Here is a 144,179-nt window from a genome sequence, read left to right as displayed (position 1 = left end):
TCTTATTCTATAAAGTTATAATATCAAGAATATTTTAATGAAGGGTTTGCATGTGTTTTAATGACGCGTAACTAATTTAAATTTTAAATTTATTTTTTATTTAAATTTTATTAAATTTTGTGTGCGTGTGTGTGTGTATGATTATTTTGATAAAAGTGCATTTATGTGTAATTTAAATTTAATTTTACTTTTTAATTTAAATTTTATTAAATTTTGTGCTATTAAATTAATTTAAATATAAAATATATATACGATTATTTTGATAAACATGACATTTATCTGGGTGATTTTGATAAAAGTAAAATAATAAAAATGATATATTAAAAAATTGTCTACATGGCATTATTTTATTAATTTCTTAATATTTTCTTATGTGGCTATTTTTGAGTTGAAATTTCCTCTAATAATCGTATTCACATTATTCTTTTATTTCTTCAAAATAAATCCGATGTAATTTTAACACTTGTCCTGTGTATATTACAAGATGATTCATCAAACATGTCCAGGTAACTTTCACAACTGATGCCTATATGTCACAGTGATCTAGTGAAGATATGTAAGAAAATGTATTAAGTGAATTTGTAAGTTTGTTTGTTTCATCTTTCATTTGAAAGTTGTTCTATGGTCAATGATCTTTGTTCATTAATCCATGTTTACTTGTTCACTAGTTACTAGGTAGCGTTTTCCTTCTCATAACTTGGCCTTGTTCTCACATATTCTTACACTTGTCTTTCTTCAATGTTGATACAACACTTGTCATTGTTGACATCAATGAAAATACAATACTTAACAATCTCCCCCTTTGGCATTGATGACAACAACATGAGTAAAACATCTACAAAAAATGATGTCCTAGGATACAAGTAACTCCCCTTCAACTAGTGGCCTTTTTTACTCTACTTCTTTTCTCCACCTTTGACATCATTGAGAAGGGTTGGAGTGGATTTAAGTTTTGAATTGATCTTGATGCCTTCTTTTTCATGTAGTTGTTCATCCAACAGTCACAAATTCTGCTGTAACTGTGTCAATAATGTACACAAGTCTTTGCCTTACTTCCAACTGACTAATCAATGCCTCTTAACTGTAGGTTGCTATAAAAAATGAATTTGAATTCTAATCACACATGATGATATTACTCAACATATCTTATTCTTCTATGAAAATTTTCATCCAAACCACAATACACTATGTGCACTCAATTTTGTTCATGAAGTCTCTTAATTCCCTACTACTAGAGATGATCTCTATTTAAGGAGGGAGTGCTTCCAAATACCCTTGCCACCTGATGGAATGTCACAATGACTTCAGGAATGTGTCATCCAAATACTATCTACCCCATACTTCATACATTATCATGTCCAACTTGTAAATTATTGACAAATTATCAAACCAAAACTACCAAGTATTGTTGTAGAGGATTCTCCTAATTCCATATCTAGGTTACTGTGTGTGTGGCCAAATATATAAGAGCTTCTTAAAGATCTATTGAGTGACCCCAGTATGACCGTTTCGAAAATGAAAATGTGTCTTTAACCTATCACAACGTCTCTAGAGATTGCCATTTTAACAAGAACGTTGTTGCTAGAATGCAATGAATATCCTTACTGGTCAAACATAGTGACTTTTCTATGACTTGTGATGAAGAAGTGTTGTAGGTTTTCTACTATTATATTTTAGCCATACTCATACTTCTTCCATGATTGTGATGTAATTTATAAATGTGCTTACTCATCAAACTTATGTACAAGGCTCCCCCTTACTGTAATATTTCTTTTCCTACTTGTCGACTGACCTTCTTCTGCCACTAAGGGAAACTCCTCCTGAGTTTATTTTTTTAGAAAATTATCAGTCATTGTATTATGTTCCAAAGACTTCTTTTAGCCTTGTCCAATGGGCTAAGAGATGCCATGAATCAAGTCGCCTAAATTTCTCAAAACCCTCAATATCGTGAGGCACCATCAAAACCCTCATTTCATTTGAAACCATGGGCCTTATTGAGTGATAGATAGTCAGAGTCATAAAAATGTTCCATTGGAATCAACAAATCCTTCTTCGAGGATCTCTGGAACTTCTTCCATTACTGCAAGACTAGATAAGAAATCGATCCACTGAGAACCAAAATTGTTCCCTAGGGTTTCTTCATCAAAAGTTTAATACTAAATACACAAATACTATTGTTCCTGGTGTTTGGAGAACTCTAATTTAGACAAAAGCAACTCTTTATACTAGCATTTTTTACTTCTAGACATTTTCTTCAGTAAACATACCATCATTGTATCTGAGAATGCTTTCATGCTACCCCTAGTAGACTTGTGCAACCATTTGGTTCAATGTTGTCCGTATATGGAAATGCATGTAATCTATGATGTGTATTTATCATGGTTGCAGCCTCATCCATTTTCCATAATAGACCTTGATCTCCTACTCTATGAAGAGACTGTGCTAGAGTTGTTATTTGCTTCCATATGTAAGAAGCTTTCTCCCACATTTTTTCGGTGTCATAAGGATGGATCAAGGTGTAACAACATTAACAAAAAATATTCATTTGACTGAAGAGTAATTCAACTTCATTAAGTAGAGCCAGTTTGACATCTGCATCAATTAGAGTTGTGTAGGCATCCACAATTTCATCAATTTGAGTTTCTAGCATCTCATTGAATTTCTTTTGTGCTTCAACATGACTTTTGATATTACTTCTTATTTTCTTCTCCAAACAACACAAGGTGCTTTCAAACTACTTAGGAAAAATTTTAATTTATAAATATCAAGGAACCATAGATTCTGCCTTAGGCACATAACTTGTTAGCAACTAGAAAAAAAGCCTTGAGCAATCAAGGCAAGTTAATTTATTTCTCAACTTGTTTTCTTCTCCAAAATTTTGTAGGATTTTAGTTAACTTTTTTTATTTGATTTGCATTGGATCCCACTTCATGCCACTTCTATAGTCTCATGTTATATGTCCAAAATTGTGACATTGATAAAATTATATATTAAATTTGAATAATGGAGCAATTGGGTTGTAATTTATGCTATCATAACCATTAGGGATTTTGTTTTATCTACCTGCAAGCTTACTTCTAGGATTTTAATGATAACCTTCATAATCCTTGTAGTAAGCTCTACAATTTATTGTTTTATGACCAAAATTAGTATATAAATGAAAATAACCAGAGAATATCCTTGGGTACCTAGATGAGGAGCATTCTCTTGATGATTTTCTGAAGTTTTTTTTTTTTGTCTTGGAGGAGGTCTAATCTTCTGCTGATCCTTACTATTGTTTTCATTGTATATGGATTTCTTGGAAGCATCATCATAGCTTCTTGGACTAGAAATACTTTAATCCTTCTTCCATATTTCACTGTGATTTGATTGAAGAAGGATGGTGTCTTCCCGTTGTTCTTCATACTTAACCTTTGGAAACTTGGAGCTTTCCTCACCTGTATAACCAAGACCTGTCTTGTCGCATGGTTATCTCTAGTGACTAAGGATGTCATCTAATACTTATGTTCTCTTCAAATTTTTATTGAGCTTGTCAACATCAACCCTTAGTGAGACAACTTATTTCTCACATTTCTTACAATCCTCTGCTTTCTTCAACAATTAGATTTTCATTACTTTGCCAGTTCTTCTTGCTTCTTCAAGTGTGGTATTCAAGGAAATAATTTATTCTTCATGTTTGTTCAAGTCCTTAGATCTTTCTTTGAGATGGCATGTCAAAATTCCTTCTCTCATTTTTGCTTCTTCTGATTGGAGTCTTAGGAATTCAACTTCTTACTTTGAATCATCCATGTCATGATTCTTCTCTTCAACGTCTTGCATCAACTTCTTAAGATCTTCATTTTCTTATTTTAATCTATTTTTTTTTTTTTAAGTAGTGACAAGCTCCGCTTTAGGGTATTATTCAACCTCTTCTTCAGAGCCTTCATCATTTTCATAGTTTTCAATGTTTTTGGTGTTTTCAAAATTTCTTTCATCTTTGTATTCATAATCCACATGTTCTTATTCTGTGGTCACAAGAGAGGATTCCTTCTAGCATATATTTCAAATCTTTTTCCAAATCTCTTTTGTTGATGAGCATTGTTCTATTTTTTTTTTATTGCAAAATATGATAGGCAATTCAAAATGCCTTTCAATGATTTTACGTTGTTTTCCCTTGACTCTTTTGCAACTGCATTTGTTGATAAAGTTTTTAAGGGTGTGTACCATGTAACAACTGAATCCTAGAAATTGTATCCTAGAGCCATCAAATATAATTGAATTTTTGAGATCCATAGTACATAGTATGTTCCCTAGAATAAGGGAGCTTTTCAAACTTGATTGACTTCTGAATTCATAATTGAGGAGGAGATTTCTTTAGAGCATTTGGAGGCTTTCCTTCTTGGCCTTGCCATTTGTTCTTTGAGGATCCTCCTTCTATCTGTTTGGCTGTGACTGAAGGTACCAAATCTGATACAAATTGTTGGAAACATTGAGATGAGGGTGAATAAATATTTCTTTCAATTGTTATATTATGCCAATTATTTGTTTTCACATATAAAAAGCACTAATAATACCAAAACAAATTTCTATTATTGTTGAGAATATTAGTGAGAACTCCAATCCTATTTTACAAATTTTGGCTCTAACCTTTACAAACACTTCAATTCTACAAGGCATCGACCTTGAATGAGGACACCAATCCTCTTAAGAAAATATAGGCAACAATGTAGTCTACATGAGGACATCAATACTTTTAGGTTTCAACCTTTACAAATACTTGAAATATACTTCAAAATATTAATTAAAACTCTACCAAGATAGTTCCAAAGTACTACGTCAAGGTGTACCCAAGGACTGCTCCAAAGACTACTCAAGGTAACTTCAAGAATGGATTAAACAATCTTCAAGGATAGCTCTCAAACTTAGCTCCAAAGATGGCCTTCAATATTTATTAAAACAACTCCAATATAGCTCCAAGCAAGTATGATAGACTGAGGTACATGGCCAAGAATCTTAGGTGTGAATAACCCTAGTTGCAGGGCTGAGTCTGAGGAAAATTAGACTGAGTTACAGGGGTCGAGGTCAGTCGTCATGAGGTCAAGGTCTATGCTCACATGAATCTTGAGTTTTGTTCCTTACAGGGTCCAAGTTTTGTCCTTAGGAGGCTAATTTTTGCTCCTACAAATAGGCCGAGGTCTGTGCCACAAGAGGGACAATGTTTATTCTATTATTTGTCAATTTGTGCCTTTAAGGATTTGATTTACCAAGTTATTAACAAGTACAAACAAAATATATGTCTACAATAACATAATGTCTAACTGCCCCCGAGGGTTAGCTCAAATGGTCGAGTTCCCGCTGATAGTACTCTCCGGTTTGAGAGGTCACGGGGTCAAATCTCCTCGACGCCCTCGGGGGTAGGCCTGATGGCCGTGCAGCTCTACGTGGACATAGCGGCCCACCTCCGGTGCCCCCGTGAACCACATCGAAAAAAAAAAAAAAAAAACATAATGTCTAACTAGGGTTTTCATAAAAGACAATTTACTAGGGTTTCTAGAGTTTTCTAGTTCAAATTCATGCTAGGATTCATAAACCCTAGGTTCTTTATTGTCAATCAAACTCTAGAAATCATATCGTTTGTAGTTTTTTGAATACTAAGGTTCAGTTGCAAAAGAACCCTAAAGCTATCAAACCTTTTATGAGGATACTTCAACCTTTTATGATGCATTTCAATCCTTTAAGAGATCATTATATGCCCACTGTGACAGAAGGACACAAGTAACACATACTTTTTTCAGTGTTACCTTTTTCATCATTACAAAGACCTTGTTCTTGGCTTTCCATCTATCTTCAATACCACAAAATCATCATGGACAAACCCTTTAGATTAACTCGGATGGGCTTCTAGCAGAGATATTGGGGATGTTACTTGTATAACTGTCATTCGTATCAAGTGCCTTGTAGTGTTTCGTATTACTCTCATAATATTTTTCGTAAGGAACTTGTATTACTGTCAGGCTTTAAAGGAGATTATATACATCATCGTTTATGCATATTACTGTTATGTCAAAAAATTCCAACACAACTTAATTTGGATCTTGGATTAGGAGAAAGGAAATCAAATCATATTTTCATGCCTTCGATGCTATGCTGAGAAGAGGACTCATATCACCATAAAGGAGTACATCGTTGTATCAGTGTAGTAGTGGCTCAAATCACTTTCCCATAAGAAGAGATATTTGTTGGCTCCCCATTAATGGTGGTGTAGGTCAACGTCCCTGTGTGTTTCATGGCATGTGCTTGAATCTAGCGATGTGTCTGTTTACTAACACTTGCGGGTTTTGGTGTAACAACAATCATGACTCTAACAAGTGGTATCAGAGCCATAGGTCTCGAGTTCGAAACACACTGGGCTCGCGTTGGGGAGGGGAGATTGTTAGCTCCCCATTAATGGCAGTGTAGAAGGTCAACGCTCCCCGTGTGTTTCGTGGCATGTGCTTAAATCTAGTGATGTGTCTGTTTACTAACACTTGCGGGTTTTGGTGTAATGGCAATTGTGTCTCCAACAATATTTTGCATCATCATTAGTCACAGAGAATTGTATTAATGGAGAAATGTTTCATAGAATTTGAATGTCATTTAATCCAGTCACAGATTTGGATATATGCTTCCTTGGTTGCTTTAGGTTATATTGATCCATTTCGTTCAACATGTTTTGTCCAAGAGGCTTCCAACTATACCGAGTATACTTTCATCTTCCTCCTTGTTGTAGAAGGCTTTGGATGTCATGATAGGATGCACATTCTTGTAGCTTGTATTTGTATCAAAGACTATTCTTATGTTTCCACAGTTTCGGCCTACTATTCACTAATTCAGATTATAGTATTTCTTTCAACTGTTATTTTATAATTTTAAATAATTCACTGGCATGCCACAGGTTCTGATATTACCATGATTTCATATTACAAAACTATAGAAACTTTACAGGGCTTCGTTGGCCTTCCTTCACATACTGTCCTTGTAGCCTTGTCTGAGACCTTTGATCTTTTTACCTAAATTCCTAACCTGCCTTAATAGATCAGTTTTCGAACCTTTTAAAACAGATGATTTCAAAAATTCTTCGCTCTTACATTTTTGTAGTTTAGTTACTGAGGTGAGGACCAATAAGTGCCCGGAATTTGGTATTCTTACCACTAGAAGCTCAAACTTAGATATTTGGATTCTCCTTAATGTCTTTTAACCTCTGTTGATATTTTTTCTTCCCTTACACAAACGAACCAAGCTTTAATTCCAAGCTGAGAAATCTAGGGCTTTCTATTTCTCTTAGATCTTGACATGTAATTATGAATATTCTTTTCTACTTGTCAGTGCTTTTTCTTGTTTATATTCTTCTTTCATCAAAACAAATGTCAAACCATAAAATAAAAAAACACAAGGAACACAGGATATAGGCACTCAGCCAGGGAAAAAACCCTATCTAATGGAAAACCCACTCAAGAACTCTTCCTTAAGTAGATTCAAATCACAGTGAGATAACCAAGACTCTTGATCATGACCTCCATCTATCAAGTCAACCTGTTGATATAGTCTTCTTCCATAACTAATCTTCTTTATCATAAAACTTTGATTCCTATAATCATGAAAAACTTCGGTTTTGCAATTGTACACAACTTTGGTCCTGCAGTAGTACACAACTTCGTCTTGTAATAGTAGATGTCTTTGGCCCTGTAATGATTAGATTCTTTGTTCTGTAGTGATCTAAATAGCCCTGTAATGGATAGATTCCCAGCCTTGTATTTTCATTTTATAATTATTATCCAAGCTACTTTTTCATCATCCTTTTGAGTCGAGTTCAATAGGGTGTAAATAGTTGTTTATGTTTGTAGTTGAGGCCGACATTAATAGCTCAAGAGATGACTTGCAAAATGTTAATTTGAGGTTGACTTGATGTACTAGAGGTTTTGTTGACACCTAATCATCATGATTGGGTGAATAAATGTAACTAATGTAAATAAATAATAAGAAATATGAAGAGTCATCAGGAGATGAATTGAATAGTCTCTCCCTCATGTATATAATAAAGACCAACCTGAAGAAATATATGTAAATTGTTTTGAGGAGTTACTTCCTAGTCTGACATGGTATCAGAGCCAGCTCCCGAAATTAGTTTTTGTGTAACTCCTAGTGTCAGTTTCCTGCCTATATTCTTCCCGGTTGCCTGAAGCCTGCTCCAGGCAGTGTCATATATGTTTTTCAAATCTGCACCCTTTGTCAAGAGACCTGGTGTGTGAACGTTGAACGTCGGTGTGTGAACGCTGGTGTGTGAACGCTAAACGCTGCTGCTTTGGTATCCCTCGCGCTTCTTCTCTGATTTCAACGCAAGGATGGATGGCAGGGACTCGATAGAGGTGTTGAATATGGTGGCAACTACCCTATCTGCATCAGTCCTCGGAGCTTGATACGAATAGATCTCCTCCCCAAAAATTACTTCTTCACCAACCATATTTATTTTCACAAGCATTTTTTTTTTAATGCTTTCTTATATTTGACCTTTGATTGGAGCTGCGTTGAATTGTGGTAATATTCCCACAGAAAACCATAATGGGCCAGCATATGGCAAGAGTTACAGTACACAGATTTTACTGCGTAGACCTTACTGCCTTGGAGTAGGAGGCATTGTGATTGAAGGTGCATCGCTAACACACAAGGTGCAGAGGTGCTCACGGTCTTGCGCAGCGGAAGCATGGTGGAAGCCATCCCGTTTTGGTGCGGTTCCTCCATTTTGACATGTTGGCGCCACAGTATTTTTGGTATATACAACACTGATATATATTTAAAGTCACTGTGTTGACATATATAACACTGATATATATTTAAAGGTTTTCTCCAAAAGACAGTGTTTAATATATGTAAATGCGCATGAGGTATTTGAATAAGTGTATGCAATCGTGGTTTGTGGCTTTTGGATGGTTTTAATACATCATTTTAATACATGCGCACTGCCTCTCCACCGATAGCCAAACTGTTTTCCCACACTGCCTCATTGGTTGTGTGTGTTTTTTGGAAAATGCCGAATGTTGCTGCAATAACCATATGGGTTGAGCTCTTGTAAAAATCGATTAATGTTTTGGTTGGGATATAAAAGATTATTTATATTTTGATGATCGTGTGCACAAGAACCTGACCTATGATTTTTTTACATCAAAAGCACATTTTACCAGCAGAAGTATTTTTTTAAAACAATACACAGATTTTTTTGCCAACGGAAGTTTTTTTTTACAGTATGCATTCAATCATATATTTTTTGGGAATAGTTCTTACTGGCAAAGAGAACTATCCTGAGTGGTCCCGCATGATAAAGCACACCCTCATTTTCAATGAGTTGTGGAAAGGTGTGTGTATTGGAGACGGAGACAAAGAGCCAAAACAGCCTACCTCAGACAAAGAGCTTGCCATTTGGGAAAATAAGAACAAAGCTTATGCATTAATCGCAGCATCTGTAAGTGAAGAGGTGAGTTGCCATATTTCGCCATTTTCAACTGCTTTCGAAGCCTTACAAAAGCTGAAAGAACTCTATGACTCACATTCTGCACTTGAAGTTGTTCAACTCATGATTAAACTCTTCACTCTTGAATTGCAAAATAATGATCCTCTTGCTCTTGCATCCGAAGTAAAATCTATAATGCATGATATCAAAGCCACTAACATCGAATTGGATATTCCTCTTATTGATTTTCTCAAGACACTTTATCCTACTTACTCCAATTATCTTGAGTCATTGCAAGCAAATGGAAATCTCAAAGATATTACCTTTGACTCTCTTGTGAAAAAATTTGCTAAAAGAGAAAAAGATTTTGGAAAGAAGACAGCCCCTGAACCTTCTGAAGAGGTTGTATGCCTTGCCCATAAAGAAAAGAATCTTGCTTAAGATTCTTCCAGAGGAAGAGGTGGTCGAAGAGGAAGAGGAAGATATTTTAGAGGCAGGAAAAGTCAGATTTGCACTGCATACGCTGCAAAAGAAATGGATCACATGATGCCTCTACATGCAAGTTACCATGGGACAAAATTGAGCAGCAAAGAAACCAACAGAAAGGTAAAAATAATGACACAGACAAAGGTAAAGCACCTGAATCTACTCATTATGTTGTGGCACAATGTAATATTGGAGTAAATGAAGATTTATTTAATGCTTCACTTACTTCTTCGAAAAATGATTGGTTGCTTGATTCAGGAGCAACTTGCCACATGACTCATAGAAAATATCTTTTTGAAGAATTTACTAACAATGTTGATGGAGCAGTATACTTTGCAGACCAATCAAAAATCAAGCCATCAGGGCTTGGCACAATCAGGCTTAAATTGCCTAGTCTTCCAGACTTTCTTTTGCATCATGTTCTATATCTCCTACAGCTGAAGAGAAACTTGTTGTCCTTGGTCCACATCGACCAGCAAGGTCACTCCATTCATATGTTTGATGGCAAGCTTGAGGTGAGAAAAGCATTTGACCACTCACTTGTCATGAGGGGAATAGAAGAAGAAAGGCTTCTCAAGCTGCAAGGTACCTTTGCTCGTACACAACATTTCTCATACAATTCTCATTATGAAGAAGGTACACTTTCATCAAGTTTATTATGGCATGCTAGATTTGGACATTTGAACTATGACAACCTCCACTTGTTGAAGAAAAATGTTGTTGCTTGTTTGCCTACAATTCCTAGGAAATTGAAGCAATGTGATGCTTGCATTCTAGGAAAGCATAGCAAACAATGTTTTCTTGATTCACATTCAAGAGCACATAGAAAACTTGAACTCATTCATTCAGATTTATGTGGTCCAATGCCTGTTCCTTCTGCAAATTGAAATAAATATATGATGACATTTATTGATGACTACACCAGGATGTGTTGGGTTTCTGTATTGAAGAACAAATCTGATGATTTTCAAACATTCAAGAACTTTCATAAATGGATTGAAAATGATGCACAATCTCATATTGGGTCTATTCGCACTAATAATGGAATATAATACACATCAAATGAATTTGAAAACTATCTTCGCCAACATGGGATCAAACACCAAACAACTGTGCCTTATAATCCCCAACAGAATGGTGTGGCTGAAAGAATGAATAGGACAATCTTAAATATGGTACGCTCCATGCTCTTCTTCAAAAACATATTTGGGCTGATGCTATTCTATGTGTTGCATATATAAAGAATAGATGTCCATCTAATGCTATTAGAAACAAGACTCCATATGAAATGTGGTATGGGCACGTTCCTTCAGTAAAGCATCTCAGGGTCTTTGCTTCCACCTGTTATGCCTTAATACCAAAGGTACATAGAAACAAACTTGGTGCAAGAAGTCGTAAGTGTATCTTCCTGAGGTATTCAAACACCTCCAAAGCATACCGTCTCTATGATAAAGTCAATAAAAAGTTTGTTGTATCTAGAGATGTATTTTTTCTTGAATCATTCAAAACTAACAATGTTGATGAGCGACAACTTGATCGCTTGGATAGATTTTCAAATGCCAAATCATTTCAAGAATTTGATAATCAGATTCCACATCTTGAAGGGGGGATTCCAATACTAGATCAACATGTGGAATCTTCTTCGCATGAAACTCCAACAACGGATGATGCTTTAAGTGATGTGATTGATAGAATTGGGAGACTCAATCTTGATTCAGTTCCAACTCAATCAACGGAACAGCCTGGACCATCTGAGAAAGGTCCTCCAAAGCAGTTGATAAAGACACTTGAAAGTGTTCATCCTGATAAGGTTGGAAAGACAAGAACTAGAAATTCAAACTGGCAAAATGAAGGTGATGTAGATGACTCTAATTCACCTGTTGATATGGATGTTTCTTATGATTGTGAATTGAATTTGTCTACAAATTTTGAACCAACTTCCTTCAAAGAAGTTTCTTCTCATGATGAATGGAAAGAAGCGATGCAAAAGGAGTATGATGCCCTCATAAAGAATGGCACTTGGAAGCCGTTTGATCCTGCATTAGGAACCAAACCAATTGACTGCAAGTGGGTCTACAAGAACAAGTATAAAGTTGATGGCTCACTTGACAAGCACAAAGCCAAGCTTGTGGTAAAAAGTTTTGCACAGAAGGAAGGGGTCGATTATGAGGAGACTTTTGCCCCCACAACAAAATGGGCTACCATCCGAACACTCTTTGAACTAGCAGCTCAGAACGGTTGGAAAGTCCATCAAATGGATGTAAAAACTGCTTTCTTGAATGGAGATCTAAAAGAAAATGTTTTTATGTCCCAGCCGGAAGGATTTGCTATGAAAGGACATGAACATAAATTATGCAAACTTGTGAAATCCTTGTATGGCCTCAAACAAGCATCGCGAGCCTGGTATGAAAAACTAACTGAACATCTTCTCAAACTCAATTTCAAACATTATGATCTTGGTGATGCAACTTTATTTGTCAAGAAAGTTGGAAAAACAGTTGTATATCTTGTGGTATATGTAGATGATCTTTTGATGACGAGGAACAATGAAAGCTACATTACATCCATAAAGAAGGAATTGAGGAAAGGTTTCGAAATGACTGATTTGGGCTATATTCATTACTATCTTGGTATTGAAGTAACTCAACATCCAAAGTTCATATTCCTTTCTCAAAAGAAGTACATTGGAGATCTATTGAATAGGTTTGTCATGACAGAATACAATCCTCTTACTACTCCAATGGAAAAAAACTTAAAGCTCACATCCATTGAAGGAAAAGAATTTGAAGATGCAACAAAGTATAGACAGCTTGTAGGAAGTCTCAACTACCTAACTACTACCAAACCAGACATTTTGTTTGTTGTTGGAATCCTCTCTAGGTTTATGCAAAAACCTTGTGAGGGACATTGGTCTACTGCAAAAAGAGTTCTAAGTTACTTGAAGGGAACTCAAGACTTTGGAATCAAATATACACAAGTGGACGATTTCAGCTTGATTGGATACTTTGATTCAGACTTCGATAGAGACAAAGAAACTGGGGTATCTACTTCAGGTTATGCTATGAGTCTTGGATCAGAAGCTGTCTCCTAGAGATCACGCGAAAAATCAGTTCTAGCAGATTCCACAACAGAAGCAGAATATGTGGCAGCAGTTGAGGCAACAAAAGAAATTGCGTGGCTCAGGAAAATTCTTGAAGATTTGCAAGTAAAACAAGAACAATCAACTCCACTCATGATTGACAATACCTTGGAAATAAAGTTGGCCAAGAACCCAAAGTTCCATGATCAAATGAAGCACATCAATACTAAATATCATCTGATTCGACATCATGTTAAGGCCAAAACAATCCATCTCCACCATTGTTCCACTAATGAGAAAATTGCAGACATCTTCACCAAAGCGCTTGGAAGAGAAAAGCTTGAATGATTCAAAACGATGCTTGGACTCACCAATATCCCTTCAAATTAAGTGGGGGAATGTTGACACATAATCATCAGGATTGGGTGAATAAATGTAACTGATGTAAATAAATAATAAGAAATATGAATAGTCATCGGGAGAAGAAGTACACAGTGTCTCCCTCATGTATATAATAAAGACCAACCTGAAGAAATATATGTAAATTGTTTTGAGGAGTTACTACCTGGTCTGACAGGTTTCTTAAGGCTGACTTGATGGAGGGGTTTATATGACCAAAAAGTAATAATTCTTTCTTGACTTTAAATAGCTCAAGAAGGGTTAGAGTTGACTCAAGACATAATCCTAGAAGCCCACAAAGGAGGCTTGACCTATTGACTATTGACCCAAGCATGAAACCCATGCTTTAATAAGTCAATTTAATAATAAAAATTTATTTTGACAAATGTATGACTCAAGTACATTTATCATTTATGAAGACCGACACTAGTTACTTTCTTCAACATGTTAGAGTCATGCTTCATGATCAATATCTTCCTAAATTCTTATGGGGAGAAGCAGCAATGACAATAGGTTACATCCAAAATAGAAGCCCTCATAGAATTCTTGAAAATATGACTCTAGAAGAAACATTTTCAAGAAGGAAGTCTAATATAAATAATTTTTTAATCTTTGGATGTCTCGTTTACATTCACATTCCAAAAGACAAGAGGAAGAAGTTGGACTCCACTAGCATGAAAGGAATCTTTGTTGGATATAGCTTGTCATCTAAGGCCTACAAAATCTATATTAAGGAAGATCGTTGTATTGAAGTCAACAGAGATGTCATTTTCGATGAAAACATTGCATACAAAAGGTCCAAGGACATTCCCATTGACTCTGATGAAGAAAAAGCACCCCTCTTTGAAGAAGAAGAAGATCATGACAACAATGAAGTACCTAAAATCAATCAAGAATTTGAAGGACCAAGTGAACCTATTCAACAAACTATCATTCCAGAAAATCGAAAAAGGTCAGCATGGTTAAAAGCAACTTTACAAGAAGTTGAAGGTCATGGAGTAGCAAAAGGGACCTTCAGAGAAAGTAAAAGACCTAAAAGATATTCTAGGTATGCAACATATATGACAAAGCTTATTGAAGCAAAACCCTCCACCTATGAACAAGCCGTTGAACATGCAAAATGGAAGAAAACAATGTAAGAAGAATACCAATCTATTATGAAGAATGGAGTTTGGGAAATTGTTCCTAGACCTAGTGACAAATCAATTGTCACTTCCAAATGGATTTATAAAATCAAACATGCAGTAGATGGGAGCATTGATAAATACAAGGCAAGATTTGTAGCTAGAGGTTTCTCTCAAAAGGAAGGGATTGACTATGAAGAAACTTTTGCTCCTACCACCAAGTACACTACTATTAGATCTTTGTTTTCTTTAGCTGCCACTATGGGATGGAATATCCATCAAATGGATGTCAAAACAACATTCTTGAATGGAACTATAGACAAAGAAGTATATATTGAGCAACCTCAAGGATTTGAGATCCATAGCAGAGAAACTAATGTTTGTAGATTGAAAAAGACATTATATGGCTTGAAACAAGCTCCTAGAGCTTGGTATGCAAGAATGGATGCCTATTTATTAAGAATTGGATTTGTCAAAACATCTACAGATTCAAATCTCTATATCAAGATAGTCAAGAATGAACTTGTCACCATACTATTATATGTGGATGACTTACTTATTACAAGTGTAGAACATTGAATTCAAGAGTGTAAGGAGATGTTTGCAGCTGAGTTTGAAATGAAGGACTTTGGGCTAATGCATTATTATTTCGGCTTGAGAGTTTGGCAGAAACCAGACGAAATATATCTTGGTCAAGGAAAATATGTGATCAAGATCTTGCAAAAGATTGGCATGATGGATAGTAAATCCACGACAACTCCCATGATCACAAATGTGAACAAGTTGAAGGATTCAAATTCTAATCTTGTTGATCCCACAAGCTAGCGTCAGTTGGTTGGCTACCTAATGTACGTGGTAAATTCTAGAGCTGAAATATGTTATGCAATAAATGTCCTCAGTCAATTTCAGTTGGAGCCGCATCATGATCATTGGGTAGTTGCCAAACAAATCTTGAGATACCTACGTGGAACAATTCATCACTATCTAAAATATGATGGCAATGAGATTCTATTATCAGGATTTACAAAATCTGATTGGGATGGCAATGAGATAAATGGAAGAAGCACTATCGGTAGTTGCTTTAATTTAGGATCTGCTATGATCTCATGGATGAGTCGAAAACAAGACTATGTTGCTTTGAGTAGTGTTGATGTAATGACCAAAAGTCGATTATGCAGCGAAAATATTTAAAATACTTCAAAGACATAAATGTCCATAGTAATACATGTAATTGTATATTGAATTGATGTAAGATATGAGATATGAGATCATTACAAATGAGAATGAGGGCATGTTTATATACCCTAGGCAAGGGTCGTTTCATGAATGGTCATGTCTCTAAGACATACATCTTCATTACTAACTAATTAACCATTAGTTAATTAATTATTATTTATTTATATTTATATTTATTATTTTTATATGAATTATAGTCATATCATTGTCTCCCTTCAAGGAGATTTGTCCTCAAATCATACTGAGAATATCTTCTCATCTCCGAACTTTCATCTTCGTTGATACAAGATGATATGATGTTTTGAGTGATAGACAAAATTGTCATACTAAGAACAGATTGGACCATCCTACATTAATCTTTTGTGGAATCTTCTGATCTCTGAAACTTTGTGATGAATACTTATTGTAGGATCGGATTTTGTAAACTTTAGTATTCTTGGGAACATAAATTTTTCGTTTATGTTCTGAGTAATACTGGTACGTATATTGATTGGAAAGTCTGCTCTTGTGATTCCGATGTCAATAAATAGTTTTTTTAGTTGGACTTTCACTTATCATGTTAGTGGTTGTTTCCTGATTTCCTTCAAGTGTTGTTGTTGTTAAGTTGGCTACTGAATCATCATTTGGAATGTTCATCGTTTGAACTGCAAATTCTACATGTGTTTTCACTTCAGCAGGTTTATCCTCTGCTTCAGTTACGATTTTCACTGAATCGGTATTTGTTTCTTTATTTCAACTTGGACTGAAATGACTAAAGGCTTCGATACTACTTCTTGGAGTTGTTCTAACTTGTCATTTAGTGATATCTTGTCACTTGTAAGCTTCTTTATTTGTGTAAGTAAGGCTTGGTTATGATTCCTTAGATGTGAAAGTCCGCCATTTTCTGAATTTTTGACTTTGTCCTTAGTATTTCTTTCTTTATCTTTTAAATTTTTTATTTACTCTAATAATTTTTCATTAAGGGTTTTTAGGCACAATTTCCTTTCCTTTTTCTGATAAATTATCCTTTAGTTCCTTATCAGAACTTTCATTTTCTTGTTTTAGTCTTTGTTTCTTAACCTTAGACTTTTTTATCTGTGAAAGTAATTTCTCATTGTGGTCCCTTAGACACCAAATTTCTTCATTGTTTTTTGTTGATTTTTCATAAAACAAATCTTCGAGATATTTATATTTCTTTTCGAATACTTCATTCTTTTGTTGAAGTTTTGTGATTTCTTCCTTTAATCATTTTATTTGCATCGGTTCATTGTCTTGATGTTCTTTTGTACTAAATAATCTTCCACACCTTGGACAACATAAATTGCACCTTTTTTAAATATATGTATATGCAATTTCGTCTAAACAGCGTGGACATTTAGTTCAAAATAGTGATTGTTGTGTGGGACTCATCTTGACTACTTTCATTATTTTCGAATTAAGCTCCATTTTTCTTAACTTGATAACCTTCCTTGGTAATTTAATATATATATATATATATATTCTCAACAATTGTTTTTTTCTTTTAAACTTTCTTATTTTTTTATAATTTTTTCTAACTTTTCTTTTTTCTTTTTTCTTTTTACGAACTTTTTTTTCTATATATATTTATAATCTTTTTTTTTGAAAAGTTACGACCCTAGTGAAACGTGACTATTCACCTCTTTGGGGTATAATATAAAATATATGTCCACCTATGTGTTTTTTACTTTGTTAATCTTCTCATTGTAAAAAGTAAAACTTATCATTCACATAAAGAGATTTTGTATTCATTTTGTTTTTCTTTTACCTCGAAAATATCATGGGCAATTACCATGGCTAGCTAAAACCACGATTTTGTAAACCACTAAATGAAGAATCAAGATAATCTTATCTACTCTTTCTTCTCTTACGTATAGTTTTAAATATATTTGGAAAGATTCCCTTTTAACTTTATCATGCACGTTTTATCAATAATGTAGAACATTTTTATATATATGAATGTTCTCCTTCAAAATTTACATTGGACTATTTTTTTATAGTATATTTTTTATATGATTTTTTTCTTTAATTTTTTTCTATTTTTTTTATTCTTTATATGTAGTTTTTTTACTTTTTCTATTTTGTTTAATGGTCAAAGCTCTGAATGACGAACCTGGTGAAACAGAGAAACTCCAACTTTGTGTAGAAAAAAACTTGAATTGTGATGACAACAAGGTTGACGAAGGATTAATGGCCAAAGGTCAGATCAGACTGGTTCTCTTTAGCGGTTGAATTTCCAAAGGATCAAACACCTATGAGACCAATGTAATGAACAAGGTTTGTATACTCAAATGATTGCTCTGATACCAATGTAACAACCAAAAGTCGTATACGCAGCGGAAATCTTTAAAATACTTCAAAGACATAATGTCCATTGTAAGACACGTACCTGTATATTGATTATTGTATATTGAATTGACGTAAGATATGAGATTATTACAAATGAGAATGAGGGTCTGCTTATATACCCTAGACAGATTCCCTTTCATCAATGGTCATATCTCTAACACGTCTCTTCATTACTAACTAACTAATCATTAGTTAATTAATAATCATTTATTATTATTATTTATATTTATATTTATTATTTTTATATGAATTATATTCATAGCAGTTGAAGTTGAATATGATGCAGCTTGTGAGGTTGGAAAAGTTGTCTGGCTTAGGAAGTTTCTTACATACCTATTTGGAGGACCTATGGATCCTACCGTGATATTTTGTGACAACAAGAGTAGCATACGGTTGATTGAGGATCTTGTGTTTCATGCTAGAACAAAGCACATAAATAATAAGTACCATTATATTAGAAGTTTGGTATAAGATGGGGTTGTAAAGCTACAGTATGTCTCGACGGAGGAACAAGTAGCCAATATTTTGACTAAATCTCTCCCCAACAAGAAACTTGAGTATTTGAGAAGCAAGCTTGGATTAGTTGATATTTGATTGAGAGGGAGAGATGACGAGTTGTTGTACCTTAGGCTAATAAGCCTGTATGATGGTACTTAGGGTTGGTATCTTGGCAAGTAGCCTAAAAGATACCTAGATCCTTGGTTGAGTTTATGTCTTGGCAGGTAGCCTAGATGACACCTGGATCCTTGTTGAGTTAGTGTCTTGGCAGGTAGCCGAGATGACACCTGGATCCCTGTTGAGTTGGTGTCTTAGTAGGTAGCCTATATTACCCCTGGATCCCGGTTGAATTGGTACCTTGGCAAGTAGGCTTGATGGTACCTAGATCCTATTGTTATTAAATCTTGCACCTGCAACATGAGGCAAGAAAATCTCCCTAGAGACAACTTCTAGGTTGATTGTAACCTAGTTCCTAGGACATCTTAAATAGAGGAGTGCATGAAAGATTATATGTGAGGAGGTATTAGCACTCCAATTGTCACGTAAAAAAGGAAATAAGAGGGGTTTGGTTCAATATGCCTTCAATGAGGTAGGTTCAGGCCAACTCATGGATCTAAATATCGGGGGTGTATTTGGGAACAATCTCAAAGAGAAATGGTCTCTTCTTCTGTTGGCCGACACACAACAATGAGACAGCTTATAAAAACATAATTTATAGAAATGGTGGAGAGGAGGAAAGGAGGGAGGGAAGTAGATGCATAGCGTTATAAAAAACATAATCCTAGGCCACAATATTCAAGCAGAAAGTTGAACTCGATGGATAAGGTTGTAAACAACACAGAATCCTAAACCATGGTTTTCTGGTGAAATGATAGAAAGGGGGGAATGCAAAAGAAGGTTTCAGATCAAACATGACATGGGTATCATTCTCTGCCAAAAGCTAACATAGATGTAGACTAATACAGGTCCTACAGGTTAATCAAATGCACAAGTAAATCTGTAATTTACAGGCACTGCAATGCTAGTGAATAACACATAGGTCTGTGACAAACACAGGTACTGTCTTCTATGAGCAACTAAGATAAATCCATAGATTGAAGAGGAACCAACTGCATTCATTACACTATTTCAAAGGAAGAAAAACACAAATGAAATGAGATTACCTGGGGGGAACATGCTGCACATTAATCATGCTTGGAATCAACAGGGAAACACCATTTATCTCAAAAAATCCAAATAACCAATCCATACATTCAACACGATATTAGTGAATCCCCCATGAATAAATATATTAGAACCAACTGGCATCACAGAACTCAGACCCTACAGGTGAGAAATTCTGGGACCCTTGTATAATATTGCTTCCCCCTATTTATAAGAGGAGGGGGAGCATGAATTACAGTGTACAAAATATATGAGCCTAAGCCCCAACTGTCATGCTAGACTAGTTGTCTTGGTCAGTGTTGGGTTTTGTTTCCCCAAAAAGATTACAATCAGGATCGAATCCCTTTCTTGGAAATAAACAGAGATAAATGCACAGAGAAAGAAAACAGAAAGGGGAAGGATGAGGTGTCCCCTTGTTGTTTTAGTGGAGGCCCCCTAATCAAGCCACATCCCTATCATGATGCGTTCCACTTGCTGCTTGGCTGGTTTCTATCAATTCTGCCTTAACTGCTTGCTTGACCTGTTCAGTGGAATAGGGAACGGAGTGGGAAAGTCGTGTGCCCGAGCGGTCATTTTCCCAGTAACAGAGTGGAGCACCATGTCGTGCCATTAAGACTTCCTAAGTCCCCCCCCCCCAATACTGATTTGCAGCAGCGCCATGCTCCATTAAAGTCCTTAGTTGCCAGATCTTTGTGACAACACTCTCTGTGCAACACAATCACGGGCCTTTAACATTAAAAACAAACGAATAGGCGGGCATTTTTAATTTCCCCTTTGCCCCTATACTTTCATTTTATTCATTCATGTGATCGGGGGCCTGAACCAAGCACTTAGCCCTTCAAGCACTAAGGCTCTCAACTGTTGCGTGGGGGCCTTCTCCTTTGTTATCGCAAATCCACATATCAGCGCTTTAAACCTCGCCTTACCTTTTTCCTTGGAGCAGGCCGACAATCCGGACGTGAGGTCCATATAGCCCCTGCCCTAATCATTAGTCGCATTCGGGGAGGAGTCTCGCATATCGCAATCGCTCTACACCAATGTCTTAAGCTTTTTCCCCTTTACAGCGACGATCACCGATCTACGGGGTGATGTCATCACTACCACGTGTCACATTGTGAGTGGTCACACATGGCACCTAGAAATGGACCAATGTCACCCCTGAAAACACTGAAACCGGGTGACACGTGTCCTCTGCCACATCATCAACCATACTGCCACGTCACTGCTGACGTCAACTGCCTTGTCATCTCAGAGGACCAATCAGAGGCCGCCACGTGGCCCACTGGAGGAGAGAGAAAAGGGCCTGCCCGGCCTTGTTTTGTAAGCATTTCTTGTGTTAAACTTTTCTCGGCCCCCCGGCGACGCACCACTTTATCGCATGATCGGCAGTTTGCAAGTCTTTTGAACATTCGGAACACCGCAGATCATCGATATCGCAAGACTGCAATATCGACCTTCGACGCCGAGAACCTCCGGTAACCGTAGTTTTGTGCCCCAAGAATCCTGTTGATGGTCGATATGCGATATATGATGTGCACAGACCCATCAAACACCGATATGCAATATCGGCGATCAGCGAATCATTGTTTTTCATTTTGCCCGTGTTCCTTGCCTACCGGAAAGCCTAATCTGCGATTACGATAAGCCTCCCGGGCCCCGACTATGATTTACCTCCACAATTAGTCATTTTCTTGGTTTGCTGGCCTTTTCCAAGGTAAACTTCAAAATGCCTTAACTTCTACTCCAGGAGTCCATTTTTGGACTTCCATATATCGTTGGGAAGCTCTTTCCGAGCACTGTATATTGGGGCTTTAAACCTCGCTTTACCCTTTTCCTAGAGCAAACCGACAGTCTAGATGTGGGGTCCATATAGACCTACCCTAGTCATTTATTGCATCCGGGGAGTCCCGCATATCTCAATCGCTCTGCACCAATGTCTTAAGCTTTTTCCCCTTAGCAATTACGATTGTCAATCTGCAAGGTGATGTCACCACTGCCACATGTCACCTTATGAGTGTGACACGTGGCACCTGGAAATGGCCCCATGTCACCCCTAAAAACAATGAAACCATGTGACATGTGTCCTCTGCCACGTCATCAATCGTACTACCAGGTCACTGCTAACGTTAGCTGCCCTGTCATCTCAGAGGACCAATCAGAGGCCGCCACATGGCCCCCTGGAGGAGAGAGAAAAGGGCCTGCCTGACCCTATTTTGTAAGCCTTTCCTGTGTTAAAATTTTCTCGGCCCCCCGGCAATGCACCACTTTATCGCATGAGTGGCGGTTTGCAAGTCTTTTGAACTTTCGGAAACCCGCCAATCGTCGATATCGTGTGACTGCGACACTGCTATACCGACCCTCGACACTGAGAACTTCCAATAACCATAGTTCTGTGCCCCAAGGATCCTGTCGATATGCAATATATGTTGTGCCTAGACCTGCCGACTGTCGATATGAAATATCGGCAATCAGCAGATCACTTTATTTCATTCCGCACATGTTCCTTGCCTGTCGGAAAGCCAGAGCTGCGATTTCAATAAGCCTCCCAAGTCCCGATTGAGATTTACCTCCACACTTAGTCATTTTCTTGGTTTGTTGGGCTTTTCCAAGGTAAATTTCAAAATGCCTTAACTTCGAGCAGTACGCAATGGAGAGGGACTGATTAAGCTCTAATAGCTTTTGTGGCTCAGAATTTGGCATAAAACTTCATTGTTATTGGGAATTTGAAGCAACTGGTGACTAAAAAAGCAGTGAGTGACAAACACTACTTGTCTCTTCAACTTTGGCCTTTTCAAGAAAATCCTTTTGTTGGGATATTTTTCTCCACTTGCTGGAAAACAACTCCTCCTGAACTTCCGCGACCATCTCTTCCTCTTCTAAATAATTTGAATCACAAATTGGAGGAGGGTCTTGGTCTTGTTCTCCATGTGAAGGGTGTGCGTTGTGAACTGGAGCCTCTTTGTTGACCTCCTGATCAGATTCCTCTTCTTGATGAGCTTCCCCTGACTGGAAGTGTTGTGGATCTGCATCACTTGACTCTCCAGTCGAGTCGTATTCATCACAGGAATGAGAAACATCTAGTTCGGCCGAATCAGACCCCTAAGGGTTTGTTGGCAGCTCAGTGATATTTCTTTCTTCATTTTCCAGCTCAGTGAGTGATGCTTCTTGATGCAAGTAGATGTTTTCTTGGAGTGGAGCTCCGCAAACATCTTCAACAAGGTCTTCAACCTCGGGAATGTCTTCATCGTTAAAATGTGTGCAACAATCTTCAAAAAGAGCATTCGGTGGATATAGTACTCTACAGTAGTGGTTGAATGCTATATGAAAATTTTTTAGGGAAGGTATGCTGCCACGAGGTATTGTTCCATACCAAACTCTAGCATCCCCCTCTAAAGAATACATGAATAACTTCATTTGTACATCTTCAAGGAAGATACCTTGTTGTATCATGCATTCATGAAACTCTTCGAGGTGTTGGTCAGGCCTTCTCTTTGTACTCCCACTAAATCTAGGCAAATAGCTATCCCACTCATGAAATGAAGGGACATGATGGGGAGATCTAGCAATAGAAGAAAGATCCAGTGGGGCGAAGTTGTTGACCAGGAATGTAGGAAGGGCCATCTTGAAAACCTCCCTATATGAGTGATTTCAGCTTCAAAAGCAAGGATAGTTTTGGGCTATTATAGCATCTTGTGAGTATGGGGATGCTTGAAAGCCAGGATGGTCAAATAGAGATATGGACAATGGAGTCGCCAAGATGTTTACCATAAAATTGATAGTGGAGTCACCAAGGTGAGAGATCTTCAAACCACACTTCCTTTGCTCACCTAACAGAAGAAAATGTATAACTTTGTCGTACCCAGGGAAAAATATTTTAATCTGTTCCCCGGCAACGGCGCCAGAAAGATGTTGTCGCTAAATCTTGCACTTGCAGCATGAGGCAAGGAAAGCTCCCTAGAGACAGCCTCTAGGTTGATTGTGGACCAGTGCCTAGGACATATTAAATAGAGAAGTGCATGAAAGATTATATGTGAGGGGTTATCAGTGCTCCAATTGTCACGTAAAAAAGGAAATAAGAGGGGATTGGTTCAATATGCCTTCAATGAAGTAGGTTCAAGCCAACTCATGGATCCAAATGCTAGGGGTATATTTGGGGCAATCTCAAAGAGAAATGGCCTCTTCTTCTAGTGGCCGACACACAACAATGAGACAACTTAAAATTGAAGTTGTAAAAATGGTGGAGAGGAGGAAAGGAAGGAGGGAAGTAGATGCATAGGGTTGTAACAAACAGAATCCTAGGAAACAATGTTCCAGCAGAAAGTGGAATTCGATGGATAGGGCTGTAAACAACACAGAATCCTAAACCATGGTTTTCCGGTGAAATGATAGAAATAGAGGAGTGCAAAAGAAGGTTTCAGATCAAACATGACATGGGTATCATTCTCTACCAAAAGCTAACGTAGATCTGGACTAATACAGGTCCTACAGGTTAATCAAATGCACAAGTAAATATGTAATTTTACAGGTATTGCAATGCTAGTGAATAACACATATAGGTCTGTGATAAGCACAGGTATTGTCTTCTATGAGAAGCTAAGATAAATCCATAGATTGAAGAGGAACCAACTGCATTCATTATACTATTTCAAAGGAAGAAAAACACAGATGAAATGAGATTACCGAGAGGAACATGCTGCACATTAATCATGCTTGGAATCAACAGGGAAACACCATTTATCTCAAAGGGTCCAAATAACCAGTCCATACATTCAACACGATATCAGTGAAGCCCCCATGAATAAACATATTAGAACCAAATGGCATCACAGAACTCAGACCCTGCAAGTGACAAATTATGGGACCCTTGTATAATATTGCTTCCCCCTATTTATAAGAGGGGGAGTTGGAATTACAGTGTACAAAATATTTGAGCCTGAGCCCTAGCTATCATGCTAGACTAGTTGTCTCGGTCAGTCTTAGGCTCTGTTGCCCCAAAAAGATTACAATCGGGATCAAATCCCTTTCTCGGAAATAAATAGAGATAAATGCACAAAGAAAGAAAACGGAAAGGTGAAGGAGGAGGCATCCCCTTGCTGTTTCAGTGGAGGCCCCTGATCAAGCCACATCCCTGTCGTGATGTGTTCCACTTGTTGCTTGGCCGGTTTCTATCAATTATGCCTTAACTGCCTGAGTGACCTATTCGGTGGAATAGGGAGCGGAGTGGGAAAGTCATGTGCTCGAGCGGTCGTTTTCCGTGTAACAGAGTGGAGCACCATGTCATGCCATTAAGACTTCCTGAGTTCCCCCCATATTGATCTGCAGCAATGCCATGCTCCATTAAAGTCCTTAGTCGTCGGCCCATCTGCCCATTTAACTCTTTGTGGCAGCACTGTCCACGCAACATAGTCGTCGACCTTTAACATTAAAAACAGATGAACAGGCGAGCGTTTTTAATTTCCCCTTTGGCCCCTATACTTTCAATTTATTCATTCATGTGATCGGGGGCCTGAACCAAGCGCTTAGCCCTTCAGGCGCTAAGGCTCTCAACTATCGCGTGGGGGCCTTCTCCTTTGTTATCACAAATCTACATATCGGCACCTTAAACCTCGCTTTACCCTTTTCCTTGGAGCGGGTTGACAGTCCGAACATGAGGTCCACATAGACCCAACCCTAGTCATTTATCACATCCGGGGAGGAGTCCCGCATATCGCAATCGCTCTGCACCCAATGTCTTAAGATTTTTCCCCTCAACAGCTGCGGTCGCCGATTTGCGGGGTGACATCATCATTGCCACATGTCACCTTATGAGTGGTGACACATGGCACCCTTAAATGGCCCCATGTCACCCCTGAAAACACTAAAATTGGGTGACACGTGTTCTCTGCCACATCATCAACCATACTGCCATGTCACTTCTCACATCAGCTACCCTGTCAACTGAGAGGACCAATCAAAGTCTACCACGTGGCCTCTTGGAGGAGAGAGAAAAGGGCCTGCCCGGCCCTGTTTTGTAAGCCTTTCCTGGGTTAAAATTTTCTCAACCCCCGACGATGCACCACTTTATCGCATGATCGGCGGTTTGTGAGTCTTTTGAACTTTCGAACCCCGCCGATCATTGACATCATGGGACTGTGATATCAGCCTTCGGCACCAAGAACCGTCGATAACCATAGTTATGTGCCCCAAGGATCCTGTTGATGGCCGATATGCGATATATGTTGTGCTCGAACCGTCGATTGCCGATATGTGATATCGAGAATCAGCAGATCGTTGTTTTTCATTAGCTTGTGTTCCTTGCCTGCCGGAAAGCCCAATCTGCAATTGCGATAAGCCTCCCGGGTCCTGATTGCGATTTACCTCCACACTTAGTCATTTTCTTGGTTTGTTGGGCTTTTCCAAGGTAAACTTCGAAATGACTTAACTTCTGCTCCAAGAGTCCCTTTTTGGACTTCCATATACCGTTGGGAAGCTCTTTCCAAGCACTACGCAATGGAAAGGGACCGATTAAGCTCTGGTAGCTTCTGTGGCTCAGAATTTGGCATCAAACTTCACTACTATTGGGCATTTGAAGCAACTCGTGACTAAAAAAGGCAGTGAGTGACAACATTGGTTCCTACTGGGGACAGTGACTTGCAGAAAAGGTGCTAAGAACTTGCAGACCAGTATCCTTCACCATTGGGCATGGAGTCAGTAATATATGAGCTTTATAATTAGCTAAATCTCCATGGGAGTTTCCTCTGGAATCTAAAATACAAAAAATAAAAATTCTAACAACTGAAAAGTAAATGCTCAGCTAGTGAGCTTATTTATGTACAATCCTACTTATGCACAGTACTTAATTCAGTTAAGTATGTTCAACTCTCCAATAGAGCCAGTCCAGCATAAGAATACTGGACCATATGCTTTCACATTGTTGAAAAACAAAAGATTAAAACAAGCAGGTACCATAAAAAATCTTCAAATACAAGACGTGATACAAGCCATTGAAAGAACCTTTGTGGATGGCTTAAGAATAGGCTCATGTACTCAGCCACAGGGTCATGGAATAGACAATGAATGTTTGCAGCAACGCCTTCTTCACTTATGGTCTGCTGACCAATATCCTCTCGGCCAGGGTAGCCACAAACACTACTTGGCTCTTTAGCTTTGGCCTTTTCAAGAAACCCTGCCGCTAGGAGCTTTTTCTCCACTTGCTGGCAAACAACTCCTTCTAAACTTCTGCGACCATCTCTTCCTCTTCTGAATAGTTTGAATCACAAATTGGAGGAGGGTCTTGGTCTTGTTCTCCATGTGAAGTGTGTGCGTTGTGAACTGGAGCCTCTTTGTTGACCTCCTAATCAACCCCCTCTTCTTGTGTAGTTGCCCCTGACTAGAAGCATTGTGGATCTGCATCGCTTGACTCTCTAGCCAAGTCGTATTCATTAAAGGAAGGAGAAACATCCAGTTCGGCTGAATCAGACCCCTAAGGGTTTGTTGGTAGCTAAGTGATATTTATTTCTTCACTTTCTAGCTCAGTGGGCGATGCTTCTTGATGTAAGTAGATGTTTTCCTGGAGTGGAGCTCCGCAAACATCTTCAGCAAGGTCTTCAAACTCGGGAATGTCTTCATCGTTAAAATTTTCACAGCAATCTTCAAAAAGAGCAATCGGTGGATATAGTACTCTGCAATAGTGGTTGAATGCTATATGAAAACTTTTTAGAGAAGGTATGCTGCCACGAGGTATTGTTCATTTGTACATGAATAAATTCACTTGTACATCTTCAAGGAAGATACCTTGTTGTATCATGCATTCATGAAACTCTTCTAGGTGTTGGTTAGGCCTTCTCTTTGTACTCCCATTGAATCTAGGAAAATAGCTATCCCAGTCATGAAATGAAGGGACATGATGGGGAGAACCAGCAATAGAAGAAAGATCCAATGAGGTAAATTTGTTGACCAGGAATGCAGGAAGGGCCATTTTGAAAACCTCCCTATATGAGTGATTTCGGCTTCAAAAGAAGGGATAGTTTTGGGTTGTTGTAGCATCTGAGTGAGTATAGAGTTGCTTGAAAGCTAGGATGGTCAAATCGAGATATGGACAATGGATTCGCCAAGATGTTTACCGTAAAATTGACAGTGGAGTCGCCAAGGTGAGAGATCTTCAACCCACACTTCCTTTGCTCACCTAACAGAGGAAATGTAAAACTTTGTCGTACCCAGGGAAAAATATTATAATATGTTCCCTAGCAACGGCGCCAGAAAGATGTTGTCGCTAAATCTTGCACCTGCAGCACAAGTGCAGCATGAGGCAAGGAAAGCTCCCTGGAGACATCCTCTAGGTTGATTGTAGACCAGTGCCTAGGACATCTTAAATAGAGGAGTGCGCGAAATATTATATGTGAGGGGTTATCAGCTCTCCAATTGTCACGTAAAAAAGGAAATAAGAGGGGTTTGGTTCAATATGCCTTCAATGAGGTACATTCAGGCCAACTCATGGATCCAAATGATGGGGGTATATTTGGGGCAATGTCAAAGAGAAATCGCCTCTTCTTCTGGTGGCCGACACACAACAATGAGGCAGCTTAAAACTAAAGTTGTAGAAATGGTGGAGAGGAGGAAAGGAAGGAGGGAAGTAGATGCATAGGGCTATAACAAACAGAATCCTCCACAACAATGTTCCAGCAGAAAGTGGAATTCGATGGATAGGGATGTAAACAACATAGAATCTCAAACCATGGTTTTCTGGTGAAATGATAGAAATAGAGGAGTGCAAAAGAAGGTTTCAGATCATACATGACATGGGTATCATTCTCTACCAAAAGTTAACCTATATTTGGACTAATACAAGTCCTACAGGTTAATCAAATGCACAAATAAATCTGTAATTTTACAAGTACTGCAATGCTAGTGAATAACACATATAGGTTTGTGATAAGCACAGGTACTGTCTTCTATGAGCAGCTAAGATAAATCCATAGATTGAAGAGGAACCAACTACATTCATTATACTATTTCAAAGGAAGAAAAACACAGATGAAATGAGTTTACCGAGAGGAACATGCTACACATACATTCAACACGATATCAGTGAAGCCCCCATGAATAAACATATTAGAACCAAATGGCATCACAGAACTCAAACCTTGTAGGTGACAAATTCTGGGACCCTTGTATAATATTGCTTCCCCCTATTTATAAGAGAAGGGGGAGCTAGAATTACAATCTACAAAATATCTGAGCCTAAGCCCCAATTGTCATGCTAGACTAGCTGTCTCAATCAGTGTTAGGCTATGTTACTCCAAAAATATTACAATCGAGATCGAATCCCTTTCTTGGAAATAAACAGAGATAAATGCACAGAGAAAGAAAACAAAAAGGGGAAGGAGGAGGTATCCCCTTGTTGTTTGAGTGGAGGCCCCTGATCAAGCCATGTCCCTGTCGTGATGCATTCCACTTGTTGCTTGGCCGGTTTCTGTCAATTCTGCCTTAATTGCCTGAGTGACCTGTTCAGTGGAATAGGGTGCGAAGTGGGAAAGTCGTGTGCTCAAGTGGTTGTTTTTCGTGTAACGAACTGAAGAAACATGTCGTGCCATTAAGACTTCCTGAATTCCCACCCATCACTGATCTATAGCAGTGTCATGCTCCATTAAAGTCCTTAGCTTCCAACCCATTCGCCCATTTAAATCTCTGTGATAGCGCTCTCTACGCAACAAGATTGTGGACCTTTAACATTAAAAACAGATGAACAGACATGCATTTTTAATTTCCCCTTTGGCCCCTATACTTCCAATTTATTCATTCATGTGATCAAGGGCCTGAACCAAGCGCTTAGCCCTTCGGGCACTAAGGCTCTCAACTGTCGTGCGAGGGCCTTCTCCTTTGTTGTCGCAAATCCACATATCGACACTTTAAACCTTGCTTTACCCTTTTCCTTGTAGCGGCCCAACAATTCGAACATGAGGTCCATGTAGACCCTGCCCTAGTCATTTATCGCATCCGATGAGGAGTCCCGCATCTCGCAATCGCTCTGCACCAATGTCTTAAGCTTTTTCCCCTTAACAGCTGCAATCGTCGATCTGTGGGGTGACGTCATCACTGCCACGTGTCACCCTATGAGTGGTGACACGTGGCACCCATAAATGTCCCCACGTCATCCCTAAAAACACTGAAACCGGGTGACACGTGTCCTCTTCCATGTCATCAATCGTACTGTCACGTCACTGCTGACATCAGCTACCCTGTCAGCTTAGAGGACCAATCAGAGGCTGCCACATGGCCCCCTGGAGGAGAGAGAAAAGGGCATGCCAGCCTTTCCTATGTTAAACTTTTCTCAACCCCCCGGTGATGCACCACTTTATCGAATGATCGACGGTTTGCAAGTCTTTTGAACTTTCGGAACTCCTTCGATCGTCGATATCACGGGACTACGGGATTGCAAAATTGGCATTAGGCACCGAGAACCACCGATAACCGTAGTTTTGTGCCCCAAGGATCCTGTCGATGGTCGATATGCGATATATGTTGTGCCTGGGCTCACCAACTACAGATATGTGATATCGACAATCGACAGATCGTTGTTTTTCATTTCGTCGGTGTTCCTTGCTTGCTGGAAAGCCTGATCTGCGATTACGATAAGCCTCCCGAGTCCCGATTGTGAATTACCTCCACACTTAGTCATTTTCTTGGTTTACTGAGCTTTTCCAAATTAAACTTCAAAATGCTTTAATTTATGCCCCAGAAATCCATTTTTGGAGTTCCATGTACTGTTGGAAATCTCTTTCCGAGCACTACACAATGGAGAAGGACCAATTAAGCTTTGCTAGCTTCTGTGGCTCGGAATTTGGCATCAAACTTCACTGCTATTGGGCATTTGAAGCAACTAGTGACTAAAAAAGCAGTGAATGACAACAAATCCCTTGATGGTTGATACCTTGGCAATTAACCTAAATGGATTCAAGATCTCTAGCATTGCATATGATGATTGTGATAATCTTCTTAGTACATTTCAACTTGAGGTCATCCATGTACCATTTGTACAATTACGAATACATGCTTAGTTAAGAGGGAGTGTTGAGAAATGTAACTATGCTCAGTCTTCATAATTGTTATTGTATGTATATCATTATATATTTATTGTAAAAGTGAAAAAGAGAAAAAGATAATTATTTTTGAAGCACGGGTTGCATGCTCTTTTATTTCTCTATTAGGTCAAGCATGTTCTTCATGCTCCTAGGGTTTATTAAGTCAATAAAGTCCTTGTCATATGTATAAGACCCTTATGGGCATATTGTATCAAGAAATAAATATTGAATTTGATTTTAAAGTATTATTTTTCGACTCCCAAGACCAAGTCGGCCCTACCAATGAAATCAGCATAGAAGAGACCCATTCGTCCATTGAAGAAGGTATAAATAGGAAGGGACTTCGACATATTTGGTTACATTAAGCAACAAGTCCGATCTGCACCAAAATTAGAAGAAAAAAAGACAAGTGAAGGCAAGAAGGAAGGAAGAAAACCCAAGCGAAGGAGAGAAAGATGGTTTTTGACCTAATTTGGCTCACACATGCGAGATTTTCTAGGGTTTCTGTTGCTTCTACAAACTGAAATTGCAGGCCAAGGGTTGCAAGACTAAAGTCATAGAATGAGACCTTGAAAGTTGCAGAAGAAAGACACTTCCACTTTCATTAACTTGGATAGACTTTGACTCTTATGGGGACTGACTTAGTGCTTGGTGGAAGTTATTGGTCTTGTTTTGGGGTCTTGGATGTCTCATTTTTTACTTGGTTCTTTACAGAGAAGAGTTTGACTGGTTTTTCCTCTAGGAGAGGGGTTTTGCCCTGGCTGATAGCCTATATCTTCTAGCTTTTGCTCTTGTGATCTTCATACATTTTTGAATTCGTAATTGTTTGATGAAAAAAGAAATAATAAATAATTAAAGGCCAACACATAATCACAAGTAATTATCAAGAAAATAGGAATCAAAACCTAATTTCCATCCATGATTTCTCAACAAGGGAATGGTGGCCTTAATCCCCAAAGCAAGGGATGGTTACTTGTTGAATAGTGTCTTTTCAACCAGTCCCACTTTATTACTCAAGGGAATTTATTTAGGCCGGTTTTGGTAGCCCATTATATTTTAGCACTTTCCCGAGAGCGTGCAAACCTCTAGAGAAGAAACCAAAAGTGCTTTCGAGAAAGCTAAAAATACATTGCCCTCGTTACATTTTATATATTTCATGCACGTATTGCATTTTAAATCGATGTACCTTTGGGAACTTCAACACTGTCCCTATATATATTCAAAATAATATTTAGCAAAATTAAACTTGTAGGAAGTCACATCACTAAGTACTTGATTGTGATATGCTGATGCTTTTCTGGATTGGGATAGAGTGGAAGAGCTTTGGATGACATCGCAACATTTAAAGCAATATCATGGACCATATATGAGCAATATTTGAGGATCAATTTATAGACGGTTCAATAAATAATGAAATAAGGTCAAAAAGGCTGCCAAGAACTAGAATCAAACTTTGAGAGTCCCATCTTCAGACGGCATTTCTTCGCTTTGGTTTCTTATCTCTTCTCCAATCAAGTTCCCAATTTAATTTTTAGCATCTGTCTCTTTTGGTGGAGTTTTCCATCTCACCAACAATGGCTTGTTTTTCTTTTGCCAATATTTTGCCATTGAATACCAGATGCCTCCAATTGTATTAATCACTAGCCCAGTTACATTCAAAGCGTGCACCTCCACACCACCCAACAAAACAAATCCCAGTGTCTGCACATGGAAAACATCGACTTATTAAATGAAATTTCCAAGAATATTATGTGCACTGATTATATTACATTGATCTAGCCATTCAGGTACTAGATTCTCCTGCATACTTCTCTTTCTGTAATTGCGCCTTCAAGAAAATCCCATGCATAAATGGCAGACTAAAGGATTTATTGTGTGCATGTAACAATTATAATAAGAATAAAATAAAAATGTCATTGCAATTAATACAGGCTACAATCTTGGAATTTAGAAGCAAAATTAGTTTCTCACGATAGTCACTTACTGTTGAGCCAACTCCCTTCAGCACTCCAACAATTGTAGTAGTTAAAGCGGAATTTACAATCGTACATAAAAACATGGTGAAGTTGAGGACGATACCCATAACTAATGAAAGAATGAGAACCACGAAAAATGTTAAGGATTCAAGCTGCGAAAGAAAGGAGAAATAATTAGGACACAATTCTCTGATGACTGAGTATAAAGATCTAGTTTGCACTTCCTATAATGTACATTAAGAAAAATGCTAGAGAATCATAACTGTCCTTGAAAAAGTAAAATAAATGGCAAAATAATTTGAACTGAATGTGCTATCCCCTTAAACACTTTGAAGAAAGTCTTAAGTAACGTAAATATTGAACACAAGTTTTGGCACAAGAAAGCATGGCTTGATTAAATACATAGCATTATAACAACCGGTCAATTATTTTTGGTTTCTGAAACTTGAAATCCCATGGTTATTCTTTGGCAGTTTCTAAAGAAAGCTTAGCCTACTTAAGCATACTGAACAATTAAGCTACGAAGCCAGCAGTCGATAATTTTAGAGGTATTACAAAAACCAAATGCAGACCTCACCTTTGAAATAACACTGCAAGATATTTTTCAAATTCCATAAACATCCTTAACATCAGAACTAGCATAGATAGCATTCGTTCGAAGATATTTGTAATTCGTTCTAAGATTATGTTCAAACAATATTTAAAATTTATGTAGATGCAAGGATGTTTCACCAGCAGAAAAAGATCTTGGTTCAGACCTATGTTGCACAAGTTTCTGGAATGTGAGTACTAGGTAGGTTGGGAGCGGCAATAATATATACTAAAAAATATAAAAGCCATATTAAAGATGGAAAAACCACGTGCATTAGGGAGATCTTTGATGCTCTTTAAAAAAAATGTGTGACCACTGATACCTACTACTAAAACCTACTAAAAGATTAACAAGGGTTTCCTAGTAATATGCATAAAATTATTATTGATATAAAATAATGTGCACACTGCATAACATTAGTATTGTAAGGCCCAGCGGGATTGGATCACCTTGGTGAGAAGAAATTTATTACCAATGGGCAAGGATCAATTCTATGAGGGTTTTCGTAGAGCCATAAAATCACCTCAAGTTAGTAGTCAAATGTATGGCTGCACCAAAGAAATTATATTATATGATTACATGACTTTTGAGGATTTTCCTAGAGCCATAAAATCACCTCAAGGTAGATTAACAAGGGTTTCCTAGTAATATGCATAAAATTATTATTGATATAAAATAATGTGCACACTGCATAACATTAGTATTGTAAGGCCCAGCGGGATTGGATCACCTTGGTGAGAAGAAATTTAATTACCAATGGGCAAGGATCAATTCTATGAGGGTTTTCGTAGAGCCATAAAATCACCTCAAGTTAGTAGTCAAATGTATGGCTGCACCAAAGAAATTATATTATATGATTACATGACTTTTGAGAGTTTTCGTAGAGCCATAAAATCACCTCAAGGTAGATTAACAAGGGTTTCCTAGTAATATGCATAAAATTATTATTGATATAAAATAATGTGCACACTACATAACATTAGTATTGTAAGGCCCAGTGGGATTGGATCACCTTGGTGAGAAGAAATTTAATTACCAATGGGCAAGGATCAATTCTATGAGGGTTTTCGTAGAGCCATAAAATCACCTCAAGTTAGTAGTCAAATGTATGGCTGCACCAAAGAAATTATATTATATGATTACATGACTTTTGAGGGTTTTCCTAGAGCCATAAAATCAGCTCAAGGTAGTGGTCAAATGTATGGCTGCACCAAAGAAATTATATTATATGATTACATAACTTTTACACGTATATTTGGATCAAAGCCCACCCCATGTCCAATTTTTAAAGCCCAGTGGATAACTCAATAGTTCAAACACATATATCAAGGCAGAGTTCACCATGAGGTCTCTGGTTCTAATCTGGCTTAGTCTGACTAAGTCTCGCTAGGTTACCAGCTACTATTATAGCTAGCAATTGAGTTATCATCCATCCAAATATCCTTGGAAAAGGTGGGATTATAAGTGCTGCAAAAAAAAAAAATTCCCTTTACTAAAGGTAGTAGTATTTTATTATGAAAGGGTTTGAACTTTAGAATAGATCAACAAGGAAAGGCCATATTAACCCAGTACTCACATGAATTTTGAAACCCCCTTGAACATTTAAAAAGAGTAGATTGACATGGGGCCATTGACAACAAACCAAAATGAAAAGTTGATTAACGAAGGTATAGACTGTAGCTGCGACAACCACTAAAATGAAGGATTTCATGACCTTTGGGAAACTGAACTACCACTGCACATGCAAATACCACCTAAGCGTGGCCACTTTGGACAGAAAAATATCTTGAGATATCAACACAAATTATTTCCAATGAATTAAGGAATCTATTATAACATTTCATAAATTAAATTGCAACGTCGTTTAGTTAAGGTACCCAAAACAAACAACTCAATCATTGTTGAGCAATTCTTTTAGCAAGAAATTTTGACAGAATCCCAGTATGATATCAGACCATAAATTCAAAGCAAACCATTCCCAGGAGTGAGGAGCATAAAACGCATACAACAGCCAAAAAAAGAGGATGACACAATCTATTACAGCAATTTCAAATTAGACATGAACCCTAATAGTGCCAATGAGTCATAAATTAAGATACTGTAGCTAATCTTCACTTATGGCCATGTACCAGCCAATTTTGTGGGTAGTTGAGGCTTAACCCTAGTAATGGGTAGCTACACCATCATTAGACTATCATATTTTATTGTAATTTAAGTAAGGTCTTCCTAGCTTCCTCCGTGGCGTTAGCACCTTAACATAGTTGAAGTGGTATAAATACACATCCCTCCTTTGTACTATCCTCACATTCAACTGTGTTTAATTATTCTTTTGCCTAAGGGCACCTACACAAATTCACTTTATTTGTGCCGTTCTATCTTGAAGTCTTTTGTGGCACTGCTGCTTTCAGCTTGTATATTTGATTAGGGTTTGTTGGAGAATTCACTCTATCCAGCATTCCTTAATTTTTTAGATCTGAAATCCAGGTTTCATCTTTGTTTCAAGGGTGGTACAGATTTGAAATTAGGGGTTTTCTTCCTCTATCCAGCATTCCTTAATTTTTTAGTTCTGAAATTCAGGTTTCATCTTTGTTTCAAGGGTGGTACAGATTTGAAATTAGGGGTTTTAGCACCCTTTTTTGGACAGCAATCTGTTTTTGGGGTCTAAACTTTTCACCCTTATCTTCACCAGTGCAGTCCTACTTGCAGGTTTTTCTTTGGTTTTTGATAAATTTAAGGAAGTTTGCTGCAATTTTGGTACCTCCTTAAGAGGAGCACACTCTTTTTCCCTTTAATTCAACCACAAGTTGTTGATTTGCACTGGTATTGTGACATCTATGGATGGAAAATGGCTTTCCCCACTTTAATGGGCTAACTATCATGCATCGATTGTTCTAAAGGGCAGTGTTAGCACGTGCTCGGCATTGAGCCCATACAAACATTTCTTCATATAAGTGATTGTTTTACTGGGTAAAAGAATGGGTCGCCCCTCATAGACCTTACATGATGCACATTATAAAATAAATTTCAGCCAAGGAGAGGGTGCAGAAATCCTAGGACCCACAAGATTTGTAACGCAAAGTTTTTATTTAAGGGTGAGGTGCACTCTCCTCCTAAGCCCCACCAAGCACATTCACTAAGTACATTTTATTATCAGTAAGAAAAGATGGGTCCCACAAGAAATGGGTCCAATAAAATTATATCAGCAGCCAACCAACGAAAGGGTGCTCATCTCATTGGGACCCACTAAAATGAGTTTAATGTAATGTTTTTTGCTTTAGAGGACACACTTTCTAGTGGGCCCAGCTTCTGGAAAATGTTGGGCCCCATTTTCCATGAATATAGCCATTAAACATTAACTGTTGGGGGGCTGAATTTGAGCTTATTTATTCAGCTTGCCCTGCCGTTGTCGATGAGATTTTTTATTTGTATTTCTGAGCAAAACAGTTTGTGAGTGCGCACTTGAGGTTGGAGCTCGCCCTATTTTGTGCAAAATAATCAAGAACTTCTTCACCAAGTGTGGTTTCATCTGATTTTCATGGTAATATTATTTTATCTTCAGTAAAGCTTGTTAATTTAGGTATTTTCCTGGCTGTAGATTTCTCAAATTATGGTAGTATACACTACAAGTACCTCATGATATGTTTCAGTTATTATTACATATGCATTTGTCTACATTTGCAGATGTCTTGCTGAAGGTTTTGAGTATCAATATTTTAGAGAATAGGTTGATTTCCAGCTTCATTTTTCTTGCTTGGCTGCCCCTCTCCTACAAGTTGGTGATTTCCCTTTGGACCCCATGCCCAATAAATCATTAAGGCACTAGTCAAGGTGCACCTATGTTTTTACCACATGGTTATGATCTATAGAGTTTGTAGGCGGCCTTGGTTTGATGCAATATTCATCAGACAGCTCCCAGGCATGGCAGTCTCATATTGATAATTTTCCACGATTCCCAAAGTAGTACATACTACATGATTCCCAATACAAAGTGGTCCCGGTGGTCAAAAAGTCAACTTGGTCTCAGATTGTTCAGTTTGATGGGAGTCCATACCACTTGAATTTTTCCAATCAAAGTTGACAGCCGCTAGTTACAACCTGGTCAAATTTGGTCAACAAGTCAAACCACGTTTCTAGGTGACAAAACAAGGGGAGCATTGGGCAGATTTTCTTGTGTCTGTTTATCAGATACAAAGCAACGAAGATATCCTTCCAAGCATTTGTTTACTATCTCAGTTTGCCCATCAGATTGAGGATAGTGGTCTACTCAATGAGAGGAACAAAACCCATGTTTCAAATTTTCCAAGTCCTCAAGGGTGTTAGAAATCATCCACTTGGGCATGATGACATGGCCAGATAGGTTCCTGGGTGGCATAATAGGTGCAATCTTGACAGAATTTGAAACATAACATATCAAGGCTCAAAATTGGTCTACAGAAAGAGACAAACAAAACCCATGTCTCAGTTTCTCATAATTCCCAAGGGCGTTAGAGATCCAACATAGAGCACGATGACATGGCAGATAGTGATGATGTGGCAATGCATGGCATAATTTAGTCAAACAAAGCAAGACCCATATGAAATCAGGTCGCATTACAGCAACCTCAGGTGGCAGAATTGGCAAATTCATCAAGATATTGGAGAAATAGAAAAAGGTGACCAAGTCGAGTTAGGAAAAGGAAAACATCAAGTTAAGCTAGCAATTGGTGAAGACAACTAGCTATTGGGTGGTCTAACTAGTCGTCAGAGACTTCATGGACCCAGAGGTTATATTATGGACCAACAAAGTAGCCATTACAACGTAAATTATTCTCCCCAAGGACCAAGTCAAATTCTTCTGAGGATAAACTAGTGGGATGTTGAGCTACTATTCTTTACTATTATTCATGGTTGACCATACCGAGCCATGAGAAAAGGGATTTGTCAAGGGCAATTGAAGCCAAGTTGACCCCTTGAAGGGCAATTAAAAAATTGTGATGAAATATTTTATGGTAAAAGCACTGGTTCTCTAACTTGTGGATGACTAATAAAATAATATTTTGAGGAGTTCAAACTAGCCATTATCTAGTCAAAGAAAATTGTTCTATAAAAGGTTAGCCTCCCCTCATGTATTTGTTGTTGTTTTCATATGAGATTAATACCATCATTTTAACAAAAAAACTCATTTTTTGCAAATCTTTGTCCATATATTTTATGTTCATTGTATGGAGTGGATTTCATTTGTAGTTTTTCCTTGATATCATTGCTATCGTGATTTTAATATAATAATCTTAATAATAAGTATAATACTACAATTAGACAATAGTTAATAGGTTGAGCCACCGAGGGGCTACTCAGTCATATGGAGAGGACAAAATAGGAGGAAACTGTGAAAATTCCAAAACTGAAATCCTATTGCAGCAACTGGGATTTATTTTTCTAATTGTTAATTATTTTAACAATTTATCTGCTATGACAAATGTCAAATAAATCACACTGCAACCTTCACAAATAAAATATTACACAAATAATAGCGTTGGAAACTGAGAAAAGACTAGCACACACAATAAAAATGACACTGTTATTTTTGGACAATTGTCCCCGGAAAAACCCAACTTGGGAAAACTGGTGCAGCAACTGAGGGTTTTTTTATTATTATGCAGTAATGAGAAATTCTGAGTACAACAATCTGTATGCCAAATATGGCAATCCTACAGAAAATTCTAGTGAGCAATTGTCCTTGCCCACAAATAAAATATTGCGCAAATAATAGTGTTGGAAACTGAGAAAAGACTAGCACACGCAATAAAAATGACATTGTTATTTTTGGACAATTGTCCCAGGAAAAACCCATCTTGGGAAAACTGGTGCAACAACTAAGGGTTTTTTTATTATTATGCAGCAATGAGAAATTCTTAGTACAACAATCTGTATGCCAAATATGGCAATCCTACAGAAAATTCTAGTGAGGAATTGTCCTCGCCCCACAGGTAAATTTGATCTCTGACTACAGCTCCAAGTGAGCCATCCAAACTGCCTTTGCATTGGCCTGCGTCACCCTAGCACAATATCTACCACGCTCAACCTGAATTAGTTTCTCCTGTAGCTATCATGTCTGCCACTGGCTGAGAAACTGTCTCTCCAGCCTTTTGGAACCCTTTCCCAACCTTGGAACTGAAACTCAGCTTCTCTCTAGCTAAATCGAACTACCCTTTAGAGGCTTCTGCACAACCCCTGCATCAGCCTCGCTGTGGTACTTTTGCCTCTCTGCAAATGCACTTGCTGGATCTGGAAATCTTTCTCCAACCTCACTATCTCTACACCTCACTGTCTCTGCTTCAATCTCTGGCTCTGCGGCAACTGTTGCTGCTCTCTGGAAATCGATCTGCTAATGAAATCAAACTTTTGGTGTATCTTCTCCAAGTGCCCATAGACTTCTTCTTATAATCCTCTGTTGGGCCTCCAACAGCCAAGACTAAATCTTAATCAAGGGCTAAGGTCATCTCTAAGTCGATATGTGTGAGATTCTAGACTATTCTCACCTTATCTCAATTAATATCGATTAATTAACCATATTCCCTAAGTTTAGACTTCGGAAATATTTAAAAATCGACTAGTAACCTAATTGAGATACTTCTAGGTGGAATTTCCAGAAACAATTTTTGGGTTTTGGAGATCTCATGTATTCTAATTTCTAGCCTCTCCACCAAATTTTGTGGCTAGAACACATCCGATGCTACAAAAACTAACAGAAACCCCAATTGGCTTTCTTGTTTTGTAGGTGGATCACTCCAAGCGACTAGACCATTACGAAGGGGAGCTTCAAATCATACAGAGGCTCATATTCATCGCACACTCAATCCGAACACTAAATATTCCACATCAAAGGGCCACTCATTGTTGGGTTTGAAAAAGGTTATTAAGACAATAACGGGGATGACTTCTCGTAAAGACCAAACCCACTTGATCTATAGCAAGATTCACTTAAGGTGAAAATTTCACACTCTGTTGGGTCCCTATAATACTAGTGATTACCCCATTACTATTGTAGTTATACCCCTTATTAATATTGTTGTGCCCCTATTGCCCCCATATTGTTATTACTGTGCCCCATAGAATCCCTCTATTGTTATTTTTGTGGCTTTATATTATTATTGTTAGGTCGGCTCGGTTATATTATGACTCCTTAGACTCCTATATAGAGAAAGGAGGTTTTGTCATTTGAATCATCCAAGAATTGTTCATTTATGTAATGTAAAGGAGGTTGCCCCCTCGAAGAGGTTGAATTCTAAGCGTTGATCTATCTTTTCTATCTTTTCTTGAGCTGGTTTCATAACATTTGGTATCAGAGCTTTGGATTCTAGGGTTTCGCTGCTCCAAACAGGTCATCGTGGAATTTTCGCTATAACTTTTTTTCTGCAACGTTTCAGAAGTTGCAAAAAAAACCCATTTGAGAAGAAATCGCGCTGAACCTCGGGTCCGAATTTCAGAGCTTTTCGCGCTATATTTGTGGAGATATGATCTAAGGAAGTTGGTCTTTTTGCAAACTCCTGAATTACATTCCAAACAGGTGACCTGGGGAAAATCGTCATAACTTTCTCTCTGGGGATCGGATTGAAATTTCGTAAGAAGTTACAGAAAGAGGATGGACTGTAGTTTCTTGTATGCATTTTTCAGATCCAAAGGTCGAAACAGTGATTTGTGGCACGTCGTACAAGTTCGCTCTACTGAACTAGTCTATAATCAAGTCACTGTGGGAGATTTCGCATAACTCTTCCTTGGAGAATCCAATTTGGGTCAGACTTGTGGCATTGGAAAGAGGACACAGAGGGCTACTGCAGGTCACAAATTCAGAACTAGATGATCGGAAAGTACAGAGATACATCAGAGGCAATATCGAGCTCCTACAAAGTGAAAAAGGTGTCTAGATTTTCTTAAATTTTTGCTTAAGCTTGGTTTGAAAATTTATTTTGAAGGAATTCAAAGGGCTAGTAGAGCATTATTATCGGTAACTGATGCCCCGAGGAAAGAAAATGCAAACACTTAGTAAGGAACCTGAAAGCTCTAGCATGACTCATGAAGAAGAAGAAGAAATGCTATATGATATATCAAAATTACAAGAACAAGTGCAACAAGTGTCACTTGCACAAAAAGCAACAGAATCTAAGTGTCACTTGTGTAGATTTTCTTAAATTTTTGCTTAAGCTTGGTTTGAAAATTTATTTTGAAGGAATTCAAAGGGCTAGTAGAGCATTATTATCGGTAACTGATGCCCCGAGGAAAGAAAATGCAAACACCTATTAAGGAACCTGAAAGCTCTAGCATGACTCATGAAGAAGAAGAAGAAATGCTATATGATATATCAAAATTACAAGAACAAGTGCAAAAAGTGTCACGTGGAAGCTAAGGTGAATGGCATGGACGCTAAAATTGATGGCATGGATGATAAGATGGAAAAATTGAAGATAAATATGAATAAGTTGCTACAATAAATGGTCACTAATGGTGAAAGGGTACTAAAGGAAACTCATGATGAGAACAAAAGAAATGTTAATAATGATTCCATAGACTCTAATGTTGGATCGAAGACTCACCATATTCCAAAAATCGAAAAATCGATATGAGGAAGTTTGATGGCAAGGATCCCGCCACATGGATATTACAGATGGAGCAATTCTTCGATCTCAATAATGTGCAAAACACACAAAAGGTACGTATGGCAACTTTATATTTGGAACCAAATCAGTTTGTATGGTATCAATGGCTTTGCTCTCGTAAACAATTTATCACTTGGGCAATTTTTACGGAAGAATTGATAGCACATTATGAGGATACAAAAAGCAACACTTTTTTTAGCCAATTGATAAGTCTCAAACAAAAGGGTTCAATAATGGAGCACATTGAGGAGTTCCAAAAATTGAACATAAGGGTAAAAGATATTCCAGAGGAGCATAGGATTGATGTGTTCAGGGTCTTTAAAGGATAATATCCAACATGATGTTCGCCTTTGGGAACCTGATTCATTAGAGAAGGCATTCAGGTTAGCAAAAAAAATGGAAAGCAAAATTATGGCAACCAGGAAGCATACCACTCACAACTATAAAGATGGAAGTGTTGTTGCCCTAGTCTTCCACAACCTATAAGGTTGACACCACAACAATTGGAAGAAAAAAGAGCAAAAGGGCTTTGTTACAGTTGTGATAGCAAATACACTAAAGGTCATAAGTGTGCTGAGAGGAAATTATTCTACATAGATTGTGAAGAGGAAGAAGAAAAGGAGCAAGAAAGGTCAAAAGAAGAGGATATACTCCAGGAACAAAGCCTAGATGAAGAACAAATAAATCCGACCATATCTTGTAATGCATTGGCGGGAATTACCACTCCTCAAACCATCAAGATAGAAGGACAAATCAAGAAGAAAAAGGTAATAGTGTTGATTGATTCAGGAAGCACCCACAATTTTATTCATTGTAAGGTAGCAAAAGAATTGAATTGCTTCCTATATCCAGCACCAGAGTGTCAAGTGATGATTGCAAATGGAGGAACAATAAATTGCTCTGGAAAGTGCCATAATATCAAGCTATCCATGGGAGAATATGTATTGACTAGCCCAATGCTTTCCATTCCAATGGGAGGTGCTGATGTTGTACTAGGAGTCCAATGGCTACAATCCTTGGGTACAATAGCTTTTAATTTTCAAGAACTTTTCATCAAATTTTCTACGGAAGGAAAGGAAGTTGAATTAAGGGGTATTGCAGGGAAACCAGGAAAGATAATCAGCTCTAATGGTATGACAAAGCTTCTAAAAAAGGAGCAAAGAGGTGTAATTGCACAATTATGTTCGCTAGATGTTTCCACATCGGAATCATCTATTTCTCCAGATCTCCAAAAAGTCCTGGACAATCATTCCAAGGTATTTGAGACTCCCAAAGGTCTCCCACCTATGCGTGATCATGATCATGCTATTCATCTGATTCCAGGAAGTGTTCCTCCAAACATCAGGCCGTACAGATATCCCTATGTCCAAAAGAGTGAAATTGAACGTATGGTTGCAGAAATGCTAGAGGCTGGTATAATTCAACCGAGTCAAAGTTCTTTCTCTGCTCCAGTAGTATTGGTGCACAAGAAGGATGGATCATGGCGCATGTGTCCGGATTATAGGGAGCTCAACAAGCTCACTATTAAAGATAAGTTCCCCATTCCTGTCATTGATGAATTACTGGATGAATTGCATGGATCAATTTACTTCACCAAGTTGGATCTTCGTTCAGGATATCATCAAATCAGAATGAAGACTGAAGACATTCCGAAAACAGCATTTAGAACTCATGAGGGTCATTATGAATTTTTGGTCATGCCTTTTGGCCTTACCAATGCACCTTCAACATTTCAAGGTTTGATGAATTCAATTTTCAAACCATTCCTTAGAAAATTTGTGTTAGTATTTTTTGATGATATACTAATCTACAGCAAGTCTTGGAAGGATCATGTTGAACATGTTGACAGGGTGCTACAACTATTGGAGGAGAAACAATTATATGCAAAAAGATCCAAATGTTTCTTTGGAGTCCAGGAGGTGGAATATCTGGGTCATATTGTATCTCATGAAGGAGTTAAGGTAGACCCTAGCAAAATTAAAGCCATTAAGGAATGGAAAATCCCCACATCCATAAAGCATCTGCGAGGATTTCTCGGGTTGACAGGGTATTATCGCAAGTTTGTTAAGAATTATGGGAGAATAGCAGCACCTCTAACAACATTATTGAAGAAAGATGCATTTTCATGGACTCCTGAAGCAACAAAGGCCTTTGAACATCTTAAAGAGGCAATGTGCCAAGCACCGGTCTTAGCTACACCGGACTTCACAAAAACCTTTATTGTGGAATGTGATGCTTCAGGAAATGGAATTGGTGTTGTTCTAATGCAAGATGAAAGACCCATTGCTTTTGAAAGTCGTCCAATCAAGGGAAAGTTTTTAAGAAAAGCTATTTATGAGAAGGAAATGTTGGCAATACTCCATGCACTTAAGAAATGGCGACCCTACCTAATGGGAAGACACTTCAAGGTAAAAACGGATCATGATAGCCTTAAATACTTTTTAGAACAAAGATTATCCTCTGAAGAGCAACAAAAGTGGGTCACAAAGATGTTGGGTTATGACTTTGAAATCATCTAAAAAAAGGGAAGCAAAATGTGGTGGCAGATGCACTCTCAAGAAAGGATGAGGATGTGGAAGCATTGTTGTGCGCCATTTCTATTATCCAACCAGATTGGATAAACGAAGCAAGGGAGGAATGGAAGAATGACGAAGAAGTGTGGGCACTTATTCGAAAGTTACAACAAGATTCCAGTACGTCTGATACATTTAGCTGGCAAAATGATTCGTTATGGTACAAAGATCGCTTATACCTCTGTAAGAATTCCCAGCTAAAACAAAAGATTCTTATGGAATTGCACACTTCTCCCTTAGGAGGGCACTCAGGATTTTTAAAAACTTACCACAGGGTTAAGAAGGAATTTTTTTGGGATGGCCTTAAATCAGATATTCAAAAGTTTGTGGCGGAATGTTTGGTTTGCCAACAAAATAAAGTTGAAACAATTAAGACACCGGGTCTATTACAACCTTTATCCATTCCAAGCCAACGTTGGGAGGAGGTTTCAATGGATTTTATCACAGGTTTACCCAAGTCTGAGGGAAAGAGTGTCATCATGGTGGTAGTTGACAAACTTACCAAGTATGCACACTTTTGTGCATTATCACATCCATTTAAAGCCAGTACAGTTTCTACTGCATTTATGGAAACAATTCAAAAGCTACATGGAAACCCAAAGATTATTGTAAGTGACAGAGATCCCATTTTCACTGGAAATTTTTGGACAAAATTATTTTCTTGTCTTGGTACTCAGTTAGCTCATAGCTCATCTTATCATCCTCAATCTGATGGGCAAACTGAGATAGTAAACAAATGTTTGGAAGGATATCTTCGTTGCTTTGTATCTGATAAACAGACACAATGGGTCAAATGGTTGCCTCTGGCTGAATGGTGGTATAACACTTCCTTCCATACAGCAACAAAAATGACCCCATTTATGGCACTTTATGGGTATCAACCACCATCCATCACATCATATTTAAGAGAAAATTCTAAGGTTCAGGCAGTGGAACATCACATCGAACATCAACAACAAGTCCTCCAACTCTTAAAGGATAACCTCATGTTGGCACAGAATAGAATGAAACAACAGGCAGATCAACATCGCAGTGAAAGAAGTTTTGATGTAGGTGATTGGGTATTCCTACGGCTACAACCATATAAGCAAATGTCCTCAAGCAAGCTAAGAAGGATAATAAATTATCACCAAAGTATTATGGTCCGTACAAGGTGTTGCAAAAGATTGGTACTATGGCATACAAATTGGAGCTTCCTGCAGCTTCTCGATTGCACCCAGTTTTTCATGTTTCATGTTTAAAGAAGGTTATAGGCGACAAGCTCCCAGTTCAAACAATATTGCCAGAACTTGACGAGGAAGGAAAAATTATATTGGAACCGGAAGCAGTCACAGAAACAAGAACTCGACAGCTACGAAATCGATCAATTTCGGAGTATCTTATCAAGTGGAAAAACTTATCTGCTGAAGATTCCACATGGGAGGATGAGAATTTTATGCAGAAGTATCCAGAACTACTCAAGTGTTGAGGACAACACTTTTTTGAAGGAGAGGGGCATGTTGGGTCCCTATAATACTAGTGATTACCCCATTACTATAGTAGTTATACCCCTTATTAATATTGTTGTGCCCCTATTGCCCCCATATTGTTATTACTGTGCCCCATAGAATCCCTCTATTGTTATTTTTGTGGCTTTATATTATTGTTGTTAGGTCGGCTGGGTTATATTGTGACTCCTTAGACTCTTATATATAGAAAGGAGGTTTTGTCATTTGAATCATCCAAGAATTGTTCATTTATGTAATGTAAAAGAGGTTGCCCCCTCGAAGAGGCTGAATTCTAAGGCGTTGATCTATCTTTTCTATCTTTTCTTGAGCTGGTTTCATAACACACTCCAACAAGGGGGAGGTGAGTTGGGCATAAGATATTAATCCAACAACCATTCTATTATTTTAAACATACAAAACCCTTTTATTTTTCTGCAATAATTTGGATTGTATTGCTTGTTGATTTTAATTGTTTTATCTTACGAGCACGTTAAAAAACCTTGGAGAAATTTAAGTTTATTAAGAGATCTAAGTCCAAAAGTAGATATTGTTGATGTTATTAACTCGGACAGGTGCTTCTGCATTGGTTTGGAGTCTAGCCTGCAAAAGTTGTTAGAGTTGCCCCTTTAGGTGTTTGCTCGAGAGGAGCAAGTATTATTATGATTTCTTTCCTAATTCTAACAATAATTAAGTCAATTAATTATTGTGGATTATTAAGCCAAATTTCTAAGGATAAATAATTTAATTATTTAAGTGACTTGTATGATAGTTTTAAAATCCAGAACCGAGTTTTGAAACGACAACCTACCTAACTGGGATTCGAACAAGAACCTAATCAAACCGAATCGAACCGGATTAAATGAGTCAGATTTGAAAAAATACATAAAATAATTAAATTTTTAATGAAAATATATTATTTTTAAAATTTCAAACCATGATTCCAAACAATTAGAGACAAAATATGCAAAGTTTGCTAATCTATATACCATGTAAGGGTGAATATATCAAAATGGCACAGAGTCCAACACATATTAGTACCTATTAGGCCTATTATGAAAGGTGAACATGTAAGGAATCACTATTGTGGATGGTTCACAAGGAATTTCACTGAATCAAATAGTTTCATGTTGATCTTCTCAACTTTTTAGCCTTCCAACAATTACGTATACCCATAATGACTATACAATGTTGTGCACAATGGTGCTTCTCGTCACATGATGGGATCACACGATCTATTCACTAGTATCTCAAATCCAAACTCAGAGCTACATGTGGACCTTGGCAACAATGACAAGTGTGTAGTATAGGGGATTGGTAGCATCCAGTTTCAACTATATTCAAAGGAGACTATGAAGGTGTTGGAGGTTTTCTATGTACTTGGGTTGTCCAAGAACCTTATAGCAATCTCTAACATGGAGGGCAAGGGGCATGAAGCGCATTTCCATGATGGAAAAGTACTTGTCAAGTTGAGGGATTCCAGTTCAAGCACAGGTCAAGTGATTAGAAGAAGAGAAGGGAACCTATACATGTTGATGGGTTTGCTAATAGGGGCACTAGTGCATAACAGTGAAAACATGTGCAAGTTGTGGCATAAGAGGATGGCACATTTGCATCACAAGGCTCTACTTATATTACGCGAGATTTTCACTAGTCTTCCTGAGTTAAGCGTGGAGAGGATGTGCTTGGACAAGTATGCAAAGAAAGCCTTCCCAAGCAATGATTCTAGGTCCAAAGAGTTGTTGGACCTAGTACATTTAGACGTGGGTGGTCCTATGCCAATGGGGTCGTTGAGTAGCTACAACTATTATGTTAATTTATTGATAATTGTTCCAGGAGGACTTGGATCTACTTCATTATGACCAAGGATGAGGTATTCAATAGGTTTTAGGAGTTTAAATCTCTCATGGAAAACCAAACAAGGAGGAAGGTCAATGTCCTTAGATAGGACAATAGGGGTGAGTACACCTCTAATGAGTTCAAGGACTTTTGCAAACAGGCAGGCATAAAGGAGTTGGAAGTTACCTACAACCCATAACAAAATGAGGTTGTTGAGACGAAAATTAGGGCCATCGTAGGCACTGCCAAAGCCATGATTCATGATCAAGATCCTCATATATTCATGTGTACAACAACATGTAACACCATAGTCATTCAAAACAAGAGTCCTCACAAGGTCATGGGGGACAAAACTCCTGATGAGGTGTTGACATGAGTGAAACTATAGGTGGGAAATTTGTGCATCTTCAAGTGATCAGTGTATATCCATGTACCATCGGAGAAGAGGACCAAGTTGGAGCCTCGAGTTTGACGGGCATCTTTGTAGGGTATAGTGAGACTTCCAAGGCATACACGATTATATCCCAACGTAGGGAAAGACTGTAGTGAGCACAGACATGAGGTTCGAGGAGCACATGGCCTTGAGGAAGTCACATGATTCAATTCCAATGGTGGCAGATGATCAAGAGCGAGAGGCTTTGAAGGTTGAGGAGAGACCAACAACACCAGCAGTAGGTACTCAATCTTCAGATTAGGAGTGGGAGGAACCTTCTTTTGTCAAGAAGAGGTTGAGATGGCTGGAGTAGACCATTAGGGATGTTGAGGAGCATGTGGAGGCTCCTAGGGGATGTTCAGGGAGAGCATACCACCAAGATAGTTTCCTACTTACATGGCGCTATGAGCGACATCATTGACTCTGAACCTAGTAGTTATGAGGAGGCAGCGAGACAACAAGTTTGGGGAGATGTCATAGTGGAGTATGCCTCCATCATGAAGAATGATGCATTGGACATCATGTCGAGGCCAGAGAAGAAATCAGTGGTCAGCTCCAAGAGGATCTATGACATCAAACATGCGCAAATGGTAGCATTGAGAAGTGTATGGCTTGGTGAGTGGGTTTTCCCAAAAGGAAGGAGTGCACTATGAGGAGACATTTTCTCTAGTCACCATATACACTTATATTAGGGTTGTTATGTTTATTGCCTCAAAGATGGGGTGGAGGACACATCATATAGATGTGAAGACAGCCTTTCTCAATGGGGTCATTGAGGAAGAAGTGTACATCGAGCAGCCGCAAGGTTTTGAGGTGCATGGGAGGGATTCTCATGTATGCAAGTTGAAGAAGGTGTTATATGGTCTCAAACAAGCACCTAGAGATTGGTACTCAAGGAAAAATTTGGTATCTGCTAAGTATGGGCTTCACTAAGAGTGAGGTAGATCCCAACTTTTTTTACACACTTGTTGGAGATGATTTTCTCATCTTGGTGTCACATGTGGATGACCTCTTCCTTACAAGGTCAGAGAAGTTCATAGATATGACAAGTGGGATCTTGTGATAGAGTTTGAGATGAAGGACATTGGCATGACACTACTTGCTGGGATTGGAGGTGTGGCAACCAACATGTGAGGTATTCCTTGGATAGGGGAAGTATGTAGTTGAGATCTTGAAGAGGTTCAGAATGGAGGATTGCAGGCGTATGTTGACACCCATGACTACCAACTTGAGGAAGTTGAATGCTTCTGAGTCAGAGTTGGTGGAACCCATATTGTACAGGTAGCTAATAGGTTCTTTGATATATCTAGTCAACACTAGGCCAAATATTTGCCTTCTTGTGAATACACTAAGCTAGTTTATGGTGGGGCCAAGGAGGGTTCACTAGATGGAAATGAGACATGTGGTAAGGTATCTTTATGGTACAATGGAATATGGGCTCAGGTATGTCATAGGTGATGGAGTACAGTTAGTCAACTATACAGACACAAACTAGGCTAGGAGTGCATCTGTCAAGAAAATAACCTTAGGGTGTTGCTTCAGTTTGGGATCAGTGGTTATTTCATGTTTTAGCAGGATGGAAAGTTCAATGGCACTCGATTTAGCAGAAGTAGAGTACATGGATGCAAGTTTGCCAAGTTGTGAAGCCATTTGGCTTCGGAAGATGCTCATAGGGTTGTTTAGTCTTGAGATGGATCCGACAATGATTCATTGTGATAATCATAGTTGCATTAAGCTCTCTTAGAATCCAATGTTTCATGACAGGTCCAAGCATATAGAGATTAGGTATCACTTCATTAGAGACAGGGTCTAGAGGGGAGTTGCGAAGCTTCAGTACATCTCCACAGATGAGCAGGTGACAGACATTCTCACCGAGCCCCTAGTGAAGAGCAAGTTTATATCTTACAAAGATAAGTTGTGGGTGGTGCAGAACACCTTCCTCGCTAGGAGGGAGTGTTGATGTCATTAGCTCAAACAAGGACTTCTACATTGGCTTAATGTCGAGCATGCAGAAGTTGTCAGAGTTGCCTCTTTAGGTGCTTATTTGGGATGAATAAGTGTTATTATAAAAAAAATTCCTAGGTCTAACTTACAAAAAGTAAAATAATTAAGTTTATTTATTATTGTGGACTATTAAGCCAAATTTCTAAGGATAAATAATTTAATCTTGACTTACATATAATCCTCTGTTACACGAGAACCGCTCCCAAGAGGTGGGAAACTCGTTCCAATGGTTCACGCGCTCCCGGGAGCTTTGGAACAGTATGGGAACGTTACCTTTTCAACGGGAACTTCAATGGGAGATTGGGAAAGTTCCAAGAGCTTTCAAGACAGGCTTTTTTGGAGTTCCTGCATTCCCTAGGGTTGGGGAATACAAAGCCTGTAGAGAAATATGTTGAACTTCCCACAAAACATGAGCCTATGTTGAAACCTTCGCAAGAAGAAAGGCCAAAGACATCTTTAACACCAATATCCTTAATTGAGAAACTGGAGCAATCTCTTGATGGGTTAAGGAAGCTTGTGGCACCTCGACGTAAGTGCAATATCTGGGATGTCAAGTTGATGAGTATTTCTTTTGTTGTTTATGTATATATATCGCAGAAGATTGTGTGTGCATATTGTATGTGGCAGTCAATGCTTAAACATTAGAGTTGTTTTTTCTTGTAAGAATAACTAGAGAAACATGTTAGTTCTACTGATAATGAGTGTGTGCATATTGTATGTGGCAGTCAATGCTTAAACATTAGAGTTGTTTTTTCTCGTAAGAATAACTACAGAAACATGTAAGAGAACTGATAATGAACTTGACATTTTATATATATAAAAGGGAGAAACTTAGGGAGAGAGACACCCAGAGAATATATTTATATATAAGAGAGATTATATATTTATTATTTATATATTTAAATTGATTTTAATATTTGAGTATTTTGAATCAATATTAATTTTGATTATTATATAAATTATATAATTAAAAAAATATTTTTAATTTTTTAATTTTTAATTTTTTATTATATAATATTACCGCTCCCAATTAGCCGCTTCCTGTAAATTTTGGGGAAACCTCTAACCGTTTCGGAAACCAGTACCCAAGTTCCCAACGTTCCCACGTTCCAGAAACTCATGCAACATAGATATAATCCCAACCATTGATCTCAAGTGAGGCTTAGGATCTAATCCTAGCCATTGATCTCTTAGGAGATTAGGGTTAGGAATTTTGGCTTGGTGAAATTATAAAATAACCGAAGGGAAAGGTGACAAGACATTGTGATTGAAGAAGCGATTTTCTCAAGGAGTGAGAGGCTCAGTGACCGAAGAGAAGAGAAAAGACTACAACAAAGATTTTCTAGAGGGGAAATTAGTGGAGGTTGGGTTCTTGAGAGAGAGGTCAGGACTTGGACAATAGAGGCCAAAAATTCTGAGAAAGTTGAGACTATGGATGAAGGCAGAATTTCCATCTGGTCACATGAAGTAAAGGGAGGTCAAGTTTGCTGTTGGGTTGAGACTTGGAAGCCAAGTTTTGCTAAAGGGGCCAATATTTCCAGAGTGCACGGTGTAGTTCATACTACTAGGAGGGCCAAGATTTTCCAGGGCTGATTTCTCTTACAAAGCAGCCAATTTCTAGAAGATGAATTTCCCTTGGGCTGAAATCCAATGGGCCATTTTTAGGTTCATTTGTTGTTGTAATTTTCTATGTATTCTCTGTAGGTCAAGACCCTAATTTTCCATATTAATAAAAGTGAAGGAAGATTTGTAGGGCAGAAAATTTTGGTTGCCTTGTAGTTGATTTTCCTATTAATTTTTGCTGCACAATTTTATTGTGAAGTTATAAATACCATTGTATTTATTTTCCAACAATTTCAGAATTATTTGAGCATAAATAATTTTCTGGGTACAAAATAATTGTGGAGAAAAATAAATCAGACCAGGTATTAAAAGTTAACAGATAAATGTTTTATATGATATATTCTGCACTTGTATCTAGCTGATATTTTTCAGATCTGAGCATGTTTTGCTTGTTGCACCTACATAAATATTGCAATAAAACAACAGATTTCTAGCACTCTACAAATGAGCCTACATATGAAATCTCTCTAGTAACTCTACTATGCTTGATTTTGTCTGATTTAGTGTTTAGAATAAATTCATTTCATTTTCCAGCTGTAGTTTAAATACTATTTTCAGATATGGAATTCTTGGGTGATTTGCCCTTTCTGAAAGAACAATTTCCAACTTGCTTGATTGTCTTTTTCAGCTGTCACAGTTGAGGAAAGGCCTCATAAACCTCAAATCAAGTCCTCAAGCCTTCTCACCCCTAGAGATAACATCTAAGAGTGTTGTAGCACTCATAGGGTGTCTGGTTTGGACTATACAGATTGTTGTCCGTGTTTTATGCGGACTTTACAGTCTGATTTACAACACAGCAAATTGTTTTGTTCTATAGATCATAAACCAATACTCCAATAGCATACTAATTGAACAATATATTTCAGTAATTTGGTATCTATTAGTTCACTGTTTAGTTTTCTGCTGCACAGTTATATCATAAACAGCTAAATAGTTTTCCGGATATAACACCTCCGCCTCCAATTGACCCCACATAAGACACTGGTTTTGTTTTGTATTAATTGATGTTATATTTGGGACACCTCTCTTGACCAATTAGGAGGTTGTTGGATCTAAACAGTGGAGGCTTGGGCCAAGGTGACAGCACATCCCTGCCCTATGTGTGTGTGCCAGTCCAGCAGGCTTGTCAAGACCTTAGTGACCTTGCTAATCGGATAGGTAATAGGAAACTAGCAAAATGGTGAACATTATCCATAAAAGTTTATGCAGATGACTTTTGCACTTCATTTGAAGCTGATATATATGAACTCTATAGAAACAACAACTTGTGTCTGAAGGATAGAGAAATTTAGAATTAGTATGCCAAGGAAATTTGTTTCTCAACTGATCGGATAGGTAATAGGAAACTAGCAAAATGGTGAACATTATTCATAAAAGTTTATGCAGATGACTTTTGCACTTCGTTTGAAGCTGATATATATGAACTCTATAGAAACAACAACTTGTGTCTGAAGGATAGAGAAGTTTAGAATTTGTATGCCAAGAAAATTTGTTTCTCAACTGAAAACAAGAAGAACCAAATTGAAGGGTGCATTTCAGTTAGTTAGATCATATACTAGACATCTTTGGACATACATTCATTAGTTCACAACTTTCCTATAATGCATGCTATTATAACACAAAGACACAACCTACAACAAATCACATCTGAAATTTTGAGACTATCGACCACACTTTACTCATTAAAGATTGGAAAGTGTTGCTTTTGAAGACCTGGGAAACAACACTTTTTAGAGAAGAGTGATAGGCTTTAGAGACATACTTAGTTTTTTATATTGGTTGATAACTTGATCCAGGTTACCTTATTCAAAATTTCAAAGGTACAGAGACCAGCTTGCAGATCTCAATGTATTTGCCAATTTGAAAGGGGCTAAAAAGAATTACCTTGTCAAAAGTGGCAACATTTCACCTGTTCTAAAAGTCTCATTGCTACTAACAAAGAGACAACACCCCACCTTCCCCCTCCCCCCCACGACAAATAAATAAATAAATTTGCTAAAAATCTAGCCCTGTTTATACCCTAAACCTGCAAAACTGATTCCAAAAACCTGGCATCGTCTTTGTTCTGAATTCATGCCTACATGTTGCATAGGGCATGGAATTTCTGCCAAAAAAATAGCCTCATAGGCCTGAAGCATGTGCTTAGGAAAACAAATATCAACATGGCCAATTCATGCACTTGGAATCCATCGAAGTTATGTTACAATTAATGCAGAAATGTGAGTTTTACACACAAGTTTGGACAGAAATACACATTAGAATGAGAAAGAATTGATTTATTCATTATTAGGTGATGCAATGTCTCATTACATAGTAGGAGAAGAGTACATTATGTAACTCCCAATACCTAACCATTTAACTACTAAATTAACTAATACACTAAATAACTGCAAGTTTCTTTCTTTACGCTATTTTCAGCATTCTCTAGGAGCTGTGCTTGTACTCCCACACTGTATTCACACTGGCTATATTCTTCACTCCCATTGACCTACTTTTGTGGTATTCGTTGTACAATAAAAAAATTATCTTATCATATTACTACATCACTTTATTTATTCACTTTCTTATACACCTACGTCCTAATTAATATATCTAGTTCTAATTATAGCCATTATCTCTAACAAGAAAAACGTTAACAACAATATCGTTCCATGACATTCTTGTGATTATTGGTATGTGAAATTGTAATCTATATTGCAATATAACATTCTTCAGCTGTTTTTAAGGAACATGAGAACAGTCTGCAGCTGCTTATGCGTATGCTTTGAAACATAACTAAATAAAAATTGGAGGCAATGACTATAATTTGAAGTGCCCAAAATGGCAGATAGACATGTTTCTTGCTAATGCCAAACCAAACAATAAATAACCTGACAACTAGTGGCTTCCTTCTAATTATTGGTAGTCAGAATTACTGAAGAGTTGAAATCATTCCATAGGTTTAGCAAGAGTTTATCCAATATCACAAATCCTAACAAGAGAAAGTCGATGTACTTATCATCGATAAGTCTTGCAGTAGGCAACATCCCTGGATGATTAGTAGCTAACCCTGACACGACATAAGATTCCAGGAATACAAAGTACACAGAGAAATACAAACATGGGAGATTTAAGACAACCTTTTAAGCTTAAAATTTTAATCCAGAAACCTGACAGTTAACCTAAGCATAACAAGAAAGACATGAAAGTTGGATGTAAAAGCTGACCTTTGCTGTAAGTAAAGCTATAGCAAGTGTAAATTCTCCTGTAAAGGTGATGAGGAGAAACAGAACAGGAAGTGAAAGGAAAGAATTATAGTACATAAGCTCAACTGAAGATAACCCATCTTCTGCAGCTGACCTTTCAACCAATACCAAGTATGCTGTCTACAATCCAAAAACCGTGATTAGTATTGGTTCCTGAACCATATCCCTAAAATGAAAAATTAGCATAGACAATTATCCCATCCAATATCTCTTTGACAATTGATATTCATATAAGTATATAACATGAAATCTATGCACAAACAAATATATAATGACCCACACACATGTTTGCATCTCACAAAGGAGCATTCAAAAATCATTCTCAAACAAATATGCATGGGCCATTTCTTTTAAGGGAGATAGAGAAAGAAGAAAACCTGAAAAAATACAGAAATAAGAGCCAAGGAGTATCCGAGGAGGTCCAATGAAAAATCTCCTAAAGCTGCAATTATCACACCAACACCTGTCAAGGTAACTGACAATGAGACCTGCAAGAAATCATATGTCAAAGAACTGTTCATGATTGAAATCCCTTAAGACAAGAAATGTATAATAAGATTCTTGTAAGAATGCAATTTCAATTTATGGAAATACGCTAAAGAATACTTGAATATTTTCTGAAACTGTTCATTTTGTTATGACAACCTAACTTTGTAGATGGAAGCTATGTGAAAATTCCCCATTAAACATGGGATGCCAAAGCATGATGTAAATAGTTTTATGTTGTTTTGTTTGCTTTTGGTAAATGGTTTTAAAACTGTGTCATGGTGTAAAATTTGTAAAAGTCCACTATTTCAAAATAAGTTGTTGAATAGCTAAGGGACTTTTATACAATGTTCCACCAAGTTTCAGGAATGCAATAGCACAGGATCAAGGAAATGTACATGGGGGACACATGGAGACACCCCACAAATTTTAGGAAAATTCAGAGGGGATGGGGGGAAATGTCAAGGCCCCTAGCATAGGTTCTCCCATCTGTAAAATTATAAAAATAAAAATAAAAATCCCCACAATAACAATTAATCACATGCAAATTCATCATTGTGCGATGTAAATACTAAATTAAAATTTGTAGATGATATTAACAAGAGATTCAGAAATGAAATGAAATACATTGATTCATAAATTAAATAAATTGACTCATATTCATCATTCAACATACTAAAGAGCACTAAGTCAAATAGTATATACTATAAAGTCGGATATCGTAAAATGAAATTACTCAAAAATAGAAATTCAAAAATAGTAAAGATTCCATCTAAGTCATCAATATCTAGATTCAAAAGTTAAAATTGAAATGGGCAAGGAACACTAAAAATGAAACAAGCATCAAGGAGTCAATCCCATTCATTAGTCATCTACATCCATCTACTGCATAAGTCATTAGGACTATCAACGGGAATGTCACTACCTATGTCAAAGTCACTCTCATGAGTAACTAATAGCGCACCAACAAAACCATGCTCTAGCTCATCCTCATTTTTCCGTGCACCATCCTCTAGATCCACATCCCATCATGTTGCTAGTCCCTCCAAAACTCTAGTGTCTTCTTATGTGCAAGTAGGACACTACGCATTGCAACTAGCTTCTCTGCTCTCACAGAAGCAAGTCTATTCCTCTTGATAGAGCAAATGAAGCTATATTGGACCAATTCCTCTTTACTATAGATGAAGCTATATGTGGACCAATTACTTTCTACTATGGAGTAACTAGCTATCTCAGACAATAAGCGAATAGCAAGATGTTGGATCTCTAGAGCAGCTTCCCTATGCATGGTCCACCAACCAATGGTGTCATCTTGGCCTACGTCACTACAATATTCCTTCATATCAGGATTTTTGTAGTGACATCATTGAGACCTACAAACTACATCAACTATCTCCAAAGTGCTTTTCCTCTCATCTGCATTGTACATCTTTACAATGGCAACTAAATCCCTACTTGATCTTTAGATCCTCAAACAAAAGAATTCTACCAAGCCTTGCCATATATCATTTTGGGTTAAGTGCATATGTTACAATGTACAAAGGTGTGTTTACTCAATCCCACCTACGTTGAATAATGGGTCGAGTCTAGTTTCAACATAACTCTAAGGAGGGCTCTTTCTCACAAATGGTCACCTTTACTTGACCCAACATGCTATCAAAATTCTCATAGGTTTCTCCAAGACTACAAAAATCCATGTCGCAAATAACATCAACTATAGGGCATAAGAATGACATCAAATAAATTGTCCAGCAATTGTTATACAATATCCAAAGCCAGATTCTCCCCCCACTTGTCTTGGATTCTATCTACCTATTCCAATTTGGAGTCACAACCATGGCTTGCAATGTCGATTCCAACTCCAACATCCTCTTCAACAATAGATAATAGCTAGCATATCTAGTCTTTGTGGGCTTGAGGAATTCTTTCCTCGAGTGAAACTTGTATAGGGTTAAGAAGCTGTGGTGGTCGTAGATAAACATCTGCACATGATACCCACTAAATTTTGTCAGTCTTTCAATGCATTGTTGAGTCAATGCAAACAAGGGATCCAAAATATATGCTTGAAAACAAAGGGTTATCTTTCTCTTTCTATGCAAAATGCCTAATGAGAATGTTTTTCATAAACGGTGCAGTTTGAATTAGGAAGCTAAAGGGATCTCGTTAAAATCACATTGGGGTCTTGCATCTAAATACCTATGCCCTTTGTTCAACTTTGACTTTCTTGACCCTCACATGCTATAGTATAATAATTTGAAGATCTAGGTTCGTTAACATAAATTCAATCCTAGAGGTCAGACTTCAACCCTGAGGATAAATATTGGGCAAACTATCCTCTATGGACGAAATCCTCATGCTCCAAATTGATCTCTACTCATTTGTTGATTTGTTTACTCAAAGGTTTGGCAAGATTCTAATCCTCAATGTCTAGCTGAACTCCTTCGAATCCAACGCTCATGTATATGTGGAGGTTGATTTTGAAAAAGCTCCCTCAATTTATCTTTGTTTTTACTACACTTGGAGTATAGCAGCAAAAGGTGTTTTCACTATGAGTGGAGTATGGCTATGAAATATCCAATACTTGAATCTTCCCACTGCATGCTTTTTGTGCCAAGCACAAGACCACATTATTCAAGGTTTCCCTCGCTGAAGGCCTAAACCAATGTAGCCTAAGCCCCCAAAACAAGTGCTCCATGAGGACATGTCCCTCTGGGTGGGGGATGCACTCCCCACGTTTCCCACGGTCCCTAGATGAGGGGACATGTAGGGAAATCATTCCCCATGTCCCCCTTTTAGGGAAACTTGAGGTAACACAAGGGGAAATGTTTCCCCAATGTGGGCAACATGTTTCCCCAAAAGGGGTACTTGTGGGCAACCCCTTCAAAAAAAGGGGGGCATCTGGATGCCCCCCTTGAATTTTTCCTAAAAACAATAATCTATGAGTGGGGAAACCTATTATTCAACCCTAGGGCTCTGCTAATGCTATGCAACTAAGGGTAACATTTTAAAGTGAAATTCTCCTTCATCTTTTAATTTCATCCATTTACTTAAATTTTTAACATTATCATTAATTGTTTCAGGATGTTTGAAGAGCGGTTCCAACCTTACTGGATTTCATATGGAGAAAGTAGAATTTTAGAGTCCACTCAAAATCTAGTAGAACTAACAATTTTCGGGATTTCGATTGGCGGGATTTCAACATTTCCATTAGATTCTATCATGTATGAGGGTGTCTACTAGCATTTAATCAAGAGCACCAAGCCCTCTATGTATCTCGATGTTGGTGGCATTGATTGTTGAACTCCTTTGTCATGACCCTAGTAAAAATGTACCCATCACTCAAACAAAATCTCGATTTGACATGTTAAGCTTTTTCTATCTTATTTTAATATTAGAGGGTGATATTGATGATGAGAATCCCAATATAGGCAATGATTTTGATGATATTCAGGTAATTGTTGTAACATAATTTTTTTGGATTGTAGAGGCTATCTAGAGCCCCTCTTTGTTGATGTACTTTTTTGTTCAAAAATATATGCACCTTTACATGCTATATAAGAGTGAATCTTTGTATATTTGTGTATAATAGTTTGGATTCATATGGATGCACATGAATATTTATGTATTTCTTTCAACATTTGAATATTTATGTATTGTTTGGTTGACCAAATTTTTGGTCTGATTTTTTTCGAAATCCGGTTTTAGGGTTGACCAGTCTAGTTCTAATAACATTGGTTCATTGTCCATTGTTCATTTTCAATTTTAACTTTTGAGTCTTGACTCTACATATTGATGACTTCAAACCGAGCGTTTGACTCATCAATGTTTACTATGTTTGAGTTTGAGTAATTTCAATTTACTATTCCAATCTTCAAACTTTAGTATCTACTATTTTGCTTAGTACTAATTAGATTCTAGAATGATGAATGATGAACTTAAATCAATGTATACAATATTTTACTATTTCTATTTCATTGAATCATTTGTGATATACACACACATACCCTTCTGTCCCCCCGTCATACATGAATTTCCCTAAAATAGGGGGCACTCTCACACACCCCCTTGTGAATCTTCCCGTTCCTGTGTCCCCCTGTCTTGAAAACTTGGTGGAACATTGCCCAAAACAACATGCATCTAAGGAGGGATTGGTTGCAACCAATCCTATCATTCTAATCCACGCCCCTCGCCAAAACAAGTGCCTCCCCCAAGGAAACCCCCTCCTAAGAGTCCTAGTTCCTCTTCTTCTAAGATTCAAAGATAGAACTTAGAAGCCTCCCCCTTCCTCAAAAGGACCAAAGCCTTGATAGGAAATTCTAAGCCCCATGGAGGTTGAAGATAGTTGGCAACTCTAAACAAATAATAGACAAGAGAGATCTAGATTGGTTACAAAGACAAAATCAAGACATGAGCCCAAGTTACATCATAATTCCTACAAGGACATAACCATGGTGTCACCTACTAAGAGGGTTCTTACCCTAGTGGCAAGATAGGCACATATAAAATTCAAGAGAAGCATGAAATTCAGCGAATTTTATGATATGGTCAACTCAGTGTTGCACGAAGCCCCCCCCCCCCCCCGGTTCCAAGCCCCGAAGCGCGTCCCGTACGGAAGCGCCTAGGAAGCTTCGTCGGAAGCGGCGCTTCCGAATTCGGAAGCGTCGCTTTGGCTTTTTTAGCCGCTTCCTGGAATTTCCGAAGCGCCGGGCGGAAGCGCCGCTTCCATGCCTCCGAAGCGCGCTTCGTACGGCGCTTCGGGCCTCAAAAACGCGGCACTTCGGAGGAGGAAGCGCACGCTTCGGGCAAGTAGGCAGCGCCCAAGGGAAAAAGACATTTTTTTTTAATTTTTTTTTAAGTTATGTTAACTTAGCATTAAGGGGGTGGGTTAGGGTGAGGTTAAGGTGAGGAATGAAAAGAATAAAGCCCCCATTCATTCCTCATTTTCTCACTTTGAGTTTATGAGAGTTGGAGAAGAGAAGAGAGGAGAGGAGAAGAGAAGAGAGGAAAGGAGAGGAGAAGAGAGGAGAGCTTGGAGGAGTGAAGAAGGAGGAGCTAGGAGAAGGAGGAGGAGCTTGGAGGACTTCATCTACAAGAGCTAAAGAGGTAAGTTCAAACCCCAAACTCCCTTATTTTTTTGACAATTTTTTTGTATTTTTCTCCTCCCTCTCCTACTCTTTCCCATTGTTTCTACTTGCTCCTTTATTTACAGGTTGTCCACCACCTATATCCATATTCCAAGATGGTGTTCTTTTGGCTTCTATGTATCATTCCACTCTTGGTTTTAATGATGGCAAAGGTGAATAGGAATAGAAGGGAAGAAACAGAAGAGGACAGTGGTGATGGTCCCAATATGAGTGACCCAATGTATGATGAGGAGGAAGGGTTTGAAGAGGAAGGGGATGAACCTGAAGGGGACACTGAAACACAAGATGGGAAAGCTACATCAACAACCTTGTGGAACTATGTGACCAAACTTGATGGGGGAAAGGGTGGTGGATCTTACAAATTTGTGTGCCCTCATGGTTGTCATGGAGGAAAACCATATTATGGTTCATATACCCGTCTGAGGAGGCATCTTCGTGGGGTGTTGGACAGTGATGAAAAAAAGGGTCCTGTGGGGGTACAAATTTGCCCAAACATTTCAACTGAAGAAAGAAGAAAATACATCCAAATAGAGATGGCTGCACAAAAAAAAAACAAGAAACAAAAAACTCATTCTGAATCAAGTGCAACCTCTAAATTTGGTAGTTTCTCATCTCCTCATGGTACTTCTGCAAGCTCTGGAGGTAGAAGAACAATAGGGGATTTCCTTAATGTTGCTGGGAGGGATGATGTGGATGGAAAGATAGTACGTTTTCTTTGTGCTTGCGGTGTACCATTCAATGTGCTTCGCTCTCCCTATTGGCATGAAATGGTAAAGGCCATCAATGAAGCCCCAAAAGGATACAAGGCCCCCAACTATGAGAAAGCTAGAACATTGTTATTATTAGAAAGAGAAAAAGCTAAGGTTCAAAGAGCTTTGACACGTTTTACAAATGAGTGGGTAGATTCTGGGGTATCCATTGTATCAGATGGGTGGACAAATATTAGAAACCAACATTTGATAAATGTTCTTGGTGTTTCTTCTAGTGGTGCAGTATTTATTGCATGTCATGACTCCTCCTCCATCACTGCATTTGCACAAAACATTGCAGATCTCCTATTGAAATCAATCAAAGATGTTGGTCCGAATAATGTGGTTCAAGTGATCACAGATAATGCAGCGAATTGTAAGGCAGCAGCAAAAATTATTGAGCGTACTCATCCACACATCTTTTGGTCTGGGTGCCTGGTTCACACATTGAACCTTTTGATGCATGATATTGTGAAACACAAAGAATGTGGGTGGATTGCTGAGGTTTACAGGAGAGGGAAGCAGCTCATTAAATTCATCACAGGGCATACAAGGGTAAACTACTTCTATGGCACTTACTCCAAGTTGCAGTTGCTTAAAATTGCAAAGACAAGATTTGCTAGTTATTACCTCACCTTTAGGCGGCTAGTGAAGGTGAGACAAGCTTTAACTAATCTGGTGTGTGCTGAAACATGGGATGAAATTAACACTGACATAGATGGTGCTAATGCAGTCAAGGACATTGTTCTTGACAGTTACTTTTGGGGACAGGTTAAATATGTTTTGCAATTCACCAAACCAATTTATTACATGATCAAGTTTGCAGATTCAGATCGACCAGTAATTGGGGAGGTGTATGAGCAAATGGATAGCATGTTGGGGCAGATTAAAGACATTGTTGAGCCTAGAGATACCACCTTGTACAATTATATTCGTGTAGAGGTGGAAAACCGATGGGAAATGCTAAATGTTCCATTGTTGCATTAGCATATGTTTTGACACCTAAATACTATCATCCATCATGGCTTTCAACACCAGCACCTGGGGGGGGAAGCAGGAGAAAACCACACCAAGATCAAGAGGTTCACAAAAAATATATGGCTGCATTGAGTAAATTAATCCCTGATGAGGAGGACGCTGCATTGGTACGGAGACAGGTGAGCAACTATACGCTCAACACTGGTCCATTTGGTAGCATGCATGCAATTAAAGATCGAGAGACTTTTTCTGTTCTTGAGTGGTGGAACATGCATGGAGGGGGTACTCCACTTCTACAGAGTTTGGCATTGCGGGTGCTATCACAGGTGGTAAACACTTCTTCTGCAGAGAGGTGTTGGAGCTCTTATTCTTTCATCCACAGTGTTAAAAGGAACAGGTTGAATTTAGGCCGGGCAGAGAGCTTGGTTTATGTTCACTACAACTTGCGATTGTTGTCCCATTACTGTGAAGATGCAAAGTCTAATAAAGACTTGTTGATTTGGGACAAGAATCCAGAGGAGCCCAATTTGGAGGATAGAGTGTTGCGATTAGAGCAGTTAGAGGATGCTCTTATCCAGGTATGTCCATTGTGGTATGAATTTTCTAATTTTCCCTTATAAAGCATTTCTCTAATTCATGTTTTTAATTTCTTTGTTAGCTAGTGTTTTTTTTTGCATGAATTTTTTGAGCGATTCTAGGATGATGATGACCGTGTTGATATGCCACCCCCACCCCCATCTGGTCCCTTGGTTCCTAGGTTCCATGGTTCAACACCAACAGCAGGGGGTTCTTCTTCATCAGTTTTAGTGCCACGACTTCCACAGGCACCATCTTCTTCATTGCCACCACGTGGAGGCCCACCACCACATTCTATTCGTGGTGGAAGGAGGAGAGATTAGTAGATATATTCACAATCTACTACTTTTTGTCATAGATTACTCATTAGACTTGTAGACTTGTGAATTTGAATTTTGAACCTTTTTGGCTTGGCGGTGACCAAGTGACATATTTTGTAAACATTATTATTTGAATTTTGGACATGACGAATGTTGACAGTTGCTCACTTGCTAGATAAATCATAATATGCTCTATGTTTTATGTTTTATAATATGCTTAAATGTTTTATGTTTTATAATATGCTTAAAAATTTGATGTATGTTTGTAATAGCTAGAATATAGATGATTGTTGTACATACTAGTAACTACAATGGAATCATGGATGCCATATCTATCTTGATTTATGCAAAAATATGCATGGTTTCATGTCTTCTACAATTAATTTGGTATTTGGGATGTTTGTTTTGAGTATAAATGCAAAAAAAAAAAAAATATATATATATATATATATAGCAGACGCTTCCGCGGACACTTCGCTTCCTAGATTTTTGGAAAATGATGCTTCGGCGTCCCCGCTTCCAAAAAACGCTTCCGCTTCACTCCCGCTTCGTGCAACATTGGGTCAACTTACTTTATTGCTATGTTGTAGGAAACGCCTAAAAAGGTGGTGTACCAGTACCCAGGACGGCCCAAAACGCCGAAACAACGTTGAAACGTTGTTGGTTGTACCATACGACATTTCGTTATTTCGAAACGTTGTACAGTACGGCCAACAGTGTTCGGTCACGTTTCAGCTAATATAAGCCACATTTCGGGCAGCAAAAAGGTGAAATTATTTAATTTTTTTAACCTTTTTTCAGCTAGCTCAAGGGGTAAATAAAAGCGTGGACCCCTTCTAACACCCAAATGTCCAGATTTAGAGCTCTCTCTTTCTGCTCTTGATATTTGTGCCAGTGGTGGTGCAAGAGCAACTGGAAGTACTAGTAGAGTTTCCTCTTCTATTGAAGAAGCATCTTGTTATATCTTTGTTGATGAGGATGAGGAGCTTAATTGTAATGATATGTTAATGTAGCCATAATTGTCTTTAGCTCATGTTTTATTTCAATTTTAGCACATATAGCCTCACATATAAAGGTCGATTTTGGAGCCTTGGATGTAAAGCCTCATCTATAAAGGCTAATTTTGGATCTTTGCATCATGTAATCATCTGTTAGAGTTAATATAAATTTGGATTTCCTTCTAAAATGTCATTTATATGTTTCATTCTTTCTTTTCTTCGAAAATAATGTGTTATTTAATATTGACTATTTATAATATATATATATATATGATGTTTCAGTCGCGTTTCCATTTTTCGAGGGTTGTGTTTCGGGTCGTCCCCGTTTCAGAAACTTCTAGACGTTTCAGCGTTTCATGCAACTTAGCTTTATTGTCCTTGATACTATACTCCATGTATTTGATGCTCTTGTAGAATCATAAGCCCAAAAAACAAACAACCCAAAAAGCTCAAAAATATTTTTAAATCTTTAAAACATCTATAACTATGAACTAATTATAAATTTTCAAGAAACAACTTATTCTTTTCTGATTTATTGGGTGTTCTTGATGCTGAAATTCTTCCAAATATTAGAACAAAATGTATTATTTTGTAACCATTAGATATATACTTATGTATTGGATGTACTAGAATTTTTCATCACATTTTTTTTTATCAAATCATATTCATATTTGAATCTTACTACTATGGTTTTTATCTTAGGTAATTTTGTTTCAAGTGACCTTGGTATGGGGATGCCCTCTAAATAAAGTTGTCTATTGTATCCTACAACATTAAAGGGATGACTATCTCACGATATAATCTTATCCTGAGGTGGACCATGCTTGTATGGTCTGAAACATCAATTCAAATATTGTTGTGATGATTATGGAAGATGATAAGCATAACACTAATCATAGAAGTCTTAGAATTGAAATATCTCAAGCCTCCTGAACTGTAAGTAGTTTTTCAAAGATCTATTTGCGAAGCCCAAGCTAGATGTGGTCTTTCTTCAAGAGGTGAAGAGGTGTAGAATGAATCGCAGAGTGAATATGTTGTCAATGCTCCAAATTCCAATGATGAGAGGTGTGCACTTTGGGATTGGATAATCTCCTCTTTTGGATGCAGAGTTGATTCTTGGGGATGAATTCAAATTTTCAACATGGTTGATGGAATGTGTTGTCCACGACCCAAAATCCAACACCCAAAGATGTGCACTTTGGGATTGGATCGCCTATGTTGTCCACGATACAAATTGATTCTCAAAGGTGACTTCAACATGGTTGCATGGTGTGGGCACATTGGCAACGTTATTTATGGATTTGAGAAGTAGGCATGGAGAAGGTGCAAGACTACTCTAAAAGTTTTTGATCCCAATCGTGAGAGGAAAAGTATAGATTATGTGCACTAGTTCACATGGTATAATTTGCAACAAGACAACAAATGACTTCAAGCAAGGTTGGACTAGTAATATAAGCCTCTAGATGGTGTCTTTTTCTCTAGTAAGATCCAAGCTATGGATGGGTTGATGGAGGCCATAGGCTTAGATCATTTGGCCATATAAACCATCTTATTTGTGGGTTAGTCCAATGCCCCTTCTCCATCCTTTTTATTCGAGCTTAATGTCTCTCACCTTAAGTCACCTGCCTCCAAAGCCTTGGTGCATAGAATCTAAAACCTCTTTTGAAGGCTTCATGGGGATTAGGGTTGGCTCTTATAGTGGGATTTGGCTATTTGTTGACGTGAAAATTATGGAGTAGGGTAGACTATTGGCTCAAAGTAAAAGGAGGAAGTTGAACACTGCTACATGACAATTTGAGGAGGTCAAAGACTTTCTAGAAGAAGATCTTTATAGAAAAGTTCTAAAAGTGGAAGCAACACAACTAGAAGTGGTAGGTCCACAAGGAATAGGAATACACTACCATCGGAGCTCGCAACGGGGACCAAGTTCAATGGATTGAGGAAGGGGATGATGGCTTCAAGGTTTATGTGATTTCTTGAAGAAAAGGAAATTCTCCTCAAAACATGTCCTTGGATTACACAATGTTGATGAAATGTTGGGGAGTCCTTCAAGGTCAAAGACATGTTGAGCTACACTTCCATAACATTTTCTTTCATTATGACCTTTCCAACAAGGTAGTAGAGGCTAGGCATTATTATTATTATAACGTAATCCCTCGCAAGGTTTATGTTGGTAACAAGGACAAGTTTAATAGTGGTTTTTCCAAAGAATAGCCCATTATTGCTCTTAACTCAAAGAACACTAGAAAACCCCCGAAGATTAATGGTATACTTGTGAACTTTTCAATGCAATGTGGGATTCAATTGGCAATTATTTTCTCCATTAGTTTCCTATTGGTATCTCTAAACCAAGGGCTAATTAAAATTATCCCACAGAATGTGGCTAGAGACTCTTTTCCAAGTTGGAGGCTATCACCCTTTTGACAGAATTTTGGCAAAGGCAATAGCTCTCTACATACACAAAGTGGCCTCACCAATTTGCAAAATAGAACATACACAGTTTATTCATGCTAGATTTATTTTGGATCTAGTGATTTTTGCATGGGAGGAAATGAGTGAGCCAAGAAGATAGATAAACCATACTTCATTTTGAAAATTGATTTTTTTCAAAAACACATGATACATTTACAATTACAAAAGAAAAAAAATGAAAGGGTTTATACAATGAACTTCATGACCTCTTCCTAAGTGCTACTAGAGCAAAAATAAAAGTGGAATACTCTATCATCCAAATATTGGACATATTCGATCAACAAAGTTCCCTTTGCCAAAACCTAGTGGTAAAATTCATCTTTCCACAAAGAAGCAACAACAGACATGAAGCTAATCTCCTAATCAAAGACAAAATTACACCTGAGTTTCCACGACACAAATAACATTGCAAAATGCAGGCAATGCCAAATTCCAAGAAAGCATCACAAACAAGAGCATGGCCATCCCCACACAAAGTAGCACACCAATGCACCCTCATAGAATGATGATCCTCAAACCAACTCCAACAATGTTTGGTGAACAAAAGCATATGATAGAATTGATTGGCCCTTTATCACTAAGATGTTGCTTTGTCTTGGGTTTGGGCAGAGATATGGTGTCATGGCTAACATTTTATTCTCCAATGCCTTAGCTTTTGTTTTGGTGAATAACTCTCTCTCTTGACTCAATCCCCCTTTATCGCTCAATTAGACAAGGCTACCGACCTTCATGTGTTGACCATTTATGCTCTAAACCATCTAATGTGTGAAAAATCCTTGAAATGCAGCAACTAGTATTATTTCTTCTAACTGTTAATCAAATTAGAAGTTTATTGCTATGGCAACAACAAAATAAGCACACTACATCTTCACAAATAAAATTGTGGAAAATAATAGCATCGAAAGCTGAGAAATATTCTAACACACACATAAAAATTGACACAATTATTTTTGGACAAAAGTCCCCAAAAAAACCCAACTTCGGAAAACCAGTGCAGCAACTAAGGGTTTTATATTATTAAGCAGCAGTAAAATTATCCGAGTACAATCTAGATGTCGAAACTGGCAATCCACAGCAAGAAAATTTGGCCGAAATTATCTAAGGGAATTTCCCTTCCTCCACAAGCAATCTCGGCACAACTTTGCTACAGAAACTTGTCCTCCTAGACCCCTCATGCTGGCTTCTGCACAGTGCTTGAGCAAACCCTTGGATGTCTAGCCCAGAACTGCCTTTGAACAAGTCATTATGCTTGTCTCTACTGCAGGAAATGATTCTCCGGCCTTTTGGAAAACTTTCTAGGCCTCTGGGAGCTGAATCAATTTTTTCCCACAACCAAATCAAATTGCCCTTTGAAGCTGACTGCGCAGTCCTCTGCGTTGCCTCACTAGGAATAACTTGAACCCATGTTGATGTCTCTCCAAAGCTGGAAAACCTCCTTCGAATCACTATCCCTGCCCCTCTCTGTCTCTGCTTTCCTTCTGGCTCGAACTCTTCCAGTTGTTGCCTCTGGAAAATCAAACTGCCCAAGAAAATCGATCTCTTGTGTCTGTGTTCTCCATCTACCCATCGACTTCTTCTTGTAGTCTTCTGTTGGGACTCCAACGACCAAGATTAAAATTTAATCAAGGGCTAAGATCATATGTAAGTCGATAGGTGTGAGTTTCTAGATGATTCACACCTTATCTCAATTAATTCTGATTAATTAACCATTTTTCCTAAGTTTATACTTAGGAAATATTTTAAAATAGGCTAATAATCTAATTGAGACACTTCTAGGTGGAATTTCAAGAAACGATTTATGGGTTATGGAGAACTCCTGTGTTTTATCCTCTCCACAAAGTTTTGAGACTAGAACACCTTTGATGCTACAAAATCTAACACTCCTTCTTAGCGAAGAAGGTGTTCTAGTGTTGCACCACTGCTACAACACCTTGACTCTGTATCACCCTCTGTCACGTTGTTGATGTCTAACCACTATGACTGCCTGCCACTGCCCACCAACAACTGCGCAACTCTGATGTTGCATTTGTGGTGTTGTTGACACTGTTATACTGCTGCCAACTCTGCGTTTGCACTACAACTCCCTCTCATCTGTTGTTGTTGCTACTACAACTGAGAAGCACCCTAAATACTAAATCAATTGTGTTTGCTACATCTGTCTCCTGAATTCTGATTGCTACTAGCCACTGCACTATCCACTAAAGAATCTGCATTGTTCTTGACTTTGTGCTGCTACCAACATTGCACTGCGCTCCTCAGCATCTAACTACTACTAGTCTGCAAATGTCACTCGAGAATCTGACTGCATCATTAACATTGATCCATCCTGCTACTCAATATTGTGGGCCCCTATCGCAAGGTAATGATCGGTGAGGAGGACACCTCAATGAACCCTACCCAAACCTCTGCAACTCTGGGACTATAGCTCCATATCGCCCCACCTCACTCCTGTACGTATAGATGCACACATAGCGAAGTCTTCCTCCAACCTGGAGGACAACTTGTCCATCTCAACAGACATTGTCGCTTGATCCTGCTTCTCCTACTTGTCCTTCTTCCTGAGAGGACACTGTGTACTACAGTGGTTGAAATCACCACATCTGAAGCACTTGACCTTTGACAGGTCCTTCTTCTTCTTTCCCCTTGCCCCTGACTAGGACCTTAGATGCTAAGGCCACATTTTCACCTTCCTTCTCACCCTTCACACCCTTGTTGTTGCTACTGTTGATGGTACTCTTTACTAGAGTCCGCCTCAACTCCTCCTGTTGTAGGTCAGACCACATCCTGTCCCATTTAGGCAATGTGTCTTTGCCCAAGATACTTTGGACAAACACCTGCCAGTCATTTGAGACACTATTCAGTGCCAACCGTACAAGCTTTGTGGGTTGAGGTGCCTCCCCAACGGTTGCAAGCCGATCTCAGACCTCCTGAATCTTAGCGAGAAGGCATCTATGCTTTCGTCCTTCTGCATCCTAATGCTCCTCAACTTCTCCTATAGGAACATCTTTCGTTGCTCAAAAGAACTCAAAAATAGCTCGGAGAGAGCATCCCACATCTCCTTGGTTGTACCTTTATCTGCCACATGTGAGACTAGAAGATTTCGAACTCCATCCAAAATCATCTACTTCGCCTTCTCCATTTCCTTTCTATACTCTGTCAGCTAATCTGGATCCTAGGGTACTACTACCACATTGTCCATAGGTTTTCAGGGCATATTCATCTAGAAAGAAGGACATCCTAGCCTTCCAGACGACATAGTTGGAGGTTCCCTCCAACCTATCCTGATCTCTAAAAGCCCAGTTGTGGCCATCTCTAAATCTGGTCGAAAATCTCCCTCCTTACCTCTGCTCGGCTATTGAATCTACCACTCACACTCCCTTTTGGAGTGAGAAAATTTTCTCACAACTACTGCCAATTCGCAACTGGAAAAATTAGATCTCAAAAACTTGAGATCCCCTTAGAGAAATTTTCACCCTGTGTGCGTTATTTCTCTTCCACCCGGTGTTGATTCTGCTTATGGAAACTGCTGCAAAATCCTCTATGCCCAAACAAGGAATCTGCTCACTGAAAATCTGAGTTGTTTCTCCTCCCTCTGCCTACTAGAATCACTCAACTGGCAAGCTGAATTTTTCTACCAACCTGCATTGAAAAATCGAACTTCCCCAAGCAATTTGATCTGCCTGGTTTAGGCTCCGAACAACCTCCAGAAAATCGTCCGGCTACTCCCTCTAAACAGCGAATTTTTGTCTCCACTTCTGAGCTTCCCCATCTGATCAGTCACAATCTGATACCATGTGAAAAATCCTTGAAATGCAGCAACTAGTATTATTTATTCTAATTGTTAATTAAATTTGTAGTTTATTGCTATGGCAACAACGAAATAAACACACTACAATCTTCACAAATAAAACTACAGAAAATAATAGCATTGGAAACTGAGAAATATTCTAGCACACACACATAAAAATTGGCACAATTATTTTTGGACAAAATTCCCCGTAATCAAGGTTACTTGGAAGCGGGAGCGAGGAGTGACATTTTCAAAAGCCCCTGATTTGGGAGCGAATTTTGATATATTTTGGTGCATATATGTCAACAAAAGCATGTAGAAAGATGAATTAAATACAAAATCATAGAAACATGGATTACACCATACAACATCAATCATCTAAAATTTATAATCTTCATCAACCACGTCCACAAGTTACAAGTTCTCATTTATAAAACATGTAAGGGTGCACATAACCAAAATAGCATAGAGTGTAATCCATTTCTGAATTGAAAATACATCAACAAATAGGCTCTAGATGGCCTCTAGGATCCAAAAAAATCATGTTACAACAAATAGTTACATATCATCAAAATCATTGTATACCCTCGGATCTTTGTCATTAATATCACCCTCTAAGCAATTAGCATAAGATAGAAAAAATGTAGCATGTCAAGTCAAGATTTTGCTTTAGTGATGGGAACATTTTTAGTAGGGTCATGATAGAAGAGTTTGACAACCAATGTCACTAACATGAAGGTACATAGAGGGCTTGGTGGTCTTAATTAAATACGAGTCCCATACCCTAATACATGACAAAATCCAATGGAAACATTGCAATCCCCCCAATCCTGAAATCGTGAAAAACTGATAAGTCTATTGGATTTTAAGTGAGATCTAAAATTCTACTTTCTCCATATGAAATCCAATGAGGTTGGAACCACTCTCAAACATCCTGAGTCATTTCATGGTAATGTTAAAAATTGAAGTAAAAAGATGGAAATGAAAGATAAAGGAGAATATCACTTTTATTTTAAGAATTTAACATTACCATAAATTGCATATCAATACTAGAGCCATAAGCTTGAATATTAGGCTTCCCTACTCAAAAATTCTTGTTTCTTTGAAAAGAGTTTGTGTTTGGAACATCTTTGTGACAAATTTTGTGAAAAAAACCATGGAGCGAATTTTTTTTGCGGGAGAGCAATGAGAACGAATTTTGGGACCACACTCCTGGGTCGCTGTCGATCAAAGCACGCTCCAGGAGCAATTCGAGGGGGGGAGCCGCTCCCCCACAACCCTGATTATTTTATGCAGCAACAATATTTGAGTACAATATCTGGATGCCAAACTGGCAATCCTCTCCTGAGAAATCACTGGAATAATTGTCTGAGAAAATTTCTCTCTCTCCGCAAGCAATCTTGGTCTAATCTGGCCCCACAATCAACTCCCAATCTGCCTCTAGGTCAAACTCTACGCAACTTGAAACTCGCACTGCCTGGAATAGCTATTATCTACCTCTATTGAATGCCTCTACTATTGAGAAGAATTCACTGGCCCTCTGGAAGAATTTTCCCTGCACTCTACTACTAAATCGATCTCTCCTCTAGTTGAATCGAACTGCCTCCTTGAGGCTTTGCAAAAGCCCCTGTGCAACTTTTTGTGGAATAACACAACCTCTCTTTGTTGCCTCTTCCGGAACCGGAAATCTCCTCCGGAATCTCTCTGTTGTTGCTCCTCAATTTCTACCACTCGATCACTAGCTCGAATTCCTCCCTAGTTGAATCTCTGCTTTCTGGGAAATTCGTTCTACCTTGATCTCCCTCTCACTCTATGTGTCTTATCCATCCCCATTGTCCTGCTCTTATAATCTCTCATTGGTGAACCAATGACCATGATTAGATCCTCATCAGTGGCTAAGATCACCTCAAACTCTATCCGTGTGAGTTTCTAGAGCATTCTTACATTTCCTTAATTGCTATTAATTAACCAGTTTTCCTAAGTTAGATTTGGGAAAAATTTAAATGATGGTTAATTAATTTAATTAAGGCATTTTCTGGGTTTTGAAGATCTTGTGTTCTTAGCCTCTCTAACACAAGTTGAGACTAGAACACTTGTTCGATGCTACAAAAACTAACACTTCCTCTTAGCGAGGAAGGTGTTCTCTCCCATAACATCTTCCCTCGCTGATGTCTGGCATCTTTAACATCTTGCCACTGTCCACCAAGCCACTACGTATACTCTAATTCATTTGCCAACTTTGTCGCTGAACCATCCTGCATCTGCGCTACTGCCGACACTGCACAGTGCCATCTTGCACTCTGCAATCCTGCATTGCTGCCCACATTGCTTTGCGTTGCTACTGATCTCATGTTGTTGTTGCTGCTACACGTACTGCAACTGAGAACAATCTCAAATTCAACTGTCCCTAGCTCTGCATCTGTCTCCTGAGTCTCTGACTGCAACTAGCCCCTACACTGTCCATTAAGTGACTATCTACACCCTGACCAGTTTTGAGCCCATCAATAACTGACTGCAACTAATCTTTGCAACTATCCCTCAAGATCTGATTGCGCCACGTTGAACATTGATCCATCTACTACTGAAGTGTTGTGGGCCCCTGCGGCTAAGGTAATGGATCCGTGAGGAAACATCTGTCTGATGTTGTCCTCCATGAATCCTGCCCAATTCTCTGCAACTCTAAGACTAGAGCTCAAGATCGCCCCACTCCTTTCATGTGGGTATAGCTGCATATAAAGCAAATTCATCCTCCAACTTGTTGGATAAATTATCGATCTCTGCCGAAGTTTTTGCCTGATCTTACTTCCCATTCTTGTCCTTCTTCTTCTGGGGACATTGGGTACTGTAGTGACCAAACTCACCACATCTGACGCACTTTATCTTTGATAAATCTTTCTTCTTCTTTTCTTCTCCCTTTGAGCTTTGTCCCTTATTGGGACTTTTCTTTGCCTTCCCTTTAGATGCAAAGGCTACATTCTATTCATATTTCACACTCTTCGGGCCTTCGCTACTGTTGTCGCTAATGTTACTCTCGACGAGAGCAAGCCTCATCTCTTCCTGAGTGAAATTGCTCCACAACCGATCCCATCCATGTAGTTGATCTTGTCCAGTAGTACCTTGGACGTAAGTTGCCCACTCCTTTGTGAAACCATTGAGAGTTGTACGTACTAGGTCACTCTTGTGAGGTGTTTTTCCAACCGTTGCAAGCTCATCTCGGACATTTTGAATTCTAGTGAGATAAGGAGTGACTCCTTCACCCTTCTGCATCCTAGTGGTCCTCAACTTCTCTTTCAAGAACATCTTCTAGTTCTCGGAAGGATTCTGGAAAAGCGTTGCGACAACATCCCACATTTCTTTGGTAGTGTTCTTGCTAACTAGATGCAAGACTATATGATCTAGAACTCCATCGAGGATCATCTTCTTCGCCTTGGCCATCTCCTTGTTGTAGTTCTCTAGCTGCTACGAGTCTGTAGGTATGGCTATAACTCTTTCTACATACGTCTTCAGACCATGCTCATCTAGCAAGAAAGTCATTCTGGCTTTCCAGATACAATAGTTAGAGGCTCCATCAAGCCTATCCTAATCTCGAAGTCTACTGAGGCCATTTCTGCAAAATTCGAATATGAGAAAACAAACAAGAATCTCCTCCCTTTCCTACTCTTTTGTCTGCTCTGTTACTCGCACTCCCTCTTAGATTGCGCATATTTTCCCTGTCACTGCCTTCTGGTATGGAAATCTTAGATTTCCTCCAGAAATCTGGATCTGGAAATCCTTAGGGAAATTTTGAGAATTCCTTTCTCTGTGTGCGTTTTTCTCTTCCACCCAGCATTGATCTGCTACTGCAAAATCACTGTGCCCAGATCTGCTCAACGAACTCATTGATCTGCTCATAGGAACTGCTTCTCAGCAACATCACTAACTCCAAATAACTGCAACTGAGGCTCTTTGAATTTTCAATTGCCTACAAACTAAAAATTGAACCCTACCTCTGCTAATTTGCACTTCCTACTAGTGGTCTGCGCAGATCCATAAATTTTGCCGAGAGACTCCCTCTGAAGCTACAAAATTTCTCCCTCGTTATTGAGCCATTGATTTGTCTTCAAACTGCTCTGACACCGTGTGAAATTTTCAACTATTGCAGCAACTGGAAATTATTCTTCTAACTTAATATGATTATGTGCAGTTTATATGTTATTACTGCAAACAACGAATAAAATCACAACTACAATTTTCACCAAAAATAAAATGCACTGCGGAAAATAAAACTGGAACTGAGAATATAGAGCACACACAATAAAAATGACACCGTTATTTTTGGACAAAATTCCCCGGAAAAACCCAATGTGGGAAAACCAGTGCAGCAGATGAGGGTTTTATTATTATTATATGCAGCAACATAATCTGAGTACAATATCTGGATGCCAAATTGGCAATCCTCTCCTAAGAAATCACTAGCAAAATTATCTGAGAGAATTTCTCTCTCCACAAGCAATCCTGGACTAATTTGGCCCCACAATCAACTCCCAATCTGCCTCGTGTCAACCTCTGCATAGGCACTGTGCAAGCTGAAACTCACATTGCCTCGAATAGTTGTTATCTACCTCTACTGACTGTCTCTCCCACTGAGAAGAATTTATTGGCCCTCCAGAAGAATTTTCCCGACACTCTACTACTAAATCGATCTCTCCTTTGGTTGAATTGAATTACCTCCTTGAGGCTTTGCACAAGCCCCTACGCAGCATCCTATGGAATAACTTGGCCTCTCTCTGATGCCTCTTCCGACACTGGAAATCTCCTCTGGAATCTCTATGTTGTTGCTCCTCAATTTCTGCCACTTGATCACTCGCTCAAATTCTTCCCTAGTTGAATCTCTACTCTTTGGAAAATTCAAACTCCCTTGATCTCCCTCTCACTCAATGTGTCTTCTCCATCCCCATCGTCCTACTCTTGTAATCTCTAGTTGGTGAACCAACAGCCATGATTAGATCCCCCTCAATGGCTAAGATCATCTCAAACTCAATTCGTGTGAGTTTCTAGAGCATTCTCACATTTGCTTAATTAATTGCTATTAATTAACCAGTTTTCCTAACTTAGACTTAGGAAAAAATTAAATGACGATTAATTAATTTAATTAAGGTGTTTCGCAAGTTTATCTCGCGAAACCTTTTCTGGGTTTTGAAGGCCTCGTGTTCTTAGCCTCTCTGACACAAATCGAGACTAGAACACCTGTTTGATGCTACAAAAACTAACACTCCCTCTTAGGAAGGAAGGTGTTCTCTCCCATAACATCTTCCCTCACGTTGCTGATGTTTAATATCTATGACATCCTGCCATTGTCCACCAAGCCACTGTGCATACTCCGATTCATCTGCCAACTCTATAGTTGAATCATCCTGCATCTGCGTTGTTGTTGACACTGCACTGTGCCATCCTGCATTGCTACCAACACTGCTCTACACTACTAGTAGCTACTGATCTCATGTTGTTGTTGCTTCAACTACTACAACTGAGAAAAATCTTGGAATCAATTGTCCCTTCCTCTGCATCTATCTCCTGGATCTCTGGCTGCAACTAGCCCCTACACTATCTATTGAATAATTGTCTGTGCTCTGACTGGTTCTATGCCCATCAATAACTGACTGCAACTAGTCTTTGCAACTGTCTCTCAAGATTTGACTGCGCCATGTTAAACACTAATCCATCTGCTACTGAAATGTTGTGGACCCTTATAGCTAAGGTAATGATCTGTGAGGAAACATCTCTCTGATGCTGCCCTGCATGGATCCTGTCCAATTATCTACAACTCTGGGACTAGACCTCAAGATCTCCCCACTTCTCTCCTTGAGGTATAGCTGCATACAAAGCAAATTTGTCCTCCAACCTGTTGGACAAATTATCAATCTCTGTCGAAGTTGTTGCTTGCTCCTGCTTCTCCTTCTTGTCCTTCTTCTTCTTGGGACACTGGGTACTGTAGTGACCAAACTCACCACATCTAAAGCACTTTATCTTCGACAAATCTTTCTTCTTTTCTTCTCCCTTTGAGCTTTGTCCCTAACTGGGACTATTCTTCGCCTTCCCTTTAGATCCAAGGGCTACATTCTCCTCATCTTTCACACTCTTCAGTTCTTTGCTACTGTTGTCGTTGATGTTACTCTCAACAAGAGTAAGCCTCATCTCTTCCTGAGTGAAATTGCTCCACAACCAGTCCCATCCAGGTAGTTGATCTCGTTCAATAGTACCTTGGACGAAAGTTTCCCACTACTTTGTGAAACTGTTGCGAATTGTACGTACTAGCTCACTCTCGTGAGGTGTTTCTCCAACCGTTGCAAACTTATCTCGGACATTCTAAATTCTGGTGAGATAAGGAGTGACTCCCTCGCCCTTTTGCATCTTGGTGGTCCTCAACTTCTATTTCAAGAACATCTTCCAATTCTCAAAAGGATTTTGGAAAAGCGTTGCAACAGCATCCCACATTTCTTGGGCAATATTCTTGCTAGCTAGATGTCAACTATATGATCTCGAACTCCATTGAGGATCATCCTCTTCACCTTGGCCATCTCCTTATTGTAGTTTTCCAGCTGCTACAGGTCGGTACGTACAGCTATAACTCTTTCTGCATACGTCTTCATACCATGCTCACCTAGCAGGAAAGTCATTATGGCTATCTAGATACAATAGTTAGAGGCTCCATCAAACCTATCCTAATCTCATAGTCCTACTGAGGCCATTTCTGCAAAACTCAAATCTGAGAAAATAAACAGGAATCTCCTCCCTTTCCTGTTCGGTAGCCTACTCCGCTACTCGCACTCCCTCTTGGAATGCGCAAATCTACCCTGCTACTACCTTTTTCTATGGAAATCTTGGATTTCATCCAGAAAGTTGGATGCGAAAATCCTCAGGGAAATTCTGAGAATTCCTTTCTCTGCATGCTTTTTCTCTTCCACCTAGCATTGATCTACTACTACAAAAACTATTGCAAAATCACTACACCCAGATCTGCTCAACGAACTCACTAATCTGCTCACTGGAACTGCTCCCTGGCAACACCACTACCTCCAAATCACTGCAACTTAGGCTCTTTGAATTTTTTGTTGCTTGCAAACTGAAAATCGAACCCTACCTCTGTTAATTCGCACTTCCTGTTGGTGGTCTACGCAGATCCAAAAGCCAAGAGACTCCCTCTAGAGCTACAAAATTTCTCCCTCGTTACTGAGCCCTTGATTTCTCCTCAAATTGCTCTGATACCATGTGAAATTTTCAACTATTGCAGCAACAGGAAATTATTATTCTAATTGAATATAATTATGTGCAGTTTATTTGCTATTACGGCAAACAATGAATACAATAACAACTACAATTTTCACCAAAAATAAAATGCACTGCGGAAAATAAAACTGGTACTGAGAATATAGAGCACACACAATAAAAATGACATTGTTATTTTCCACAGAAAACCCAATGTGGGAAAACTAGTGCAGCATATGAGGGTTTTATTATTATTATATGCAGCAGCAAAATCTGAGTACAATATCTGGATGCCATACTGGCAATCCTCTCCAAAGAAATCACTAGCAAAATTATCTGAGAGAATTTCTCTCTCTCCACAAGCAATCTTGGCTTGATCTGGCACCATAATCAACTCCCAATATGCCTCTACATCAACCTCTCTGCAGGCACTATGCAGGCTTAAACTCACATTACCTGGAATAGTTGTTATCTTCCTTTGTTGACTGTCTCTACCACTGAGAATAATTCGTTGGCGCTCTGGAAGAATTTTCCCGACACACCACTACTGAATCGATCTCTCCTCTAGCTAAATCAAACCTCCGCCTTCAAGCTCCGCACAAGCCCCTGCGCAGCGTCCTGTGGAATAACTCGGCCTCTCTCTAATGCCTCTTCCAGAACTGGAAATCTCCTCCGGAATCTCTCTGTCGTTGCTCCTCAATTTTTGCCACTCGATCACTAGCTCGAATTCTTCCCTAGTTGAATCTTTGCTCTCTGGAAAAATTGATCTGCCTTGATCTCCCTCTCACTCGATGTGTCTTCTCCATCCCCATCATCCTACTCTTATAACCTCGAGTTGGTGAACCAACGGCCATGATGAGATCCCCATAAACAATTAATATCATCTCAAACTCAATCCATGTGAGTTTCTAGAGCATTCTCACATTTCCTTAATTAATTGCTATTAATTAACCAATTTTCCTAAGTAGACTTAAAAAAAAATTAAATGGTGGTTAAGTAATTTAATTAAGGCATTTCGCAAGCTTAGCTCACAAAACCTTTTCTAGGTTTTGAAGATATCGTGTTCTTAGCCTCTCTAACACATGTCAAGACTAGAACACCTATCTGATGCTACAAAAACTAACACTGCTACCCTCAGGGGCGCATCCCACACTAATATAAGTTAGCATATTTTAGATGAAAAAGTTGTAATATCCCTAGGGAATTCTCGCCCTTAGGGTGATGAGATCACAAAATAAATTGTATTGATTCTCATAGTCTTCCTTTCAATTCCCAAACAAATATAGAGAACACAACAATATAGTCAAGTAGTAGGTTTTCACAAAACATCAATAGCTCACATTAGTTTCAATTTAACAACTGCTCCTAGGGATATTACACCAGTAAACCTGGTTGTATAGAATCCATAACAGTGGCAATCTCTCCAATATAAACATTGGCAATTTTATTTATGATTGCAACAATAGTCAAAACCCTAATCAACCAATTGCCCCAATAATCAACTGACGGGACTTTTTGTAACCTAAGAATCAGGTTGACCAAGATATCTATTACTTTTGTTACTTTAGTGATGCCCCACTAAGCTTGTTGACTTGTTGTTTCCTTCCACTGCGATTTCAGTTGCTCCAAAATCTTGATGTTGTTATAACACTGGAACCCTCGCTGCCCAATCCTTCGCCTTGGTTCATCCTTTGTTGCCTGAGGATAGTTCGTAACCCAACCAGAACTCAGAGGGTTAGGTTCTGATCTCTCTAGACTCGTCACAACTACAATTTGTAATCTTCGTTGTCACAAAGGGGGACCTGCTGCCAATACCGCCTTCACATCCACGTATTGTTGTTTGGAACAGGGCTAGCATTTTGCCCTTTACTAGTAAGCGGTACAAGAGCCACTTCTTGATGTAATCCCCTAGCTGAGAATGAGGATAGACCCTCGCCACTATGGTTGACTACCGCAGAGGTGGCCCTAACCAAACCCTCGCTCCTTCCGGGATTGACTGTCGCAAATTAAGCTTTGACCAAACCCTCTCTTTTCCTGTAGTTGGCTATTGCAGAATAAGCCCTAACAAAGCCAAAGAAAACACGAAGTGCCAATATCCCACAGAATTTTCACTTGCTTGGCTAGAACCCAATGTAAGATGCCTCGGAAAAGTATTCCAGAATCCAAATAGTTGAGAGAAAGAGAGGAGACTGGCTAGTGTGGGATTATCACCACTGAAACTAATTAAAAAGGGATCTTAAAACTCTTAGAGCCTCAGCGCAAAAAACATAAATATCTAATCAACCATGATGAGAATAATGATTCTCCTCTTATTTATAGATTCTCTTTGGGGTCTCTTCTCCTTATGTTAATTTGAGGATTTACAAGTTTCCCTCCACTTAGCCCCAATTTTGGCAGCCTTCACATGTTTTGCCCCAATTACCCCAATTTACCCAATGTTGCCCCAAAAGCATTGGATAGTGGGTTTCCCCTGTTATCATCGACCATAGCCTACGGGGTTGGATAGGCTACTTCGTCCTCCATTGGGCAATTAATTAGTAGGGAACATTACAGAAGCTAAGTAGGTAAATCACCTCAAACAACATGTTCTTTCAAAGTCTCCTACAAGCTAAAGGCGTTTGCATGGATGTTGATTTCCCAAGGATTACCTTCAAAGGTACAATGGTCTTGTACAGGGTGCATTGATGCTTCACAACTACATTGTGGGGGGGCTGAAACTACTTGCCACATCTTCTGGGGATGTAAGTGTGCATGAGAATGTTAGGATTTTGTACAAATAATGTGATCAAAACCATCATACTGAACCACAACTAGCTCCTCTAGAACAATTCACAAAACAATGTGAGAATCAGATATCAAACCAAATGCAAGTTGGTGTTGTCTCAAGATCTAAACTAGCCAATTTTGTCTCAGGTTCCTGTTACCTCTCTTTCAGCAAGATTGCCTATATATTTATTGCAGCATTTTAAACACCATCGTAAGCCCAAGATCACAAGTCAAAAGCCATGTAACAACCATGTGAGGCCCTATAGGCATCCTAGACCTTGTGCCATATTAAGTCAATCATGTTTTGGTTATACCATGACTAGTCCCTTTGAGTTCACTTCAGGTTCCTTTTGTCCTATATAAGATAGGAGGACCTTCAATGTGCTTACATGACGACTCATGGTTTTATGGGAGTTTTGTTTTGTATTGGTGATCACCAATGTAGGGGCCAATATAGCCCATGTTGCGTGCACCTATGTATTTCCACATGGTTATGAGTCTATAGAGTCTATATGTGGCCTTGCCTTTGGCTTTGGTCAGTGACATTTTCACACTTCCCAAGGTAATTCATGTTTCCCAATGCAAAATGGTCTCAGAAGTCAAAACATCCATAGGGTTTTAGATTCTAGAGCTTAAACCATAGTTTTAAAAATTGAAACCAGTAATCGATCCAAGCCATCTATTAAACCTCAGCACTCTCCAAGTTCACAATGAAGCTCACAAAAACTCCAACTAAGATTTGAGGTAAATGAGAGGGATGGAATGGTTTTATAGGCTTGGAGGGGCTATTTTTGGAGAGAAACAACCCCTAGTTTACCAAAAACCACTCACAGCCACCCGAAACAGCTTAGTGTGGATTTGCGGCCTCACACGTGAAAGTTATCAATAACCCAACCGAGTTATGATGAAACCAACCAGTTCATACCAATTCATGCTAGTTTGATACCTAACAAGGCAGTTCATGGCTAGTTTGGTACTAGACTGACATCTACGTCAGCCCAAACCAAATTCATTGGCCGGGTTGACCTCCAAGCCTAACAAACCAGTCGGTTTGGTCAGGAAGCAGTGCAAATTGGCCAAGTTTTAAAACCATGGGTCAAACAAGTGGCACAAGTTCCCAACCAACAAAACGCGGGGAGTGTTGGGCAATATTCACATTCATTACGTCAAAAGGGGTCTACTCAACGAGAGGAACAAAACCCATGTTTCAGGTTTTCCAAATCCTCAAGGGCGTTATAGATCATCCACTTGGGCATGATGACATGGCAAGACAAGTTTCCAAGTGGGCATAGAAAGGGTAGATTTTGTTAGATTTTGACATGTTGTCAAAATTGGTCTATAAAACGAAAGTAACAAAACCCGTGTCACGATTTGTCCAAATTCCCGAACGCATTAGAGATCTAGCATAGGGCATGATGACATGGTATAAAATTATGAAGTGGAAATGCAAGGCATAATTTGGTCAAAAGAAGCAAGACCCAGATGAAATCAAGCTAAATTACAGCAAACGTAGGGTGTTGAATTGGTAAATTCATCAAGGCAATGAAGAACTAGAAAAAGGTGGCCAAGTTCTAGTTACTATGCATGGAAAAGTGAAGTCAATGGGTGAGATAACTATTGGAAAGGTCAAGCAAAACATTGGAGCAATAAAGGTTATTATTCTTCATCTTGTTCACTTTCAGATCTTTTGCAAGTGGAACACTGGGCTTCTTGGGTTCTGTGAGTTAATTTGACCCCTTAATGGGCAATTAAGTCACCTAACACGGGGACACAGAACATGCAAGACACGCAAATATGAGTCTGACACAAGACACAGAGAGCCCCCGAAACACGACACGTAGGACACATTATATATTGTATAAATATATATATATATATATAAAGTTAAAGATACATCATATTATGATATTACACAAATTCTCATGACGATACAAGTAACAAATTCAATCATAGATTCATACATGTACATTGTAAATTTGTAACATTATGCATCATGATTCATCAATGATACAAGTTTACAACTAGAAGTAGAAATTAACCATAAACCACAGTTTTCTCATTAAGTCATCAAAATCAAAATGTATTACATAGATACTGAGTCCTGAGGACTCCTGACTAGAAATTCCAATGGAAAATAGAAAATACAAAACAAGGTAGACACTAGAACCTAGAACCGTAGAAGAGGAAGGAAGAATCTCATAGGTTGTTTCCAGCAAGCTATAGGCTATATCTATAGCTCATCAACATCAATACCACCATTGCTCTTTTCTACATCCTCCTCCTTTGCATCCAATATAATTTCTGCAACTGTTGGTGTGGAGGATGGCCCCTCGAGTATCACCATCATCAAAAGTAAGAAGCTCTAGCACTAGGTCATTAAGATCCAAGTTGGCCAATGCCAGCTCAACCCATATCATCAGGAAACACATCTGTTAAAATTGGCAACTGGCGCTAAATTCCACTTTGGACAACTCCTTTGGGGAAGATAATTATGGCATTGAATTTCTCTTTTCAAGAGGACCAAAATCGACCTAAAGATCATCAAATTTGGTTAAGGAGAAGTATGATTTTGAATTTATGTTTCTCTCATGCAAAATTAGCAAGGTCGACCTCACCTATATGTCGGCTCAATAAGCCCAATAGTCACGTCTCTTGACCACAACGAATTGTATATATTGAAGTGTTGTCTCCCTCATTTCACACATCGAAAGGGCTTCATTTTTGTCTGAGACAGCCAAACTTTTGGAGGTGGATACGGGCTATTTGTTTTTTGGTCTCTCTTCTACATCAAGGTCCAGATTCTTCTATTAAGTAGACCACAGGTCATAAAGGAAATTATGGGCAATATTTATCATCCTTTGCTGACCGAGATCCATCATGAAGGTAGCCGCAGATCTGAGGGTTGTTTGGAAGACAGTTTAGGGTTGTCTTGTATGGGGTTCATCTTGTGCAGGTGGGTTGCAGCTCCATGGGATTGGATCAGGTAAGATGCAAGCCTAGAGAAGCTTGTTTTGAGGTCACAAGGCTGCTCAGATAAGTTGCTTACATTAGGAGGGTTTTGAGGTAAGATTGAGGGCTTAATCTAGCTCATATCAGCCCTACAAACCAGCGAAGGTGAGCTCCTTGCAAACCGCACTTAAAAGGAGGTGCTTTGGAACAGTTGAGCAAGACAACAGTATATTGTAAGAATCCCTAACCAAACCATGGGTATTTTCTGATGACTAAGTGCTGGAATGACAGCCTTTTGGGCCATCTTCTTGTCTAAGGTTCAATCTTCTAATTGTCAAGTCATTTTGACTATAAGTTATTGTACTCTCTCTCTGTTGAATATTCGAAGATTTGATCAATGGTTTTCCCTGACTTGAACCAATTTATTGTGTCCTCTTGTCTTCATTATTTATTGTACAAAGTTTTTTCTCGGTTACTATCATCCTGATAATGTTTCGAGTGATTGCTAATGGTTTAATAATTGGGCTAATAAGATAATTGAAGCTTATGTCTTAAGAAAAGAACATGTTATCCTAAATTAACAACATCCCACATCTTTGTCTTTTCCTTCAACCACTCCTCCCTCTGCCTATAAATAAGAAGGTTGGTGTGCACATACACAATTGTCTCTGCCCTAGACTGCTCAAGCCTGCTCTTCGTCAAACTATATAGATTCCCATATGTGCTCCAATTCCTCTCGCAACAAGAGGATGAAGTAACCTGAGAGGCTCAACCTGAGAGAGGAACCTCATGGCTAACTATTGTAGAGGAGGGCATGTTGCCCCATGAGTTGCCCACCAAGGATACAACTTCTTAGCCCCCTGTCTCTAATAACATCATAGACTACAAATCACCCAATGCCAGTGGAAAAATATGCAGAGGCATCCTCCACCTCATCAAGGGATGCTCTATCCTAAAATATTTGTCTCAACGCATCCTTCCTCCCCTATGAAATCTCACCATCCATGTGAGGAGGGAATCTGCATTGTTGCACTCAATTTATCAAAAATCCAAGGAAGCGGAAGTGCCAAATTTTTCAACAGGATCAGGTCATTTATCAGCAACCTACATGTCATTGTAAACCCATTCTGCAAGTTATGTAATGTAAATGATGCTAGTAAGACCTTGCGTATATGTAATAGCCTAGGTAAGCCTATTATTTTGGCAAAAAGTTTCATCCTAGGAGGTTTTTCGTCTCACTGACTCATGTGTGTTTCTAAACACAGATGGTCGGCAGAGTTTTTCCCTCCAACCTCACCCTAAAACTAAGGTGGAATTCTTTGTCAAAGTCTTAGCCAAGTCCTAGTGTTTTAATCGAGTCTGATGTAAAAGTGATTTGGGAATAATTTAAGCTATTTGGATAAATTATTTTATTACAAACCACTTGGTCTACTAGCTCATATTGTGTCGCAGATGGGGTATGTGTCTTGAGGGTCTAATCAAATGTGTATTTGTTAATTTTAGATAACAATGGTATGTTCTATGCTTAGAGCAATTTTAATTCAATTTCTTTATTAGCCTGATATCAATATCCAGTTTATCAATCACATCAACTTGATAGTAAAATGCAGATAAAACATAAAGAATAACAGTAGAAGACAAGCCAAGACAAGAGGACACAAGATATGGCACCAACCAAGGACAAACCCCAATGTGGGGAAACTCTTAATCAATTCTTTTTATAATTCTTCAAAATTTCAGCAGAGAGAGTGAGTACAATATACAATTTTCACTTGCCCAACCAAAGTGAAATTCTACAGTCAAACAATAGTAACAGAAAGTCCTAACCAGAAAGTCAACACTAGTCAACAAGGCAGATTTTGACCTCCAAAACAGTGCGGTCAAACTCGGTCAGCTCGGCCTCCAACAGCTAGTCAAATCATCCCAAAAACAATCCAAAAAAGTCCAATCAAATCTAGTCAACGAAAGTCAACGCAGCAGCAAGCCCTTCCACAGTCAATGTTGGTCAAACAACCTTGGTTTTTGTGCCCAAAATTACGGCCTACCCAAATAGAGATACCCCACACAAAACCATAGTCAAAGCTGGTCAACGTTGGTCAAAACAGCCTTTTGCTATTTTGGGTCAACGCAAGGACAAAAAAAGTACAGTCCTTTCTTTACACGTGTGGAGGGAGAGAAGCCTCAGAAATCCATACCCAATCAAGGAGGGAGAGATGTGTGAGTGAGTGAAGTGCCAAAATGAGGAGGGGGCCTCTTGAATTTATATGCAAAATTGAGGTGCAAATTAGGTGACTGGCCGACCTTGACAATTAATCCATAATCAAAATAAATTCATAATTCCATTTGTACATGTCAAAATGGGATGATCTTTAGATCAATCCTACATATGAGTTGTCCAAGGTGAAGTTTGGCCCTAGTTGCCAAATTTAACACTCCCTCTCAACTAGGGAGAACTTCACCTGTCAAATTGTCTGACAATCTGTACCATCCTTGTCTTTACTCTGCTCTGCTGAACCATGAAGAAAGAATAAATGATCGAGAATGTATCATACCATTCTCCATTGACCCAAAGTCAATCTCCAATAATAGAGAGTGTGTCATACCACTCTTAACTGACCCGAAGTCAGTATCCATTGATCCCAGATCAATATCAACATCCTTGCATAAGGATTACGGTAGTACACGATGCATCCATCAGTAGTACTATGGTCCCTATCCTCATTTCCCTACTCATTGGCCAGATGAGAGGTGCTTCCCATGAGTCCTTGACTGCATGGGTAGGATGTGCCGGCAGGAGAAGGTGAACCACTCATCCTGCTCATATGCCATAGGAGAAAGTGAACCACTCACCCTATGGTGACTCATTACTCCAAGAAGTACCCCAAGCCCCCGGAGCTCCCAAAGCTCAACATCCATCTCATACGGGACCCTCATAAGAGGGTCTCTCCACGACTCCAAGTCGTTCATGGAAGGTTAGGAATTTGACCTTCCCCAGGGGCTTCGTAAGAATATCGGTAACCTGATCATCAATCCCAATGTGTTGAAGCCTTATTGCTCCCCATTGTACCATATCCCGAATAAAGTGGTACCTAATATCAATATGCTTGGAACGGTCATGAAACACAGGATTCTCCGAAAGACAAATCCCACTCTGGTTGTCGCAGAAGATCACGGTGGTATCCAGCACATGTCCAAACAACTCACTAAAGAGCTTACTCAACCAAACAGCTTCAGAGGAGGCCATACTAGTAGCAATGTATTCAGCCTTAGCGGTGCTTAATGCAACCGACTTCTACTTCCTGCTCATCCATGATATCAAATCAGAACCTAGAGAGAAGCAACATCCAAATGTGCTTTTACAATCCACCACATTACCAGCCCAGTCTGCATCAGAGTAACCATGGAGCCTCACATTCCCGACAGTGTATCTCATTCCATAAGTGATTGTGCCCCGAAGATATCTCAAGATATTCTTGGCAGCAAACCAATGTATGTGACGAGGCTCGACCATATACTGACTCAATGTATTCACTGCAAAACATATGTCCAGACGGGAGTTCACCAAGAACATCAAGGCCCTCACGAGTTGACGATACTGAGAAGGATTTCCCAAATCAAGCCCAGCAACACTTCCACGTAACTTCTTGAAGTTAAGTTCCATCTAAGTAGTCACGAACTTGCAATTCACCATCCCAAATCTTTCAAGTATCTTCACAATATATTTCCCTTGAGAAAGGAAAATCTCACCTGGCTTTTGCCAGACCTCCAATCCTAGGAAGTAATGCATCGATCCTAGGTCCTTCATCTAGAATTTGGAAGCCAACTCTCTCTTACATTGCTGAATAAGAGGGTTTTCACCTGTCAAAAAGAGATCGTCCACATATAGTACTAAGATGAGAGGTCTACCATTCTCAACCTTAAAATAAAGGTTCGAGTCAGCTTCACTTCTCGTAAATCCCAGCTTCATTAGATAGTTATCAATCCTCTCATACCAAGCTGGAGGTGCTTGTTTCAATGCATAGAGGGCTTTCTTCAGCCTACATACATGTGTCTGACGATCTTGAACTTCGAACACCTAAGGTTGTTCTACATAGACATCCTCCTTAGGTGAACCATGCAAGAATGCGGTCTTGACATCCATCTGGTGTAGATTTCATCGTTGGGAGGCAGCAAGGGCTATAATCGAACGGATGGTGGTGTAGGGGGAAATTGGTGCAAATATCTCATCATAATCTACACCTTCCTTTTGAGAGAAGCCTCAAGCAACGAATCTGGCCTTGAATGTTTCAGCACTTCCATCAACTCCATGCTTGATTTTGTACAGCCATTTAGAGGTGACAACGGATTTGTCCTTGGGTCTAGGGACAACATCCCAGACATCATTCTTCATAATCGACTCATACTCTTCGTTCATTGCATCCTTCCAAACTTGGTGCTTTGTAGCTTCTTCGAATGTGCAAGGCTCAGATTGAACAATGGTGCTCATTGCAGTTAAGCACCCTTGGTACCTATTTGGCTTCTTGCTTTCACAAAATGTCCCCCTAGGTGCAACATGTCTCTCGGCATCTTCGAGAGTCTCCCTAAGACATGAGGGTCTCCTTTTTTGGGAGGTGGGCTCATGAGGGGGTGGATCAATGGGATCCATTGGTCCTTCAGCATCGGGCATCGGCTCATCCTGCAGTTCTCCCTACTTTCCTGAATGTGCTTCTTTGTCCTTCCTTAGAAGAGGAAGGTTACTAATTTTCCCAAGGGCAGCATCCTCATCGAAGGTGACATCATGACTTATCTCCACTTCTCTTTGGCCAGGCACATAGATTCTATATGCCTTAGAAGTTTCACTATAGCCCACAAATGTTCCTTTCTTCCCAGAAGCATCCAATTTGCTTCTCTTTTCTTTCAGCACATGAAAATATACGGGACTACCAAAAATTCTAAAGTGAGAAACATCAGGTTTCTTACCGGTGAAAACTTCTTCGGGAGTTTTGGAGTCCAATGCTTGATGAGGGCATCTATTTTGAACATACACGGCGGTGTTTGCAACTTCGGCCCATAAGAACTTCAAAAGGCTTTGATCATGAAGTATGGCATGAGTGGCTTCTACGATAGAACGGTTCTTCCTTTCAGCAACACTATTTTTCTCAGGAGTATATGCAGTAATAGTCTCCCTCTTAAAGCCAGCTTCTCTACAATAAGTATTAAACTCATTATTCATATTCAGTTCCATTATCGGTCCTCAATATTTTGATCTTCTTCTCGATTTGATTTTCGACCAAAGCTTTGAAAGAATGAAACCATGAGAATACTTTGTCCTTCTTCTTCAAGAAATATATCCAAGTCTTGCATGAGAAATCATCCATAAAGATAGCATAATATAAATATCCTCCTAATGAGTTCACGGGCATCATACCAAATAGATTAGAATGAACCAATTGCAATATTTCGATAGTCTTGCTATCACTTGAGGGGAATGGTCCCCTTGTATGCATTCCTTCGGCACACCCCTGACAAACACCTTTATGTTCTACTTTAAATTCGGGCATAACTGTCACCATCTTCCTCACATCGAGTAGAGCCTTTTAATGTAGATGAGCAAACCTCTAGTGCCATAATTCGGATTGAAATGATGTGTCGCAAGACATAGCTCCCAATGGGCTTCCTCCAACTTGATATAGGCTATCAACCCTGAAGCCAAGTGTAAATGCATCTTTCTAATTTTTATTTCACACATGTACCTTTCCATCAAGGAATACCACCTTGAATCCTTTGTCCTCCATCGCCGATATAGATACCAAGTTCTTCTTTAGATCCGGTACATACAATACTTCTTGTAGATGAATGGTGCTACCTTGATTCAATTGAAGAGTAACATTCCCAACTCCCTTCACGGAATAGGTGGCATTGTCTCCAAGGATAATTTCCAAATTTGTATCCTTTTCAATCAGATTTGAAAGAGCTTCTTTATATCCAGTGAAGTGCCTTGAGGCACCACTATCAATCAACCAATTTCCCCAAGTGTCTGGAGGAGATGCAGTGGAGAGGGCAAATATAAGATAAAATTATTTTTGCTTTTATCAACAACATTAGATTCATCATACCTGGTGTTTCTTGATCTCTTGGGAGGGCGACCATTTCCTTGATGAGGAGCGGGAGCATTCATTTTTCCTCGGTTGTTGAAACTGCCATTCCTTTGGTTGTTGTTGCCCCTGAAATTGTTCTTGTTGTGGTTGTCATCATCGTGAGGTGTATCCCTTCTATTAGGACACTCTCCAGCATAGTGGCCAAACTTGTTGCAAATGAAGCATCTTCCCTTCCTTCCATTTTTGAAACCTAGCCTTCCTTGACATTGCTTGTTTGAACCTACATTGTTCTTCTTTTTAGCATGAGTGGAGAATACAGTAGGATCATTCATATTTGAAGGCATATCTAATTCCATCATCCTCGTTTCTTCTTGAAAACGTCTAGTCAACAATTCTTCAAAACTTGGAATCCTGTCGTTGTTAAGAATAGTAGCGTTGAACACGTGCCATTCACGAGGGAGTCCTCCAAGGGCAATGAGAGTAAGCTACCTATTAGCAATATCTTCTCCAATCGAAAGAAGATCATTTTTTATCTCAGTAATCCTCATGAAGTAGGATTGAATGTCTTCATTTCATCCCTTCTTCATATCCTTCATCTTGTTCTTGAGGAAAAGAACTTGGTTTGCATTGCTAGATTTGAACATGCCCACCATCTTGTCATATATCTCCTTTGATATGTTCAAATCGGAGATGTAAGCAACTAAATGCTTATGAATAGAATCCTTGGTGATCTTCTTGGCTTTGACTTCACCCTTCTTGTACTTTGTCTTAGCAGCAGCAGTGCATTTGAAGGAGATTCTGAAATCTTTCCCTGCACGTAATCCATAACATCTTGCTCTTCTAAAGTCAAATCAAGAGACATCTTCCATGCATGATAATCAGACTTATCATGAAGCTTATCATCAGACTTGAAGTAGGATGTGGAGGCTATTGAATCTTGTCCTTGACCAGTGATTGCTCCTCTTAGTGATTGCTCTTCTCACTCTTGCTTGGGCTTTGTCTTTACCTCAGCCTTGATACCATGTTAATTTTAGATAACAATGGTATGTTCTATGCTTAAAGCAATTTTACTTCAATTTCTTTATTAGCCTGATATCAATATCCAATTTAGCAATCACATCAACTTGATAGTAAAATGCAAATAGAACATAAGCAATAACAGTGAAAGACAAGCCAAGACAAGAGGACCAATGTTGCACGAAGCGGAAGCGTTTTTTGGAAGCGGGGACGCCGAAGCGTCATTTTCCAAAAATCTAGGAACCGAAGCGTCCGCGGAAGCGTCTGCTATATATATATATATATTTTTTTATATTTTTTTTGCATTTATACTCAAAACAAACATCCCAAATACCAAATTAATTGTAGAAGACATGAAAACATGCATATTTTTGCATAAATCAAGATAGATATAACATCCATTGTACATTAATGATCTAGAATCTAGATTCTTCTCCTCTTGTCTAGCCTTTGCCTCTACCTCGATTGTCTAGGGATATTAGTCAACATTGCCCAATTTTGATCAAACTATCTAATTCAAGACTTAAAATATGGTAGAAAAAGCTTAACATGTTTGATCGATGATTTTGACTCGATTGAAAGGTAATTTTTTGCTAAGGGTGTGCCGCGTGACAAAGGAGTTCAACAATTAACACCACCAACACTAGGGTACATATAGGGCTTGGTGCTCTTGATTAAATGCTAATCGCATACCTTCATACTTGATATAATCTAATGAAATGCCAAAATCCCATTGATCCTGAATTCCTGAAAACTGTTAAGTCTGCTGAATTTTGAATAGGATATGAAATTCTATTTTCTCCATATGAAGTCCAATGAGGCTGGAACCACTCTCAAACATCCTGAGTCATTTCATGGTAATGTTAAAAATTTAAGTAAAAGGATGAAAATGAAAAATAAAGGAGAATGTCACTTTTACTTTAAGAATTTAACATTACCATGAGGGAGCATCTGCTATATTTATATTTTTTTTTGCCTTCATTCGTCACCCTAACCCAAGGTGGACCCACCCCCAACAAGCAAACTCACCTAAAATTAAAAAAAAAAAGTTGAAAAAAAACGATTTTCTAAACGCTTTTCCGGAAGCTTTTCTGGAAGCGTACGCTTCCTCCTCCGAAGCGCCACGCTTCCGACGCCCGAAGCACCGTACGAAGCGCGCTTCGGCGCTTCCGTACAACACTTCCAAATTTCCAGGAAGCGGCTGAAAAAGCCGAAGCGGCGCTTCCGAATTCGGAAGCGCCGCTTCCGGCCAAGCTTCCTAGGCGCTTCCGTACGGGACGCACTTCGAGGCTTGGAACCGTGGGGGGGAGGGCGCTTCATGCAACACTGAAGAGGACACAAGATATGGCACCAGTCAAGGACAAACCCCAATGTGGGGAGACCCTTGATCAATTCTTCTTATAATTCTTCAAAAGTTCAGCACAAAGAGAGAGTACAATATACAATTTTCATTTGCCCAATCAAAGTGAAATCTAAGCAGTCAAACAGCAGTAACAGAAAGCCCTAACCAGAAAGTCAACATTGGTCAACAGGGAAGATTTTGACCTCCAAAATAGCTCGGTTAAACTCGGTCAACTCAACCTCCAACAGCTAGTCAAATCAGCCCAAAAATAGTGCAAAAAAGTCCAATCAAATCTGGTCAATGCAACAGCAAGCCCTTCCACAGTCAACGTTGGTCAAACAGTGGTCAAACAACCTCGATTTTTGTGCCCAAAACTGTGGCCTACCCAAACAGATATACCCCACACAAAACTGCAGTCAACAATGGTCAACATTGGTCAATGCTGGTCAAAACAACCTTCTGCAATTTTCGGTCAACGCAGGGATAGAAAAAGTACAATCCTTTCTTCGCACATGTGGAGAGAGAGAAGCCTCAAAAATCCGTACCCAATCAAGGAGAGAGAGATGTGTGAGTGAGTGAAATGCCAAAATGAGGAGGAAGCCTCTTGAATTTATATGCAACGTTGAGGCGCAAATTAGATGACTAGCCGGCCTTGATAATTTGTCCATAGTCAAAATAAATTCATAATTCCATTTGTACATGTCAGAGTGAGATGATCTTTAGATCAATCCTACACCTCTCGGAGAGAGGAATCTAATAAAAATATCAGTTGCCTCAAATGAGTTGTCCAAGGTGAATTTTGGCCCTAGTTGCCAAATTTAACAGTATTCCCACTTTGAGAGTTGTAAAATCTTATGTATTAGAGGGTGGAAAAATAATCAAATCCCCTCATTTGTAATTTAATTAGTTTCTCTGGCAAAATAAAATTAAATCCTAAGCCAAAAAATTAATTAATTAAAGTCAAAATTAAAATGTCGTGGGAAAAATAATTCTCCAAGTGGAAAAATTCGTTGGTCTAAAAGGAATCAACTTTTAGGGGTCCTCCACCAAGGGAATATTGTATATTTCAAGAAAATTTGGACCCTTGGACCTTGGTAGTTAAGTCAAAGTCAATTTTTTGAGGAAATTAGCTCAAAATAATGACTTTTGAGCTAATAAAAAATCGATCAAAAGAAAAATTCGAGTTTTCCTCAAAAATAATTATTTCGACAGCTAAGATTAAAATATGATCAAGTATTATTTGATGACCGAGATTATTTTAACAAGGATCAAAGAAACTAGTCGTTATTTTCCACTTTGAAGATTTAGCTATATATTAGAGAGTCAGTTGAGTCTCTAGCCATCTAATTTCTCGCTCGTAAATTGTTGTTGAAGCATGTGTAAACTATTGTCCCGCTGGGAACTATTTTTTTGCCATAATAAAGACTTTGGGGTGCAACTCAAGGTGTACTTGTTCATTGATTTGTGGTATGTACTGACTACGGGCTTCCTATGTTGTGCTTATATATGATTATTTTGAGATAATACATAGTGTTTGCAAGTACTTCAGTCCTTGGTCTCCAAGTTCACAGACTATGGGCAAGGATCATTTTGCTTGGATCCTAAGTATTTGTATGGTGGATTAAATCTTCGCTAAGGCTATAGTGTGCATGGGGTTTCTGAAGCATTTTTAGCCATTTATCAAAGAAAAATACCATAAAAAATTATTTCTCAAAATTTATTTTAAAACCCTTGTATAATTTGTAAATTTATTTTGTAAATTATTTTTGCTAATTGGGGTTTGGGGTTTTAAGAATTTTGCATATATTTGGGGTTTGGGTGTTGTATTTTTCATTTTGCGGGTTGGATCAAAGGATCAAGTTGATGAAAAGCTAGATCTAGGCCCTTGAGGGTAAGATATGGTCTCTTAAAAAAATTCACTGGGCTACCCACGGAAAAAATTTCAAAAAATTGAAGAGTTGAACCATAAAAAAATTTTGACAAAGGGTTTCAAGGTTTTCAGGGCTCCTACCCCCTGTTTCTCCTCCAAGGCCCCAACTTCACCTCTCTAGCCCTCTGCGTCAAGCCTTCTGGCCTTCCTATGGCTGGTCATAAGCCCTAAGGCGCTCATCCTGCCCTCTAACCCTTGTCGCAGACCCTAGGGGTCTTTCCTCTCTCTCCTCGGCCTTCCTCAGCCCTCTGTCCTCCTCCACTAGCCCTTCGTCCCCCACTCCGTGGATTTTCCTCTTCCCTCCTCGACCTTCGTCCCCCTCCGCTTTCCCTCGTTGATCCTCGCCCTTAAGCCGCAACCCTAAAAGGTCTTGCGGCTGCCTCCTTTGAGGCCTTCCCTAGGGTGTCGTAGGCCTTAGGGCCTCAAAACCCTAGGCCGTAGCCCCTGGTGGGCCTTTCGGCCCTTCCTAAGCCCAACGACAACCTCTTTTGGGCTTGTCGTAAGGCCTAATAGGCCTTTTACCCTAGCCACAGGCCTATTGAGGCCTTTTCCCTTCATTTTGGCCTCTCTCTTGCCCTCTCTTGGCCCTAATTTGCCATATGCTTATCTCTGAAAAATTTCTAGACTAATTGTTGGTGTGTTTTGTAGAGAAAATTGGTCCAAAGTTTGTATTTTCAGGTATCAAGTCATTGGACAAAAATTTGCACAAGTTGGGCTAGTAGACTTCAAGGCCTAGGGCCTAAGGGTTTGATCTCCTAACCCTTGTTTCCTCATTGTTTTACTTCAGCAAGTAAATTAACTCATAACAATGATAAAAACATCCTAAATTGGCCCTAAAAATTATTAATAAGTTGCTTGGCATATTGAGGAATAAATTGCATAAGTTGGGCAATCATAGCTTGGCATGAATCTTGAAGTTTCGGTGATTGATATTTCTGCATAATAAATCTGATATAACAGTGGCTAATCCATCCAAATTCTTAAGTTGGCTAAGTCTACTTGGTAGTTGGGTCTCTCTTTATGATATTGGGCAAGTATTTGCACATTAAATTGAGAATCTAAAGCAAATTTATTCACTGTTGTCATAAATCTTTTAATGCTGTCATAGAAGTCACTTATTGCTCATAAAAAAAATCATTGGAACATAAAGTGCACGAGTGTTTTCATAGCTGTATATTTTGTTTTTACTTGTTCTTAGTATTTACATTGTGGAAGTCACCAATATTGTGTTTTCCTCTATGTTGTGGGGGAGCGCCCCCCCCCCCTCGAACTTGCTCCCGAATCGCGCTCCGGGCGGGAGCGGCTTGGGAGCGCGCTCCCTTAAAAAAATTTGCGCTCCCTGGTCTGTTAGGGAGCGATATAGGGAGCGATCGCTCCGGCGCTCCCGGAGCGATTTTTAACGCTCGGGAGCGATCGGGGAGCGATCGCTCCCTGATCGCTCCCGAGCATTAAAAATCGCTCCGGGAGCGATTCGAGCCGGGCCGGGAGCGGTTCGGCGGAAAAAAAAAATCCGTGGACCCGAAAAATAAAAAATTTAAAAAAAAAATTGGGTTTTAAAAGCCCAATGGGCCAAAAAAAATTCATTCTAACTTCATTGAGCTTGAGTTTGGAGCTGGAGCAAGAGCAAAGGAGCGAGGAGCAAGTGCTGAGGAGCGAGGAGCAAGTGCCAAGGAGCGAGGAGCAAGCCTGCAGAGGTAAGTAACTTAGTAATTTAGTTAGTTTAGCTGGTTAGATAGTAATTTAGTTAATTTAATTTAACTGTTTGAGTTTAAAAATCATGTATTTAAATTAAATTAATTAATCCCAATAAATTAAATTAATTTGCAGATTCAAGAATCAAAACCCTACAAACATCAAACACCATGGACCTGGCTATATTTATTGGCATTTTCCTCTTCCTGGTCCCTTTTATGGTTATTATGGTGCTGGAGAGTAGGAAACGGAGGGGGCCCCAAACTGAAGAGGGGGATGAAGAAGCCGGAGAAAGTCAAATGGGTGAAAACCCTGATGAGGAGGAGCTGGAGGAGGGTGAACATGACCATCAAAAAACTAAACAAGACCAAACTCCATTGTGGAAATATGTTCACAGGGCTGAAACAGGGAGAGGGGCTGGAACCACTAAATTTCATTGCCCCCATTGCAACACTGATTACACAGGTTCATACACCCGTGCTAGAAGACACCTCTGCGGGAAAAGGCCATGGGATGGAGAGAAACAAATAGGAATCAAAACTTGTACAGCGGTGTCAACAGCGGATAGAGCCAAATACATCAGGGAAGAGGAGGAAGCCCAATACAGAACAAAAAAATCAAGGGGTTTCTTTGAACCAAGCTCACAATCACAAAGAACTCCTTCAGCATCCTCCCAAGGCAGTGGATATGGACATGGAGGCACAGGGTCATCATCTTTAAGGCGTAGAACCATATCAGATTTCCTTGATGAGGGGTGTAGGAATGATGTGGATTCAAAAGTTTACAGGTTTCTCTATGCATGTGGGATACCATTCAATGTTCTACGTTCACCTTATTGGCACGAAATGGTTTCTGCCATAAATGATGCCCCTAAAGGATACAAGAGCCCTGGGTATGACAAGGCAAGAACCGTTGGCCTTGATCATGAAAAAGCAAAAATATCACATTCTTTGAATAAAATGACAAGTTCTTGGACTGACCATGGGGTGTCCATTGTATCTGATGGATGGACAAATGTAAAAGGCAAGCCATTGATAAGTGTTCTCGTTGTGTCTGTTAGTGGTCCCATCTTTCTAGCTGCACATGATTACTCAGACAAGTTCAAGACCGCCATCAACATTGCAGAAGCATTACTTGAAACAATTGAGTGTATTGGCCCATACAATGTCATCCAAGTCATCACTGATAATGCTCCTAATTGTAAGGCAGCGGGAGCAATTATTGAGGATAAATACCCCAACATATTTTGGTCTCGATGTTTGGTTCACACATTGAACCTTCTGTTGCATGATATTGTCAAAAACAAAAATGAACAGTACCAATGGATTGGTGATTTGTACAAGAAAGGCAAACAAATGATAAAATTTATTACAAATCATAGCAATACCCATGGCCTTTTCCGCAATCACTCGAGATTGGAGTTGCTGAAGATTGCGAAGACTAGATTTGGTAGCTATTACCTCACCTTCAGGCGCCTTTTGAAGGTAAGAGAGGCATTAGCTAGCATGGTATCCAGTCCACATTGGCAGGGGTTAAAGGAAAGGGCTACAAATGTAGCTGACATGGCAGGTCTTGAAATGGTGGAGGAGGCCGCTCTTGATGGGCAGTTTTGGACAAGTGTGAGGCAGGTATTGGATTTCACCAAGCCAATTTATCACATGATTCTGTTTGCAGATACAGACAAACCAGTGATTGGCGAGGTGTATGAGCAAATGGATACCATGTTGGGGGAAATAAAAGACATTGTTCATAATAGAGATCCCAACTTGTACAAACTGATTCATGATTGTGTGTGTGAACGGTGGAATAGGCTTAACCTTCCAATACATTGCTTGGCGTATATCCTTACGCCAAAATACTACTCTACATCTTGGTTGGGCCAACCTGCAGCAGGGGGTGGGGTTAGGACCAAACCCCATTTAGATCCAGAGGTAACTAAAGGATATTTGGAAGCATTAGAAAAGTTGGTACCTGACAGGGAGGAATGTGCAGCTGTGCGCCTTGAAATAGGCAAATACTTCAGTGGCACTGGTTTGTATGGTAACTTCCATGCAATGGACGACAAAGATAAATTTGAACCTCTCACATGGTGGGAAACATATGGCGGCCACGGACTTTTGCCAAAATTGGCAAAAAAAGTTCTTTCACAGGTTGTAAATTCTTCTTCTGCAGAGAGGTGTTGGAGCACCTACAGTTATATACATAATGTGAAAAGAAACAGACTCAATGAAAACCGAGCAGAAAGCTTGGTTTATGTGCACTACAACTTGAGGTTGTTGAGTCATTACTGTGATCGGGCTAATGAGGATCCCACATATAAAATTTGGGACAATCACCCAGAGGATGACAATTTGGAGGATGGCATTGTACATATTGAAGAACTAGAAGAGGAACTTGTAAGGGATGAAAATGAAGTAGCAGCCATGCCACCTCCACCTCCACCTCCACCATCCAGTAGCAATGCTCGAGGTCCGAGTCTTGTTCCTTTGCTGTCGCCACCTCCATCTACACCCTCGCGTGGAGGTTCTAGTTCTGGTCGTCGGTCTGTGCGGGAGACTCCTAGAAGACCACCACGACCTGCTTATACTCCTGGAGACTCTCGTGGCAAGGGCCACATGTAGATTTACAGTTTACTTGTCTTTTTTAGTTTCTATTAGACTTTAGTTTTCATAACTGTTGAGTTTTGAGTCCTTGACTCTTGACTCTTGACTCTTTCATATCATAATGATATTTTTTGTAAACATTATATCACTATGACAATGAAAATTTGATGTTTAAAGTTGGGCCTTGGCAATTATAACTCATTGGTAATGATTGTGAATTATGAATATGATGCTTTGTGAAAGACTAAAGTTGTTTCATTTCATCTCATTATTCATGTTTCATTTTATAAATTTTTAACATTTCATATCATGTTAACAGTTAGAAGTTAGGACTTAGAAATATCTTCAATATTACTTCTTGTAATGGTTAAAATTAGCTTACAAGTACAACTTTGGTGATCAATGATGATAAATGTTATTGAATTTTCAATTCTGAAAGCTTGAAGTTGAAACTTTAAGATTGAATTTGATGAATCATGATTTATAAGACTCAATATGTTGCAGTTGTAATATGTATTTTACTAACTTGTGGACATGGTTGATGACGATTATAATTTCTAGATGATTGATGTGATATGGTTCAATGATCAATCTATGTTTTTTTATGTTTTTTATGTCTAATTCATCATTCTACATGTTTTTGTTGACATATATGTATCAAAAATTAAAAAATATAAAATATATATATATTTTTAAAAAATCGCTCCCGGATTCGCTCCCAAACTGGGAGCTTTTGAAAATGGTCGCTCCCGCTCCCGTTTTCGCTCCCGCTCCCCGCTCCCAAGCAACATTGGTTTTCCTTGTGAGCTCATATGCTACAAAGTTTGAAAATTCACATCTAATAAGCACATCTCAAACCTTTGGTTCAAGTATATAAATTGTTCCTAAGTCTCTCTAATCCAAGTGGTATTGAAATAACTTGTTTCATTTGCGCATCTAATTGGTGGTGATCTAGATTGCATCTAAGTGTTCTTAACTTGAAAATTGGTAAATCATATTGTTGAAGAACATTGGCTAAGAACACTTATTGTCTTTTGTGGATAATGGTCATTGGCTTATCATACTAAATCATTGGTTAACTGTTGTTTATCAATTTTGGATCTATATTTATTAAGAAATTGCATCTTGTGGATATCTTATCTCTTGTTGGCACTATTAAAATCTAACACTTGCCTTTTGGTTGAGATTACCTTTTCTAAACATTGTGAAGTACTTAACATCATAACATGGGTAAAATATAATTAAGTACTTGAAGGAACATTTAAGTAATCTGTTAAAATTGGCAACTAGGGCCAAACTCCATGTGGGTCATCTTATTTATGGCAGCTGATATTTTCCTTGGATTCCTCTCGTCGAGAGGTGTAGGATTGATCTAAAGATCATCTGATTCCGACATGTATTCATGGATATATGAATTTATTTGTGTTATGTAACAATTCGTCAAGGTCGGCCAGCAACCAAATTACCCCATCTCAACCTCAACATTGCACTATAAATAGAGGTGGCCTTCAAGTCATTTTCACACACACTTCTCCTAAGATCTCTCTCCACTAGTTTGGGTTTGGTGGCTAGAGAGATCAAAAGGGAGGAGCCCTAGACGCAGTTGATGGAGGAAGCCTATACGCTGTCAAGCCATGCCCTATCCGTAGAGAAAAAAAGGATCTGGCCGCAGTCCTAGAGGGGAGCTCTAGCCCTAGACGCAGTCAAAGGGAGCTTCTATACGCAGCCTAAAAAGAGCCCTAATCCGCTGATCTAAGAGGCCCTAAATCCACAGTCATAATTTGCCTAAACCACAGTCAAAGAAGGAGGTTCCAGCCACATTCAAGAGTGGCTCTTCTATGCAGCAAGGAGAGGCTTTCTATAGGCTGTCTAAGGGAGCTTCAACGCTGTCAAAAGAAGCCCTAAAAGAGCCCTAGCCGCATAAAAGATGAAAGCTTCTATACACAGTTAGAAGCAGTCAAGGGGAGGCTACTTTGTTGTATGGAGGCCCAACCAAGATCTAAATGAAGGCCCTAATCCGCAGTTAGGAAAGGTCCTAATCTGCTGTCCTAAAGGCACTTATACGCAGTCCAGAAGAAGCCTTTATATGCTGTAAATGAAGGCCCTTATACACTGCCTGAAGTAACCCTTAAACGCAGTCCTAAAGGAGCACTCATCCACTGTTAATGAAGTCCTTATTCACAGCTACGTAAAGACTCTCATTCACAGCAAAGGCAGCCCTATAACGCAGCAAAGAGATGTCTTATCACAGCATTACATGTTTGCTGTAGGTGGCTGTGTGATAAGGAAGTTGGTATGGGCATGTCATAAGAATTGTTTGCTAAGGTAAACACGTTGAAGGAATGCGTTGAGGTCTGCGACTCTGCTCCATATATCAGCATTCATACTCAGTTAAGATGGTTGCAAGTGTTGCTGCGTTGATGATGGTTTGAAGACATTTTCTTTGGTGTTGCTATGTGCTAGGCCACAGGCCATAGCACCATAGCAAGGGTTACCTTGGGGCTGTTATCTTAGGACTGTTTGGAGATTGTTCAGATCAGCCTTTCATTACAGTCAAGGGAGTTTGGGGCTGCAACCAGAATTGCTTGAGAAGCTAGCAATTTGAGGAATGCTGCATCAGGATATGCTTCAGCACTCTTGATGATTGAAGACTGTCATAATGATGTACCTTCTACTGCTGTCATAAAATCTCAGATTTATGTATTTGTACTATCTCTCTCTCTGCTGAACTATTGAAGAATATAAGAAGAATTGATCAAGGGTTTCTCCACATTGAGGTTTGTCCCTGGCTGGTGCCACATCTTGTGTCCTCTTGTCTTGGCTTGTCTTCTGCTGTTTATGTTTATGTTCTATCTGCACTTTACTATCATGCTGATGTGATTGCTAATCTGAATATTGTCATTGGACTAATATGAAGAAAAAAAAAATTGAAGTAAATTGCTCTAAGCATAGAACATAACTAAATTTCACATAATCTCACCTAAAAGTCGCACTCATAACCTCTTGCACAATCTTACTAGTTCTAGATTGCATTAAATTTTACCTCCTAGCATAAGCTAGGTTGACAGAGATCTAGGGAAACCCTTTTCCAGTTAGCTTGAGAGATTCAAATCTTCTTAGTGGTTAACACAGTGACCTTACAATGATCAGAGCCATAGTCTCTACAGTGCCAGAGGCATTGGGTGGGTGGAACAGAGGGGGATGTATCGTTAATCAGGCCACTGCCTGCTTCCCGTTGGCTTCCATTTCACAACCTACTATGAAGGTTGTTTCTCAAAACAGTTAAGAAAGAGGTTCTACTTAGATTAGGCATATAATTAAAAATAACCAAGATCATTGCATCACACATAGATTCTAGGATTTGCACATCATATTGGTTAGCCAATCATTCAAGCAGCGTGTGTCTATCCGATTACTTGGAATTAATTTATATTAAGCAAGAATTGTGACTCCATAAGGCACTGGTCTCAGACTTGAAAATCTAACCTAATCTAATCATTAAATCTTGTTAAAATTTTACCAAGTAGCCAGGCCACTCATCTGTGTCTCCCAGGCAAGTTGGTTCCCAACTTGTTTTCCTTCACCTCATTTCCATAGGGACTACCCCCATAGCCTGTTGACAACTAGAACGGAGTGGGTGGGAATCAGAGTGACAGCACCTGCCCTGAGAGGTTGTCACAGTGCCTGTACAATCCGGGCCACAACATGCGTGAAGGTCCACCATTCAGCCACTCATGGTTGTTGTATTTTGGATTCAATGAGTAAGCCAAGCAATGAAAAGGTGTGCAATTCTTGCCCCACCTGTTAACAAGAATATCATGTATGGTGGTGAAGAATGCCTCCATTAATGTCTCATACTCAGGGCACTCCCTCTAAAAAATAATGGTCCTCACGGACTCAATCATGGAATCCCATCCCTCATAAACATATCCTAAGATGGGTTGGTCTGTATCCGCAAATTGTAACAATGCAATGATATGGCCCATGATCTTAATAATACGATCTACCCTCTCGCACCAAGCATCATCTAACATTGTGTTCTTCACTCTTTTTTAGGCTACTTGATCTGTCTTTCTCCAAAAAGGCCAAAACTCTGAAATAACCATGGCCCCAAAAGCGATCTTGACCTCCCTCAACCTCTTCAACATGATGAATGCGGAGGCAAACCATGTATCGACAATCTTCAAAACTTCAGCAATGATAGATGTGTGTACCCTATGTAGATTGTGTACTCTTTGTATATTTCCAATCTAGGGCACATCACAAACAATAGATTTAAGTGCTAAATTCAAGGAATGGACAATGCAAGGTGTTCAAAATACTTGTGGATATTTAGCTTCCACAATCATGCAAACAGGTGCATTATCTGTAATGATTTACACACAAGAATCAACACCTACATCTTCAATAACTTTAATGAACAACTCACCCATATATTGTGCATCCTTGTATTTTCCAAGAGCATCCACTGCTTTCAAGAGAATTGGTCCATTCAAGAAAGACACCATGAAGTTGGTGAGTGGATGTCGTGTTCTATCTGTCCATCCATCATAAACAATACTAACCCAAGATGTTGGCCATGCTAATTTAATAGGCTCCAACATTTTATCCACCTCCTTCTTTCCCTTACTCAACAATGTAGTTCTAGGCTTCTCTGACCCAGGAGGCACATACCCTAATGGAGCCCCTTGAGTTAGAGGTTGGCAAATCTCAATAAATAAAGGTGATCATGCAACATTAAATGATATGAAGTTGAGAGAGAAAAAAGGCAATGGTCATATCAATCTCTTCTCACCTCTTTTGCTAAAATATCTTGTCCATTAGACCAAGTGCCCTCCTTTTTGTTGCTTGACCTATGCCCCCACCAGAACTCCGAAATGGATAATTGGCACTGCTTTTCCTCGAGAATGGAAGGGGATCCTCATCTTTGTTTTTCTTAGATGATGCAGTCACCATTGCTACACCAACATTGGCCTCTCTTTCTAATTCTTTCCTCTTAGATGCAGTCACTCCTAAACATGCTCCAATTCCACAAGATGGTATGCCCAACAAATGTGCTTTCACACGGAAATAGGTGTTCTTGAATTGAGTGTTGCAAAAGTTTCATTTCCAAAGAACATTGCCTCCTCCCTTTAACTTGTTGCCTAGCCCTTAATCTCTTGTAACATACTTCCACAAGGGATATTTACTTTCTTGAGCCTGTTGTCTTGCTAAATTGATGTTTCTCTCAACATTTGAAGTTGTTGTTGCAGCCCCACTTCCAATAGATGGAACACTGGCAGGCCCTAATGAAATTGAAAGAGGGGGCATTACCAATGGGGATATTCCTCCCCTTTTTTTGCCCCTTCCCTGCTGCCCTTGATTGAGCCATGACTACTATAAAAATAAAGAAAAAATGTAAACAAAATGGATAGGCAGGCTGTCGTAGGAAAACTAGAAAAAAATGGAAGGGAAATCCAACTACATGTAGCATGAATCAACTCCAAAACATGCCAATCTCCTTTGTTGGTTGCTCCCATAGTCCCATATCACCCAAACAACAATTACAAATGAGCAAATTCGGCCCAATTTCAGCTTTTATCAAGCCTGTGTGTTGCTTTTTGGTGACACGTGTCCGAAAATCACAATTCTTCATGGGCGCAAATCGGATTCCTAGAGGGCGCGAATCCCAAATCTCTAACATGTTCTAGGTTCGAATCTGACACGTGTCAATTGTGTCCGACGCGATGGATTCATGACAGTGGAGCGTGGGAGCGAATGTACTGACTTAGATGGGCAATGTCATGAATTTAATGTAATATTTTCTTAAGTCTCCAAAATATGGATGATTAATAAATATTGTTTTCTATAGGGAGTCAAGCTAGCCATTATCTAGTTGTTAGAAGAAGTTTTAGAAAAAGCTAGCCTCTTCTTTAGTAATCGTTGTTGACTGTGAGATCATTTGATGCCATAATACAAAGCAACCAGTTTTGCAAAAAATATCCTCTTGTGTATTGAATATTGAGTTGATTCTTCTATTCTCTTGTTTCTTGATTTTTCACCTCTATCACTATACTTTATGAAAAAATTTAGCAGGTACACTTCTTTCATCACAAAATCAAGATAGCAATCCATTAAGGGATAGATGGTCATGGGGAAGGGAAGGATTCTTATCCTTTGATTGTCACTAAGAATACACTATTTCGAGTTTTGGACAAGCCCTTTAGGGGGAATCTCCATCCAGAATCTTGGGCTATTAGTGCCATTGTTTCTACCTTGGTTAGAGCATCTCGAATGAGCAAGTCCTCCTAGTGAGTTAGAATTTCTTGTGGACAAGTTCAAGGCTAAGGCAAAGAGAGTTGATTCTTCTATTCTATTCTCTCTTGATTTTTCACCTCTATCAGTGTGCTTTATAAAAAAAAATTGCAGGTACACTTCTTCCATCACAAAATCAAGGTAGAAATCCATTGAGGCATAGACAATCACATGGAAGGGAAGACTTCTATCTTACCCTTTGCTAGTCACTATAAATACACTTTTCCAAGTTTTGGACAAGCCCTTTAGGGGGAATCTCCATTCAGAATATTGGGCTATTAGTGCCAATGTTTCTACCTTGGTTGGAGCATCTTAAATGAGCATGTCATCCTAGTGAATTAGAATTTCTTGTGGACAAGTTCAAGGCTAAGAGAGTGAAATAATTTCACCTCCAACTCCTTACCCTCTAGTCTCAAAAGGGAAATATTAACAAAGCAAGGGTTGTGATCGCAACTCTACGAACTAGTAAGCTAAAAGGCGAAGGTAAAACCTCACTCTACAACTCTCTATTTACTTCAAAAATCCAAAATATTTTCTTTATACTTTTTACTTACTAGCTTACTGAAATTTTCTGATCTTTCTAGCCAGTAAACCCTTGGGGAAGAGTTTAAATTTATGTTTCAATCAAGGGAAAGATATATTTGTTTATTGAGCTTATTTTGCCACATTTTAACAAGCATATCTAGTTTGTGTAAATCTCTGCAGGGATATATTGTTGTAGCAAACTTTCAAATTGCAGATTTCACTCAAAAAAACACTCAACAAGACAATATATAACAAGTACATTTTGTTTGTATTGTTTTCGCTCATATTCAATTTTATAGCTATTATTTTAAATGTGTAGCTTAGAATAATTTATTTCAGCCTTTTAACTATTTATTATAAGCTTAAATAAATTTATGGGTTGTATCTCAAGGAGTTTTGACCGCTGAACTCATAAACTGAATTCCCAACTTGCTGGAAATTCATTTTATTGCAGGTTTAGAGTCTTGGAAGTGGTCTATATAGACAATTCTTCTATCTTCTAACGTTCCCACCACTAGATCAGGACCTAGAAGTGTTCTGACACTTTTGAGTGAGTTTTCAAGGGGTTGGCGTATTGATTTCTGCATTTTCTGCAGAAATTGCAGACCTGTGAAAATAGGGCAATGAGTTATTTTACACAACCCCCAATCCAAGCGTCTAATCATAGAAACACCTACATATTCAATTAGGATATTTTTAGTACATCAATATTGACTATTTGCGTACTATATCTAACAAAATTTTGAGTGTATTGGCTTGTTGTTAGTATTCTACTTGCAGATTTTGCAAACCTGTCAAACAAGACAGCAAGCAAGTTTGTATAGTGACTCATCTAACTAAGTGACAAATCACAGAAGTAATTACATTTATGGTTAGTATATTTTTAGTACATTAAATTAGACTACTTACATGACATATCTTGTCAATATTTTAGTGTACTTCTGTGCTGGTTTAATTACTTTATTTGCACATTTTTATATTAAGCCAGTGGGCTAACAACAAAAACTCCTCCCTTCAACCATTTGACCCCATTACTAGGCACTGGTTTTTGGTGTGACTTGGTTGGAGTTAGATCATAGGAAGCCTCCCATAGCCCTTAGGTAGGAGTTGGGCTTAAGGAGTGTTGAGAATTAAGCCAAGGTAATAGTGGGCCGCTATCTTGTGTGTACCAGCCATAGCAGGTTGTACAAGATCTTTAGCAACCTACTAAACGGAATGGTAACAAATCCAAACTGGCCAGTTCTGATCTAGACCAGCCCTCAAAAAACAAAAAACCATGTCCTGCAAGCCATAAACCAAGATGATTTTTATTAGTCCCCAAGCAAAGGAATACTTACAGTCCACTGTATTTCCAACAATCTCAAGTTTCCTGTAAATGGTAACTTGTTTTTAATTTATGAAGCGAAGACATGTTATGGTGAACAATTTCGGACAATCAATCTATATATATATATTGTTACTAGCAGAGTTATATAAACTAAATGGCTGATAAAATCTTATAAAAATCAAAATATTTATGTGCAATTTATAATTCTGAGAAGTTATCATGCACCAACATAGTGGAGATTAGAAAAGGAAAAACTGTTGAAAAACCCTTAATTTCATGTCATTATATATACTACTAAAAATATTCTCAAACCATCCATACTATTTTTAACATTTAAATCTAGAAACTCTATTCTAAACTAGACAAGGCATCAATTCACTTTTAAACTCTAGAAACATTTAACTTTGCATCAATTATGGATGGCAGAGTGTAGCATTGGTAGAAGGGACGAGTTTCTATTCAATAAACTGCCAAATGTCGTTCTCCATCAGTACTAATGCTTGTTGAATAGCATTTGGTGATGATTAGGGCATTTCAAAGATTATGTCTAAGAAATGCAACAAAAACTTGGAAAAGCGAGGACCCAAAATTTTAAATGTACTGGGTGAAAATTTTGGGGGTATTTTAGCTGCTACAACAACACCATAATTTTCTTGAGAAATATTACAAATGTTAGGTCAGAGCTCAATAAAGGCCCTACATGTTATATATATATATATGAGCAAACATCGCATATTTGGTATCTAATGGTTTGGATGTGCATTGTTGTACATGAATATAATTTTTTAGTTAAAATTTGTATTTCTTTATTTATTAGAGTACATTATTTCTTCAACACAATTTTCCCACTAGTTCCGATCCAATCCCAATATGACCCCATGCTAGTCCCAGTTTCAGTTCTGATATAATTTATGGAACCCTTGGCATCATATGTGCTCTTCAACTAGATCTTCTAGAAAGCCACTCTATTAGGTGATGTTGACTCCAGCAACCCTTTAGACTTTCGAGGTGCATGGCATTGTATACAATGTAGAGGCTTTGATGTGATGTTGACTTTAGTAGCTCTATCTTCTCTAACTGTACATTTAGAGAGTTTTCCATTGATTTTTCTATATAGTTCAAACATCAAAGTTAAAGGGACCCTCCTTAGCACTCTCCTTAGAATACATGCAAGAGGTTGCAAGTTTGAGGCACATTCCGGCCTAAATAGATGCTTCTCTTGTCCTTTAGGTAGACTCATGCCCAACTTTATATTATCTCCGTATCATTTTTTTTTGTTTATTTAAGCTGGCTGCATTTTCCTAAAAAATAAGTTAAACATCAGGAAATTTGCAGAATGCCTCCAAGTCAAAAAATTTAGATATGATCTCCAAATAAAATATATTGAATTTAAAAGGCAACCAAATAGCACCATAGTGCACAGGAAATACCTGAACAGGTGGCTTTCCTTTACCACAGAAGATTCCTGCAATCAAAATAGCTAGGGGGGTAAGCCTCTTCAAAGCTATATACATGGGTATATTGATCCCTTTCAAACTTGCCAGCGCAAATGCCACATTTGCATTGTAGAAAAGTGAGAGAAGGAGAAGCCCTTTGGCTGTATTCAGGGTCAGAGGCCGGGCTTGAGTGAAACCAAAGGCTCGACCAAAGTATATAAGTAAAGTTGTTACCAATTGCTGCAATGCCACACAGTATAAAGATCAAGAACATGATTGAGAAAATACTCATAGTAAGATCGCTAGTCTAATCTAAATCTGCTATCAAAATGGTATGTTATAATTATATTCTTTTCGAAAGTAAAATGCTAAAATCTGAGACTAATGTGTCACCTGCAGAGTAAGAAGAGTCATTGAATATGGATACTGCATGAGAATGGCCTTGTTAATAAAAACCATAGCCATTGATGCAACCCCATAAGAAACAGCTGCTACCAAACTGCAAAACTTGACCACATTAATACATTATAATAATAGTAAGAATGCATTTACACAGCACATTATCTTCCATCAAAAATTTAAAAAGGGGGAAATCTCTTTTTACTTTTCCCTTCTCTTCATACACATCCTTCAAAAAACATGTAGGTCGTATCAAAATGTTAGAATGATCTCCAACCATGCATAAATAATCCTGTTGACCAATAAGCAAAAACATGGTGCAATTAAGGAGGATACTCCTAAATAAAACAGACCAACTACACTTCTGTGCATCTGAAGAGACTCGTGGAAACTTACAGGTCAGCTTCAACTAAGTCAAAAACCAGTCTATACCAATTCATGCAGTTGGTAGTTAATGGCAAAAATTATAAGAACTCCTTGGCTGTTAGGTGTATACTGTAAATAGCTCTAGTTTGTCTCAAATTGGACTTTGGCTCTATTGATGTAATTAAAAACGGCTACAGGGCAGGTCTAATCCTTCCATGCCATGCAAACGGAATTTAATAAATGGTAAGGCAGCTGCAGAAAAAACACTGCTTTTAGCACATAGGCTAGTTGAGTACCAACAGGATATAGATTGCATAACATTGTACTCTAGCACTAAACAAAATACATGGATTCAGCCTTGTCTCACTATCTTAACAGGCCACCAACATAATTAAGTTAGAAAACCAAATGTAGGAGGTCAATCGAATTTTTCAAAAACATATCTGCCAATTTGAAAAGAAACTTGCATTTATATTAAAACGTGATCAGCTAATCTTTGTCATGTGCGTGACCTATAAGAAATATGGACTCTCTTTCAGGTTTTATATCACAAAAGCAGAGGAAGATTGAAACATAGATCACAGTCTAGATCAAATGCTGAAGGAGATATGTTCCCTTAACAATTAACATCCTATAAGCATGGAGAACTGCAAGGATTCCATCAGAATTTAACTAGCAATCATCATAAAGTGACACATAGCACATAACCACATCCAAAATCTAAGTAAAAGACAAGAAATTTATGAATTATATGCCAAACTCAACAGACTAGAGCCTAGACAACTAAAAGAGGAAGATAAGGCTCTCTGACTTATAAAATCAATGTGCAGAAGCAAATGCATAAATATTGAAGGTAAAATTATAAAACCAAATTCCATGAAGTAAGTCAAAACATCTATCTCTTTGATGATGTACATAGCCGGATCCTTCAGAATATGGACCGTGGTATTTGCACAAACTCCACAAGGGATATTTAGCTAAAGATCCTTTCTACCAGAAAAAAAGGACCAAAAGATAAATGAGGATTAGCTTAAGTTAGCAAATTTACATGTGCTAATGAGGCTTGTCAAGATACGTATTTAACACAAATAAAATGATAATGGACCATCATAGTTAAAGATACTCAATTATTGCAGAAAAGAGGTTTAACAATAATTTTCCTTTCAAAACTATTTGAAAAAAGCCTCCAATATAATATGTAAAAAATCACGCAGTATTTGGCATTTGATATGACACCATATAAGACTGTGCATTGCTTGGTACACTTCATTGAACTTTTGTCTCTGTTCTCTTTTTCTGTTGTTAACAGAGTAGCATTAGGAGCTGCTTTGGCACTTCCACTATGAATTTGCACTGGATGTACTTTTGAGTCCCATTGACCTATTTCTTGTGCTCCTCTGTTGGAAACTAATAAAATGATCTTATCTTATCTTATCTTATCTTATCAAGGTAAAGAGCTCACATTAGATGCTTAGATTTACTTCCCCTGTGCCTTCAGGACTCTCATTTTTGGAGGGAGAGAATGAATAAAATGTTTTAAGAGCAATCTCAAATCTGAATCCCCATACTTCCTCAAAAACATAAGCTTAGACAACTACATTATTACTAAAAAATGAATGATTTTCCCTTCATTCATTGTTGTTTGGATTGATAACAATCATAATTTGCCAAAACTGGAAATCCAACTACGGTGACATATTTATTATTGATCAATCATATCAGAAATTGCTCCATATTATAATTTCAAGAGAAAACTTAGACAATTGGATGACTTAGTTACTAGTGAGCACTTTTTCAGACTAAATGGCTCATTCCACATGTATTGCACTCCATGCTTCATATGCAGTCATTCATAGCAGTACTTCATGGAAATAAATCAAGCATTCTGCCACATAAGCTCACTCTTTAGGAGAAGAAGACAAGAGCAAAATGAAAAGATCCACTGATATCTACAATATCTGCAGATCTACCAGAACGATGAGAAAACTGGGGCATAAAAGAGGAACCGAAAGGCAGCCTTATGAATTACTTTGCCAAGGAATAACTTTTGCCATCTGCTGGATGCTAGATCTTGACTTTTCTCAAGGCATAATCAAGGTATACTTCAAACTTGCAGATCTACTAGCTCCCTCTGAGCTTGAATTTCACTTAGCACACTATCTCTCAACTCAAGTCATGATTTAGGGAGAGTCCTCTTGTCATACACTTTGCTTTGTTCTTCCACTTTTTGCATCTGCTGCCAATGCCTTGGCAACCATTAATACGTACCTGCAATAGATCAATTACAAACAAGCAAAGGATATACAGACAAGAGACTAACTGCTAATAGTAACAATAATCAAGGAAGAAAGATATAAGATACTTATTTTTTGAGAGTTATAGGGAATGTCAACTCCCTCTTGATCTTAGCCTTCTTGCATCCATCTAGGAACTTTATCATGATGTCATTCCTTACTTGCATGAGCTAGGGTTTATCGGAAGCATTAATCTAGGTTTAGTCCTAGGGTTTTGTCCATAAACCATATACGTTTCTTGTCCAAGCCTATTTTATCTGCTAGGGTTTACAAACCCTAGATCCAAAAACCTAAAACTTTTCATATCCAAGATTTTCAGTCTTCCAAAACCCTGGATTTTCACTCTCCAACAGTTTTTGACATCTGCAAGATTTTATTTTCATATATAACAGTTCAAAACTCAGTCCCTCAGCAAATAAAGATATCAGAATGTGACATGATCAGGGATCTTCCAGTAAGATGTCTACATGAAGAGTGACATATGACATACCCATTTATACAATACTTTAGCAACCATGTATTCTTGGTTAAACATGATCTGATCCCCTTCTACCCAAGTAGTCTTATACTCATCCAGTTCTGCAAATCACTCTTATTTCTTGAACAGACTTTCAATTAGGACTCAACCTCTTCTTTATTGCAAGCTTATCATATCAAGGTGAGCTTTCTTAGCATCAGCATATACAATGCATCTTTCAAAAATTTCAACAGTGCAAGGTGCCAATGTTTCGTAAAAATTGTCATGCTCCTGAATCACAATGTTACAGAGCCCTGAAATTTTAATGTCACCTCAGCTTTTCAAACATTCTTGCAAGGTTCGTTCTTTATTTTGGTAGACATACTAGAATAGTTACCGAAACTTTCTTCAAGCCTTATAAAGCTACAGTTTTAAGCTCATCTTGTCAAATGCAGGACATATCATTGCAGTTTAAGGTATTACAGGTTCCTCATATCATGCTTGAATATATCAAGATGCTACATCAATAATTGACCTTAAAGGATTCTTTAAAGACCTGCATATGATTTGTAAGGCAACATTTCCAAAGCATTTACACAGTTCTCTAATATATTTTCATTCTTCAAGGCATACTGACATCCACGGTCTCAAAGAGATTATAATGTAAGTCTTTGACACAGACTCTTCCAACCAGATCTATGCTTGGAATCCAATGACAGTTCTTTTTATAATGACATAAGATTATCAAGATCAGTGACTAATTTAGACAAAGAATCACCGTGGGAGATAATACATACCTCTTATTAATTTCACTTGCCTTCTTGAAGGTCTGCATTCCCACAACTATTTCATTGCTGTGGATCTTCATTACTTCAACCATAGCATCAGTTCCCGTAGCCATAACAAAAACTATGAAAAATCACTTCAAAAACAAGATACCAATCCAAACTGAGACATCAACCCAAACAACTTTGCTAGCATGTCTACAGACAGAAAACTTTTCAACTTCTCTTAGATGCCTTCAGAATCACAAGATTGTGCTCAGGAATTTTTCTTGTAGACAAGGTATGCTTCATTAATCCTTACTCCTCATAAAACTTTGATCTGATCTTAAAAGGGTTACATATTGAAAATGAAATGTAGCCTGGACTTTTAATTTACTGCGGGATTCTCTGAGGTCATTTATTGAAGTCAATCTGTTTGTCATCACAGCATCCTATGCTCCAGGGGTAAGCTCCAATGATTCTGCCTTAGGAAAATGTTGATCACAAGAGGACTACCTATCAAAACAAATATTAGATTGACTGTGATAATTCAGGCTTATGTGAAGTTATTCAGCCTCTATTATTTGTCCTGATCTTTTCGGCCTTTTTTGAGATTAGCCCTGAGGCATTTCATCCAAAAGCACGGATATATCTCTGGTATATATATATATATATATGTTTTACTTCCAAGCTGTAGCATGTTAATCTACAACAGACATTCGACCTTCCTTTGATCAATTGAATTATCTAATGGTGTCCTTAGACTAGGGCTTTGACTCTTTTGCAGCTTCATTGATTTCCTGAGGAACTTCTATTTTCCATAATAGCTTAGACTGATCTTTGAGGAGTCTTATTTCAAGGCTCGGCACTACTATTCTAGTCATAGAACAAAGACAGACCTTGAACAGACTTTTCTGCTCCTCTTTCATGGTTTGAACAGACCCTTGTTAAGTTACATACAGTACTTAGGTGGTATTTCTGAACAGAGTTCTGACGTGGCTTCATTTTGACCTTAAATCTTTAAGGCTGCTCTGATACCATGTTAATTTTTTATCTTATTCGCATTCTTGCTCATTATTCCATCATCAAGCAATTACACAGAAGACATCAACAATATAACAATGACAGTAGGATCATGAAGAGACAGCCACACAAAGAACACATAAATTTACCCTGGGAAAACCCACATGGGGGAAAAACCTAGCAACCATTTCCTTGGAGAAATCATCAAGTACAAGAGAGATACATCAGTCAAATTCAAGATCAAACAGAGCAACCATACAGCTAGGTCAAACTTGGTCAAGCTTCCCTTTAGTCAAGTCAACAATCTGCTCCACTCGTTGGTCTTCTTCTTCTTCAAGAAAAGCTCGATTCTGCTTCAGAGACTCCGTCGTAAATTCGGCCTTTGTCTAGCCTCAGATATACTGTTCTGCCTGCTTCAGAAATGTTATTTCGCTAGCCTCAGAGATGTTACTTTGTTGGCCTCAGATTCTCTGACTGCCTCAGACAAGACTTTTGCTGGCCTCAGATTCGCTGGCTGCCTCTGGAGATCTGAAATTTTCTTGAACAGAACCGAAAATTACCTTTTGAGGGAGGTCGAATGCCTCATATATATAGTGGACTCGTTATATGAATGGGTGCATCTATATTGGGGCCGACTTGACTAGAAGGGAGTTGAGCTAACTTATTTTGGAGCCAAAAATTTATTTTCAAAAAATTCAATTTTTCTTCTTTTTCAAAGGACATGAAGAACATGCCTTTTAACATTTTTCTTTTGACAAAGGCAGAATGAAGAACATCCTTTATAGAATACATCAATGATTACAATATTAATTATGATGACCGACCATAGCTACAAAATTCAACACTTTTGAGTCCCATTGACCTACTTCTTGTGCTCCTTTGTTGAACATTAATAAAATTATCTTCTCTTATATTATCTTATCTTATCAAGGGAAAGAGCTCATATTAGATGGTTAGATTTACTTCCTTGTGCCTTTGGGACTCTCATTTTCGGAGGGAGAGAATGAATAAAATATTTTAAGAGCAATCACAAATCTGAATCCCTATACTTCCTCAAAAACATAAGCTTAGAGTCTAGACAACTACTTTATTACTGAAAAATGAATGATTTTCCCTTCATTTCATTGTTGTTTCGATTGATAACCATCATAATTTGCCAAAACTGGAAATCCAACTACAGTGACATATTTATTATTGATCAATCACATCAGAAATTGCTCCATATTATAATTGCAAGAGAAATCTTAGACAATTAGATGATTTAGCTACTAGTGAGCACTTTTTCAGACTAAATGGCTCATTCCACGTGTATTGCACTCCATGCTTCATATGCAGTCATTCATGGCAGTACTTCATGGAAATAAATGAAGCATGCTACCACACAAGCTCACTCTTTAGGAGAAGAAGTGTTAATTTTAGATAACAATGGTATGTTCTATGCTTAAGCACAATTTACTTCAATGTTCCTTTAGTAGCCCAATGACAATTTCCAATTATATCCAGTAGCAATCACATTAACTTATAAACATTGACAGTAAATGCAAATAGAACATAAAATCATATGCAGAAGACAAGCCAAAACAAGAGGACAAAAGATGTGGGGATGTCAGGAACAAACCCCAATGTGGGAAAACCCTTTGATCAAATCTTCTTATTGTTCTTCAATAGTTCAGCAGAAAGAGAGTACAAATATCATAAGTACAAGCCCAAAACAGATCCGCCAAATCAGCAATCAATGCAGCCCTAACCAAAAAGTAAATGGTTGTCAAATCTGCCCCAAATCAACCTGAAATCAGCTCGGTCAACAACAGAATAGTACAGCCTCAAAAGAGGGTCAAAATCAACCCAAAATAGCTCAGTCAACCCAAACAATGCTTGCTGTAATTTCTGCAGTCAAACAGAAAGTCAATGCTGCAGTCAACGTGGTCAAACTGTCCCCAAATGCCTCAATTTGTGTGCCAAAGAATGTGGCCTAAAAAGATCGAAGTTCTGGCCCAAAACAGAAGTCAACGCTGCAATCAAAGTACCCAAGTCAACGCTGGTCAATGCTGCCCTAATCACAGAAAATTTCGGCCTCCAAAAACAGTCTTCCTTCCACACATGTGAAAAGAAAAGAGCCTCCAAGTTGTACGAACCAATCAAGAGAGGAGAGAGAAGATGATGTGATGAGATGAGTGAGTGTCCAAATGAGAGAAGGGTCACTCCTATTTATACAATTCATTGAGGGTGAGGAGACCCGTCCATTGGGCTTCATGAGCCTACATTTGACTGGGGCCAGCCTTGACAATTTGTCCGTGAGAAAGAATAAATTCAAAATTCCATTTATACTTGTCAGAATGAGATAATGTTTATATCAAAATTGTACCTCTCTGAAAGAGGAATCCAATGCAATAATCATCTCCATCATATGAGCCGTCCTAAGGTCGAAGTTGGCCCTAGTTGCCAATTTTAACAAGAAGACAGGAGCAAAATGAAAACATCCACTAACATCTACAAGATCTGCAGATATACCAGAATAATGAGAAAACTGAGGCAAGAAAGAGGAACCAAGAGGAAGCCCTAGGAATAACTTTGCCAAGGAAAGTTGTTCAACCCCAACTAAGAGAGAAATTATGCAAAAATAGAGAATTTCAACATCAAAGAATCCAGCAAGATACCGATTTTTGCAGCACCACTTTTTCAATAACTTGTGCAGGGAGAAGAAAGAATGTTCTCTAATAAAATTTATTTCTGACTGTTTATTCACCAAAATAATGAACTCTGATTTCTATACAGAACATGACCATTTGATTCCCAGTTACAGCACAAGAATATGGAAAAATTATTATCGAATTTTTGCCTCTGATGTTTTTCATTACATATCAATCAACTGATTATAATTTATTTTCCTGCCTATTAAAATTAAATTAGCAGTGATCCATCTCGACCCCAAATCTGTTATGTGCTGAGAGGTATCAAATTCCTTGAGCTGCCAATCTCAATGTTTGCACACCCACAACCCCTTAGAGACTATTGAATTAACCAAATAGGTGCATACACTTACAAAAGAAAATGTCAAGGAACCATAATTTCCCACAACCCCTTAAAGACTTTTTAAGCAACCAAATATTTACATACACAAAAGAAAGGAAAAATTCAACAAACCATAATAACCATAATTTTATTATAAGTATAGAAACTTGGAACACCTTTATAATTCTCAAAATAACAACTATAATTATTTGGTAAGAAAATTGTAAATTTTTTTAAACATTTAAGTTTTGAAATTTTATAGCAAAAGTTTTCTTTCACATTAAAAAATTGGATCATACAGATAAGATATGATAATTTTATTAATACAAAGCCACCTACTTCCTATGCCACTGGTTTAAAAGATAAATGAAGATGGTTTCTAACCTCAACAAAATTTCAGACAGATTATGTGAGGGGTCAACAACACGGGCTTACACCAACCACCCTGAATCTGGAAGGTGAATTTTCAGCAGCCTGGGAAAACTATGCAAAAGCCTTAAAACACTCCCATTTTGTTTTCTCTGACAATGAAGATCTGCTTATATAGGCTTCCAGCCCTCATGGAGAATACTCTCTGATATTTGGATACCTCTTCCTAGCTCAAGGGACAGTGATCGATGAGCCCCCATTGTGGGGGAAAAGTTATGAAAATTAAAATGCCCACCAAAAGCAAAACTCTTCATGTGGCTTTTACTTAAGAACAAAGCTCCTACTTGGGATAATCTACAAAAATGATCCTTTCACGGACCAAGTATATGCTCTCTATGCTCTGCAGCCTCAGAAATAATTGATCATCTTTTCATAACTTGCCCTTTCTCCAAGAATCTGGAAAGAAATCAGAAAAAATGAAGGCCAATCATATGTCTAGGAAGGACCCTCATTAGATAAAAGTCTAAAACATTGGCTATCAGCAAATCATAAACTCCAACATAAAGCCCTTCCCCTAGTGGTGGCTTGGGGAAATATTGTTAGAAAGAAACCAGGCCATCTTTTAAAACAAAGGACCATCTTACATCAAGATCGCTTTACCACTTTACACAGCTTGGCTATTGCAAATTCTATGATTACAAAAGATGCTCATGATCCTATCTCTTGCCATCCTGAAATAGCAATCCAAACAGATACCCCATGAAAGTTTTTTGACGGGCATGCTCAAGGTTACCCACCAATGTGAGGTGCACGTGGAGTTCTACACATCTCACACACTCTTTCTCTCTCCCTCTCTGCAAATATAGGGCCAAACACAAATAATAATGCAGATTTATTTGCACTAAAGCGATTATAGCATATGCTCTTTGGCAGGGTTTAATGTTAGCTCAGGATCAAAAGATATCAAACATATCAATTATTGGAGACTCTAGAATCATTATTCAAGGCTGATAAAAAAGACGCTCCCAAAAGGCATGCTCCTGAAAGTTGTTCTAAAGAAAATCTAGCAGCAAAAGAAGTTTCAGACTTCAGTCCTATGAGGTACACCATGTTTTAAGATAACAAAATCCGTTTGCAGATTCCTTAGCCAATATAGGAGCTTCATTAGCCTTGCGAGAAATTAAAATTAATGACAATACGTCATTCCTTCCAAAACAATAATCCTGCGTTAAGCAAGAATCATTTAAAATTTTGGTGCCAAGTGGTATTTAAGAAGAATACAAGGTATGCAGAAGTATAAGGTGGTACAGGAGAGAGTGGTGTATGTAGCCCCATCATCCAAACGAGTGCCAAGGATATGGAGTCCTTTCTCTTGTGGTGCTTCAGCAGTCTCCTCACCGTGACGAAGGCATTTATAGCAGATTTCACTCCCCTCGCGCAAACGGAGGTCATTATGGTTAGTGGATTTCATTTGCAGTGGTAGCGCCATTCAAGAGATATGTTGTGTGCGAAATTGAAGGTGGAGATAATGTAGTGGTGGCATAGTAATAATGCAGACACAACTCAGATTCAATGAGCACACCATAAATTCTGAAGGGTAAGATACGTTCCTAGACATGGATTTTCCAGATGGTTTTGTAAGCATCACCTCTTCAGTCTTACCTTTCTGAAAACTCTCTGCTATATCCTCTGTTAAATTTTCCATTTTGTGTTTTGGGATGTATTGCACTGGGGCAGCCTTGATTGACTTCGATCAAACCCCATGGTGTTTCTAATCTCTATATTAGGAAATTCTTGGCAAGGTCGGGGTCTTTGGGATGGTATAAGAAATGGCCACGGTTATAGGGTGTGCAGACCATTATGTTCCATGCAAATAGGATAATTCATGGGGATAAGTGTAGGGGGTCATGGGTTCACACAATTGCCTGCTTTGAAGACCGTTCAGGGGCAGAAATTGGAAGGTTGGCAAGCATTAGAAGAAATAGGTGTCTTTTGATCTCCCTTCTCCTGAGTTCTCAGCTATGTCACAGGGTTCGGCGAACCTGAAGGTTCAAGTTCGAAATTCGCCGAACCTGAAAAAAAATTTTGAAATTCGTTCAGGTTCGCCGAACCTGAAAGTCGAACTTGATCGGCGAACCTGAACGAATTCGAACCTGATCGAACTTGAAAATTGAACCTGAAAAATCGAATTTGAAGATCGAACCTGAACGTACTTTAAGGCGAATTTCAGCGGTTTTTTTAAGGTTTGATGGTTTTTTTTTGGCAGTTTTGGGTCGCACACCGGTTTTCTTCATCGCTTCCCAGCCTGTTTCTCATTCCGTTTCCAATTATGTGTTAATAATTTCATTGTTGCGGCTGCCTAGCTGTTTCTCATTCCGTTTCTGTTCCCGTTGTCATTCCCATTCCCCCATTGGGACTACATTTATACACCACCATTCTTTTTTATATGCATGAAATATGCAGGGAGGGGAGTGGCCCGTGGCCCGTGGGTACACGTTGCTTATCCGCCAAAACTCTGTAGTCTTTTTTCTTGTTCTGTTTTGTTTCTCGTTATGTAACATGTTTATGTTTCCTGTTTCTGGTAACCGTAAAGCCTTTACTAAGAGGTTTCTGCAGATGCTCGTGAGATAGTATACAGTTTCATTGTTAAATAGAGGGGCGCATATTCAACAATCAAAAGCCTGGTCATGTGTAAGTCTGGACTCTGATGTGTTGAAGAACTCTATAGTCAGGTAAAAATAGTGATTATTCTTTGTCCAAGAATGGTTTTGCCTCGTCCTACTGTGCTTGTATTGTAAAAATAAATTCTTCTGTTCCTTGCAATTCATATAGCCCAGTTGCAATTATAAATTAGATTGCTTTTCTCGTTGGTAATGGACTTGTATTGTAATGTAGATAATGAAGAAGCTAAATTGCCTTCATTTAGTATATCTGCTTTTCACATTTCTTTAAACACAAATTCACTTTTAGTGTATTAAGAGGTTTTCGCAGAACTAGCATATATAGTTTTGTCGTCAACAAAACCAAAAGCCTGGTCTAATACAAATCTAATAGTGAAGAACTTGACAGTCATCGGTTTTCAGTTGAGTCTGGGCTTGTAGACTTGTAGTATAGACTCTAGAATCCATTACCTTTTTATCTAATAGATATGTATTTAACATTTTCTGATCCCGTTTTTGAAATGTAGCTTTGCCATGCACTGGTGGATGTCTGAACCTGTGGATGTCTACCACCATTTTTTCCCAGGCGTTTATAAATGCCACCAAAATTGAGGAATTTTTTAAAACCTACAACTTGTGAGCAAGATGTAACATTATCAACAAATTTATTCTGCACTTGCTTCTCAGTTTTCATATTCATACTGATATTTTTAACTTTTTGCTATAACATACCATTGTCTTCTCTATCTACCACATCTTCAGTCTTATTTACAAATTACAGGGGGGCAGCCTCTTTGTCAATAAGATCATCTTCCACTGTGTCTAAAACCCAAAGATGTTACAATTTTGGGCAATTTCAAACAATCTTCTCCAACTCCCTGCTACCCATAAGTTATAACAGCATCGTTGAAGTTCAGCTCCATTAAGTTATTGCAAACAGAATAGATTGTTGGCAGATACTCAAGAATAACTTCCCAAAATCCTGACAAATACTGTTTATGGATCGATTTTGAATTTTCTATTATTTTTTCATATATATATATATATATATATTGAAAAATATGTATAGTCGAACCTAATGCCGAACCTCATTCGAACCTGATCGGAAAATTCGAACCTGAATCGAACCTAATCGTTGTCGAACTCGAATTCGAACTCGAACCGTGTGACATAGGTTCTCAGTGGTGGTATATGCCAACTTCAGGGAATGTACAGGCTCTGTGCAATCTCGAGTGCATTATTGGTTTTCGCAGCACTTGGAATGGCCTTCTCCTAAGGACGCACAGAGCATTCCACCATCGGTAAGGATTAATCTGTTCAAGCATACATTTTTCATATTATATGCTCTTTGAGAATGGCCTGGTCAGATTAACCCTCATCCTCTCAGGAAGCATCAGAGATTCCCAATTATCATGGGGACCACTCTCTCTGTCTCTGACTCAAAAATTTGGCACCTCTCTAAACGTTTGTATGGTTGGTTTAATTGGTGCAATCAGTACAAGTGGATAGGCATAAACATGCCACGTCAACCTAGCAAGGAGTATCAACAGAATATGCAAAGGATTCCGCATCTCTAGGAAGAAATCCTTTCTTTACAACTCAGAGACAATCAACTGGTCTCCAACATGACCACTGTGATGGAGTTGCTTGTTGACCATCAGTCCAGGATGTGCAGAACCGAGGATGAATTATCTAGCATTCGTCAGAAGATTGAAGAGTTGCAGATTTCTCTCAGCAAACAGCCCTTGGAACCCTCATCTTCAAGCAATACCATATGTGATACAGATCACAATCCACTTGATTTTAGTGTTCCAATTTCCCCACAACCTGGGGAAAAAGGACATGGAGATATAATTCCTCGTTTTAACATTTAGTATGTGATGTATATTTTTTCAAATTTTGAAAGTATTTTGGCACATATATACACATAGACATGCCGCATAATAGGTTAGGTATACAGAAAATTAGGCTTTTTGATCCAGTGGGCATTCCAAAGTTAGACAGAAGTTTGAGTCAATCAATGGTATTTTGCCTCCTTTGATGTAAGTGCTGCATTCATACCACAGATTTTTATTAATATAATGTTCTCGTTCTGGTTTAAAAAAGAAAAAACTGATTATACAGCTGGCCATAAAACAGAGGATCACTTCATTGCATATATATGGGGGTTCACGTGTCGTCATAAACTGGATGGATGGAACAGCAAGAATAAGAAACTACACCCTTCAGCCTATTTATCAAAATATCTGTCAACGGCTCTCTTTCTTTACACAGATTTCATTTGACCACATATACAGGTACAGGAACACAAAAGCAGATACACTCTCAAAAGCTGGATTGTATCTGGACAGAGGCACATGCAAAATCACCAAAAATAAAGAAGGCCAGCAGCAAGAATATTTTCTTGACCCTTGCATCTGAAAGATAAATAGTTTCTACAAACATACTATGTCTTTTTTTTGAAATATTTTCTGCTATCTCTGAGATATCTATAAGCAATGTGTATAATCTTTTTTGTAAGAACAGAACAGCTGAAATCCCAAAGTGATACAGTTCTTTGGGGGGCATATGGTAAGATATCAAAACCTCAAAATTTGATGACTGAAACATCCACAGGATTCTTTATGAGGTATGTGGCCATTGGAATGACGATAGGCACATGCAAAATGTAATTTTGTTTTATATAAATAAAATTGCATATTTCTCTTCTTGTGAAAAAAATGATAATTATATTAATGTCAACAAATGACCAAAATTAGGTCAACATGACTGATCAAACATCAATGCGTAAGTGCCAATGCAAAGTGGGAGTGCAAAGGCCACTCCTACAAAAGTAGGAAGCAAAGCTAATCTATAAGATCTAAGCTCTACTGACTAAAGTCTAAAGCCAAAGTGAAAAACATTGTTGTAGAAGAAGTTAAGGAAAAGAACCTCAAGGTTCCAACTGCCTGTTGCCGAAAGAAGGAACGGGTTGTCCTCTAAAGCATACACTTACAAATGTACAACTCTCCTACCATTTGAGGCTACAGGAAAGAATGTCTGGATAGAGGACTGGCTAGAAGCGCTGAATTTGGCCCAGGGGGTGTCTCTCTATCTAGAAGAAGTGGCTCATTGCTAGAAACTAGAGGAGGAGGATTGTTGGCTGGTCTGGTTTAGACTGTCCCAAGATCTAAGTCAGCAACTCTGCAGGGTCCTTGTTGCCAGGGGCTAGAATGCCTCCCAGAATCTAATGGATCTGAGGACTGAGATAGTGCTGCTCTCTGCCCGACTCTTGGTACCTTTTCCACTAGGAGCATCAAGAAAAAAGATGTGATCCTCGGAGTAGGGTCCGGCAGGGTGGGAGGCCGAACAATGTAAAATCTAAACCTGAGGACCTCACCCATATATAACGTCAGGCACCGCTGATCTGGATACCAGAAAAAGTAGAGGAGGACTATGATACTCTCTGGATAGGCAGTGGACCCGCCCATGCATAATCAGTAGTCAATAGACCATGGGAGTGTCTAAAACACTCCTAGACGCTAAAATGTTCACAGAAATCAAGAGATAAAATCACAGTAAAAGAAATTGAGTTTTGGTTCAATGTTCATTTTGAATTGGCAAATCCTTTTGAAATGAAATACAGAAGCTAGCCCAATGTGGAATATCGACCCTCAATATTTTCATTGCACTTACGAAGCCTGCCATGTATTACAGTAGCTAGATTTACCCTTCATCAGCATTGCACACAACCACGCAATGATTTGAGTGATCTGACCCGCGCCACCTGGGCTGTGTAGAATGCAACTCGAGGTGAAATTATGCATTCATATTTTTCCTGTGAACACTATGGGAATAAATCGCTACACTCAGCTAATCAAAGTATGTGAAGGAGTCTTATTACAAAAATTCCTAGATTGCAGAAATGATTATCCAGTGTAACCGGATAAAACCAACATAGATCTATCATAACTTTGGATGCCAAGAGGGATTTTAAAAACTCAAGTTGCAAAACTTGATTTTTATATTACATCCATCCTCTAAGTGCGTAGCACGTAATAGATCCGAGGTCGATGCTTGTTTATTTACAGCTGTTGTTGTTTAGATAAGTATTATATAAAATACAGAGGCACATTCTTGTAATTAAAAGAGTAAGACTTACTGTTTTTCTCGTCTCTTTATCTTTGCGCAAACACACACATAAACCAAGTGTTAAAGATCTCTCCCCACCAAGGCTGTGGAGCACCTAGCTTCTCTCGGTGCGATGACAGTGCACAAATATAATTTATCCAGTAGAAACAAATAAGATTGGCATATTTGTAACTTAAAGGTCTTACAGACTACCCTGTCTATAAAAATGTTAATGATTCAATTTTATTCATTCTTCAAGTGATCCTTAAATTTACACGAAAAACTTAAAAAAAAAATTAAAAAATTAAGCAGAATGAAATCGCGCTCACCCGAAAAATACAGACGGTTCACGATCCACAGAAAGAGCCATGACTGAGACAGAAATTATTGGTTTTCTCAACAAAATCGATCGTTCTGTTCAGCCCTAAACCCTGCTTCCTCCGCTCGCAAACCCGAATCAAAGTTTCCGAGCTAAAAGAATTTCACATAATTTCTTCATCAAATATGACAATCCTGCTTTTCAATCAGAGAATTCCAAAAATTCCACATATGCACAAAATAAATATCCCAAATTGTCCAGGGCTTTACGTTCCGAAGCAATGAGTCTCCAAAACAAAACCTACGGACTGTAACTACACATCCTAAGAGGCCGATTCTTCGGATTCCGACCAGCGTTTGTAACGGACCCGATCCGAGCAAAACGCCATTCGTTCCGTAAGATTTTTATGGAAAAACAAACGCGCACAACTCGTTACGCATAATGTTACATACTGAGATCAAATTTGCACTGAATCTGATCAAAATCAACCTGTAATTGCTCTAGCTAGCTTTAGGGTTTGCTTACATTTTTCCGTTGGATGTCAATTTCTACAGAATTAACAATCCTTTTACATACTGAAACAAAAATTGTCGAATTCCAGCTACGGTTCGTGCTGAAACCGATTCAAATCAAACAGCATTTGCTCTAATCAGATACGACTGACTTCATACGTTTCACTGTAAATTTTTGCACAAAACTTGCCGATACTAGATCCAAAAACTTTGCATGTGCTACAAAATTTCCGATTGCAAAAAGACCAGCTTGAAAAAGTTGAGATTTTGCAATTTATTCGGGGACCATTGTCGCCACGGCGGACACCAGTGTCGACGTTATTCAAACATGGCCCATGAATAATGGTAATGGCAAGTGCGTGTATATTGGAATCTTTCAAACATGGCCCATGAATAATGGTAATGGCAAATGCGTGTATATTGGAATCTTTGTTTGTACTTGTGTCCTTTATACACTGATGGCAACCTGAGTTCAGATACTGCGGATACAGTTGTGTAAATGTCAAAATATGCTTTGGGTGTGGGACATGTGGCCATCTCATCCTTTTCCGTGTAAGAGAACTCCCGGGTCCCCACATTTTCGTAGAGGATCGAGCTCTGAGAATTGAGTTCAGACTCGTTAGAAGGTTCCAGACCTGTATTTCCGAAAAAATAAGGATTTCAATAAATAATGATTTAGAAAAATAGAAGAGGATTGACGTTACTAACAAAATTTAATAAATGCTTTACAGAATTTTAAATAAGAAATTTCAAGGTTCCATAACCTGTATTTAGTGTTGGAATTTCGATGCTTATAAAAGAGTTTGAATATGAAATAGATTTTCAAATCCAGAAATTAATGAAATTTTTGAAAAATTATATGGAGAAAATTTCATGCTTTTGGAATCCATTAGTGTGGTTTATTTTATCTTGAAAATGAATTATATATTAATAAGTTCAAAACAGGTGGACGAGATTTTTAACTATATAATTTCTACCAAAAAAATATTTGCTATATTTTTATTTTTATTTATAATTTAAATCATTTATTATTTAATATTAAATTAATATATATATATATATATATATTTTGCCGGTGCGTGTGTGGTTCATCATAAGGACTAGATGAAGAGGAAGAGCATGGCAAAGGGTTAAATAGAGAGAAATGTAAAGACATAATTTCAAAAATTATATTATTATAATTTTTCAAAAACTAGTGCTTTAATATAACGGTTATATATTAATATTTTAATAAATTAATAAACTAATATCATTATTTAAATATTATTTTTCAAGAACTATTAATATTTGGTTTTAATAAATTAATTTAAATATTATCTTTCAAAAACTAGTCGTTTAATATAGCCCTTACCTATTAATATTTTTAATAAATTAATGAAATAATATCATTATTTAAATATTTTTTCAAAAACTACCCGTTTAATGTAGTCATTACTTAATAATATTCGTTTTTAATATATTAATAAATTAATATTATAATTGAAACATTATTGTTCAAATATAGTCATTACTTGAAATTATGTCTCTACATTGCTCTCTATTTAAGCCTTTGCCATGGTCTGTCTCTTCATCTGGCCCTGATGATAAACCACACTTGTTAGTTCGAAACGAGTCGGCCAAAAAATTCTCTCATGTGATTTCTACCAAAAGAATTTGTTTAATTCATTATGGATCACAAAGCCTTAAATACAGATATTATTATTTTATTTTATTTAAATAGCAAAAAAAATTATAATAATGTAAATGTGTTTAAGTATGGGGGTTTACGCAGTGCATTATATTAGATATCATTTTGGGATTCAACTGCATTAAGTAAGTCATTCACGTATGACCATTTCCATGAGAGGTAGTCGTAACTGACTAATTTTTCATGATTTTTGAATAGTTCACTTAACACTCATTGCACTCATTGCATTGGGTGATGCTCACAGGGGTGAAGAAGTGGGATTGAAACTAGTGAAATCACATAGCATCAATCATCACTTCCGGGGCTTGCACCCGGTAACCAGGACTTCCCAGGAGGTCACCCATCCCAGAACTCCTCTGGCTCAAGCGCACTTAACTGTGGAGTTTTCCCCACAATCAAGCCCACTTAGCTTGCTACCCCATTTGCAAAACCTTAGCAAGTATTGTGCCTCATGAACCATTCAAGTAGAGATCCCTTGACTCTTGTTGAATTTATTCAACTGCGTTAAGTAAGTCATTCACGTATGACCATTTCCATGAGAGGTAGTCGTAACTGACTAATTTCTCATGATTTTTTAATAGTTCACTTAGCACTCATTGCATCGGGTGATGCTCACACGGGTGAAGAAGTGGGATTGAAACTAGTGAAATGAATCACATAGCATCAATCATCACTTCCGGGGCTTGCACCCGGTAACCAGGACTTCCCAGGAGGTCACCCATCCTGGGACTCCTCTGGCTCAAGCGCACTTAACTGTGGAGTTTTCCCCACAATCAAGCCCACTTAGCTTGCTACCCCATTTGCAAAACCTTAGCAAGTATTGTGCCTCATGAACCATTCAAGTAGAGATCCCTTGACTCTTGTTGAATTTATTCAACTGCGTTAAGTAAGTCATTCACGCATGACCATTTCCATGAGAGGTAGTCGTAACTGACTAATTTCTCATGATTTTTGAATAGTTCACTTAGCACTCATTGCATCGGGTGATGCTCACACGGGTGAAGAAGTGGGATTGAAACTAGTGAAATGAATCACATAGCATCAATCATCACTTCCGGGGCTTGCGCCCGGTAAGGGTGTGTTTAAGCCTTTTGATATTAGTTATAATTTTTATTACTCATTATTGGTTAATAAAAATTTTGTTATAATTTATAATTACTGACTCCATTCTTTTAGTTCAAGAAGCCATTCACTCGAGCCTCTCTAGGAAGGAAAAAGGGTTTATCCTTAAACTCGACCTTGTCAATGCCTTTGACAGAGTTAGGCATTCTTTCCTTATAGCTGTTTTAAAAAAGATGGGTTTTGAGTTGCCCTTCATTAGCCTCATCACTGCTTGCATCTCTGGGCCTTGGATTTCCCCCTTGGTTAATGGTAGACCGGGTGAAGCCTTTCAGTCCTCCCGGGGTCTCAGACAGGGTTGCCCCCTTCCCCGTATTTATTTATCCTTATGGCTGAATCCTTTAGTCAAGCTCTGGACTGCAACAGAAGAGTGGGCCTCATCACTAGAATCAAATATGGGAATGGAGTCAAGAATATCAATCACTCTCAGTTCACCGATGACACCTTGCTAATTGGAGGAGCCTCCACCACTATAGCAAGGAGATTCAAGACCCTTCTCGACAAATTTATGGGGTATTCAGGAGGTTTGGTTAATCAGTTAAAAAGTTGTATATTTGGATGGAATGCAACAAATCAGGTCATCCATAATATTGCAAATATTTTTGGAGTCCCTTGCAACCTCAAGTGGACACATTTCTCCTACTTGGGCATGCCTGTGAGCCTAGGACCTCTGAAGGCAGGAACGTGGGATATCATCATTGATAAGGTGAAGCGGAAAGTACAACAGTGGGGTTCAGCTTGGCTCAACCCAGCAGGCCGTCTCATCCTCCTTAAATTTGGTATTTCTTCTCTCCCCCTTTATCGATTCTCCTTATATCAAGCCCCAGCTTCCTTTCATAACAAAATGGAAGTAATCCTTCGTCACTTCCTTTGGCAAGGAGGGAAAATCGATAAAAAGAAATTCAATTTAGTCAGTTGGAAACAAGTCATTCAAACCCAGGACAGAGGAGGTCTCAGCGTTAGATCTCCCAAATTTCTAAACCTTGCCTTCGGAGGGAAGATTGTTTGGAGGCTCATCCCTAGTTCTTCTACTTGGTGGAAAAGGGTTCTGGAAACCAAATATTTGAACTACCCGAGACAGCAACTGCTAGATTCTGCTATACCCAATAGAGATTCTTCAAAAATCTGGCGCTTATGTAAAAAAGCTATTCCGTTCATTGCCCAGAATATATCTAAAGTGCCCAAGGGAGGAGTCAGTATTAAGATTGGAGCTGATAAAATTCTGGGACAGCAACCAATAAATAGTCATGAAGAAGCCATTCCTATTCTCTCTTTTCTTAACAGCAAGGGTATCCACTATCTGGATCAAATTTCTAGCTGGGATCCTCTATCCCACCTCTGGCTTGGTTGGTCCTTCCCTGATGTTCCCTTTGCTCTCAATCCTAGCCTTTCCTTTCTGCAGTCTCTCCTCCACAGCAAAGCTCCCGTCAAAAAGAATGAGATGGATGGCTTTCGATGGGACCCAACTGGCTCAGATTACACAGTACAAGCAGCCCACCAGCACATCTGCTACAGCACCTTCCCTATGCCAATATGGAATCACTGGAGAATGGTGTGGAAGTCAGAGGCTCTCCCAAAAATTAATTTTTTTATCTGGACCCTGCTAAAAGGGAAAATCCTAACAGCAGAGAATTTACAAAAGAGGGGTATCAATGGTCCATCTCGCTGCCCCAACTGCTACGCTGCGGAAGAATCCATGCAACACCTCTTTGTAGACTATTCTTTTGCTATTGACTACTAGAAAGAATTGTACCCCATTGATAATTTCCCTTGGATTTCCCAGCATACCATAGGTGATGTGATACAATATTGGAAAAAGAACTGTCCTTGGAAAAATAAGAAGAGCAACTTAGTGCAGAGGGTCTGGAACACTCTCCCATACACCATGTTATGGAGTATCTAGCTAGTTAGAAATCGAAAAATCTTTAAGGACAAGAACTCGACTTCAAGATTTGCCTGCAACAAGGCAAAGACTCTAGCCCTTGAAACGATTTCTGTCAAAACTCATAGCAACATTGATGCAACTGTGTACAGTGTGGAAGAAAGGAGCTTCATCAGCTATATCCTGGACAAAATTCACAGCACTCAGAATGGCAATATAATGAAAGAACAGAGCAGTCAGGAAACCCACAGTTGGAAGATAAGGTACAAAGAGGAGGAGTTCGCAATTTGGCTGCAAAAATGCAACAGTTTCTACCTTTTCTTCGATGGAGCATCCAAGTCAAACCCGGGTATCGCAGGAGCAGGGGGCTTGATCTCCAATGCCAATGGGGACTGCGTCCTCTACTTTGAATGGGGTTTAGGGAATATCTCCAACAACAGGGCAGAAGCGTTGGCCCTATATCAAGGGCTAAAACAACTCATCGGACTTGGTATAAGATCAGCAAAAGTTTTTAGAGATTCTTCGGTAGTAATTAGTTTAATGGCTCAAAAGAAAAAATCACCGAATGCTCTCTTACAACAGATCATTCAGCGTTGCCAACTCTTGCATCAGACAATGGGAAATCTACAGTTTCATCACATCCGCCGCTCTTTCAACAAGCAAGCAGACATGCACGCCAACAAGGCTTGTGACAGGACAATGGGAAGTCTGCTTTGCAATGCCAAGGAGTCTCTGCAGCCTCTGCCATGAATCAAATCAGTTCACTCAGCATCAATTCAGACAGCTCAATCAAGAGGAAATGCCTTCAGTTGTTCCAGGCTGGCATCAGGATTATTATCAGCAATGGAATATGGTTTAGCTCCGTTTCATTTATTACTCTGATCATTCTGATTAAATCTATTCATCCTTTCTAGAACCGATCCCTCTTGTTTCTGCTATGCGTAGGATCCTGGCTTCAACGTGACCTGGACGTGTCTATTATCTCATCCTTCGCTCGAGCTCAACTGTTGATCCCTATCGCCCCATTCTGTAATCAGCGGCACGCCATGTGGACTGCCTCCCCGTTCTCGTTAACATAATTTAGAAATGCTATGCAAATGTCAGTTTTTATTGTTCCAATTTGTTAGAGTTTATCTCAGTTTAGACTCTCTCAAAGTCAGAACAAGCAAGACTAAGGAGAGAATTTCTTTCCGTAACTCCTCTGATCCTGAGCCATTCCGGCTCTTCATGTACCTCGGGAATTCAAGTTCCCGCTTTTTTTTTTCAGATTTTAATACAACAGCCAATTTTGTCAAAAAAAAATAAAAAAAAAATTGTTATAATTTATATTACTCATTATTGATTAATAAAAATGTTGTTATAACTATAATAATTATAATTATTTTGCTATAATTTTAATAATAATAAAATTATAATCATTTTAATATTATTAATTAGTTAGTTTGTGTTTTCTTCTTTCTCATATTATATATTATTTTATTTATCTATTTTTTTATATTTAATTATTATAATTTTATTGTTATTGATCTTAAAATTTTTATTATATATGTTTTTATATATTTTTCTTTTTGTTTTTCTTTTCTTTTTCTCATCTCTTTATTTTATGGCTTTTTCATTTTTATTTTATTGTTTCTCTCTAAAGGTTCAAGTTTTAATATCATTAATAATATAAATAAATAAATAAGTAAATAAAATTTGACTATTAGGATTTAGCTATTCCATCTATACTATTTATTAGGTCTCTGGTTCAAGCTATCCATCTTTGTCTTGATGATGAACCACACTAAGGGTTCGAAACGCGTCGACGATAAATTTGATATGTGATTTCTCCGAAAAGTATTTTTAAAATCATGAATCACAGAAGCCTACATTCTAAAAAAAAATAAATTAAAATCATGAATCACAGAAGCCTACATTCTGATTAAGAATAAAATAAAATATTATTATAAGATAAGTTCTCTCACACTGGGTGATTATCGAGGCTAACAAGTAATAATCCATGTATGTTGATTACATCACCTCTTTTGCTCATGGCTTAGGGACAATTGGTATGGTTTAAGATTATGCATGCAAGAATGTTGTCGCTCATTGATAAGGTTGGGCACTTCAACCTCTCCATGCTCACTTCTATGGACATTGGAAGATCGCCTCGCCTAGAGTGGTTGCAATCCTATATTAAGGATGAGGATCCTAGGCTCCTCGTAACATGAAATGTGTAGTAGTTTTGCAATTACTATCAGGCTCTTCCCATGGAGCCTACTTTGGGTAAGTACCCGTACATTTCTCTATTTTTTCTATTGTTTCCATCTTTTATTTTGTTCATCTGGAAAACTCTATCAAGTGCTTAATAGACTCTTTCCTTTGCTTTTTCCTATAATTTTGTCAACGTTTTCCTCCTACTTCCTCTCCCCACTTCACTACTCCTTGGATTTCTAGTCTCTGACCCTCCGCTTTATCCCATTCTTGTTCACTCACAATCTTCTACATAGTGGTCGTGGGGAGTCAAGTCTTGTTTGTTTATATCATCCATCCTTCCATCTCTTTCATATCCCACTCCTTGTATCTTATAATGCCTTGTCAAGGACATTCTGACTCCATCCAATGTCACAACAGGCGTGACATTCCTCTTCGAACTCGGGCTTAGATTAATGCGAAGGCCTCTACCAGTTGTTATTGGGAGTTTACCCCTCAGTCTGCTAGCAAATAGATAGTTATGGAAGAATAGGAGGCACACATTGAATGTAGATTCATATCAGACAATGAGGTGGTGGAGAATGTTGAGCGATAGGTTCCTTACATAGGCAACTCCCGCTCCATACGTACTCAACGCATGGATATATATTGGAAAATAAAGACCATAATGGGCAAAGTATTGGTTAAAATAAATAGCCCAAGAGGAAATTATTTTGTGCATTGATGACTTACAGCAACAAGTCAACAACATGGACATTGAAATCTTAGTGGTAGCCAAGAAACTAACAAACTTGAACTTCCATAACAATGAAGAAGATGATCCAGCGCCAACTCCCCTTAGATGGACACTTTCATGATTAATTGTGATATCTTTGTATTACTCTTGCTCCTTAAGATAATTCACAGGCTTGATAATCTAGTAAACAAATATTGCACTGGTTTTTGTTTATGGTTATCTAGAAAGATATCAACTTAAATACTTAATCAAGTTGTATAAAACTCTTAATGTGATATTCATGACTACAAATATAGTTCTATATTTTTGGTTTAGTTTTCCTAATGACAAACATATAATATATATAATATTTAGTTTCTACAATAATACAAAGTTAGTTTAATATATATCAAAAATAATTGTCCAAGTGTTGTTATGTAATTATTAGTGAATTATAATTGTACGTTATTAGTCGCTGCCAGGGGTCTCTAGCAATCGATTTGTTTGTTTACCATTATTAGTTTAGCACTGACCAATACAACTTATAATGTTTAACTTTAAAAAACAATTATTTATTCTTCAATATTATTGCAAAAAAAAAAATCAAACATTTGATTGGACAATAAACTTGAAGGTCTTATTGTAGTCTTTGAGTCATGTGGATAACTGCCTCAAATTTTTTTGCTGTAATTTTTTGATGCAATTGCAATATTTATGTCATGAATCTTATATATTTGTGGAGTGTTTTTTCACTGTTAATCTTCATATGAAAACCAACTAAAATTAAAATCTTAAAAAATTTAAGCAAGTATTTTCATAAAAATAGATATAACAAGATGTAAATAAATGTACTTACCCGGAGTTATTGCACATCATTAATTATATGTTCTTTAGCACTTTAATAAGTAGGAGTAAAAATATAAATGTGCAGACTTACTGGTGGTTACTACCCATCAAAATTTATGCAACTCCTTTCCAATTTGCATTTTTTATGAAAACATAATTTTGACTTAAGTGGGAGGGACTAAGTTGCCTTGACAATGTGATGCATTTCTCTCAGTGAAAAGAGAAACTAACTTTATAATTGACCTAACTACATGGGAATAATTGTGGATTAGAGTACAATTGCTCTTATCCATTATGGTGAGAACATGCATGTTGAGCATTGTTTTTAGGTTATGTGCTTGTCCAATCAGAGGCTTTGGCTTTCTCCATTAAGGGAGAACATGCCTGTTGAGCATTTCTTTTAGGTTATGTGCTTGTTCAATTAGAGGCTTTCTCATTGCAGAAGTTGCTAACATATCACATAGTGCTTAAGGGTAGAGCTTATAACACATATAGAGAGTGGAATATTAGATTTTATTATTTTTAGAGATTATATGAAGAATTACAAATATATAGTTTACATTCACAATCTTGATATAGAGAGTGGAACATTATATTTGTTTTTGTGAGAATTTATGAAGAATTACAAATATATAGTTTACATTCATAATCTTGATATTAATCATCTTAAATATGCCTCAACTTCTAAGTTATTTGATGATGGAATGTGTAACTGCATCAACATGTATCCAAATACACCTGAAATATGGAAGTAGTAGGTGAAAGCATGGAAGCCCATCTTCTAAGTTATTCGACGATGAAATGTGTAACTGCATCAACAAATATCCAAATACACTTGGAATATGGAAGGAGTAGCAAGTGAAAGCTTGGAAGCCCATTGTCCATGTCGTACATGAGGAAGGAAGTGTTTTCTTGTGTCAAATTTGGCATACAATAAGGGCTTCCCATATGCATTTCCATCTGCAAATTCATTCTTTGCAAGTTGTGTGTATCATATTCAAATTCTATATCCCATATGCATTTCCATCTGCAAATTCCTTCTTTGCAAGTTGTGTGTATTAGATTCAAATTCTATATTTGCAAATTCCTTCCACGTTGATAATTTGTATTGAAATAAAATCTTTTTTATATTAAAAATATATATGTTATTTGTTAGTATGGAAACCATTTTATTGTTTTCCAAGGAAACCATTTTATCTAAGAATCAGATTAAACTAATATTATTATTTTGAGATAGTTCTTCGGGAAATAATAAGCCATAAAAAATTTATGGTGTGATTATTCTGGAAAAATTATCTCAAAATAATATGAATCACAGAAGTTTGAACTCGTAGATAATATTATTATATGTTGTTTTCGTTGATCAAAAAACATTTGCATTCAATTTCTTTGAATAGAGATCGCTAACCGTGTTTATGGAATGCATATTATCATTAACTAGATTAAACTAATATTATTATTTTGAAATAGTTACCATTGACTAAATTAAACTAATATTATTATTTTGAAACAGTTCTTTAGGAATAATCACACCATTAAAATTGACGGTGTGATTATTAAAGAACTATCTCAAAACAATATGAATCAAAGAAGTTTGAACTCAAAGATAATAATCAAAGAATTTTGAACTCAGAGATAATACTAGTATATGTTTCTTTAGTTGAGTGAAAAACATTTGCATTCAATTTCCTTGAATAGAGATTGTTAACCAGGTTTATGGAATGCATATTATCAACCCAATGAATAGTTTCCCATTTCATCATCAGATCGAAAAATATAGGGAACGATTATGTTGACCAACATTATGGATTTGCAAATTATCCTACCCCTTAAGCTCTTAAAACTGAGGAAATTTCATAGATTGTTAATGATTTTCATGTTGCTTCCGTAAATGCTATCATGCTATCATTCATATTTTGTCATTTAACCACTTACTAAGTTGTTGTTACCATAGTTCATATTTATTTTAATTAATATTATATTTATTTTCAACTCGTTAATATTAACTGGCTGTTATATAAATAATTTTGGATTTAGAATATTATCAATGGAAATTCTTAGTTGTTATTGATCTCTCTTAATAATGTGCATTGAATAATATTTATAACTTTTCCATTTCAAAATGTTATTGTGATTTTGTATACACTTTATTTTAATATTTATTGGTAATGCAAAACTCTTCCGGATAAATCACATCGCACTTTATATATGAGATTATAATTTAAACATTTTTAAAATAATTTCATGAAGATGTATTTATTTATGCATGTAATTTAAATTTATACTTTTTAAACAAAGACGGTAGGTAGCTTAGTCCTTGCCAAATAATTTTGAATATAAAAATGCTTAAATGTATGTTAATGATTTGAAGATATCTATAAACTTATTGTGCAATAAAAATGTTCATTCATATATATATATATATATTCAACAGTGCTCATAAATATTAACTTTAATCATTATTATTATTATTATATAAGAAGTTAGTATATATTAAATAATAGCAATTAATACTATTGATTGATAACAAAATAATAGTCGTAGTCTAACGAGCCTGTTTTTTTTGCCTTGAAAATCATGGAAATTATGGCCATATTTTGATAAAATCCGGTAGGAATTTTTCTAAATCCAAGTTATAGTTGTCAAACTTCAATATTTTGGGTGCCCTAGAGGTTTTTGATGGTGTTGAATCTATTTCCACCATCAAAAATGTGATTCAAACAATGCCACTGCAATAATTTTTGAAATTTTTTTGCCCCCACTTTTAGTCATCCGATCAATTCCTCCACATCCATAGACAACTCCAAAATAATATAGTAAGCATGTCTTTCGGATTAATCACATCAGTATTATTTGGCCAACTAATGTGGTTCGTCCTCAGAACAAAGGTAAAAAAATCTAAGATCCTAATGAATAAATAGCAAGGAAGCTGTTAGAAACTGGCCATTAGGGAATTAAATTTTTTAATTAATGTATTTTTAATTTTTAATTTCAATTAAAAACTAGCTATTATAAACTAGTCGTTAATTGTTTATATAAATATTTAATTATTTATTAATAATATTAAAGTTAATATATATATAATAATAACCAAATAAGAAATTATTTATTAATAATACTAAATTATTGATGATGATGATGGTTAACGTCCGCTAAGACCAAACATTGGTCTATCGGACCTAAAGAAACAAATTATTTATTTTGATTTAAGATTTTATTCCTATGCTCAAAAAGCTTGGAGAGAAGCCTCCCGAGCTCACTATAATTTTGACATTGTAAAAGGCTAGGAAGGCCAGTATTGTAACAAAGATTGTGAAACTGAGATCTAATGTGGTTGTATACGGGGCACTCTAAGAGCAACTGGTTTTCATCCTCGATGTTCCTATTCTCACATATATGGCAGATCCTTTCCATCCATGGCGTTTTAGGAACTGCCCAACGACCTGTTTCACTATGGAGATCATGAGAATTCGTTCTAATCTTTGCTATATTAATTTTCTTCTTTGAGGTAGTTAAAATAGAGAGATACTTTTGATCTTCTAGGGTGGGGTTGATGACCTTCTTATAATAACTTAATTTTCTTTTAGCCGCTAAATGTTTCTCACACCACATTTTTTCTTTGAACTTAGAAGTAACAATATCTTTAATGTTATCTATGTTTTGCAATGCATCATTCTCGTTGATCTCCCAATAGTTTAACCAGGCCCTTGTGTCTTTATGCCACCCCCGATTGAGCCTTAGGTGGTTTTGGCTGGAATTTAAATCTAGCTTAAGAAGTCTATGATCGTCTATGTTATTGAGTTTGTGCTTGTACAGCAGAAACCTAATCATAGCTACGCTCTCAATAGGGGAAAGACTTGCTTCTATAAGGAGAATAGGATAGGGTGTATTACTTTTAATTTTCAGGTTATAAGTTATAAAACGCTTCTGGATTTGATCAATCTTTCTCCATGATTCTCTGGAGATGTTGCAGTCCCAAACCTCACAGCCATATAAGATAACAGGAGTGACTAAAGTTTCAAAGAGGAACTTCTTTTTATCCCACATTACGAGGTTTGTTGTTTTACAATTATTTTCAAGACCAAAATAAGCTTTTCACCCCCCATTAATCCTTTTCTCAATGCTATGGTTCCAATTGAGCTTGTGATGAATATCAATTCCTAGGTACTTGTAAGAATACACTTCCTCCAAGTTATTATTGTCATACATAAAATTAGCGTAAGTGTCCTTCTTGGATTTTATAATCATAACTTTTGTTTTGTCAGTGTTAACAGTCATACCCATGGTAGAGCAGAAATCCTTAAGAAGCCTGAGTTGCTTATCAAGATCAGATGGGCACCTTGCCAAAAGAACAATATTGTCAACATAGAGAAGAAGGATGACGACTATCCCAGCTAAGATCGTGCCATCACATCCTGCTTCCTTTAAATAACCTTCAAGCTTATCGATGTAAATGCCAAATAGAGTAGGGGAGAGGGGGCAACCTTGTTTAACTCCAATGTTACACCTAATATATTTCGACCACCCCTCATGGCTCTTTAGCTTGGCAATTACATTCTTGTATAACCTTATAGCGGCAGCTCTCAACTTGAGAGGAACCTTTAGCTCTCTTAATCTATTCCAAAGGTTGTATCTAGGAACCATATCGAAAGCCTTTCTAAAGTCCACAAAGAAACAAAATAAATTGGATTCATCAATACGACATTCCTCCGCAATGATCCTAAGCGTAACGAGGTGGTCTGTTGTTGAGTGATGCTTTCTGAAACCTGCTTGGCCTTTAGCCCGCTTACCTTCACTTTCAAGCCATATGCTTAACTTCTTTTCCAAACTACTACCATATAACTTGGCTAAGAGAGGGCTGATCATAATTTTCCGATAATTAGAGGGGTTATTTGTATCCCCACTTATGTTCCTATTCTCACATAAATGGCAGATCCTTTCCATCCATGGCATTTTAGGAACTGCCCAACGACCTGTTTCACTATGGAGCTCATGAGAATTCATTCTAATCTTTGCTATATTAATTTTCTTCTTTGAGCTAGTTAAAATAGAGAGATACTTTTGATCTTCTAGGGTGGGGTTGATGACCTTCTTATAATAACTTAATTTTCTTTTAGCCGCTAAATCTTTCTCACACCACATTTTTTCTTTGAACTTAGAAGTAACAATATCTTTAATGTTATTTATGTTTTGCAATGCATCATTCTTGTTGATCTCCCAATAGTTTAACCAGGCCCTTGTGTCTTTATGCCACCCCCGATTGAGCCTTAGGTGGTTTTGGTTGGAATTTAAAGCTAGCTTAAGAAGTCTATGATCGTCTATGTTATTGAGTTTGTGCTTGTACAACAAAAACCTAATCATAGCCAATATTATATATAACCAATTTTTATTTATAGTAAAATCAAAAACATATTAATAACCCTATTTCTATTTTCTATTTCATAAATAAATAAATAAAATAGATTAATAAAAATATAATTATTTATTAATATTATTATTATTTATTATAATAATCATATAAGAAATTATTTATTAATAAAATCCACAGGAACATATAGATACAGCACGGGTAATTTCAACAGATACTATGGATATGACCAGAAACAAATGTCAACACATATCAGAATCGTCAGATTCTGATAAGGATAATCCACAACCTGTAGTTGAATCAGCACTAGCACTTATAACTCCAACAGAACCACTGGGGGTTTGGAAAAAAGTTGAGAAGAAAAAAGGGCGAAAACTCTGACTTTTCCCCATTTGTACATAATCCTTTTTCTTATTTTTCTGTGTCACATGTTATTCCTTGAATCCATACACCCTGCGTGGTGATGAAGGATCTTTGCATATTCTCCTAGCACAATTTTTGAAATCTGTTTACAGCATATGCCAGAAGGCATCTACAACATGTAATTTTTCAATCATAATGAAAGATTACGATTTTTCCAGTGGGAAAAAAAAAAGAAATTATTTATTAATAATTATATATGAATTATTGATTTTAATAACCATTTTTATTTATAAATGGAACAAAGTGAAATAAAAACAAGTTAATAATACAGACTAACCTTATTTATATTCCATAAATAAATCAATAATTATAATACTAAAAATATAAATATAATATAATATTAACATATATAAAATTACTCATTATCTAAAAAAAGAAGGGGAGTAATCAAGATAAAAGAGCTGGAATCCAACTCTTACTCAATTTACACCATCATCTTTATTGAGATTAATAGCATGTTTCGCAATCTCAATAGCTCTCTAAGCTTCCTACGGTGGAAATGATCAACCCTAGCAATGACTTTTGCATTCTCAATGCAAACATGGTGCTTATATTTCTCTGCATGCTTGGCAAGAGCTGATGAGAGAGATCAGTTGTGCCTTATTTCTACAACATGTTCTTGGATTCTCTGTTTAATAGAGCGTCTCCCCAATGTAGGGAGCCCCACAGGAGGGATTGAGTAGACTCCTTTCATGTCCTTGGGGTCAATAGGGTCTTTTACAGATCTAAGAGAATTTATAATGGTATTAAGGGGCTTGAAAGTAGATGATACATTATTCTTCTTCAGAATATGGGCAATCATGTCAGTGGTCCCTAGATAAACCGGAGTTGCACCTTAGAGATTGGGTCATCGCTAGGAGGCTTAACCCTCGACTCTTTATGGGCTCTTTGGAAAGCCTTGAGGCCTTGAGATTCGTTATAGCCATTATTTTTAAAAACTTTAAGAATATGAGATTTTTCCTCTTCTAGGTGCATCTCATTCGAAATTCTTAAAGCATGAGTGGTTAGAGTACTAAGAACCCCATTTTTTGCGCCCGAAAATGATGAGAACTAGAATGAAGATATTGTTTTGTGTGAGTTTTCTTGTGAAAGACTCGGTGAGAAACATAACCATCATTCATTCTAGAGAGAAGGATGTCCAAGAAAGCAAGACACCCATTCTCCTCAACCTCCGTTGTGAATTTGATGAAGTTTGATTGAGAATTAAGATGGTTAATAAACAAATCTCGCTTAGCAACTCTTGCAGAGCATGCAGAGAAATATAAGCACCATGCTTGAATTGAGGATGTGAAGGTCATTGCTAGGGTTGATCATTTCCACCACAAGAAGCTTAAAGAGGCTATTGAGATTGAGAAACATGCTATCAATGTCAACAAAGATGATGGGTGGAAATTGAGTAAGAGATGGATTCCAACTCTTTTATCTTGATTACTCCCCTTATTCTTCTTCTTCTTTTTTAGATAATGAGTAATTTCATATATGTTAATATTATATTATATTTTTAGTTTTAGTATTCTAATTATTTATTTATTTATAGAATAGAAATAAGGTTAGTCAGTATTATTAACTTGTTTTTATTTACCTCTGGTAAATTTATAAATGAAAAAGGTTATTAAAATCAATTAATTCATATATAATTATTAATAAATAATTTAATATTATTAATAAATAATTTCTCATATGATTATCATAATAAATAATAATAATAATAATAATAATAATAATAAATAATTCTATTTTTGTTAATCTATTTTATTTATTTATGAAATAGAAATAAGGTTATTAATGTGTTTTTGATTTTAATATAAATAAAAATTGGTCGTATATAATAATTTAGTATTATTAATAAATAATTTCTTATGTGGTTATAATATATATATAACTTTAATATCATTAATAAATATTTAAATATTTATATAAACAATTAAAAATACATTAATTAAAAAATATAGTAATTTACTAATGGCTAATTCTCGATTCTGAGCTTCCTTGCTATTTACTCATTAGGATTTATGGATTTTTTCACCTTTGTCGTGAAATAATACTGATGTGATTAATCCGAAATACATGCTTACTACATTATGGATTACAAAACCCTGAGATCTAGCAAACAATTAGTCATATTAATTATTATTATTAATAACAATAAAATATCTAAAAATTACCAATAAATTTCAGAATGGTGACTTCTGATTATTCATTATTAAAGCAAATCTCTTTAGGATAAATCACATCAAGCGTTTTTTATCATAAAGCTTGATGTGATTTATCGAGAAGAATTTTGCCTTAATAATGAATCATAAAGGCCTCCATTAAATGTATTGGTAATTTCTGGATATTTTATTGTTATTAATAATTAATATTACTAATTGTGATATATTATTTTGCTATCAATTAATAATATTAATTTCTATTATTTAATATATACTAACTTCTTATATAATAATGATAGTGATAATAATTAAAGCTAATATTTATGAGTATTGTTTTTTTTTTAAAAGTAACGGTTATGGGGTGATTGTATTCATCTTGGCCTGAATGCCGAAAAGCTTGTTACATTGGGGAACTCATTGCCCTGATGCCACACTCTGTAGTGACTGAGTGTGCAGCTGGAGCTTGCAGAATTCCTGAGTACAATTGGGTCCATAAAATCCAAATCAGTGATTTCCCCCCCTTGAAGATGCAAACGAATTTATTTAACAACCAGCAATAAAACATGACGTTGATCTGGCTATGGAATGGGTTCCCATGTTTCTTTTCCGTCTTTCATCTTGGTTCCGGCAGGGAGGAGGACAACTTTGTTGGCTTCTCTGTCCGCCTCTTTATTGTGATTTCTCAACACATGGTAGTATCTTAAATTCTGGAAATGGCTTTCCAAGCCTTTGATTCTGGTTATCAATCTTGCTAGATTAAGATCCGAAGCTGAGGATTTGGTAGCCATTGCGCTGATGATGATCTGGGAGTCTCCTATGACGTTAGCTTCTTTTATGTTTAGATCCTTGAGGGTCTGGAGACCTTGAAGGAGGGCTAAGGCCTCCGCTTGAACGCTGGAAGCATGTCCGAGACCCCAGGCATAGGAGTGAACTTTTTCTCCTATCTGATTTAGAACGATTCCTCCTGCCCCAGCTTTGCCCGGATTACCCTTTGCTGCCCCGTCAAAAAAGAGGGTATGCCTTGCATGCATTTTGATCCAGCCTTGCATTTCATCTTCAGATTTCCTTATCTGCCAGTCTTTAATAATTGGGGTGAAAGTGGCAGCTGGCTGGAATCGAAGGCCTAGAGTCGATCCCCAATCGATGTCATGCTGACTCAGATTTGAGTCATCTTTGGTATCTGCCAAGCACTCCTTAATTTGACATTTAATTTTATTTTCTAAGATCCTGTGACTATGATCAGTATTCCTGAATATTCTTCTGTTTCGTTCAAGCCATATCTGCCAGCTTATGATCTTAGGGAGTATTGCCCACGCTGTTCTGATTACCTGATTTTTAGAGGCTGGGCCAGGGTAAATGAATGCCCAGGTTGCAAAGAGTTCCGCCATGGTGTCTGGAAGCTTGAAATTCGGCCTTGATATGAGGGAAGACCATACCTGCTTGGAGAATCTGCACTCAAGGAACAAATGTATAACTGTCTCAGCATTATCTCTGCACAGTGGGCAGATGGAGGGGCCATAAAAGCCTTTTTTCTGGAGGGTATCGTAGGTGAGGATTTTAGCATGACAAAGCTGCCAGGCAAAGAAATCCACCTTCGGCAGTGATGGAATACGCCATACGCCTCTCCATGGAGCCGGGTTGGGAGGAACGTATGGGCGTTCGATCAGTTTTTTGTAACCCTGCGCGACTGTGTATCCTTTTACGCTTGTGCCCCACCCTTTCTGATCTTTGTTTCTCATATGAGTGGGCGCCAAACCGTGCAGACAATCCATGAGCGTGGCGCAGTCTTTTACCAAGTGATCCGGCACGTCTAACTGCTTCCATCCTGCCCAGGAGCCGTCGTTCCACTGCGAAATGTCATACAGTGTGCGCAGGCGTTCACTGTCCATCCAGCTGTGCAGTTCGATGAGGGAGACTCTGCTGTCGATCGGCTCCTGATTCATAATTCGATCGCTCCATATTCAGACCTTTTTACCGTTGCCTGGGATCCAAAATGAATGCGCTGTTATTAACTGAGCAGCTTTAGCATGGAGTTTCAGAAATGTTGAATTGGGCCTGTGAATGACGTTTGCTAGACACCTGGTGCGGGGGCCCCTGAAGTATTTCTTCCAGAGGGCGACTTGGGCCCAGCCCGGGTTGGGGGAAGTGATTTTCCAGAGGTTCTTTGCTGCCAGTGCCACATTCTGATGGCAGAGGTTTTTGATCTTTAAGCCCCCCTCCCACAGCGGCTTGGTTATGGTTTCCCAGCTAATGAGAGGGATTTTTTTTTCATTGTTCTTTCCTCCCTTCCAGAAGAACCTCCGGATGTGTTCTTCCATTTTTTTAATGATGTTTGCTAGAGCAAGGAGGCCAGCGAATTGAAATAGTGGGAGGCTGTGCAGCACTGATTTAATCAACACAGATTTACCAGCAATATTTAACCAAGAGTAGCCCCAAGCTTGAGTTTTTGTTTTGAATTTTTCCAACTGTGGTAGCCAATCTTTACTTGTGAGTTTCTTGTGATGTACAGGCAGTCCCAAGTATTTAAATGAGGACCAGGAGGAAGAGGCTGCGTAACCCAGGCATCTTGAGATATCAGCAAGCACTCTTGGGGTAATGTTCCAGCTGTATATGTGGCATTTGCTCTTGTTGACAGCGCTGCCTGTGGCCTTGCTGAAGTCATCCAAAACCACTTTGAATTTTGAAGCAGAGGAGATTGTGGCAGGTCCCAGCAGCAGTGTGTCATCCGCAAACAAAGCATGATTTATGTTCTTTGCCCCTCTTGCAATGCACAATCCTATAATGTCTTGATCTTGCATCCTTTTGTTTAGCAGGAAGCTGAGGACGGATGCTTGAATGACAAATAGCAGAGGGGAAAGAGGACACCCCTGTCTAAGTCCTCTCGAAGCTTTGAAGAAATCAGTGGCTCTTCCATTCACTAAAGGGGCGATCCACGGCTCCGAGATGCATGCCCGGATCCATTTAATGAACTTTTCTCCAAACCCAAATTTGCTCATAACATTCAACAGAAAACTATGATTTACTCTATCAAATGCATTGGCTAAATCAAGTTTAATGGCCATACCTTGCTCTTTTCGAAGAAGACTTGAGTGAATAGCCTCTTGGACGAGAAAGTAGTTATCCACGATCTGCCTTCCTTGAATGAAGCCTCCTTGATTCTCAGGGATTATTTTAGGGAGAATTGGCTTCAATCTGTTAGCAATTATTCTGGTGATTATTTTGTATCCGGTGTTACATAGGGAGATCGGGCGAAATCTGTTGAAGGTGTTGGCCCCTTTTTCCTTTGGGATGAGGGCTAAGAAGGCAGAATTTGTGCTACCTCCTATTTTCTGGGTATTCTGAGATTTTTGAACCATTCTGAGCAAGTCCTTTTCTATGATCGGCCAACATACTTGGAGAAATCTAGCTGAGAAGCCATCCGGCCCCGGGGCCTTATCCGGGTCCATGTCAAAAAGAGCTTTTTCCACTTCCTCTTTGGTGATTTTAGCCTCAAGCTTTTCCTTTGTTTGCTGAGATATTACTGAGGGTACCACAT

The 144,179-nt window shown here is 38.1% G+C and overlaps 1 protein-coding gene across 1 annotated transcript; it reads right to left on the bottom strand.

Moving 5' to 3' along the window:
* Window positions 1-32,038: 32,038 nt before the first annotated feature.
* On the bottom strand, window positions 32,039-124,627 carry UTR7 (UDP-N-acetylglucosamine (UAA) transporter family). The gene is made up of 7 exons (XM_089374784.1): window positions 123,757-124,627; window positions 108,367-108,472; window positions 107,968-108,213; window positions 55,635-55,745; window positions 55,219-55,377; window positions 32,840-32,983; window positions 32,039-32,556 (listed from the first exon to the last, which is right to left on the bottom strand). The coding sequence occupies exons 1-7, from the start codon at window positions 123,795-123,797 to the stop codon at window positions 32,380-32,382; spliced, it is 984 nt and encodes a 327-aa protein (XP_089230910.1). The 5' UTR covers window positions 123,798-124,627; the 3' UTR covers window positions 32,039-32,379.
* Between the last annotated feature and the right edge of the window lie 19,552 nt (window positions 124,628-144,179).

This window comes from Pinus tabuliformis, chromosome 8, assembly GCF_031772625.1.
Source record: "Pinus tabuliformis cultivar Carrire ecotype Pingquan chromosome 8, CPIR1, whole genome shotgun sequence".
Taxonomy (NCBI): domain Eukaryota; kingdom Viridiplantae; phylum Streptophyta; class Pinopsida; order Pinales; family Pinaceae; genus Pinus; species Pinus tabuliformis.
Note: the sequence above shows the minus strand (reverse complement) of the source record. Positions and strands in the feature narration are given on the sequence as shown.

Excerpts from the sequence above, each read along its gene's own strand:
- UTR7 (XM_089374784.1), bottom strand. The coding sequence starts at position 123,797 with ATGGCTCTTTCTGTGGATCGTGAACCGTCTGTATTTTTCGG. Across the intron at positions 55,746-107,967 it reads AAGGAAAGCCACCTGTTCAG|GTCTCATTGTCAGTTACCTT; the intron begins GTATTTCCTGTG and ends GATTTCTTGCAG. Across the intron at positions 32,984-55,218 it reads TAGCTTTACTTACAGCAAAG|CTTGAATCCTTAACATTTTT; the intron begins GTCAGCTTTTAC and ends TTTCTTTCGCAG.